The 121,896-nt window shown below is 42.4% G+C and overlaps 1 protein-coding gene across 4 annotated transcripts; it reads left to right on the top strand.

Annotated features, from left to right (window-relative positions):
• Nucleotides 1-1,834: 1,834 nt before the first annotated feature.
• LOC140203952 (protein LBH) lies at nt 1,835-84,955 on the top strand. 4 transcript variants are annotated; one of them, XM_072270160.1, is made up of 4 exons: nt 1,835-1,935; nt 73,459-73,546; nt 79,150-79,357; nt 81,399-84,955. In XM_072270160.1, exons 2-4 carry the CDS (start codon nt 73,460-73,462, stop codon nt 81,485-81,487), a joined length of 384 nt encoding a protein of 127 aa, XP_072126261.1. In that variant the 5' UTR covers nt 1,835-1,935; nt 73,459; the 3' UTR covers nt 81,488-84,955. The 4 variants fall into 4 exon arrangements, with proteins under 4 accessions (XP_072126261.1, XP_072126252.1, XP_072126254.1 ...); XM_072270151.1 differs by lacking the exon at nt 1,835-1,935 and adding an exon at nt 71,935-72,034; XM_072270153.1 differs by lacking the exon at nt 1,835-1,935 and adding an exon at nt 72,039-72,126.
• The last annotated feature ends 36,941 nt before the right edge of the window (nt 84,956-121,896 follow it).

Here is a 121,896-nt window from a genome sequence, read left to right as displayed (position 1 = left end):
AATTACCTTGAACTTATGAATGATGCCAACTTTAGATGATAATATATTTACCGCATTTTATATTTGATCCAAAAATATAATGACCCAAGATTAATTCAGGTCAATGCATGTGTTTTCATAAAATCACATACACTCACAGCACATGAGTGGTTTTATGGTTGACATAAATGGCTTTCTATGCTTGGTTTCTAGATTTTTACAAGATGATTATGTTCTGTCTGTAATTGCTGCAAGTACCTATGGCACTAGGAACTTAGATCAATCTTTGAGCTAATCCTGGGGATTGTCCTGTGGGATAATTCATTTAGCGATCAGTACTGTATAAAAACATTAATCAGAGAGGCCATAAAAATTGAAGGGGTGTGGCACATGCCACTGTAAAAGAGATTTATATACGTTACGGAGCCGGATATAGGATTTTTACCAAGTGATTTTTTTTGTGCTTACTTGATCAAAGAAAGCTTAGTATTGAGACTGTAATGAAAAGAAACAGAAAGTACTTTTCTACAACAATTATACCTATTACCAGATTAAATGTATATCCTCTTCTCTGCAGTGCCCAGTACTCCTGATTGTTAATATTGGCACATTAGTTACTTATTTAATTTATGGCAATTATTTTCTGGTCATGTGCTGTGATCATAATGCTGCCTAATTATTTGTAGTTTACTGATTTACATAACACTATTGGGAAAGATGGGAACCCAAGAAATTATTTGCTCATTGTTTGGTGAGGCCTGAAGTAGATGATGGATTCAAAAACACCACAATACCAATAAAGGCGGTACAGACAGAGACTTTTGAAACAGAAAGTAATCTATGCTTCAACATAGCTTTATTTTCTTTTAGACTTAGAGCTCCCACTGTATCCTGAGGGAAGAATTTGATTACCGGAAGTAATAAATAAATATAAAAGACAATATTTTATTGTACAGTTTGTCTTTGGGCAAATGTGGTGTCCCAAAACTCAATTAAAATATTAACTGAATTCTGGGAAAGAGTAAAAATGTGCAATTTCAAGTCTTCAAAAAATAAGTTGTCAAGAATTTTTCAATCACTTATCACTACTTCGTTATTGCCGCGCTGATTATTTCATTAAATAAAACATTAGAATGAGTCTCTTGAATCTAATTGGCAACAGTGCAATTGACATAAATTGTGAGTTACATTTTAGCCCTGATTGTGCTATACTCTTCCATAAGAATAATATATTGGTCTTTGACAGTAATATGCATTCTAGAGCTGTGTGCGTTCTGCTGACAATATTATTTAATGTACTGCATTCTTACTTGCTAGAACCATAATTTGTTGTTGTGAACAATGTGGTTTATTTCAATTGGAGCTTGACGAATTTGAATATTTTAACAATACAGGCAACTTCTTGTTTATTAAGAAACAGTACCCGGAATTAATCCAGGAAAAGAACCCTATAAACAAAAAAAGGTATGCCACCAAAGATGCAGGGTTATTTATGATAAAGTAACACATAAACCAGCTGAAATATCAGAATCAGAATCAGGTTTAATCCCACCAGCCTATGCCGTGAAGTTTGGATATTTGTTAACTTTGCAGCAACAGTACAATGCAATATGTGATAATAGAGAGGAAAAGAAGATTGTGAATTACGGTAAGTATATATATATATATAAAAAATAGTTAAATTGAGTAAGTAGTGCAAACAAAAGGAAATAAAAAAGTAGTGAGGTAGTGTTCATGGGTTCCACGTCACATTTAGAAATGGGATAACAGAGGGGAAAATGCTGTTCCTGAGTTGGATTGTGTGCCTTCATGCTTCTGTACCTTCTTCCCATTGGTAGCAATGAGAAGAGGGCATGACCTGGGTGGTGGAGGTCTTTAATAATGGACACCGCTTTTCTGAGGCACTGCTCCTTGAAGATTATCTGGTTACTATGGATGCTAGTGCCCATGATGGAGGTAAGTGTATAATTCTCTGCAGCTTACTTCAATCCTGTGCAGTAACCGCACTCCCCCACCCCACCCACCACCCCCACCAATACCAATGCAGCCAGTTAGAATGCTCTCCATGGTACGTCTGTAGAAATTTGTGAATGTTTTTGGTGACATGCCAAATCTTTCTAAAACCTCCTAAAGAAATACAGCCACTGTCTTGCCTTCTTTATAGCCACATCAATATGTTAGGATATTAGGTCCAGGTTAGGTCCTCAGAGATGTTGACACCCAGGAACTTGAAATTGTTCACTCTTTCCAGTTCTGGTCCCTCTGTGAGGACTGGTGTGTGATCCCGCACCTTCCCCTTTCTGAAGTACACAATCAGTTCTTTTGTTTTACTGATGTTGAGTGCAAGGTTGTTGCTGCGACTCCACGAAACTAGCTGGTATATCTTGTTCCTGTACACCCTTTCATCATCATCTGCGATTCTGCCAACAATGGTTGTATCGTCAGCAATTTATAGATGGTATTTGAGCCGTACCTTGCCCGCAGTCATGGGTGTACAGAGAGTAAACAGTGAGCTAAATATTCAGCAACACCCCATCAGTAGAGGGAGGCTGAAGGATTAGTACATTTTAAATCCACCAAATTGCTAGTTTTCAGCTCAAGAACACTTCATAGAAGAAACTATTCTTTTAGAATTAATTAATGGAAATGTATTACTTCTTGTTGTTCTCAGGTATCTGTTACTTAATTATACCTTAAGTTTCAGGTCTGACACATGCTGTCTTTACAAGCCAGGCATAGCATAGGGATTTAACGGCTGTTTTGTGCACAGAATACAGACAATATTGGGGTGGGCACGGTAGTATAGTGGTTAGCACAATGCTTTACAGTATCAGTGGCCCGGGTTCAGTTCCTGCCACTGCCTGTAAGGAGTTTGTCTGTTATCCCTTTGACTGCATGGGTTTCCTCTGGGTGTTCCAGTTTCCTCCCACAATCCCAAGATGTACCAGTTAGTAGGTTAATCGGTCATTGTAAATTGTCCTGTGACTAGACTAGGATTAAATCAGGGGATTACTGGGTGGTGCATTTCGAAGGGCTGGAAGGGCCAATTCTGCACTGTATCTCAATAAATCAATAAATCAGAACATGCTTAGTAAGTACATCATGTGTCTTCAGCCATTCAGTAGCTCAACAACATTGTCTTAAAAGATGCACAGTGCAAATAAGAGAAAACTTGTGCCTTTATTTTTCCCTTTTCATTTGGTATGAGTACTCCTGTCTGGGTAGGCACTATGAAAATGTATCTTTTCAGACAGTGTCGAGGTAAAGTCATCACCGTGCAAAGTCTCTAATTAGTCATGCACAAGGGTTGATTAGTAAATTTGTGGATGACACAAAATTACAAAGTGTTGTTGATAGTAAAACAAACAGCTGTCATCAATTACAGGGAGGTCTTGATCAGGTTGGGAAGTGGGCTGAGGAATGGCAAATGGATGTCAATACAGGTAAGTGTGAGGTAATGCATTTCGGAAAGTCAAGCCAGATTTATACAATGAAAGGAAGGGAACTATGAAGTGTAATGGAGCAAAGGGACCAAAGAGTGAAAGCCCAGTTCATTAAAAGTGACATCTCAGGTAGACTAGGTAGTGGAAACAGTGTTTAGCTTGCTGGTCTTCATTAGTCAAGGCACTGAGTTTAGTCCTTGAGGTCTATAATCGGTGCCTAAGTCATTGGTAAGACCAAACTTGAAGTATTGTATACAGTTCTGGTCACTGTTATAGAAATTATTGAATTGAATTGAATTGACTTCTCCTCTTACGTCCTCCATATATGTGAGGAGAAAAAATCTTTATGTTATGTTTCCTTCTAAATGTGCAATGTGCAATTTATAGTAATTTGTAATAAATAGTATATACAGCATAACAGTCAAGATAGCATAGAAATAGAATTGTATCAGCATAAGTTAATCAGTCTGATGGCCTGGTGGAAGAAGCTGTCCCGGAGACTGTTGGTCCTGGCTTTTATGCTGCAATACTGTTTCCTGGATGGTAGCAGCTGGATCAGTTTGTGGTTGGGGTGACTCGGGTCCCCAATAATCCTTCGGAGCCTTTTTATGCACCTGTCACTGTAAGTGTCCTGAATAGTGGGAAGTTCACATCTACAGATGCACTGGGCTGTCCGCATCACTCTCTGCAGAGCCCTGAGATTGAGGGAAGTACAGCTCCCATACCAGGCAGTGATGCAGCCAGTCAGGATGCTCTCAATTGTGCCCCTGTAGAAAGTCCTTAGGGTTTGGGGTCTCATGCCAAACTTGTTCAACCACACAGCTGGTATGTACAAACCATGTGAAATCCTTGAGGATAAAAAGTGCAGAAAAGATTTACCAGGATATAGCCAGTACTAGAGGGCCTGAATTCTAGGAAGAGGTTGGCCAGGCTAAGTCTTCATTCCTTGCAACGTGGGAGAATGAGGGGACAATTTTACGGAAATGTTTATGCTTATGAGAGGAAAATAGAAACAGTCCTTTCCCCAGGATAGGCAGTCTAAAACTAGGGGGCATCGATTTTGTGTGACAGAGGAAAGATTTAAAAGGAGCTGGGGGGGCAACATTTTATGTAGAGGGGTGTGAATATATGGAGTGAACTGCCAAAGGAAGTGAGTGGGGTACAATAATGTCATTTAGGAAGCAAATGCATGGAGGGGCAGGGCTTAAAGGGATGTAGACCAAACACAGGGAATTGGGACTAGGTGGTGGGCACCATGTTATCATTGACTGTTTGGGCTGAAGGTCCTGTGTCTGTGCTCTATTACACTATGACTTCTCCAGAGGTGAGTTGAATACAAAGTTATGCATGAGGTTTTCAGGAATATCTTTTTCTCAAAACAGGTTGTGGTAAATTCTGTAGCTCTGAAGAATAGGAATGGGTTTCACAACTGAGTTGCTGACTAAGTGTGAACAAATATGCTCCCATGTTATACCATGGCCTTTAAAAGCCAGCAGCTCCCCTTCGGTTGTACATTTCTATCTCTCTGACACACGCTGTGTGTTGTCACCATTCTTTCTATACCAATGTAGATGCCAGTCCGGTATTTGATGGATCCAGCACTCAGCCTGCATTACAGATACAGATACAGATGGCCTCATGTATCTTCCAGACTAATTCCCCTTGTGCCTTTTTGGGTATGATAATGATTTTGGATCCAGCAAATAGGATTCAATCTTCCTGTGAAGTATCATGTCTGATGTCTGATGATGATATCATCTTATTGGTAGCTCTGTTTATTTAATCTTTTTAGGGCTTTCCTAAATCTGTTGGAGAAAGCATCTCTAATTCCTTATATTTATTGCTCTCTGATTTTACCCTGACTTGTTGGTGTCACATTTATCATTCAGTGTATTATACACTTTGTCTCTCACCTCGTGCTTCTCATGTGGTGAGAGATGATGTAGCGCATCAGCTAGCACCATTTTTTTTTATCCAATTTGTAATTTTCAAGAAAAAAAAATTACACTAAGACCTCAAGAGTAATTTTACAGCTCTGCAAGTGCTTTGCATGGCTTTTTCTCATAGATTTATTCAGAGAATCAGTGGTCACTTTCTATAACGAACTTCCTTCAGTCAAGGCAGTTGTGAATCTTCTCGCAACCATACATGACTACCAAAAGTTTGCTTTCTACATTGGCATATGTTGTTCCTGCTGTCACAGATGTTTTAAAAGCAAATACATTTTATTTCCCTTTTTGTACTGGGGTTGCTTCCAAGCATTTAATAGAGGCACGGTCTGCAAAAAAAAAAATCACTGTTGTAGTCCCCCATGTTCACTCCAGAGCACACCACCAACACTATACATTTCGTATAATAGTTTCATGGGACTGTACTCACTGATATTTTTCACTTACTGTCATTAGTCCTCTTGAATGTGTTGCCTGTTCTAACATGCAAGGAATGGAAAGATGTGTGTTCTGGATCAGGCCCAGAATGGTGTTCAGCTCTCTCTTGTTCTTTACCACACCCATCGCAATGATAATTGTGTCTTATTCTAGGCTTGGCTTCACTTTGTGTAGTGTAATACCATTCCAAAGAACAAACATCATTTATTTATTTATCACTTGATTTCAGGACAGCTTCATTTCATCTCTCCCCGGAAATGACAGCCATGGAGTTACCGACAGCACATTAGGTTTAGGTGTCTACTCCTTTGCATTCTCTGTCTAAGTCTCATACCTTGAGCTGTAGTACATCTAGGTTTACACTAAGACCATCATATTAGAAGTTGTTCTGCCAAAGTAGTGTCAAATATTGTCCATAGTGATGGTTTCTCAGCAAGCTTTACGTTCCAGCAAAATAAACTGCTGGAGGAACTCAGCAGGTCAAGCAACATCTGTGGGGGAATAGGAACTGCCAACGTGTTGGGTCAAGCCCTACATCAGGACAATACATCAATTAATTAACTGGAGCCCTTGATTGCTGCACTTCCATCTACAATCGACATTTCTCAGACAGATACAGAATGAATAAATATCAGTGCAACCTTATTAAACTGCATAAGTGTTGACTCAAGCAGCAATAAACTTACATGTCATAAGTTATTCCTTCTAAGCAGTTGAGACAGCCCTAGGGTTTTCTAAGTACTGATAATAGTCCTACATAGGTGTGATAAATATATTTTAATTTTTTTTGTGAATTTTCATACAAAATTATCCAATGTTATTAGATCTTTGGTGCTTCCACAAAGGATCACAAAATCGAGGCCAGGAACCAAAATGCTATCAGATTGAAAGGATAAAATGATTGTTAAGTTAATAAGGGAAATAATGTTAATTTTTATAAAACAATTTTAACAGGGATTGGATTTAACAGGGTTTAGGAATATAGCTGAAGACAGACGATGGTGCCACCTACTGGTTCATTATGGTCCCATCCGGGACCATCAGTACTTTAACTGTTGGAGGTTCTGAAGTGCCATCATGATTCGATTGTTAGTTATGTACCATATGGTATGAAGTAGGTAATCATCTGCAGAAGTGGTTTGCCAATACCTTTTTCTGGACAGTGTCTTTACAAGATTGGTGACCACAGACATTATCAATACTCCTTAGATATTCTCTGCCTGGTGTCAGTGGATACGCAACCAAGACTTGTGATATGCACCAGCTGCTCATACAACCATCCACCACCTGCTCCCATGGCTTCATGTGGCCCTGATTTTTTTTTTTGGGGGGGGGTGGGGCTAAGCAGGTGATACACCTTGCCCAAGAGTGATCTGCAGGCTAGTGGAGTGAAGGAGTGCCTTACACCTCCTTTGGTAGAGACGTTTCTCCACCCCGCCACCTTGCCTACTCATGATGGTATAGGGAAAAAGATCTAAGTTGAACCTTCAGGCAAAGTTATGGTAATCATCAACTGGACCTTAAATTGTGCTTTAATATCAGAAGTCCAACAGGTGTGAATTCTATGCATGTGGTGTCTGGTTCACCTGTTAACCATAAAAGTCTTTCTCAGCTTCAGCTATTGGTCTGCTATATCACCCCCTCAATTTAACTATCAAATTTTTGTTTCAAACTTTAAACTGAAGTCTTACTGGCTTTAATAGATGGGTATAAAAGAACTGAGCTGTTGGGGAGGGTTTAAACTAATTTGGCAGAGGGAGGGGAACCAGAGTGATAGGGCTGAAGATGGGGCAGTTGGTATAACTAGATGCTGTGAGCTGTGAGACTGTCAGGAAGGACAGGCAGATGATACAACAAAATTGGGATGAGTTACAGTGTAACACCGGGACAAAATTGAAAAGGGTGATGAATACAGGACTGAAGGTGTTATATTTGAATGCGTGCAGTATATAGAATAGGTAGATGATCTTTTAGCACAATTAGAGATTGGTAGGTATGACATTGTGGGTATCACATAGTTGTAGCTGAAAGAAGATTATAGTTGGCAGTTTAATCAGAATCAGGTTTATTATCACTGGCATGTGTCGTGAAATTTGTTAACTTCACGTTAATGTTAATACCCAAGGATAAACATTGTATTAAATGGACAGTCAGGTAGGCAGAGAGGTGGGTGGCTCTATACGTAAAAAAGTGAAATCAAATCCTTAGAAAGAGATGGGCTAGGATTGGAAGATGTAGAATCCTTGTGGGTAGAGTTAAGGAACTGCAAGGGTAAAAAGACCCTGATGGGAGTTATAAACAGGCCTCCAAACAGTAGCTAGGATGTGGGATACAAATTATGTGAGATAGAAAATACGTGTCAAAAGAGCAAGATTATGATAGTCATGGGGGATTTCAATATGTAGGTAGATTGGGAAAATCATATTAGTACTGGATTCCAAGAGAGAGAATTTGTAAGATGCCTGTGAGATGGCTTTCTAGAGTAGCTTGTGGTTGAGCTAGGGGAATGGTATTCTAGATTGGGTGTTGTGTAATGAACCATGTTTGATTATGGAGCTTAAAGTAAAGTAATCCTTGGGAGGTAGTGATCATAATATGATAGACGTCACCCTGCAATTTGAGACCCCGCAGTCAGATGTATCAGTATTACTGTGGAGTAAAAGGAATTATAGCCGCATGAGAGAGCAGTTGGCCAAAGTTGATTAGAAGGGGACACTAGCAGGGATGACCGCAGAACAGCAATGGCTGGAGTTTCTGGGAGAAATTTGGAAAGCACAGGACAAATACATACAAAGGAAGAAGAATTCTAAAGGCATGCTGTTGACAATGGCATACAAAAAAAACCATATAAAAGCAAGAGAATGGGCATATAATAGAGCAAAAATTACTGGGAAGCTAGAGGATTGGGAAGCTTTTAAAAAGGAATAGAAGGCAACTAAAAAAGCCATAAGGAGGGAACAGATGAAATATGGAGGTAATCCAGCTAGTAGTATAAAAGAGGATACCAAAAGTTTTTTGAATATATTAAGAGTAAAAGAGAGGTGAGAGTAGATATCAGAAAAACCACTGGAAAATGATGCTGGAGTGGTAGTAATGGGGGACAAGGAAATGGTGGACAAACAAAGTAAGTATTTTGCATCTGTCTTCACTTTAGAGGACACTAGCAATATGTCAGGGTGCAGAAGTCAGTGTCATTGTTATTACTAGGGAGAAAGTGCTTGGAAAGCTGAAGGGTCTCGAGGTTGATAAGTCACTTGTATCAGATGGACCACTCCCTAGGGTTCTGAAAGAGGTAGTTGAAGAGATTGTGGAAGCATTAGTAATGATCTTTCAAGAATCACTGGATTCTGGCATGGTCTTGGAGGGTTGAAAAATTGCAAATGTCACTCCACTGTTCAAAAAGGGAAGGAGGCAGAAGAAAGGAAATTATAGGCCAGTTACCCTGAGCTCAGTGATTCGGAAGATGCTGGAGTCAATTGTTAAGGATGTGGTTTCGGGGTACTTGGAGGCACATGATAACATGGGCCAAAGCCAGCATGGATTTTCCTTAAGGGAAATACAACATCCTGACAAATCTGCTGGAACTCTTTGAGGAAATAACAAGCAGTATTGACAAAGGAGAGTTGGTGGATGTTGTATACTTGGATTTTCAGAAAGCCTTTGACAAGGTGGCATAAATGAGGGTGTTTAAAAAGATAAGAGCCCATGGTATTACAGGAAAGATTCTAGCATGGATAAAGCAATGACTGATTAGCAGGAGGCTAAGAGTAGGAATAAAGGGAGCCTTTTCTGGTTGGCTGCTGGTGACCAGTGGTGCTCCACAAGGAACGCTTCTTTTTATGTTATATGTCAATGATTTGGATGATGGAATTGATAGCATTTTGCTAAGTTTGTGGATGATATGGAGATAGGTGGAGGGGCAGGTAGTGTTGAGGAAGCAGGGACACTGTGGAAAGACTTAGACAGATGTGGAGAATGGGCAAAGAAGTGGCAGATGGAATATCGGGAAGTATATGGCCATGCACTTTGGCAATAAAAGCATAGACTATTTTTTAGATAGCATAACATTGAAAAATCTGAGGTGCAAGGGGACTTGGGAGTCCTCATGTAGGATTCCCTAAAGGTTAATTTGTAGGTTGAGTTGGTGGTGAGGAAAGCAAATGCAATGTTAACATTCAGAATCGGAATCAGAATCAGGTTTATTATCATCAGCATGTGACGTGAAATTTGTTAACTTAGCAGCAGCAGTTCAATGCAATATATAATCTAGCAGAGAGAGAAAATAATAATAATAATAAATAAACAAGTAAATCAATTACATATATTGAATAGATTTTTTAAAAATGTGCAAAAGCAGAAATACTGTATATTAAAAAAAGTGAGGTAGTGTCCAAAGCTTCAATGTCCACTTAGGAATTGGATGGCAGAAGGAAAGAAGCTGTTCCCAAATTGCTGATGGTAACAGTGAGAAAGGGGCATGCCCTGGGTGCTGGAGGTCCTTAATAATGGACGCTGCCTTTCTGAGACACCACCCCTAAAGATGGCCTGGGTACTTTGTAGGCTAGTGCCCAAGATGGAGCTGACTAGATTTACAACCTTCTGCAGCTTCTTTCGGTTTATTTCCAGAATATAAAAACAAGGATATAATGCCAAGAAATTTTGAGCCCCCTATCTAAGAAAGGATGTGCTGATAATGGAAAGAGTTCAGTGGAGGTTCACGAGAATAATTCCAGGAATTAAAGGGTTATCATATAAGGAGTATTTGATGGCTCTGGGCTATACTTACGGGAATTTCAAAGAATGAGGGGGGAATCTCATTGAAACCTATCGAATGTTTAAAAGTCCAATTAGAGTGGATATGGAGAGGATGTTTCCTATGGTGAGGGAGTCTAAGACCAGAGTACACAGCTTCAGAATAGAAGAATATTCATTTAGAATGGAGATGAAGAGGAATTTCTTTAGCCAGAGGGTGGTGAATCCATGGAATTTGTTGCTACCGGTGGCTGTAGAGGTCAAGTCTTTGGATGTATTTAAGGTGGAGCTTGATAGGTTCTTGATTAGTTGGGGTGTGAAAGGTTATGGGGAGAAGGCAGGAGAATGTGGTTGAGAGGAGAAAGGATCAAACATGATGAAATGGCAGAGCAGACCTGATGTGCCAAATGACCTAATTCTGCCCCTATCTCTTATGGTCTTATGGTCTGATGGCACTATTTTGAAGAAAAGTGGATGTTATTTGCAGGATTCTGGCCAATATTTATCCATCAATCAATATCTTTGGAACAGATTATCCAGTCCTTAGAAACACACAAATAATGCTGGAGGAACTCAACAGATCCGGGCAGCATCTGTAGAAAGGAATAAAAAGTGAACCTCACTGGCTGAGACCCTTCATTAGGACTGGAGAGGAAGGGGGAAGAAGCCAGAATAAGAAGGTGGAAGGAGGGGAGGAAACACAAGCTGGCAAGTGATGGGTTACAATCATGCTTCACAGGCTGAAGAGCACCTGAAGCTGTAATGAACACTTCACTAATGAAAGCATTTCTTTCTGAGATGCCCTTGCTGTATACCATCCGAGTCAGTCCTTGTCTGACCTCCATTTTCACTCTCTTAAATCCAATGACATTAGCATACAAAACTGACAGACAGCTTTACCAACTCATCACCAGATCTTGCAAGATGACACCATATTATCAAGGGCTCTGTGTTCCTCACAGATCTGGCCGCTTGCGTGTCTCTGCGTCCCTTCTAACTGAAAAGCTGGACATGCTTTTGAAGCACCTCAGCTTTATGATTTGGTATTCTCTCCCCTAAATATATCTAATTCCATTGTCTCCTCTAAGTCCTTAAAATCTAGCTTCCAACCAGGCTTTAAATCTTGTTTCTTGTTTGGCATTAATTTGGACCCTCTTACCTCCCACTAAGTGTCTTGGGTTATTTTGTTATGCTGAGGATGTTAAATAAATGCAGATTGTTGTTAATCTGCCCCTGGTCATGATCCGGGTCATCAATAGCTCTGTACCAGAACAGTTATCCCAAATTTAAATGGGAAATTGTCTGCCCTAATCTAAATTAATACACAGTAAAGATTTCTTCATTTTTATGAAAATTGCACGTTATTTATGGTATTTAAAAGCAGCATGAAATTCTCGTCGAGTGTAGGTGAGTCTTACTCTATAATTGCTGCAGAGTGGGGGTGGGAAGAATGAAAAACAATAAACACTTCCTTCTTTTGAAATATAACGTTGGCGAATGCAGTCACCACACTAAAGGAAGAATGTGAAGAAGAGGTTCACTAGGATGATGCCCGGATTAGACAATATTACGTGTACAGAAAGTTTGCACAAATTTGGGTCGTTTTCTTTGGAGCGTCAGAGGCTGGGAGGCAACCTGGTAAAGGTACTGTATATACAATTATGGCGGGCAAAGATTGCGCATATAGTCAGAGTCTTTATTCCCCTGGGTTGAAATGTGAAATATTAGAGAATATTGTTTTAAGGTGCTGAGTGTTTGGGGGTGGAATTTTAAAGGAGATTTATGAAGCATTTTTTTGTGCAATGTATGGTAGGCCCTGGAAAACATTTCCAGGGGAGGTGGTAGTTGTGGAAATGATAGCAAATATTTAAAAGGTCTTTGGACAGACACGTGAACAGGCAGGGAAAATATGGATGCAGATAATGTGCAGGTAGATGGGATTAGTTTCGATTGGCATCATGCTCAATGCAGACATGATGGGCTGTCTGGCCTGTTCCTGAACTGTACTGTTCAATATTCAATAGTCTCTGCAACTAATTCTCCTTCCTGAGGGAGATATGGCCTATCAGCCTCTTGAAGTCTCTGCTAGTACAGCTGAGGGCACCCAGGCTGAAGTGAACTGCACTCTCCAGAAGCCTAAAGGTTTTGGTGTATTTGTGTCTTCCTGGGCGGGGTGGTAAACTCTCAGCTGTCTGACATAATAGACCATGCATGCTATAATCTTTCATGTACTACCCCAGGCTCTTATCTTCTTTTGCAGTCTCATGTGACACCTTGTCTAAGGCCTTCCTAAAATCCAAGTATGCAACACCCACCGATTCTACTTTGTCTATCTTGCTTGTTATTTCTTCAGAGAATTCCAACAGATTTGTCAGGCAAGATCTTCCTTTAATGAAACCATTTGTCCTATTTTATCATGTGCCTCCAAGTACCCTGAAGCCACATCCTAGCAATTGACACCAGCATCTTCCCAACCACTAAGGTCAGGCTGTCTGGCCTATAATTTCCTTTCTTCTGCCTCCATCCCTTCTTGAAGAGTGGAGTGACATTTGCAATTTTCCATTCCTCCAGAACCATCTCTATTGATTCTTGAAAGATCATTACTTGTGCCTCCACCATCACTTCAGTTACACTTTCAGAATCCGCGGGGTGTAATCCATCAGGGCTGGGTGACTTATCTACCTTCTATCTTCAGACCTTTCAGTTTTTGCAAGCACCATCTCCCTTGTAATAGCAACTGTGCACACTTCTGCCCCTTGATACTCTCGAATGTCCAGCATACTACTAATGTCTTCCAATGTGAAGGCTGATGCAAAATACAGTTCGTTTGCCTTTTCTTGTCCCTGTTACTATCTCATGAGCTTCATTTTCCAGTGGTCCAATATCTACTCGCTTCTCTTTTACTCTTTATATGTAAAAAACCTTTGTTACCATTTTTGATATTATTGGCTAGCTTGTCCAGTTCCGGTCGCCTCACTATAGGAAGGATGTGGAAGCATTGGAAAGGGTACAGAGGAGATTTACCAGGATGTTGCCTGGTTTAAAGAGTATGGATTATGATCAGAGATTAAGGGAGCTAGGGCTTTACTCTTTAGAGAGAAGGAGGATGAGAGGTGACATGATAAAGGTGTACAAGATAATAAGAGGAATAGATCGAGTGGATAGCCAGCGCCTTTTCCCCAGGGCAGCACTGCTCAATACAAGAGGACATTGCTTTAAGGTAAGGGGTGGGAAGTTCAAGGGGGATATCAGAGGAGGGTTTTTTACTCAGAGAGTGGTTGGTGCATGGAATGCACTGCCTGAGTCAGTGGTGGAGGCAGATACACTAGTGAAATTTAAGAGACTACTAGACAGGTATATGGAGGAATTTAAGGTGGGGGCTTATATGGGAGGCAGGGTTTGAGGGTTGGCACAACATTGTGAGCCGAAGGGCCTGTACTGTGCTGTACTATTCTATGTTCTATAAGACCATAACACAAAGGAGCAGAAGTCGGCCATTCAGCCCATTGAGTCTGCTCTGCCATTTTATCATGAGCTGATCCATTCTCCCATTTAGTCCCACTCCCCCGCCTTCTCACCATAACCTTTGATGCCCTGGCTACTCAGATACCTATCAATCTCTGCCTTAAATACACCCAATGACTTGGCCTCCACTGCCACCCGTGGCAACAAATTCCATAGATTCACCACCCTCTGGCTAAAAAAATTTCTTCGCAGCTCTGTTCTGAATGGGCGCCCTTCAATCCTTAAGTCATGCCCTCTCGTACTAGACTCCCCCATCATGGGAAACAACTTTGTCACATCCACTCTGTCCATTCCTTTCAACATTCAAAATGTTTCTATGAGGTCTCCCCTCATTCTTCTAAACTCCAAGGAATACAGTCCAAGAGCAGACAAACGTTCCTCATATGTTAACCCTCTCATTCCCAGAATCATTCTAGTGAATCTTCTCTGTACCCTCTCCAACGTCAGCACATCCTTTCTTAAATAAGGAGACCAAAACTGCCCACAGTACTCCAAGTGAGGTCTCACCAGTGCCTTATAGAGCCTTGACATCACATCCCTGCTCCTATACTCTTTTCCTCTAGAAATGAATGCCAACATTGCATTCGCCTTCTTCACCACTGACTCAACCTGGAGGTTAACCTTAAGGGTATCCTGTACAAGGACTCCGAAGTCCCATTGCATCTCAGAACTTTGAATTCTCTCTCCATTTAAATAATAGTCTGCCTGTTTATTTCTTCTGCCAAAGTGCATAACCATACACTTTCCAACATTGTATTTCATTTGCCACTTCTTTGCCCATTCTTCCAATCTATCCAAGTCTCTCTGCAGACTCTCTGTTTCCTCAGCACTACCGGCCCCTCCACCTATCTTCGTATCGTCAGCAAACTTAGCCACAAAGCCATCTATTCCATAATCCAAATTGTTGATGTACAATGTAAAAAGAAGCGGCCCCAACACGGACCCCTGTGGAACACCACTGGTAACTGGCAGCCAACCAGAATAGGATCCCTTTATTCCCACTCTCTGTTTCCTGTCAATCAGCCAACGCTCTATCCACGTAAACAACAGGAATTCTGCAGATGCTGGAAATTCAAGCAACACACATCAAAGTTGCTGGTGAACGCAGCAGGCCAGGCAGCATCTCTAGGAAGAGGTGCAGTCGACGTTTCGGGCCGAGACCCTTCGTCAGGACTAACTGAAGGAAGAGTGAGTAAGGGATTTGAAAGTGGGAGGGGGAGGGGGAGATCCAAAATGATAGGAGAAGACAGGAGGGGGAGGGATGGAGCCAAGAGCTGGACAGGTGATAGGCAAAAGGGATATGAGAGGATCATGGGACAGGAGGTCCGGGAAGAAAGACAAGGGGGGGGGGACCCAGAGGATGGGCAAGAGGTATATTCAGAGGGACAGAGGGAGAAAAAGAAGAGTGAGAGAAAGAATGTGTGTATAAAAATAAGTAACAGGTGGGGTACGAGGGGGAGGTGGTGCATTAGCGGAAGTTAGAGAAGTCGATGTTCATGCCATCAGGTTGGAGGCTACCCAGACGGAATATAAGGTGTTGTTCCTCCAACTTGAGTGTGGCTTCATCTTTACAGTAGAGGAGGCCGTGGATAGACATTTCAGAATGGGAATGGGATGTGGAATTAAAATGTGTGGCCACTGGGAGATCCTGCTTTCTCTGGCGGACAGAGCGTAGATATTCAGCAAAGCGGTCTCCCAGTCTGCGTCGGGTCTCGCCAATATATAAAAGGCCACATCGGGAGCACCGGACACAGTATATCACCCCAGTTGACTCACAGGTGAAGTGTTGCCTCACCTGGAAGGACTGTTTGGGGCCCTGAATGGTGGTAAGGGAGGAAGTGTAAGGGCATGTATAGCACTTGTTCAGCTTACACGGATAAGTGTCAGGAGGGAGATCAGTGGGGAGGGATGGGGCGGACGAATGGACAAGGGAGTTGCGTAGGGAGCGATCCCTGCGGAATGCAGAGAGGGGGGGAAGGGAAAGATGTGCTTAGTGGTGGGATCCCGTTGGAGGTGGCGGAAGTTACGGAGAATAATATGTTGGACCTGGAGGCTGGTGGGGTGGTAGGTGAGGACCAGGGGAACCCTATTCCTAGTGGGGTGGCGGGAGGATGGAGTGAGAGCAGATGTACGTGAAATGGGGGAGATGCATTTAAGAGCAGAGTTGATAGTGGAGGAAGGGAAGCCCCTTTCTTTAAAAAAGGAAGACATCTTCCTCGTTCTAGAATGAAAAGCCTCATCCTGAGAGCAGATGTGGTAGAGGCGGAGGAATTGCAAGAAGGGAATGGCGTTTTTGCAAGAGACAGGGTGAGAAGAGGAATAGTCCAGATAGCTGTGAGAGTCAGTAGGCTTATAGTAGACATCATTGGATAAGCTGTCTCCAGAGACAGAGACAGAAAGATCTAGAAAGGGGAGCGAGGTGTCGGAAATGGACCAGGTAAGCTTGAGGGCAGGGTGAAAGTTGGAGGCAAAAAAAACTGCCGACGGGACATCAATCATCTCGACTTCACTGCACCTTGTCCCCATTCCAACCTCACTCCTTCGGAACGCTCTGCTCTCCACTCCCTCCGCACTAATCCTAACCTTATTATTAAACCCGCCGATAAGGGGGGTGCTGTTGTAGTCTGGCGTACTGACCTCTACCTTGCCGAGGCACAGCGACAACTCGCGGATACCTCCTCTTATTTACCCCACGATCGTGACCCCACTAAGGAGCACCAGGCCATTGTCTCCCACACCATCACCGACTTTATCCGCTCAGGGGATCTCCCATCCACTGCTACCAACCTTATAGTTCCCACACCTCGCACTTCCCGTTTCTACCTCCTACCCAAGATCCACAAACCTGTCTGTCCTGGCCGACCTATTGTCTCAGCTTGCTCCTGCCCCACCGAACTCGTTTCTGCATACCTCGACACGGTTTTATCCCCCCTTGTTCAATCCCTTCCGACCTATATTCGTGACACTTCTCACGCTCTTAAACTTTTCGATAATTTTAAGTTCCCTGGCCCCCACCGCTTTATTTTCACCATGAATGTCCAGTCCTTATATACTTCCATCCCCATCAGGAAGGTCTCAAAGCTCTACGCTTCTTTTTGGATTCCAGACCTAATCAGTTCCCCTCTACCACCACTCTGCTCCGTCTAGCGGAATCAGTCCTTACTCTTAATAATTTCTCCTTTGGCTCCTCCCACTTCCTCCAAACTAAAGGTGTAGCTATGGGCACCCGTATGGGTCCTAGCTATGCCTGCCTTTTTGTTGGCATTGTGGAACAATCTATGTTCCGTGCCTATTCTGGTATCTGTCCCCCACTTTTCCTTTGCTACATTGACGACTGCATTGGCGCTGCTTCCTGCACGCATGCAGAACTCGTTGACTTTATTAACTTTGCCTCCACCCTGCCCTCAAGTTTACCTGGTCCATTTCTGACACCTCCCTCCCCTTTCTAGATCTTTCTGTCTCTGTCTCTGGAGACAGCTTATCCACTGATGTCTACTATAAGCCTACTGACTCTCACAGCTATCTGGACTATTCCTCTTCTCACCCTGTCTCTTGCAAAAACGCCATCCCCTTCTCGCAATTCCTCCGTCTCCGCCGCATCTGCTCTCAGGATGAGGCTTTTCATTCTAGAACAAGGGAGATGTCTTCCTTTTTTAAAGAAAGGGGCTTCCCTTCCTCCACTATCAACTCTGCTCTTAAACGCATCTCCCCCATTTCACGTACATCTGCTCTCACTCCATCCTCCTGCCACCCCACTAGGAATAGGGTTCCCCTGGTCCTCACCTACCACCCCACCAGCCTCCGGGTCCAACATATTATTCTCCGTAACTTCTGCCACCTCCAATGGGATCCCACCACTAAGCACATCTTTCCCTCCCCCCCCCCCCTCTGCATTCCACAGGGATCGCTGCCTACGCAACTCCCTTGTCCATTCGTCCCCCCCATCCCTCCCCACTGATCTCCCTCCCGACAATTATCCGTGTATGGGGAACAAGTGCTATACATGCCCTTACACTTCCTCCCTTACCACCATTCAGGGCCCCAAACAGTCCTTCCAGGTGAGGCAAAACTTCACCTGTGAGTCGACTGGGGTGATATACTGCGGCCGGTTCTCCTGATGTGGCCTTTTATATATTGGCGAGACCCGATGCAGACTGGGAGACCGCTTTGCTGAACATCTACACTCTGTCCGCCAGAGAAAGCAGGATCTCCCAGTGGCCACACATTTTAATTCCACATCCCATTCCCATTCTGACATGTCTATCCACGGCCTCCTCTACTGTAAAGATGAAGCCACACTCAGGTTGGAGGAACAACACCTTATATTCCGTCTGGGTAGCCTCCAACCTGATGGCATGAACATCGACTTCTCTAACTTCCGCTATTGCCCCACCTCTCCCTTGTACCCCATCTGTTACTTATTTTTATACACACATTCTTTCTCTCACTCTCCTTTTTCTCCCTCTGTCCCTCTGAATAGACTCCTTGCCCATCCTCTGGGTCCCCCCCACCTTGTCTTTCTTCCCGGACTTCCTGTCCCATGATCCTCTCGTATCCCTTTTGCCTATCACCTGTCCAGCTCTTGGCTCCATCCCTCCCCCTCCTGTCTTCTCCTATCATTTTGGATCTCCCCTTCCCCCTCCAACTTTCAAATCCCTTACTCACTCTTCCTTCAGTTAGTCCTGACGAAGGGTCTCGGCCTGAAACGTTGACTGCACCTCTTCCTAGAGATGCTGCCTGGCCTGCTGCGTTCACCAGCAACTTTTGTGTGTGTTGCTCTATCCACATATGTAACTTTCCCGTAATTCCATGGGCTCTTATCTTGTTAAGTAGCCTCATGTGTGTCACCTTGGCAAAGGCCTTCTGAAAATCCAAATATACAACATCCACTGCATCTCCCTTGTCTAGCCTACTTGTAATTTCCTCAAAAAATTGTAATAGGTTTGTCAGGCAGGATTTTCCTTTAAGGAATTCATGCTGAGTTCTGCCTATCTTGTCATATGCCTCCAGGTACTCTGTAACCTCATCCTTGACAATCGACTCCAACAACTTCCCAACCACCGATGTCAAGCTAACAGGTCTATAATTTCCTTTTTGCTTCCTTGCCCCCTTCTTAAATAGTGGAATGACATTTGCAATCTTCCAGTCCTCCAGAACCATGCCAGAATCTATCGACTTCCGAAAGCTTATTGCTAATGCCTCCGCAATCTCCATAGCCACTTCCTTCAGAACATGAGGGTGCATTCCATCTGGTCCGGGAGATTTATCTACCTTTAGACTATTCAGCTTCCTGAGTACTTTCTCTGTCGTAATTGTTACTGCACACATTTCTCTTCCCTGCCACCCTTGAGTGTCCGGTATACTGCTGATGTCTTCCTCAGTGAAGACTGAAGCAAAATACTCACAGTTCCTCTGCCATCTCCTTATCTCCCATTACAATTTCCCCAGCATCATTTTCTATTGGTCCTATATCTACTCTCACCTGTCTTTTACTCTTTATATACCAGAAAAAGCTTTCAGTATCCTCTTTGATATTATTTGCTAGCTTCCTTTCATAGTTAATCTTTTCCCTCATAATGACCTTCTTAGTTTCCTTTTGTAAGCTTTTAAAAACTTCCCAATCCTCTGTCTTCCTACTAATTTTTGCTTCCTTGTATGCCCTCTCCTTTGCTTTAACTTTGGCTTTGACTTCTCTTGTCAGCCATGGTGGCATCGTTTTTCCCTTCGAAAATTTCTTCTTTTCTGGAATATACCTGTCTTGCACCTTCCTCACTTCTCGTATAAACTCCAGCCACTGCTGCTCTGCCGTCCTTCCCGCCAGTATCCCTTTCCAGTTAACTTTGGCCAGTTCCTCTCTCATGCCACTATAATTTCCTTTACTCCACTGAAATACCGACACATCAGATTTCGGCTTCTCTTTTTCAAATTTCACAGTGAACTCAGTCATGTTATGATCACTGCCTCCTAAGGATTCCTTCACCTCAATCTCTCCAATCACCTCCGGTTCATTACACAATACCCAATCCAGTACAGCCGATCCCCTAGTGGGCTCAACAACAAGCTGTTCTAAAAAGCCATCTCGCAGACATTCTACAAATTCTCTCTCTTGAGATCCAGTGCCGACCTGATTTTCCCAATCAACTCGCATGTTAAAATCCCCCACAATTATCATAACACTGCCCTTCTGACAAGCCTTTTCTATTTCCTCTTGTAATTTGTAGTCCACATCACTGCAGTTGTTTGGAGGCCTGTATATAACTGCCATCAGGGTCCTTTTACCCCTGCGATTTCTTAGTCAACCCATAAAGATTCTGCACCTTCCGATCCTATATCACCTCTTTCTAATGATCTAATATCATTTCTTACCAATAAATCCACGCCTCCCCCCCGCCTACCTTCCTATCCTTCCGATACACCATGTATCCTTGGACGTTCAGCTCCCAGAGACATGCATCCTTCAGCCACATCTCAGTGATGGCCACAATATCATACCTGCCAATCTGTAGCTGTACGACAAGATCATCCACCTTATTCCTTATGCTGCGTGCATTTAGGTATAACACCTTAAGACCAGTATTAGGTACTTTTCGCTCTGATTTCACTGCAACTTTATTGCACTGCAACTCATCCCAATGGCTACAAATTTGCTCCACCACCTGCCTGTCTTTCCTGACATCTTTACTGCTCACTATCTTAGATTTATTTCTGTTTTCCCCTTCTTCCGCTCTATCATTCCGGTTCCCATCCCCTTGCCAAATTAGTTTAAACCCTCCCTAACAGCTCTATTAAACCTTCCCGCCAGGATATTGGTCCCCTTCAGGTTCAGCTGTAACCTGTCCATTTTGAACAGGTCAAATATTTGTTAATGCGGGAACAAGCACTTTAAAAATGAGATAATTGTAGGATTGGTATAAATGGATGTGCAGACTGGGTGAGCCTAAGGCCCCATTTCTGTGATGTCTCTCTCTAGTTCTCCGGCTAAGAAATTTTACAGGAGGTTTTCAGTAACACCCACTGTTTCTGGAAAGGAATAAGAAAATTCAGTAGTGTGGCTTTTCAAACAGTGTTGTCAAAATTTATCACTTTAGAGCTTTATCCACCAATTTTAGGGAGATAGGCAAAGAAGTTTTCACACTGAAAAAATGGCCCAGGTGTAAACGTCGACTGTACCTCTTCCTAGAGATGCTGCCTGGCCTGCTGCTGCTGCGTTCACCAGCAACTTTGATGTGTGTTGTTAGGTGTATTCTTGTATCATTGCAGTCAATTTCTTGCTTATCCTTCAAGGAAAAGAAAGCCTCAAACGCAGAAGAGGTGGACATTTATGGGAGTCTTGGAGGACACCTTCACCTCTAAGTTCTAAAACATTATTCTAAACATCAATTGGTTTGGGCCCTTGTCTGTTTCCCACTACATGTCAGGAAAACCCAAGAAATTGCTAAAGAATTTTAATAAATGAAAACAGAATTTGAATATAAACCTTTGTGTGTTCAGCTACTGCACAGAGGCATTTTCTACTAAATGTGATCAATGGTTAGAAGAAGTCATAGTTAGAATAGTACAGCACATTAGAGGCCCTTCGGCCCACAATGTTGTGCCAACCCTCAAACACTGCCTCCCATATAATCCCCCCCCACCTTAAATTCCTCCATATACCTGTCTAGTAGTCTCTTAAACTTCACTAGTGTATCTGCCTCCACCACTGACTCAGGCAGTGCATTCCATGCACCAACCACTCTCTGAGTAAAAAACCTTCCTCTAATATCCCCCTTGAACTTCCCACCCCTTACCTTAAAGCCATGTCCCCTTGTATTGAGCAGTGGTGCCCTGGGGAAGAGGCGCTGGCTATCTACTCTATCTATACCTCTTAATATCTTGTATACCTCTATCATGTCTCCTCTCATCCTCCTTTTCTCTAAAGAGTAAAGCCCTAGCTCCCTTAATCGCTGATCATAATCCATACTCTTTAAACCAGGCAGCATCCTGATAAATCTCCTCTGTACCCTTTCCAATGCTTCCACATCCTTCCTATAGTGAGGCGACCGGAACTGGACACAGTACTCCAAGTGTGGCCTAACCAGAGTTTTATAGAGCTGCATCATTACCTCGCAACTCTTAAACTCTATCCCTCGACTTATGAAAGCTAACACCCTATAAGCTTTCTTAACTATCCTATCCACCTGTCAGGCAACTTTCAGGGATCTGTGGACATGTACCCCCAAATCCCTCTGATCCTCCACACTGCCAAGTATCCTTCCATTTACTTTGTACTCTGCCTTGGAGTTTGTCCTTCCAAAGTGTACCACTTCACACTTCTCCAGGTTGAACTCTATCAGCCCACTTTTGCAACCTATCAATGTCTCTCTGCAATCTTTGATAATCCTCTACACTATCTACAACACCACCAACCTTTGTGTTGTCTGCAAACTTGCCAACCCACCTTTCTACCCCCACATCCAGGTCGTTAATAAAAATCACGAAAACTAGAGGTCCCAGAACCGATCCTTGTGGGACACCACTAGTCACAACCCTCCAATCCGAATGTACTCCCTCCACCACGTCCCTCTGCCTTCTGCAGGCAAGACAATTCTGAATCCACCCGGCCAAACTTCCCTGGATCCCATGCCTTCTGGCTTTCTGAATAAGCCTACCATGTGGAACTTTGTCAAATGCCTTACTAAAATCTATATAGATCACATCCACTGCACTCCCCTCATCTAAATGCCTGGTCACCTCCTCAAAAAACTCTATCAGGCTTGTTAGACACAATCCGCCCTTCACAAAGCCATGCTGACTGTCCCTGATCAGACCATGATTCTCTATATGCCTATAGATCCTATCTCTAAGAATCTTTTCCAACAGCGTTCCCACTACAGACGTAAGGCTCACTGGTCTATAATTACCCGGATTATCCTTACTACCTTTTTTGAACAAGGGGACAACATTCGCCTCCCTCCAATCCTCCGGTACCATTCCCATGGACAACGAGGACATAAAGGTCCTAGTAGAGGCTCAGCAATCTCTTCTCTTGCCTCATGGAGCAGCCTGGAGAATATTCCATCGGGCCCCGAGGACTTATCAGTCCTAATGTATTTTAATAACTCCAACACCTCCTCTCCCTTAATATCAACATGCTCCAGAACATCAACCTCACTCATATTGTCCTCATCGTCATCAAGTTCCCTCTCATTGGTGAATACCAAAGAGAAGTATTCATTGAGGACCTTGCTCACTTCCACAGCCTCCAGGCACATCTTCCCACCCTCATCTCTAATCGGTCCTACCTTCACTCCTGTCATCCTTTTGTTCTTCACATAACTGAAGAATGCCTTGGGGCTTTCCTTTACCCTACTCGCCAAGGCCTTCTCATGTCCCCTTCTTGCTCTTCTCAGCCCCTTCTTAAGCTCCTTTCTCGCTACCCTATATTCCTCAATAGACCCATCTGATCCTTGCTTCCTAAACCTCATGTATGCTGCCTTCTTCCACCTGACTAGATTTTCCACCTCACTTGTCACCCATGGTTCCTTCACCCGACCATTCTTTATTTTCCTCACCAGGACAAATTTATCCCTAACATCCTGCAAGAGATCTCTAAACATCGACCACATGTCCATAGTACATTTCCCTACAAAAACATCATCCCAGTTCACACCTGCAAGCTCTAGCCTTATAGCATCATAATTTGCCCTTCCCCAATTAAAAGTTTTCCTGTCCTCTCTGATTCTATCCTTTTCCATGATAATGCTGAAGGCCAGGGAGTGGTGGTCACTGTCCCCCAGATGCTCACCCACTGAGAGATCTGTGACCTGACCTGGTTCTTTACCTAATACTAGATCTAGCATGGCATTCCCCCTAGTCGGCCTGTCCACATACTGTGACAAGAATCCATCCTGGACACACTTAACAAACTCTGCCCTGTCCAAACCCTTGGAACTAATCAGGTGTCAATCAATATTAGGGAAGTTAAAGTCACCCATGATAACAACCCTGTTATTTTTGCACCTTTCCAAAATCTGCCTCCCAATCTGCTCCTCGGTATCTCTGCTGCTACCAGGGGGCCTATAGTATACTCCCAACAGAGTAACTGCTCCCTTCCTGTTCCTGACTTCCACCCATACTGACTCAAAAGAGGATCCTGGTACATTACCCACCCTTTCTGTAACTGTAATAGTATCCCTGACCAGTAATGCCACCCCTCCTCCCCTTTCCCCCCCTCTCTATCCCTTTTAAAGCACTGAAATCCAGGAATATTGAGAATCCATTCCTGCCCTGGTGCCAGCCAAGTCTCTGTAATGGCCACTACATCATAATTCCATGTATGTATCCAAGCTCTCAGTTCATCACCTTTGTTCCTGATGCTTCTTGCACTGAAGTTCATGCACTTCAGCCCTTCTACCTTCCTACCTTTACACCCTTTATTCTGCTTCTCTTTCCTCAAAGCCTCTCTATATGTTAGATCTGGCTTTACTCCATGCACTTCTTTCACTGCTCTATCGCTCCAGGTCCCATCCCCCTCGCAAATTAGTTTAAAATCCTCCTGAACCATGCTAGCAAACCTACCTGCAAGGATATTGCTCCCCGCTGAGTTCAGGTGCAACCCATCCAATCTGTACAGGTCCCACTTCCCCTGAAGAGATCCCAATGATCCAAAAATCTAAAACCCTGCCCCCTGAACCATCTCCTCAGCCATGCATTCAACTGCCATCTCCTCCAATTCTTACCATCACTGTCACATAGCACTGGCAGCAATCCTAAGAACGCCACCCTTGAGGTCCTGTTCTTCAGCCTTCTGCCTAGTTCCCGAAACTCACACTTCAGGACCTCATCCCTCTTCCTGCCTATGGAAAGAAGGGATTTCATTTCAAAATTTCAATAAGCTTTGCTGTTAGAACTTCCTTCACCTTAACTGAGCTATTTGCAGTGTTAGCACCAGTCAAGCTACTTACTGAGCTCACGATTAATTATGTGGTCAGTAGAAACTCGTTATCTGAAACTACTGTCAGCAGACTCAAACTTCACATCTCAGCTGTGTAAATCCTCATGGGTCCTGCTAATATGCAGTATGTAGTTTTTTCTGTCAATGGCAAAGAATGGGAATCAAGTAGGAAAGGGAATTTGTGGAATTTGCCATAACTTCAGTGAAATGTTCAGTGGCTGGTCTTCACTGTCAATTTGTGATTTGTGTACGTATTCTGGTAATGGAGATTTCTGTGAACTACTCAACTTTATACTATTAGTCCTAGCCTCAGAAACAATTTTGTGACTCTCATGTTCAATTGTAATACCTTTGAATATTTGCGTTCCTGATTTTTATAATAATAGCAGCTGTATGTTAGATTATGACACTGTTCATCAACCTGCTCAGCTACATTTTGCCTTTGGCCGACGAAGCATGAAGGAACATAGGCATTTACATCAGTAGAGCGAAGAAAACGTTGAAACAGATTTGATACAATTCGATCCATGTGAGCACATGTTATCACACTCTAGAACATTCCACAGCAGATTTTTATCCTCTGAAGGTAGCAACAAACATGCAGCAATTGCAGTTGAATGGAATAATCAAATCAAGCGGTTGGGTTGTCTATTCTTTTCCTTATAGTTATAAATCTGAGCGTTTCAGATGTAGTCAGGAATTGAGAGGAACATGATAAGGACATTTTTTTTTGAATGGAAGTACTGCTTGCTAATTGTCAAGGGAAAATATGTGATAGAGAAGGTCAAGAGCCTTCTCCTTACAACCATGTAAGTTGAATAATGTTCAGAATATTCATTCCAGCACTGTGAACAGAAAATTCTACACTGGGCTGCCCTTGATTGTACAAATGGTCATGTCAGCTACTTCAAAATTTATTATCCATTGAAGGCTGACAATTCACATGAAATTCACAGAACTTTAATGCAGAAAATTCACTTTTTCTTCTGGAATTGATAACATGCAAAAATTGCAAATGATTAAACCTTGCAATAAAATCAGTTGTTGTAGATGCAGTGGTGTATATAGCCACCATGTGGCACTTTGTACCTTTACAGTTCAGTGTAAAGTTTCCATTGACGTTCAAATAAAACTCTTCTGTGAATTGTCTGATACTACCTTTGTGATATAGAGTAGCAGGAGAGGCACTGGGCCTTCAATCAGAAGTGAATAGGAGCTGATAATGATGCGCTGGTAGAAAGTGGTTTTCATAATCTGTACAAATGGGTTACATTGACACTCTGTGTCCTGCTGTAGATTTGGATAGTTAGCTTCCTTTTAAGATACAAATACTTAAGTACAGGGGCCTCTCAGGGAAGAATTCCTCCCACACAGTTTCCTGTTGTGACTGCATTAAGATATGCAATCTTTTCACTTAATTTCTGTTATTTGCCTGACATTTGCAGCCAGTTTATTATCCCAGATACAGGGGGGTTGAATCTGTGTTCCCCCCCCCCACTGTAATAGGCAAAAAAATCCTCTCCACTTGCTTTGAAATAAAGCAAACACTAGGCATCTCAACCAGCTGGTGTAGAGAAGAACAAAATCAGATTTCCATCTCCTGTCCTGCCCCTCTAGCATGTCTGTAATCTGTTTCATGGCACCAATGTCGATAATTGGCTCAGTAAGAATGATAGTTGGAAAGCTTCAGCATTCTGGAATCTAGTTGCTTTTGGCTTCAGGAAAAATATATTGACACCAGGCTTGCGATGTCAACGTCCAAAACATGAAGAGCTTCTCCCAGTCCTGAGCAGGAAATTCAACGATAGTACTTAATGCTTCAATTGAATGTCAGGTTCATTGACAATCTGACATTCTGTGACTTGCTCCAAATTAAGATACTGTACGCAACTTCTTTTTAAGATATAAATACTTACATAACAGCATTGCACAATCCCCTCAGGGAAGAATTCCTACCATACTATTTTCTGTTGTGACTAACAGCCTGGTACATGTGATATACATGATTTTCATTAATTAATCCTTAATTTGATGGATGAATAGTGACATAATCTCTGCAGGTGGAGACAGTGAACTGGACATGGGATAATGCTGCATTAACTTTCGTGCTCAGAAAACCAAATCTCTACCTGTTGAAGAAGAAGAAGTAAGGTTTTTTTTTAAAGTCCAGGAAAATTAGGCATTTTGGACAGTTTCTCCTGTCTTTCTTTGTAAATTGTCTCCAGATCACCATTGTATAATACTGTATCTCTTTTCCCAAAGACTATAAAAATAGTGAACAACAGGAATTCTGCAGATGCTGGAAATTCAAGCAACACACATCAAAGTTGCTGGTGAACGCAGCAGGCCAAGCAGCATCTGTAGGAAGAGGTGCAGTCGACGTTTCAGGCCGAGACCCTTCCTGACGAAGGGTCTCGGCCTGAAACGTCGACTGCACCTCTTCCTACAGATGCTGCTTGGCCTGCTGCGTTCACCAGCAACTTTGATGTGTGTTGCTATAAAAATAGTGACATCTTTTCCAAGGTATTTAGTGTGAAGATTTATGAGGAGGAGCTGGGGCATGCAGGACCATCTCCAGTGTGAATACCCTAGTTCCCAGTCCATGGTGATTATGCCATCAACCAGCCTTTATGTAGACTTCTGCCTTGACTTAAATACTCCATCTCAATATTAAATGGAACAGCAACCACTAAGCTCAATTCTAATGAATTTCTAGTCCTGGAACAAATACATGCTGCCAGTCCTGTTGAACGTTCCTAGTATTTTCTGTTTTTATTTCAGTTTTCTAGCATCTGTAGTTTTTTTTTTACAGATGTCAATATATTGGTAAGCATAATTCTTGTCAATGCTATCTGTTTTCTGTACTCAGAAGCTTAAACATCAAGTTAATTATGGCTTACTGGGAGTGACTTCCCCTATGATAACTAAGTAAAATTTCTAAATTTTGCTGTTCTCCCATCATTAGGGGATAGCACGGTAGTGTAATGCTATTACGGGTTCAATTCCCATCACAGTCTGTAAGAAGTTTGTACATTCTTACCGTGACCATGTGGGTTTCCTCTGGGTGCTCCAGTTTGCTCCCACATTCAATAGATGGACAAGTTAATAGGTTAATTGGTTACATGAGTGCAATTCTGCTGTGCAGGCTCTTTGGGCCAGAATGGTTTGTTACCATGGTGTACCTCTAAATAAATTACCTAACAGTCTGACTTTGCTATAGCTGTATCTTACTGTTAAATCATTAATCTTAGAACCATCTTACAATTTGTCAGGTTTTGACAATAACGTTCAGTGGGTCTAGATTCTGAATCCACAATTAAGTGCTTGCTGTATCTATCAGCACTTTTAGATAGAGACTATTCCTGTAGGCATATCCTCATATGAATACATGTTGAATATAATTTGAACTGCTGGAATGTAGATTGGTTGATTAGGAGATTCACAATTTAACAGTGAAAATGTAAATAGACTGTTGATATTAAATTTTGAAAAAGAATTGGAAGTTATCCATTCAAATCTTTATGTCATGCATTAAACCATCACAAAAGGTCCACAGTGGATACAATTTCATAGGCTCCCCACCTAGCCCTGGACCACCTGGATAACAGTAATACATCATGCTGCTGTACATTGATTACAGCTCAGCACTCAACACTATCATACTTTCAGTACTAATCAACAAACTTCAAAACCTGAACCTCTTTAACTCCCTCTGCAACTGGATCCTTGACTTTCTCATTGGGAGACCACAGTCAGTGCGGATTGGAAATAATATGTCCTCCCTGCTGTTAATCAACACGGGTGCACCTCAAGGATACATGCTTAGCCCACTGCTCTACTCCTCCTACACTAGGGGTTCCAGCCTGGGGCCCATGGACCCCTTGTCCCTGGCATAAGGAGGGTTAGGAACCACTCCTCTACACTCATGACTGTGTGGTTAGGTCTATAAAGTCACCAATAACTCAATTGATAGCAAAACTCCTTGGTGTCCACATTTCCGAGGATCTCATATGGTCCCTGAACTCCTCCATCCTGATCAAAAAGGCGTAACAGCACCTGTATTTTCTGCGGAGCATGAAGAAAGCTCACCTCTGTCCCAGGATAGTGACGAACTTTTACTGCTGTACCATTAAGAGCATACTCACCAACTGCATCTCAGTGTGGTATGGCAATTGTCCCGTATCGGATCGCAAAGCACTCCAGCGTGTGATGAAAACTGCCCAGCGGATTACCGGCACCCAATTGCCCACCATTGAGAACATCTACCATAAACATTGCCTGGGCAGGGCGAAAAGCATTATCAAGGATGCATCTCACCCTAACCATGGACTTTTTACTCTCCTCCCATCCGGTAGGTGCTACAGGAGCCTCCGCTCCCGCACCAGCAGGCACAGGAAAAGCTTTTCCCCTGAGGCTGTGACACTGCTGAACCTCTCATCACAGTGCTAAGCATTATTGCATCGGTATTGTACTGTCTCAGTACGTTTATGTTTGTGTGCTGTAGCACTTTTTTTTAATTCGCAGTTATTTTGTAAATAACACTATTCTTTGCATTTCTGGTCAGGTGCTAAATACATTTCATTGGCTTTGTATCTGTACTCGGCACAATGACAATAAAGTTGAATCTAATCTAAAACCTCAAATGGTGAGAATGAGGCATACGGGTGTGAGATAGATCAGCTGGTTGAGTGGTGACACATCAATAACCTTGCCCTCAGTATCAGTAAGACCAAGGAATTGATTGCGGACTTCAGGAAGGAGAAGTCAGGAGAACGCACACCAGTCCCTGTTGAGAGGTCAGCAGTAGAAAGGGTGGACAGCCAATGCAACCACTAATCTTTGTCTTCCTCTCTTCACTATTGCTTTTGTGTGATTTTCATTTCTGAATTATCATCAAGACAAATATCAAACTGAAATTTACTTTTAATTTTTTCTTATGTTGACCATTGAGCATAAGCCTGATCCAAGTAACAGCAGCTAAAAGTTGTTATGAAAGAATCATTGTAAAGAAAATAACCAGTGTAAACTACTGACATACAGAACCAAGACCTCTGATTCACCTTACCTGTCCCACAAGTGCTCAGCTGCCTGCTGGAGAATGGCTTGCAGACTGATAACACTGCTGTCTGAGGAAATGAGAATCTTGTCAAACGTGTGAAGAAATATCAGGAAAGTTTTATCCTTTCATAAAACTTGAATTCCAGAGGCATTTTCATGGTCATAGTCATAGTCATAGTCATACTTCATTGATCCCGAGGGAAATTGTTTTTTGTTACAGTTGCACCATAAATAATTAAATAGTAATATGTAAATTATGCCAGGAAATAAGTCCAGGACCAGCCTATTGGCTCAGGGAGTCTGACCCTCCAAGGGAGGAGTTGTAAAGTTTGATGGCCACAGGCAGGAATGACTTCCTATGACGCTCTATGTTGCATCTCGGTGGAATGAATCTCTGGCTGAATGTACTCCTGTGCCCAACCAGTCCATTATGTAGTGGATGGGAGATATTGTCCAAGATGGCATGCAATTTGAACAGCATCCTCTTTTCCGACACCACCGTGAGAGAGTCCAGTTCCATCCCCACAACATCACTGGCCTTATGAATGAGTTTGTTGATTCTATTGGTATCTGCTACCCTCAGCCTGCTGCCCCAGCACACAACAGCAAACATGATAGCACTGGCCACCACAGACTCGTAGAATATCCTCAGCATCGTCCGACAGATGTTAAAGGACCTCAGTCTCCTCAGGAAATAGAGACGGCTCTGACCCTTCTTGTAGACAGCCTCAGTGTTCTTAGACCAGTCCTCCACCATGTCCACACTGACCCCCTGGATGGAAACATCCTCCCCTTGTTGTATTGAAAGATATATATATATATATATATATATATAACTAAAAAGTGTATAAGATGATGAGAGGCAATGATCATGTGAATAGCCAGAGGCATTTTCCCAAGGCTGAAATGGCTAACATGAGGGGGCATAGTTTTAAGGTGCTTGGAAGTAGGTACAAGAGATGCAGGAGATACGGCAAGTCTCCATTCCATGCCAAAAAGCTCTATCCCGCAAAAGAGGTGAAACGCCACCAATGCAATAGAGTTGGCCATTATAAAAGCTAATGTCACTCAAAACCAGTCCTTCAGGAGGCCAAAGAAAACCGTGATTCAGACAAAGAATGAGCTTTCCTTAGGGCTCTTGATTCAAATAGACAAGGCCGGTGTACTATGGTTCAGTTGCAAAATGAGACAGTGACATTCAAAATGGACACTGGGGCAGATGTCACAGGCATCCTGAATATCTGTACACAAAACTGGTGAGGAAAACAGACATTACACTAAACCCAACAAAGGAAGTGCTCATGGGAGCTAGGGAAACATAAGCTCAGTGTGAAAGGAATGTTTACTATTTCCGTTCATAAAAATGACAGACAATTAAAAGAGGATGTCTATGTTAACCATATAACCATATAACAACTACAGCACGGAAACAGGCCATCTGGGCCCTTCTAGTCCGTGCCGAGCTCTTACCCTCACCTCGTCCCACCGACCTGCACTCAGCCCATAACCCTCCATTCCTTTCCTGTCCATATATCTATCCCATTTAACTTTAAATGACAACATCAAACCTGCCTCAACCACTTCTGCTGGAAGCTCATTCCACACAGCTACCGCTCTCTGAGTAAAGAAGTTCCCCCACATGTTACCCCTAAACTTTTGCCCTTTAACTCTCAACTCATGTCCTCTTGTTTGAATCTCCTCCACTCTCAATGAAAAAAGCCTATCCACTTCAACTCTATCTATCCCCCTCATAATTTTAAATACCTCTCCCAAGTCCCTCCTCAACCTTCTATGCTCCAAAGAATAAAGACCTAACTTGTTCAACCTATCTCTGTAACTTAGGAGATGAAACCCAGGCAACATTTTAGTAAATCACCTCTGTACTCTCTCAATTTTATTGACATTTTTCCTATAACTCGGTGACCAGAACTGTACACAATACTGCAAATATGGCCTCACCAATGCTTTATAGAATTTCAACATTACATCCCAACTCCTATACTCAATGCTCTGATTTATAAAGGCCAGAATACCAAAAGCTTTCTTCACCAACCTATCCACATGAGATTCCACTTTCAGGGAACTATGCACCATTAGTCCTAGATCCCCCTGTTCTACTGTATTCTTCAATGCCCTACCATTTACCATGTTTGTCCTATTTTGATTAGTCCTACCAAAATGTAGCACCTTACATTTATCAGCATTAAACTACATCTACCATCTTTCAGCCCATTCTTCTAAGCGGTCTAAATCTCTCTGCAAGCTTTGAAAACCTACTTCATTATCCACAACTCCACCTATCTTAGTATCATCTGCATACGTACTAATCCAATTTACCACCCCATCATCCAAATCATTAATATATATGACAAACAACATTGGACCCAGTACAGATCCCTGAGGCACACCACTACACACTGTCCTCCAATCTGACAAACAGTTATCCACCACTACTCTCTGGTGTCTCCCATCCAGCCACTGCTGAATCCATTTTACTACTTCAATTATAATACCTAACAATTGAATCTTCCTAACTAACCTTCCATGTAGAACCTTGTCAAAGGCCTTACTGAAGTCCATTTAGACAACATCCACTGCTTTACCCCCGTTAACTTTCCTGGTAACCTCATCAAAAAATTCAATAAGATTTGTCAGACATGACCTTCCACGCACAAATCCATGTTGACTGTTCCTAATCAGACCCTGTCTATCCAGATAATTATATATACCATCTCTAAGAATACTTTCCGTCAATTTACCCACTACTGATGTCAAACTCACAGGCTGATAATTGCTAGGTTTACTCTTAGAACCCTTTTTAAACAATGGGACAACATGAGCACTACGCCAATCCTCTGGCACCATCCCTGTTTCTGATGACATTTGAAATATTTCTGTCAGGGCCCCTGCTATTTCCACACTAACTTCCCTCAAGGTCCTAGGGAATATCCTGTCCAGACCCGGAGACTTATCCACTTTTATATTCCTTAAAAGTGCCAGTACTTCCTCTTCTTTAATCATCATGCCTTCCATAACTACCCTTCTTGGTTCCTTTACCTTACACAATTCAATATCCTTCTCCTTAGTGAAAAGACATTATTCAAATTCTCCCCCATCTCTTTTGGTTCCACACATAGCTGTCCACTCTGATTTTCTAAGGGACTAATTTTATCCCTCACTATCTTTTTGCTATTGATATAACTGTAGAAACCCTTTGAATTTATTTTCACCTTACTTGCCAAAGCAGCCTCATATCTTCTTTTAGCTTTTCTATTTTCTTTCTTAAGATTCTTTTTACATTCTTTATATTCCTCGAGCACCTCATTTAACTCCAAGCTGCCTATATTTATTGTAGATCCCTTTCTTTTTCTGAACCAAGTTTCCAATATCCCTTGAAAACCATGGCTCTCTCAAACTTTTAACTTTTCCTTTCAACCTAACAGGAACATAAAGATCCTGTACCCTCAAAATTTCACCTTTAAATGACCTCCATTTCTCTATTACATCCTTCCCATAAAACAAATTGTCCCAATCCACTCCTTCTAAATCCTTTCGCATCTCCTCAAAGTTAGCCTTTCTCCAATCAAAAATCTCAATCCTGGGTCCAGTCCTATCCTTCTCCATGATTATATTGAAACTAATGGTATTGTGATCACTGGACCCGAAGTGCTCCCCAACACATACCTCCATCACCTGCCCTATCTCATTCCCTAACAGGAGATCCAACACTGGCCCTTCTCTAGTTGATATCTCTATGTATTGCTGCAAAAAACTATCTTGCACACATTTTACAAACTCCAAACCATCCAGCCCTGTTACAGAATGGGCTTCCCAGTCAATGTGTGGAAAATTAAAATCTCCCACAGTCACAACCTTGTGCTTACTACAAATATCTGCTATCTCCTTACAAATTTGCTCCTCCAATTCTCGCTCCCCATTAGGTGGTCTATAATACACCCCTATAAGCGTCACTACACCTACCCCATTCCTCAATTCCACCCAAATAGCCTCCCTAGCTGAGTCCACTAATCTATCCTGCCAGAGCACCACAGTTATATTTTCTCTGACACGCAATGCAATAGCTTCCCCTCTTGCCCCTCCGATTCTATCATACCTAAAGCAACAAAATCCAGGAATATTTAGTTGCCAATCACACCCCTACTATAACCATGTTTCACTAATAGCTACAACATCATATTTCCAGGTATCAATCCATGCTCTAAACTCATCCACCTTTCTTACAATGCTCCTAGCATTAAAATAGATGCATTTAAGAAACTCTCCACCTCTTACTCTCTGTTTATCCTTAATGGAGCAAACAACTTTGTTATCTTTTTCTTCCTTCTCCCCTACATCTTCGGTCTGAGTGCTCCCGATCTTGGTCCCCTGCCTATCCTCCCTCACACACTGTCTAATAGCTTTCTCTACTTGTGAACTAACCTTCTCTCTCCTAGTCTCTTTAATCTGATTCCCAACCCCCCAACCATTCTAGTTTAAAGTCTCCTCAGTAGCCTTCGCAAATCTCCCCGCCAGGATATTGGTCCCCCTAGAATTCAAGTGCAACCCATCCTTTTTGTACAAGTCACACCTGCGCCAAAAGAGGTCCCAATGATCCAAAAACTTGAATCCCTGCCCCCTTCTCCAATCCCTTAGCCACGCATTTATCCTCCACCTCATCGCATTCCTACTCTCACTGTCGCGTGGCATAGGCAGTAATCCTGAGATCACTACCTTTGTGGTCCTTTTACTCAACCTCCTTCCTAACTCCCTATATTCTCCTTTCAGGACCTCTTCTCTTTTCCTACCTATGTCATTGATACCTATATGTACCATGACCTCTGGCTCCTCACCCTCCCACTTCAGGATATCTTGGACGCGATCAGAAACTTCCCGGACCCTGGCACCAGGGAGGCAAACTACCATCCGGTTCTCCTGACTGCATCCACAGAATCGCCTATCTGACCCCTAACTATTGAGTCCCCTATTACTACTGCCCTCTTCTTCCTTTCCCTACCCTTCTGAGCTACAGGGCCGGACTCTGTGCTGGAGGCACGGCCACTGTTGCTTCCCCCAGGTAAGCTGTCCCCTCCCAGCAGTACTCAAACAGGAGTACTTATTGTCAAGGGGCACAGCCACTGGTGTACTCTGTTGTTCAGAATCTCTTTTCACCTATACTGGGATGACATGTCATTGAGAAGATGAACCTCATTGCAAGGTTAGATTCACTAAACAATGCTCAGTGTGATAGGAGAGGTACCTGGAATTGTTCATAGGTCTGGGGGTACTAAAAGAAGAGCACCTTATCCAACTGAGGCCAGCAGTGACACCTGCTCTCCGACCACAGCGAGCTGTCTACCAGTCCCATTGATGGACAAAGTCAATGGTGAACTTGAGCGAATGGAGGTACTTGGCATTATAACTAGAGTGACTGGTGCATGGGCATTGTTACTGTTCCCAAGCAAGGTAAACACAGTGAATATCTGTGTTGATCTAACAAAATTGAATAATGCAGTGAAGTGGGAGAATTTTATTCTACCCTCTGTTGAACACACATTGGGTATGCTGGGTGGAGCAAAGTTCTTCACCAAACCAGATGCAAACTCAGGGCTCTGGCAGATCCGTTTAGTTCCTGAGTCACAGTAACTCACAACATTTATCACACCATATGGATTCTATGCCTTCAAGAGATTCCCTTTTGGCATCTCATCAGCTGCTGAACTCTTTCAGATGAGGACGAACCAAATTTTGGAGGGAACGGAAGGAGTAGTTGCCACATAGATGATATACTCATCTTTGGAGGCTCAAATGAAGAACATGACAAAAGAGTGGAAACTGCATTGGAGAAACGGAGACAGGCTGGAATCACCCTGAACAAAAAGAAATGTGAAAAAGTTGGAGGTAAAGATCTTAGGCTGCCAACTGTCCTCAGAGGGAGTGCAACTAGATTCAGACAAACTGGCAGAAGTTCAGAACACGGTACAACCTATTAATACAGTATATCAGAGATCGGCATTTTCCTTGGCATGGTAAAAGAGCTAGGAAAGTTCATTTCAGATTTGATGGAGAAAAAAAAGTCACTATGGCATTTCCTTTCTCAGAGAAATGTTTGGTCCTGGCACTCACCACAGGAGAAGTCATTCTCAATAGTTAAAGCAGAACTTATCTCTCCACCAACATTGGCTTTCTTTGATCTGAACAAAGCAACCAAGGTCACAACAGACACCTCTTCCTTTGGCCTAGGGGGAGTGCTCATGCAAAGCTGCAATGGTGTATGGAAACTAGTGGCATTTGCATTAAGAGAACTGGCTCCTACTGAACAGTGTTATGCCCAAATTGAAAAGGAGCCGCTGGCTCTGGGGTGGGCTTGTGAACACTTCAGATGCTACTTGATAGGCATGAAATTCCTATTTGAAACAGACCACAATAACTTGTCAGCCACCCCTGCTTGAAACACTTGGATGACTTACCTCCACGTCTGCAAAGATTCAGAATGAGGCTTATGCGATACTGTTTGAAATTGAACATGTCCCCAGCAAACCTTTCACAACACCAGACACTCTGTCAAGGATGCCATGCAAAAGTGAGTGGATGGAAGTTGACTTTGCCCTAATGGAAGATACCAACATCTACTTAGCTCAGATACATGAAAGCTTTTCTGCGTCACAGAATAAATTGGATGAAATTTGTGCTGAGTTGAAAAAGGAGCTAATCTGCAGCAAGGTCATGCAATACTGCAAGCATGGATGGCCAGCTATTCCAAAATGAGCTCACAAACTCAGATATTAATGGCTTGAAAGAGACACACCCACCATTCTTGATAGGTTTTTTTGCAAAGGGATCCAGACTCATCATTCCTACTTCTACACACACCAAAATCATCAGTCAAATCTACCAAGGGCATCAAGGCAAATGTCACCTAAGACCAAGGCAATCTGTGTGATGGCCTGGTCTAAGCACACAGCTGGGAGATTATGTAAGGTAATATGAAGCATTCAGAAAACTCACAAAAATCATGCCGAACCTCTCTGTCCCACAGAATTCCCAGACTTTCCATGGCAAATTGTAGGCACAGATATCTTAAAGCTGAAAAGAAACAAATATCTTCTCACTGTGGATTACTACTCACAGGTTGTTGAGACGTCCAAGCTGTCCTCAGCAGCAGTTATACAGCACCTGAAACCTACGTATATTCACTCACCATGAAATACCAGAGCCAATTGTATCAGACAATGGTCCACAATTTAGCTGCTCAGAATTCAAGACCTTTGCTAGGGACTATGAATTCAAATACCAGACAAGCAGTCCACAGTACCCACAGACAAATCAGCCAAATGGAAGAGTGGAAAGAGCAGTGCAAACCATGAAAAAGTTCCTATTGAAGGCAGAAGACCCCTACAGGGTTCCAGATAGCCACCACGATCATTTGTGATCACAATATCACAAGGGGAAGTCAGGCAGAACAAATATGCATTCATGTGTCTTCAAAGTCCATGAAGGGTAGAGAAAGAAGTAGAGTGACCTGATATTTATGATGAGAATCACTTACATGAGGTGGACGCACCAGTTCAAGAATCTCTAACACTTCCAGGAACCTATTCCAGATACGGTTGTTTATCTGTCCCACCGCAGAGATACACTCCATAGCCTAATAGGTTAGGGCAAGTGACTAAAGAGGCAGAATAATGCTCTCACTTTGCCAGAGTGTTCAGGTAGTCTACCCTGACCTCCATTAGTACTTAGTGGTTTTATAAAATGAGACTGTACTTAACAAACAGTTAAAAACCAAGAGAAAGACAGTTATAATGATGGCAATTCTTTTTCATGCTTATATAAGGAGCACAAGTTACATGCTATGGGTAAAGTGAACTTGAATGGAGTTGGAGAAGGTAGTGGAGATACTTAACGAATACTTTGTTTCAGTATTCACTAGGGAAAAGGACCTTGGCGGTTGTGGGGATGATTTACAGTGGACTGAAACACTTGAGCACATAGACATTAAGAAAGAGGATGTGCTGGAGCTTTTGAAAAGCATTAAGTTAGATGAATTGCCAGGACCAGATGAGATATACTCCAGGCTACTGTGGGAGCATGGGAGGAGATTGCTGAGTCTCTGGCAATGATCTTTGCATCATCAATAGGGATGGGAGAAGTACCAGAGAATTAGGGGGTTGCAAATGTTATTCCCTTGTTCAAGAAAGGAAGTAGAGATAACCTAGGAAATTATAGACCGGTGAGTCTTACTTCAATAGTGTGTAAGTTCTTGGAGAAGATTCTGAAAGGCAGGATTTATGAGCGTTTGGAATGACATACTCTGATTAGGGATAGGCACCATGGCTTTGTCAAGGAGAGGTCATGCCTGACGAGCCTGATTGAATTCTTTGAGGAGGTAACAAAATACATTGATGAAGGTAGAGCAGTGGATATAGTGTATAGAGATTTCAGTAAGGCATTTGATAAGGTTCCCTATGCAAGGTTCATTCAGAAAGTAAGGAGGCATGGGATCCAAGGAGACCTTGCTGTGTGGATCCAGGATTGGCTTGCCCACAGAAGGTAAAGGGTGGTTGTAGATGGTTCATATCCTGCATGGAGTATGGTGACCAGTGGTGTTCCGAGGGGATCTGTTCTGGAACCCCTCCACTTAGTGATTTTTATAAATGACCTGGATGAAGAAGTTGAAGGGTGGGTTAGTAAGTTTGCTGATGACAGAAAGGTTGGGGGTGTTGTGGATAGTATGGAGGATCGTTAGAGATAACAGTGGAACATTGATAGGATGCAGAATTGGGCTGAGAAGTGGCAGATGGAGTTCAACCCAGTTAAGTGTGAAGTGGTTCATTTTGGTAAGTCAAATTTGAAGACAGAGCATAACATTAATGGTAAGACTCTTGGCAGTGTGGAGGATCAGAGACATCTTGGAGTCCATGTCTGTAGGATACTCAAAGCTGCCATGCAGGTTGACAGTGTTGTTAAGAAGGCATATGGTGTGATGGCCTTCATCAACAGTGGGATTGGGTTTAAGAGCTGTGAGGTAATGTTACAGTTATATAAAACCTTGGTTAGACCCCACTTGGAGTACTGTGTTCAATTATGGTCACCTCACTACAGGAAGAATGTGGATACTATAGAGGGAGTGCAGAGGAGACTTACAAGGTTGTTGCCTGGATTGGAGAGCATCCTTATGAGAATAGGTTGAGTGAACTTGGCCTTTTCTCCTTGGAGCAACAGAGGATGAAAGGTGACCTGATAGAGGTATATAAGATGATGAGAGTTATTGATCATGTGGATAGCCACAGGCATTTTCACATGGCTGAAATGGCTAACACGAGGGGGCACAGTTTTCAGGTGCTTGGAAGCAGGTATAAGGGGATGTCGGGGGTAAGTTTTTCCACACAGAGATTGGTGGGTGTGTGGAATGTACTGCCAGCGAAGGTGGTAGAGGTGGATACAATAGGGTCTTTTAAGAACATCTTAGGTAGGTACATGGAGCTTAGAAAAATAGAGGGCGATACAGTAGGGAAATTCTAGGCAGCTCTTAGACTAGGTTACCTGGTCGGCACAACATTGTGGGTTGAAGGGCCTGTAATGTGCTGTAGATTTCTATGTTCTATGTTCTATTTCAGTGACTAAAATTTCAATGCAGTTCTGCAGACAAGAAGTACATAACTAGTTTTTTCCTTTTTTTGCAAGAAGGTTGGTGATTTAATAGTAGTTACTCCTATGCCACCCCCACATGGGAGGAGTTCACATATTGTTCAAGCAGCGTTATCAGTAATGTTCATTTGAGTATCCTGCAAGGCTGGCGTGTTGGTGTGTTCTTTGCACTACCCCTAAATATAAAAAACAACACTAGTAAAATGCAGCAGGTCACAAAGCATCTGTGGAAAGAGAAGCAAAATTATCTTTTTAAGTAGAAACCTTTTCATCTGATAAAAATTCTTCATCAGATACTTTCTGAACTATTGAGTGTTTCCAGCAATTTCTGTTTTATTACAGAAATTGATAATCTAAAATGAAGACTGATAATTAATTTTAAAAAGACTTTTTAATAAAATAAAGATCTAAGAATGAGTGTTTTGATATGAGTTTCTATTAGAATACTTTGAAAGGACAAGAATAAATAGTTCCTGAATAATGATCATTTTGGAGAGTAATCAACATTAAACACTTTTTGTTAATTAAATGGCTATCAGGAAGATCCTTTGAGGTCTATTGTAGAATTTAACTGATTTTTACATTAATACAAAGTCTGTGGTTCTAAGTACTGCATTTGTTCTATTTTAAGATTCAAAGGCACAGCTGACAAGTTATAATTGTTGGTGTTTTATGGTCTTAAATATGTGCAGTTTGAAAGCGGCAGAGACTGATTAGTATTCAAAAGATTCACATTTAAGCAGGACCTTTTAGAAAACAGGTACATCAAAGCTGCAGGCACATCCATCCCATTAAATCTTTATTTATAAAAAATAATGAGAATACAAATTTAAAAAAAGAATTAAATATGTTGAGAATGACCTGAATTTACTTTTATATAAAAAAAAATTTCCCATCTATTGGGGGTTTTAATTTTATCTATCCCTCAACGTTTAGTGTCCTAGAGTTATACGGCTATTTCATTGCGCACCATTTCTTGTTTGATGTGAGATTTTGGATTGGTCCACTTACTGCAGTTTATCTCACTTCAACTAAACTGGTTGACATCCTAAAATATAATCTGACCCTGATGACAGTTTTAGCCAGTGTGAATGGAGAGGGCAACTCAGCCAAGTGAAGGCCGGCTTGAGGAGGTCTGTGGTGTCTGCGTCACCACAGGAAAAATTAGATGCACTAGCCTTTCCTTCCCATCCTCCCAAGGGTGCCCAGGCAACATTTCCTTGTACTTGGCAATATTGTCTGATCTACTTTCCTAAGTGCTGGCATATTTTCATATCAATAGAATGTGCTGTGTAGCACCAGGGAAACTTAATAATAAACTTGAGTTGTTTTTGTAAGTAAGGATGTGATGCAATGTGTGCGTTACGCTTTGATGTACCTGTTCTCTAGAAGGCCCTTTTTAAATCTGAATCTTTTGCCCACAGTCATTTCCTGACTACTTCCCAGAAAGGAAGTGGAAAGGCCCTGTGGTTAGAAATTCTGTGGCCTCTGATGCCATGTGCCAGAAGGATGGGTGGGGTGGGGTGGAATGGTGGGGGAGGGTAAGGCTTGTGGTTAGAGACAGGAAACTAGCAGTAACTAAATGCTCCTTGTTGGAAACCAGAGAGGAAATCCACCCCTTTGAAATAAAATCATTGAACAGGCTAAATGTGAGTTATGCCTGTGGTACTGGGAGGCCGTGTGACCGCGAATAACACACATTAGAGACGGAGCGACGAGGAATATAAGTGCTGCTATTTATTTTGCTTGTAAATCATTTATCCAGAATGCCCTCTCACATTGTGTCAATATGTTCAGGGAAACTTAACATCAACCCGTAAGGGTTGAAAGGTGTCGAATACATAACATATCCCTCCCTCCCTCTTATTTTAAAGGTTCCCCCCCATACACAGACCAGTTGCTGAAGTATTAACTTTCGATGGAGTAATCATCAAATTCAACCAACGTCAAAAATCATTTTTTTCCCAAAACTAGGGAAAGAGGGAAGACTGCCTATGTTTCAGACATATCACTGGGGATTAATCTGCCCCATGTGCTGAGGGTTAGTCAGCACACTAGAGGTTCAATCTGTTTGGAGGATGCCTGTTCCTGTGAGGGTACAGTGATCTGGGGATGATGTGAAGGTCATTTTATCTTTGGAGGTGTATGTATAGACCTTGGCTTGGGCACTGCTTCGTCATAAAGCACCGTGAATAGGGGAGCATTGGCTGTGTAATCTGATCTCAACGGAGCTTCTGCAGTCATTGTCTCAGAATCCTGTCCCATTTCTACAACTGGATCTGGACTGGGCAGTGTGTGCTGGTTTTCAGTAGCCTCAGAAGTGGAAACAGCTGATCAACATGCCTTCTCCAGATGTTGTGATTGCTAGTTTTCACTGTGTACAACACAGGGCTAGTTTGTACCACCACCGTCACAGGTATCCACTTTGTTCTGGACACATAGTTCCAAGCAAGCCCTCTCTCTCTTGCTGTGAAACTTCTATACTGCTCTTTGGAACCTCTCCCTCCTTGGGTTTTCTGTTGATTTAGCACAATCTGTTTTGTGTTTGGGCTGATGTAAAGCTGTCTTCATCAGTGCAGCGGCTGGAACCATTCTGGTAATGGCATGAGGTGTGTTGCAGCATGTCAACAAGAAAGTGCTACGATGCTGATAGAGGGATAAAATTCCTACTAATGTCTTGAGGGCTTGTTTCATTGTAGCAATGAATTGTTCAGCAAGGCCATTAGCAGCTGGATGTTATGGTGCTGACTTGATGTGCTGAATACCATTTGCTTCCATATATGCCTTGAACTCTTCAGACAGGAGTTGTGGGCCATTGTCACTTACAAACTGTTGAGAGAGCCCAAAACAGCTAAAGCTGGAATGTAGTTCCTCAGTGCATTTTTCATATGTAGTGCCCTTCATGATGGCAACTTCAGGCCATCTGCTCTGTGTGTCCACTATGATCAAGAATAAGTGACCTTCCTCATGTTCTGCAAAATCTATGTGAATCTTCTGCCACAGTTCTTCAGGACATTCCCATGGAAGCAAAGGAGCAAACTAAGGAATATTCTGTGAGTTACCATGTCTGCCACCGTAGATAGAATAGGGTCAGTACATGTGTGCTTTTGGACTTGTTACCAGAGTTGTAGATACTTCCTGGAAGTAGAAGATCTCTTTCAGGGATGGCTCTGGAGCAGTAACAGCTAAGGAAATCTGGATAGTCCATCAGCATTCAAATGGTGCTCAGACCTCCTGATGTGCTGATAGTAACAGAGCCCAACGTTGCATTTGACTAGCAGCCGGGGAAGGAATGCCCGCATGTGGACCAAAAATTGACGTCAAGGGCCGATGATCTGTCACTACTGTAAATCATTGAACAAAGTGATGGATTTTCTTACTCCAAAGACAATAGCGAGTGCTTGCTGCTCAATCTGGGCATAGTGGCTTTCTGTCTTGCTTAATGTCCTTGATGTGAAAGTAATTGGATGCTCTTCACCCAGCAACATGATGTGTGAGATAACTGCATCCCCCCGACCATCCCACCCCACCCCCACCTGCCACACCACAGGGAGATATGTCATTGGCTAACTGTATAGGCAATGACGGGTTGAAATGAGCGAGTGCTTCAGACTGTGACAAAGCTGCCTTGGCCTTTTTAAAAGCCTCTTCTCAGCGATTTGTCCACTGCCAGTGTGTTGATTTATTCAAAATCTCATAAAGTGGTGTCAGCATGCTAGCTAGGTTAGGAATAAACTTTGCTTGGTATATTAATAGTCCTAAGAAAGATCTTAATTGTCTTACGTGGAACCTCCATGATTGTCTTCACTTTTGATGGCGCCTTGTGAAGCCCTGAGTTGTCGATCGAATGGCCAAAATACTCAAAGGTTGAAAGAACTGACACTTGTCCTTCCAGAACTTACCCGTACTCCTTGAGTCTTTGTAGTGTAGTATCCCAGTTTTGCAGGTGCTCACACTTACTTTCCCCAATAATGAGTAAGTTATCCAAATAGCATTGCACCCCTGTAAACCCGCCCAGGATCTGGCCCATTGCTCCCTGAAAAAGAGTGGAGCTGAGGTGATGCCAAATGGAAGCCTTTGGTACCTGAGAGTCACTATGGTCAACAGTTCCGGTGACCCCGTCTGAATATCTGGAAGGGCTGCATTTCAGCCCCACGCTCCTGGTCTATGGGCACCCAGTACAGAGGGGGTGTGTTTGGGGCAAGTCCCTCGTTGGATGTCCTGGTAGGCTTGTTCAAGATGGCCATTCATTGGTCCAGGTAGTGGGCTGTCGAGGGTTCTGTCTGAGTCGACTGCCTGCCCCCCTTCCAGGGCTACATTCCTGCCTGGATGTCCTTGAAGAGGGCGCATGCAACCTTTATGGGTAGAGTGGGATGTTTTTTGGGAATGGTGGGCCCCAAGGGAATTGAGTGCGCTGATGGTAATACTGTATTTTAATTTGAATTTGCTAACTATATTGTGACTCCTAACCTTTGGATATCTTTTGTATTTGAATAATGTTTTGCATGTTTATAAAATAAACAGTTCTGTTGACATTTAATGTCAGAGAAATGTATACAATATACATCCTGAAATGCTTTTTCCTTTACAACCATCCACAAAAACTGAGGAGTGCCCCAAAGAATTAATGACAGTTAAATGTTAGAACCCCAAAGTACCCCCCCAGTTCCCCTCCCTCCTGCACGTAAGCGGCAGCAAGCAATGATCCCCCCTCCTCCCATGGCAAAAAAATGCATCGGCACCCGTCACCGAGCACTCAAGTGTGCAGCAAAAGCAACAGTAAAGACACAGACTTGCAGTACTCCAAAGACTATGCGTGCACCCAGTATTTGACATACCACAGGTTCCCTCTCTCTAATAAGGGTGAAAGAGATGTCTCCCAAGCCAAGCTTGCTAAATGTCTGTCCTTTGGCTAATCCTGCAAAAAGGTCATCAATGAGGGGAAGGGGATGTTGCTCAGCTATAGGAATCAGGTTAATGGTTACCTTGAAGTCTTCACAAAGACTTAAAGACCCATCCCTTTTTAAGGACAGGAACCACTGGAGTTGCCCAATTGCTTACACTCCCTGGTTCCAAAATGTTACTCTGGACCAGTTTTTCCAATACAGCCTCTACCTTTGGTTTGAGAGTGTATGGAACAGATCTTGCCTTCAGCCATTTGGGTGTTGTGCTGGGCTTAACAGGCAGATTCCTTTTATACTGCCAAGATCTCCTTTGAATACTTCTGCATGTTTCTTGTAGACCTTTTGTAGACCAGTGCTCTCACCAGTCAAGTGCACTTCATGCCAGTTGAGTTTGAGCTGCTCCTACCTCAAGTGTCCCAGGAGCAACGTACAGTGGAAGTTTCTTTCCCTGTCAATTAATATCCACTGTAACATGTACTAATCCCCTCACCGGAAAAACCTAACCAGTATAAGTCTTTAAAGTAAACCTTGTCCCCTCTGGCCTGAGATGCTACAATTTCTCCTTATAAAATTTCTCTGACACCAGTGTCTACCTGCATCCTCTCTGTTGCCCCATCCAATCACAGGGTCACCCAATAACCATCTTTGTGTCCTGAAACAGATAAAACATACAAAGCTTCTTCAACCACAGAGTGAGAGTCACTCAGTCCATCCTCAGTATACTCCATCTTGTTTACATGTCTCTTTTTGTTTTTCCAAAAGTCATGTTTCTTTGTTACAGTGTCTTTGGTTGACAGTGTCCTTTTAATTTTACAAGTGAGTTCAATACGTCTCTTTTTGCCACAGTTTTGGCAAACTAAACCCTTAAACCAGCATTCTTTCACTGAATGCCCAGTTTTGCCACAACAGTAACAGTGACTGCCAATAGGTGTTTTATTCTTAAAGACAGTAGAAACTTTATGAACTTCGGAAGATGTGCTTACTAGCTGTGCCTCTTTAGATGCCATCTCAATAGATGTACTAATCTCAATTGCCTTCTGTAATGATAGTTTGTCGTCTCAAAGCAAACGTTTCTGCATTGTCTCACTAAGCAGACCACGTACGAGTCTATCATGTTCCGTGTCATTCAGTGACTGCCCAAAATCACAGAGTTCAGTCAACAATTGTCATAACCTAGGCTCAGAGTGAGCTCATGGGTGGCATGGTCTAGGCCTGGAGCCTTTCCCTCTGTACACCGTGAGGAGATGTCGGGCCTGAGCAGAGGAGATTCGTTGCCAGTGTTGTTCGTCCACCGTTGTCATCAATGAAGACCTCAACATCATTATGATGATGATAGTGTCGAGACTAGCGCATGATTTGGATTTAAGTGAGGGAGAGTTGTGCAGCATCAGCCTCACTCTCTCTTCCCAATTCCCATCTGGATTCAGTGGCAAGGAGGTGGAACTAGGCGCAGTGGATGACCAGGGCGTCTTCTGTGTCTAGTCGTGCTCTACATGTTCCACAACGCTTGCAGAGACCGCCTTCTTGACCGTTGGACCTTCCATTGGTCTCATCCGCTCAATCCGCCAGAGTCTGTCTTCACATGCTGGGATAGACAACTCCCTATCTCACCAAGGGTTTGAGACCCATCGGCTACCCTCAACTGGTTTAGCTGGCTTGTCAAAGCCGTTGCCCAGGGGTTTGGCCGCTGTCGCATGCAAACAGCTATGGGGAGCCACAGGTGAGAGCTGAGTGCCAGGTGGGGACCAAAGGTGGGCTAACCGCCTTGAAAAGAATGCGACATGTTCCCCCACCAGAGGTGCCTACCCCTCCCTGACACCCCGTACACCCTGGCCCGTACAACTGGCCCAGGTGCTAGGTTGCATTGCTCTAGGCGCCAAGCCGATTTGAAGGGCTTGAGAGTGGCTTTGGGCTGAGTGGCAAAATCTGGGCCCGGAGTGAGTCACTAGGCAGCATGGTTAAGGGCCGGAGCCTTTTTCTGCAGCTAGGACCTAAGGCAAAGCACAATTCGCTGTTTAGACGACATAAACGGCAACCCAGATCAGAGGCAAGAGCCAATTTTGCTAGCTCTCCACGCTGTTCACTCCTCTCTCCAGGGTGCCAGAGCCCTTCACAGTTCCATTGTTTGGTCAGTTTAAATACCGGCCCAGATAGACTGAAAGGACAGAGTGTTCAGATCCTGGGTGAGAGCCAATTTTGCTCATTTTCCATAATGGTCACTCCTCTCTCCGTGGCGCTGAGGCTATGAATACTGCTCCAACTGCTGTGCTTTGTGCCCAGTAATATGATGAACTGATAAGCGAGGTTTTGGGCCTAGTCCAGGCTGCTGTGAGGTTCCGATCTGAGGACTCAATTTTGGTTTGGAATGTTGTTGTTTCCTTCAATTGTTTGCATGATTTGTGTTTTTTATTCTCTTGCGCATCAGGTGTTGGTGTTTTGTTTTTGCTTTTTATTCTTTTGTCTTTAATTTTATTTTGTTTTTCTGCTTTGTGGCTACCTGTGAGCAAACAAATCACAAGGTTGTATAATTTATACATTCTTTGATCATAAATGTACTTGAATGTTGAATTTTGAATAATGGTCCTTTAAGACCGGCATTCCTTATTGGGCTTGTCGCCAGGGTTAGCAGGTTGCTCTAGACTGCGTAATAAATTAAACGTTTTTGCACCCATCACAGTCAGAACAGTTGGAACAAGAAGATCATACAAAATTTGACTTGCCAGTGCAAAATAGTCAAAAATTTCAGTATATGAAATCTATTGCTCAGTCATTTTGTCATATGGACCCAAACTTCCAAACATTGTCCCCATTTTCAAACACAATCACATTCCAGAAAAGTTAACTACCTGTCTCCCTCACCCTCTCTTACTTGTTTTACTTAACCACCTCTCCCCTCGCATTCTTCACTCACCACACTTCCTGTAGCCGTGGCGTGCAGCACCCTTTATTTGCCTACTACATGACACTGTGGTGCACACAGACTTTCCTTGTTGAAGGGAATAAAACAGCGAGGACTTGTCACCTCGTCGCTCGTTGATACGTTTGTGATGCAGGGAAGCCCGGCGGCCATGAATACCACACACACACACACACACACACACACACACACCCACACACACACACACACACCCACACACACACACACACACACACACACACACACACACACACACACACGAGTGTTGTGCCTGTACAACTACATATCAATTAAATAGAAGCACGCATGCGGGAGATGACTTTAACACTGTATTCACATTGCAGCAAGAGAGAGAGAGAGCAGATCAATGTACATGGGCAGACAATAGATCAATGCGCATAGGTAAGTTATCGGTCCATCAGTAGTGCTAAGGGGAGCCATTGCTCTAAAAGAAATAGATCCATACATTACATTGAGAAACAAACAAGCTGCTATTTATTTTACTTATAACTCATCTACCCAGAATGCCCTCTCACATGGTGTTCAATATGTAACACACAGGAAAGCTTGACACCAACCCATAAGGGTCAAAATATACATGATTACATAGCACGGTGCTTGTGGTAATTCAAAGTACTGGGAAAAAAAATAAAAGTTGATAATGATTTCCCTAACACTTTCTTTTGAAACAAGATGGTATGTCTTGATGGGATATTCAGCCTCAAAAGGTTTTACGACAATGGACATAACACCTGCTATACAATCACTGAGAGGGTCTGTCTGAGTTACCTGGATATCCTATGAAGATATTAAAGGTTGTTTCATAAACTTCAATAATCTGGATTAGAGCAACACACATCAAAGTTGCTGGTGAATGCAGCAGGCCAGGCAGCATCTCTAGGAAGAGGTACAGTCGACGTTTCAGGCCGAGACCCTTCGTCAGGACTAACTGAAGGAAGAGTGAGTAAGGGATTTGAAAGTTGCGCAACCACCAACTGCGACGCCAGCCTTGAACTCCAGGCCGGGTCTTTATGTGCTGCTGTTGTGACTCCCGTCTCCCCTTCCCCCACCACCACTCCGCAGCCCCGTCTTCCTCAGATCCCACCGTCAACTCCTGGGCCCTCGGAGGCTCCATCTTCCTCTCACCCCAACCCTCCCCTCTCCATTGACACCCCCAGCCTCCCCCCTCCCCCCTCTGATCCCAGCTCTCATCTGTGCCGGGTCTTTACCATCCCCTCCGACCTTCAACTGTCGGAGGCAGAACGCTCGGTCCTCAGTAAGGGCCTCACCTTTGTCCCCCTTCGCCCACACCTCAGCGAGTTCCGTGTTCGCCACGATGCGGAACTTTTCTTCCGCCGTCTCCAAGCCTACTTCTTCGGCAAGGACTCTTCCACCCCCACCGATGACCCCTTCTCCCGTCTTCAACCCTCCTCTTCTTCATGGACACCCCGCTCTGGTCTTCTGCCTGCTCTGGATCTCTTTATCGCTAATTGCCGACGGGACATCAACTGTCTCGACTTCACCGCACCTTGTCCCCATTCCAACCTCACTCCTTCCGAACGCTCTGCTCTCCACTCCCTCCGCACTAATCCTAACCTTATTATTAAACCCGCCGATAAGGGGGGTGCTGTTGTAGTCTGGCGTACTGACCTCTACCTTGCCGAGGCACAGCGACAACTCGCGGATACCTCCTCTTATTTACCCCTGGATCGTGACCCCACTAAGGAGCACCAGGCCATTGTCTCACACACCATCGCCGACTTTATCCGCTCAGGGGATCTCCCATCCACTGCTACCAACCTTATGGTTCCCACACCCCGCACTTCCCATTTCTACCTCCTACCCAAGATCCACAAACCTGGCTGTCCTGGCCGACCTATTGTCTCAGCTTGCTCCTGCCCCACCGAACTCATTTCTGCATACCTCGACACTGTTTTATCACCCCTTGTTCAATCCCTTCCGACCTATGTTCGTGACACTTCTCACGCTCTTAAACTTTTCGATGATTTTAAGTTCCCTGGCCCTCACCGCTTTATTTTCACCATGGATGTCCAGTCCTTATATACTTCCATCCCCCATCAGGAAGGTCTCAAAGCTCTACGCTTCTTTTTGGATTCCAGACCTAATCAGTTCCCCTCTACCACCACTCTGCTCCGTCTAGCGGAATTAGTCCTTACTCTTAATAATTTCTCCTTTGGCTCCTCCCACTTCCTCCAAACTAAAGGTGTAGCTATGGGCACCCGTATGGGTCCTAGCTATGCCTGCCTTTTTGTTGGCTTTGTGGAACAATCTATGTTCCGTGCCTATTCTGGTATCTGTCCCCCACTTTTCCTTCGCTACATCGACGACTGCATTGGCACTGCTTTCTGCACGCATGCAGAACTTGTTGACTTTATTAACTTTGCCTCCAACTTTCACCCTGCCCTCAAGTTTACCTGGTCCATTTCCGACACCTCCCTCCCCTTTCTAGATCTTTCTGTCTCTGTCTCTGGAGACAGCTTATCCACTGATGTCTACTATAAGCCTACTGACTCTCACAGCTATCTGGACTATTCCTCTTCTCACCCTGTCTCTTGCAAAAACGCCATCCCCTTCTTGCAATTCCTCCGTCTCCGCCGCATCTGCTCTCAGGATGAGGCTTTTCATTCTAGGACAAGGGAGATGTCTTCATTTTTTAAAGAAAGGGGCTTCCCTTCCTCCACTATCAACTCTGCTCTTAAACGCATCTCCCCCATTTCACGTACATCTGCTCTCACTCCATCCTCCCACCACCCCACTAGGAATAGGGTTCCCCTGGTCCTCACCTACCACCCCACCAGCCTCCGGGTCCAACATATTATTCTCCGTAACTTCCGCCACCTCCGACGGGATCCCACCACTAAGCACATCTTTCCCTCCCCCCCTCTCTCTGCATTCCGCAGGGATCGCTCCCTACACAACTCCCTTGTCCATTCGTCCCCCCCATCCCTCCCCACTGATCTCCCTCCTGGCACTTATCCGTGTAAGTGGAACAAGTGCTACACATGCCCTTACACTTCCTCCCTTACCACCATTCAGGGCCCCAAACAGTCCTTCCAGGTGAGGCAACACTTCAACCTGTGAGTCGACTGGGGTGATATACTGCGTCCGGTGCTCCCGATGTGGCCTTTTGTATATTGGCGAGACCCGACGCAGACTGGGAGACCGCTTTGCTGAACATCTACGCTCTGTCCGCCAGAGAAAGCAGGATCTCCCAGTGGCCACACGTTTTAATTCCACATCCCATTCCCATTCTGACATGTCTATCCACAGCCTCCTCTACTGTAAAGATGAAGCCACACTCAGGTTGGAGGAACAACACCTTATATTCCGTCTGGGTAGCCTCCAACCTGATGGCATGAACATCGACTTCTCTAACTTCCGCTAGGCCCCACCTCCCCCTCGTACCCCATCTGTTACTTATTTTTATGCACACATTCTTTCTCTCACTCTCCTTTTTCTCCCTCTGTCCCTCTGAATATACCTCTTGCCCATCCTCTGGGTCCCCCCCCCTTGTCTTTCTTCCCAGACTTCCTGTCCCATGATCCTCTCGTATCCCCTTTTGCCAATCACCTGTCCAGCTCTTGGCTCCATCCCTCCCCCTCCTGTCTTCTCCTATCATTTTGGATCTCCCCCTCCCCTTCCAACTTTCAAATCCCTTACTCACTCTTCCTTCAGTTAGTCTTGACGAAGGGTCTCGGCCTGAAACGTCGACTGTACCTCTTCCTAGAGATGCTGCCTGGCCTGCTGCGTTCACCAGCAACTTTGATGTGTGTTGCTTGAATTTCCAGCATCTGCAGAATTCCTGTTGTTTGCGTTTAAATAATCTGGATTGGTATTGGTTTATTATTGTCACAAGTACCAAGAAACTGAAAAGCTTGTCTTACAAATTGTTCGTACAGATCAAATAATTACAGAGTGCAATGAGGTAGAACAAGATAATACAGTAACAACAACAATACAAAATAAAATGTAACAGCTACAGAGAAAGTGCAGGTAAACAGTAAAGAGCAAGATCATAATGAGATAGATAAATTGGATCACTATAATTTATCAAGATGAAGTGAACATAGGTGTTGCAGTACTTTAAGTTCATTGACACTTCGAAGCACACAGAAAAAGGATATAAATATCAAATTAAAAAATCTTTTTTTCAATCAATGAAAAGGGAATTCCCATTTTTAAACAATGAAACACCATTATTACCTTTTGCTTACATTCCACGAATCAACTTTCCCTTTTAAAGTATTAGATGAGGATGTATGTTAGCTAGGGGAATTGATTAGGAGGCCAGTTACACACCATATTCTGCCTGAAGCCTTGTGGGGTTTTATTTACGTTCCTTCTGGTGTCGTGCAGCCCACCCAATTGTTAAAGTGCATGCACCTTTTAAAGTGGCAAGTCACTTCAGTTCTTTTTTTAATTTTGCTAATATTTGGGGCATTGTACTAGAATATTTCTCAGTCTGGGCATCAGGATCTTGAGGTGCAGCTTCAGAATTTGAAGACACTCGGCAGGTTCTTTTCCTCCCAGATGTCTTTGGCTGGGCATGTGTTCAATATCACAGGGTCTTCAGTGACCTTCCCTAGACAGCAAGGATGACCTTAATATCACATAACTCTACAGTGGGTCTCAGCACAGCACTTACCAACCGTGCCCTTCTAGGCTGTCTCACATGCTCCCTCTACAGTTAAAAGTGGACACTGCACCACACCACCTTTTCAAACCACACACACACACACACACACACACACACACACACACACACACACACACACACACACACACACACACACACACACAAAAACTGCTGCTGCCCTCTCAACCCCACAAGCAGCTTCACCTTCAACCTGTCAGCAACTGGAAAGTCTCTCGTTCCTCTGCTAAGTGTTCTTGCACTCCAAAATAGAAACGATCTCCTCTTCAACCCTGCAGTCTACCATGGATCACATGGTCACCTCGGTCGACATGGCAGATGCATTCTCTGTACAAGAATTCAGAGTTATTACACTTAGGTTTAATGTTGTAGTAAATGCTGCTTTCCAAAGCAGCACCATTGAAATGTGCATTTATTTGTGATATGTGTTTCACAGAAGCCCATAATTAGCCTCTAACTAATGTACTTGTGGAGGTTGTTACGCATTGCACTGAACGACAGGTGGACTTCTTAACACCGCTATTTAAAGAAATTGCCAACCTTGCAGGTTGGTTAATGATTGATTTCCACCGATAACTGCAGCCACTGCACACATGGTTGGTACATTCTTGAATGGCAAATTCTGCTGTAGAAGGTGTGATAGGTGCTGATGGAATTTGGACCAAAGCTTTTGCACAAGCTGGTTCATCTCAAAGGTGGCAGCATGTTTGGCAACAGCTTGCAGACCGAGGACAAAGAGGAGGAGCAGAAGGGTGTTGAGGGATCAATTCTTCCCGCTGAACCTCCAAGGGGAACAATGTGTGGGGTGCAAAAGCCCCATTTTAGGTCCTCCTCTTTGAAATCTGGCTATCGCTCGAAGTGCAACTCCTCCCTGTGGAATGGACAAGTACTACATTGGCAGTAGTGATCAAAGTGACAATACCTGTAAATATTCATGTGCCAGCCTCCTTTCAGACCAGCGCTGGGGATAACTGTCATATCTCACACTCTGTTTTCACCAGGGGATCAGAGACTCACTGAAACCTTCCATTCAAAGTTCAGACACCATATTACTTCCAAGCCAGCAAGCAGCAGATGGGGGGAGCATATGACTTTGCAATGATTTGAAGCATCCCAAAGGCTCAGGATCCACTCAGAACCACAATGGAGAGGGACTCCCACTGCAATGGAAGATCAGTTAATTCCTCTGACCTGTCTGAGTCACAACACAGCAAGACACTATGCCACGTGAATCTGAGTTGCCATAACAAAACCATAGGGTGGTTATTGATTGACGTGACTAATGAGTCATTGCAATCAGCACATGAAAGGTGATTGAATGGGACATGAGCGTACTCAAACTAGGCTTCCTTTGCCTGGATATCAGTAGTACCTGGCATTTTAAGATGCTTGGCAGTCAGCTGTGTGCTGCATAATCCCTCCAACATCAGGAATTACTTACATCACCAAAGTCTCCAGCGTAGAATGTAAGAATCAGCCAAGCCCATCCTCTCCTGTACTGTTCAATATCTTTTGGCAAATCACAGGCAGCCCCACAATTTATTTTTCCCTACTGTTACAACTGCAATGTACCTCACTCTCTGAGGTACTGGCTGGTTTAAGTAAAGCAGGCTTTAGCTTTAAATAGAGCTAATTGTTTATGATTGTGCCCACCTGCTGAGGCTTGCAGTCACTCCACAGCACAGTTAATGCTGCTTAAATGTGCCAGTCATTTAAATTAGCAGGCAGAGGGAAGTTTGCATGCTGCATGCATTGCAATCATTCAGTACAAATTAATTGTGCATCATTATCGGCTCCCTCCAATCCCTCCCCTAACTGTCTGCGCCTTTCATCCCCACTCCGCAAGCTTCCATCAACGTTTCAGTTGGTGTCATTTCTCCTCCAGCACTGCCTTCAAACAGGAAGGAAAATGCTTTGCACCAAACAGGGAGGAAAATGCTTTGCACTGGATTTCAGCTCGGTTAGGGCTCTCCCGTGGTGTTTCTCCTACAGCACAGATACAAGGGAAGTGTTGTGCAATGAGAATGAAGCACACTGCTCCTTTCAGGATTATGGTATGTCTCCTCCATAACCAGCCTATCAACCAAAGGCTGTTTTTGTATACAGTAAGTCGGCAGGATGAGACTGGCTGCTCGAGGCTGAAGTGATGCAATCTGGAAGCGGAAACCCTCAAGACCAAGCTTCTAAGGCTTCTGAACTGGTCTCATCTGAACATCAGCTGCCTTCGTAACCTTGTGTTGAGCTGGAATGTAAAAATCCTCTGTAGGAACCCTAGAGTAAGGAAACACCATTTACAAAAGCCCATAGGTGACAATATTAGTTTAATACTGTGGCATTATCCATTCAATAGTCATAGCACTGGAAGCATAGTTTTATCTGTAAAGTTATTTTATCATTGCTACAGAGTGTGCAGTGTAAATATTCAGTGATTATCAATGATCGCCAGATGTTAAAAGGTGTTCGCAGAAGGTGGTGGAGAAGGTACAACCCTCTGCTTCAGGTCCTCTCTCACTGTTGCCGATCATACCTCACCAAATGACAGAAAGTCTATTTGGTGGCAGGTTTCACTTCTTGTTCCTGTTGGACACCAAACTCATGAAGAAGCAGCAGATGATCAAAATCTGTGAGACATTATGGGAGCTGCAGTGGAAACAGCGTCCAGACTTGTGCACTCAACCCTGGAACATCTGGACAGCAACGATTCATACATCAGGATGCTCTTTATCGATTACAGCTTGGCATTCAATACTATCTTCCCCTCAAAACTAATCAATGAGCCTCAAGACCTTGGCTCAATAATTCCTTGTGTAATTGGATCCTCGATTTCCTTACTTCGCAGACCTCTATCAGTTCTGATTGGCAATAACACCTCTTCCACTATCTCCATTAGTATAGGTACAGGTGCACCACAAGGCTGCGTAGCCCCCTGCTCTATTCACTTTACACTTATGACTGTGTGGCTAAGCAAGCTCCAGTGCCTTATTTAAGTTTGTTGACAACTCTACTTTTGTTGGCCAAATCAGTATATTGGCATATAGGAGGAAGATCGAAAATTTGTCTGAGTGCTGCCGCAACAACAACCTCTCACTCAATATCAGCAAGTCCAAGGAGCTGTTATTGACTTCAGGAGGTGGAAGCTGCTGGAGGTCCATAAGCCAGTGAGTCCTCATTGGGGGAATCAAAGGCGGAAAAGGTTAGCAACTTCAAATTCCTCAGTGTTATCTTTTCAGAGGACCTGTCCAGGTCATTTTTTGCAAGTGCAATTATGAAGAAAGCACAGCAGTGCCTTTACTTCCTTAGAGGTTTGTAAAGATTCAGCGTAACGCCTAATACTTTGACAAATCCCTATGGATGTGTGGTGGAGAGTATACAGAATGGTTGCATCACAGCCTGGTATGAAAACACCAGTGCTCATTAATGGAAAATCCTACAAAAAGTAGTAGAGATGGCCCAGTCCATCACAGGTAAAGCCTCCCCACCACTGAGCATATCCAACTGGAGCGCTGTGCAGGAGATCAGCATCCATCATCCAGGACCCTCACCGCCCAAGTCATGCTCTCTTCTCACTGCTGCCATCAGGAAGAAGGCACAGAAGCTTCAGGACTCACACTAGCAGGTTCAGGAACAGCTTTTACCCCTTCAGGCTCTTGAACTAGTGGGGATAACTTCACTCAACTTCACTTACCTCATCACTGAAATGTTCCCACAACCTATTGACTCACTTTCAGACTCTGCATGTCATGTTCTCGTTATTTATTGCTTATTTATTTATTATTATTACTTTTTCTCTCTCTTGCATTTGCACATTGGTTGTTTGTTCAACCCCTTGGGCGTGGTCTTTCATTGCTCCTGTTATTGTTCTTGGTTTTACTGAGTATGCCCACATGAGGATGAATCTCAGGGTTGTACACAGTGATGTAAATGCACTTTGATAATAAATTTACATTAAAATTTGAATTGATCTATATATGTTCTTCGAGCCGTTCAATGGTTATTTCACAGAAGGCTCTGGAAGCATCATGGAAGGGCAGATTTTAGCAAGGTGTTGTGTGCAGCATAAATACGGCATGCAGTGAATCAGCCTCTCAATAGGGCCAAAGAGTGAGGGATTGAGTGTTGCATGTTAAAACTGGCAAATCAATATAGGAATATCAGCAAAGAGAATCAGAATCAGGTTTATTATCATGTCATGAAATATGTTGTTTTGTGGCAGCAGTATGGTGCAAGATATAAAAATTACTATGAATTTCAAAAAGAATAGTGAAAAAGTGAATAGTGAGGCAGTGCTCATGGACCATTCAGAAACCTGGTGGCAGAGGGGAAGAAGCTGTCCCTAAAGTGTTGAGTGTGAGTCTTCAAGCTCCTGTACCTCCTCCTAATGGTAGTAATGAGAAGAGGGCAGGCCCCAGATGGTAGGGGTCCTTAATGAAGAATGCCACCTTCTTGAGGCACTGCCTTTTGTGTAGTGCACTAGTGGCGATCACGCAGGGAGGGAACGTCAAGGAGGGATCGTCAACTCAGACCATGACAGGCCTGCGTCGGGCATTTTCCTGCCTTACAAGACGCAGATTGGAAGTCCGTGTGGGGCGCCACTCCTCGCACAGACACTAGAGCAATGTGTGATTAAGTGCCTTGCTCAAGGACACAAACATGCTGCCACAGCTGAGGCTCGAACTAGCGCCCTTCAGATCACTAGATGGGTGAATATTTTGGGACCGAAGGTATTTTTGTTCATTTAGCAGAACACATAGAATCTGCAGAAGGAAAAATGGTCCATGCAGCCATCAGTAAGGAGACAACTATAATTGTTGTAAAACCTACCTCCCTTTCCTGCTGGCTATTGGCTTTTGCAGACAACATTTCAAGTTTGTTAGTCTTAGAAAAAAGAACACCAATTCCTGCTTAAATCAGGAAAGCACAGCAATTCACTTAACGTGTGGTGTTTTTTGGACAAACCCAAGGTACAAATTGTGCCAGAGGAACTTTTACAGCAAAAATATCAAACCCATATGTTTTACATTTCACCTCCATTGAAGTAGGGTATTAGTGCAACTATATAAACACATTCTATGGATTGCACGGCAGCAGCACATGAATCATTGTGGACAATGCAGATTACTCATAACAACACAGAAGGAGCCATTTGGCCCATGCACTTTTATGCCATCTCCCAATGGAGCAGTCCCACTAGTCCCAGTTTTCTTCTCTTTGTTCTCCTGCATTTACACTCTCTCACATATGCTTATGACCCTCCATCTCCTTTTACCATGAACAGCATAATGAATGGGTTCTGTTTTTACTGATGTCTGTAAGCTGGTTTTGCCCATAGTTGGAAAATCAGTGGATATTGTAACAACACTTCCTCAGTGTTGTAATGAACAGCATCCAAAATACATGAAGCTGATAAGCAAGAACAACTACTAAAAGTGGAAAGGCCATTTGCAGGAGCAAACATATGTACATATGTTGGACTAATTAATTCAATATTATGAGAACTTGTTCATATGTACAGATGTCCGTAATTTGGGAGTTCATAACCCAGGGCGGTCTGTACAAAGGAATCATTTACAGCAGTCAGTTAATCTCCCACCGCATCTTGGAAATAAGGAGATATCTGGAGTGCTCAGAGAAAATCCATGGGGTCACAGAGAGAACATGCCAATTCCACACAGGCAACACCCAAGGGCAAGGTTAGACCTAGATGCCTGGCACAGAGCCAGCAGCACTAACTGCTGCACCACCATATTGCAACGGTAAATTTCTCTGCTGCGGCTCCTGTTCTACACCGCACCTTCACTGGAAATCTCATAGAGCTGATTTACACACTTAAACTGGTTTTCTTTATATTAGTGACTCCGGATCTGAGTAAGTTCAGCATTTATTTCCCTTGAGAAGGTAACATAGAGTGATCCTCTTGAACTGTTGCAGTCTTTTTAGTGAAGGTACAACAGTAGTTTTGAGAAAAAAGTTGCAAGTTTTAGACATGGCAATGGTGGGGACGTACTTCCAGGTGGTGCTTGACTTGGAGCAAGACCGCAGGTGTAGTCTTCCCATACAGTAGCATGCAAAAGTTTGGGCACCCCCGGTCAAAATTTCTTTTACTGTGAATAGCTAAGCAAGTAAGGGATGAACTGATTTCCAAATCACATAAAGTTAAAGATGACACATTTCTTTAATATTTTAAGCAAGGTAACTTTTTTATTTCCATCCTTTACAGTTTCAAAATGACAAAAAAGGGGCTGAAGCGAAAGTTTGGGCACCTACATGGTCAATACTTAGTAACACCCCTTTTGGCAAGTATCACAGCTTGTAAATGCTTTTTGTAGCCAGCTAAGAGTCTTTCAGTTCTTGTTTTGGGGGTTTTTGCACATTCTTCCTTGCAAAAGGCTTCTAGTTCTGTGAGATTCTTGGGCTGTCTTGCATGCACTGCTCTTTTGAGGTCTATCCACAGATTCTTGATGATGTTTAGTTCAGGGGACTGTGAGGGCCATGGCAAAACCTTCAGCTTGCGCCTCTTGAGGTAGTCCATTGTGGACTTTCAGGTGTGTTTAGGATCATTATCCTGTTGTAGGAGCCCATCCTCTTTTCATCTTCAGCTTTTTTACGGATGGTGTGATGTTTGTTTCCAGAATTTGCTGGCATTTAATTGAATTCATTCTTCCCTCTACCAGTAAATGTTCCCCATGCCACTGGCTGCAACACAAGCCCAAAGCATGATCGATTCACCCCCACCCCAGTGCTTAACAGTTGGAGAGGTGTTCTTTTCATGAAATTCTGAGCCCTTTTTTCTCCAAACATACCTTTGCTCATTGCGGCATAAAAGTTCTATTTTAACTTCATCAGTCCACAGGACTTGTTTCCAAAATGCATCAGGTTGGTTTAGATGTTCCTTTGAACCCTTTGAATAAAACTTTTTGGCCGCAATGAGCAAAGGTATGTTTGGAGAAAAAAGGGTGCAGAATTTCATGAAAAGAACACCTCTCCAACTGTTAAGCACGGGGGTGGATCGATCATGCTTTGGGTTTGTGTTGCAGCCAGTGGCACGGGGAACATTTCACTGGTAGAGGGAAGAATGAATTCAATTAAATACCAGCAAATTCTGGAAGCAAACATCACACCGTCTGTAAAAAAGCTGAAGGTGAAAAGAAGATGGCTTCTACAACAGGATAATGACCCTAAACACACCTCAAAATCCACAATGGACTACCTCAAGAGGCGCAAGCTGAAGGTTTTGCCACGGCCCTCACAGTCCCCTGACCTAAATATCATTGAAAATCTGTGGATAGACCTCAAAAGAGCAGTGCATGCAAGACGGCCCAAGAATCTCACAGAACTAGAAGCCTTTTGCAAGGAAGAATGTGCAAAAATCCCCCAAACAAGAATTGAAAGACTCTTAGCTGGCTACAAAAGGCGTGTACAAGCTGTGATATACTTGCCAAAGGAGGTGTTACCAAGTACTGCCATGCAGGGTGCCCAAACTTTTGCTTCAGGCCCTTTTCCTTTTTTCTTATTTTGAAACCATATAAGATGGAAATAAAAAAGTTTTCTTGCTTAAAGTTTTAAAAAAAAGGTGTCATCTTTAACTTCATGCCTTTTGGAAATCAGTTCATCTTTTACTTGCTTAGCTATTCACAGTAACAGAAATTTTGACCGGGGTGCCCAAACTTTTGCATGCCACTGTATATCTGCTGCCCTGACCTTCTTAGAGATGGGGGTCCTGGGTTCACTAGATGTGTAGAGAAATTATACTGATGTCAAAGGAATACAGGATAATTCTAGGCCTGTGACTTTCTCCATAGCATAAAACCATCAGGTGTGTTTTGAGATTTCTGTTTGCTTCTTAAACCTTAAATCATTATTTTTTATTTTGTTTCTAGTTTTATAACTTTTGTATGTTTCTCTCCAATCAATTTCTAAAGCTGCAAAGCATACTGTACATTGCAGGTTGCACCATATCATTGTAGACTTCTTAAATTTTTGGGGTGTTGTGGGCAAGAAACTTACCTTCCTAAATAATGATGACATCTTCTGCCAAGCTAGTAATGTGCCTGTGTAATCTGAGGACTTTTGAGGTGCATCATTAAACTAAACTGCTGTAAAATGCAATGTCAAATAATGTATGGTGGCCTCCATGGGGGGTATCACACTTTATTTTGTTGGAAGCTAAGCATTCATTATCAGATCGTGTTGCCACATTCACAAGAATATGAAGCCAAAACTGTTTCTCAATCACTTTATACCTGGTCTATGGATTCAACTACCAGCATGAAGCAGGTAAGTGTTAAAAGGGGAAAAAAAGCTGGGAAAATGCTGTATCAGTATGAGATGCAACATAACTACCATTTCCTGCCTCTTCCACTGTCAAAACTAAACTTGTTTGCACTTAAATTCTGGTGCTAAATTGGCACTGACTTAGTAAGGCCAATTAAAGGGTTGTTAATGACTCACCACACTGCTGTTATTTTGCTTGAGGAAATAGATACTTCCATGGGGATTGAATTCAGTAAATGACCTGCTTTTGGAAGGGTGACTTTTAGCTGAGAAACACTTCAAGCGCATCACCAATATGGGAGAGATGTTGCCTCAGATTCCGATTCATTTATTTATTGCACACACCTGGAAGCATTCAGTGAAATTCGTGTTTGCATTGGCAACCAACCCAACCTAAGGATGTGCTGGGGCCAGCCCCCGCAAGTGTCATCACACATTCTGGTGCTAACAAAGCACACCCATAATGTTGAGCGGAACAAAACAAGCAAGAACTAAAATAACACAATAGTGGCAACAAAACAGGACAACAACTGCAAAACAAGCTCGTTTTCCCCCCTCACACACATACACACACACACACAGACATGTCTCCAACGCCACAACAGTGCACCTCTGGACTTCCAACCTCCAGGTCTCAGCCCAGTCTCACAGACTAGCAAATGTCGGGCCTTCAGCTTTCAGACTCACTGACCCTGGGGCTTCATATTTCCGGCTTCGACCTTTGATATTACCCCATGAATTGCTGATCACAGGACTTTGAACTCCAGGCCTCAAACTCTGGAACTGCACAGGTCTCTGAGCCCAGGATACATTGACCTGGGACAGGAGGGAGGGTAGTGTGTGTTGGTTATCCCTGGCCCAGACTTGTAGACTCACAAACGTTGGGCCTCCAAATCCCAGCATGCCAACATGGAGCCTTGACTTCTGGACCTATTGACTCTGAAAATGAGGATTCCCCTACTTATTTCCAAACACTGAATTCATTAATCCCTCCGCTAGCAACCACAACAATTTTGGTCTAGGCCATGAATATTGAAAGCAGATAAACACCACGGATTGTGCACTCATGGTTCCTGCTGGGATTTACCATCTTTACTTGGCTCAGCTCCCAACAAATGTAAAGTGCAGCCTTTATGCATTTATTATTTATTTGGTATTAAGATGGTAAAGCATAAGATTTATGATTGACCATTCTTGCAAATATTCCTCTTTTACTTGTTTTTTATATGTACCTTTAAAAATCAGTTACAGCTTAATGTTAACAAGCAAGGCTGAATGTCATAAAATGTAATATTGGTGCTTTGCAGAGATGTGTCCTTCTTGGGCATCTAGTTGGTGGGAGTGGCTTTAACTGTAAAAGCTGAAATTTTACAGCTTAATTTGGCAACATGAATAATTTGCGATTTATAGTCACGACTGAAATGACAACTATTCCTCTGAGTTAACCACGCTTAATTTATAGACAATAGACATAATTGGCAGGTGAAGTAGTTTATTTCAATTTTTTGCAATTATCACTGAAAGAGGAGCTGTGTGCAATTAATCTATGTGTAATTGTTCTGGTGATTATTATATGAGATCAAGACATATTGCAGATGTTGGTGAGACAATATTTACCACAACAGTTTATCAATCCAGGATGTACATGTAGTACAGTAATTTGTAATAAGAAAACGGTCATCTCTTCCTATTCCAGTTTTAGATATAAACAGAGTGGTAGTGGAGTGAAACATGAGAAAGCTCCATCATTAACACGATCATCCTTTTGATCTGAGATCAGGCAGACAAAAGCAAGGTTGTGTCAAATTATATCAACAGGACCCTAATATTACTACCTCCACCTGTCCAGAGTATCTAGGCAGTTGAAGCAACAAGTTCTGTCCAGTAGCAGTTAAAGAGATCCTTTACTTGTAATGAAAACAGAAATTGATAGGAGTATTCAGATGGCCAGGGATTATCTGTACAAAAATAAACAGAATTAATATGTATTTCTCGGTTTCCTCTCACACAGGTGGTGTCTGATCTGCTGAGTGTTTTCAGCATTTACTGTCCTTAGGTCAGATTTCAGAAAACTGAGTTGTTGATTCTTCTTGGGAAATGCCGACAGCACAAAAGAAATCTGTGATGGTAAAATACTGCCAGTACTGGACACTTGAAATAAAGAACAAAATACTGAAAATACTCAGCAGGTTGAGCAACTTGTATGGAAAGGAAAACTAGTAATGTTTCAGGCCAGTGACCTTTCACCTCATTTGATTGAGAAGTTATTGTGTTATTTGTGTAACGAGCATTAAAAGCTTCAATTCCTTCCATCTACTGCAGAGGAGATCAAGCCAGCTGAAAATAACTACTCAATTTTGCTCCCATTCCTTCTACCCTTTCCTTATAACCATGTAACAATTACAGCACGGAAACAGGCCATCTCGGCCCTTCTAGTCCATGCTGAACACTTACTCTCACCTAGTCCCACCGACCTGCACTCAGCCCATAACCCTCCATTCCTTTCCTGTCCATATATCTATCCAATTTAACGTTAAATAACAATATCGAACCTGCCTGTACCACTTCTGCTGGAAGCTCATCCCATACAGCTACCACGCTCTGAGTAAAGAAGTTCCCCCCCATGTTACCCCTAAACTTTTGCCCACTAACTCTCAACTCATGTCCTCTTTTTGAACCTCCCCAACTCTCAATGGAAAAAGCCTATCCACGTCAACTCTATCTATCTCCCTCATAATTTTAAATACTTTTAAGATAGAACTGCAATTTTATCATCATTGCCAGCTGCATTCAGTTTTCACTTTCCATAGGAATCGCTCTCAATGTGACTCCCTTATCTGATCATCCCACCCCACCAATGGCCCTCCAAGCATTTATCCCTGCAACACACACAAAATGCTGGAGGAACTCAGCAGGCCAGGCAGCATCTCTGGCCAAAACGTCGACTGTACTTTTATTCCATAAACGCTGCCTGGCCTGCTGAGTTCCTCCAGCATTTTGTGTGTGTTGCTTGGATTTCCAGCATCTGCAGATTTTCTCTTGTTTGTGACTTATCCTTGCAATCGCAGCTATTGTTACACTTTCTCCCTCACCACTATTCGGGGCCCTAAACCATCCTTCCAGGTAAGGTAGTCTTTCACATGTGAATGCATTAGTGTCACTGATTACATCTGCTGCTCCTGGCATGGCATCCTCCACATTTGTGAGACATGAGACAGATCGGAGGAATCACTTCGTTGAGAACCTTCACTCTGTCCTCTTAATACCCAGGATCACCCGGTAGCCAGCCATTTAATTCCTCTTCCCATTCCCACATTGATATGCTGATCCACAACCTCCTCTTACTGTCAGTTGAGGCTAAGCACAGATTAGAGAAGCAGCACTTTATCTTCTGCCTTGGTAGTCTCCAACCTGACAGCATGAACATCAATTTCTCTAACTCCCAATAACTCCTCCCCTCTGTCCTTATACTAACAACCCTGTCAACCCATGTCTTTCCCCTCACACGTCCTCTCGATCTGCCCATCACCCACAATTCTTCCTTCAATTCCCTTCCTCACCACCATCCCTTTATTCCATGGTCCACTGTTCTCTACTCTATGATTCCATCTTCTTCAGCCCTTTGTCACTTCCATAATCACCTCACAGCTTCTTACATCGTTACCATTCTCCCGTTCCCTCACCTGCATATCCCCCCACCTCACCTGGATCCACCTCCTCCCCTCAACTTTTTACACTGGCCTCTTTCCTTTTTCTTTCCAGTCCTGTTGATAGATCTCGAGTTGAAATGTCAGCAATAGATACTGTCTGTCCTGCTGAGTTCCTCCACAATTCTTTTTGTGTTACTCCAGATCCCAGCTTCTCCAGTGTCTCTTGTATCTCCATCCCAATCAGCAAGCTATTAGAATTCAAAGAGCTTGCATAGAAACCTGGAACCTGTTTTTGAATACTAGATTGCTCATGCTTTACCAGAGAAGGTGGTGCAGGAGATCAATTCTGGCTGAAATTGCATCAATCCTGAAAATGTCCTTGGGTGCATTAACATGCTTTATGTTTTAACTGCGTTAAGTGCAAGCCGAATGAGATCATAGTGTGCATAATGCCCGTGCTGACATAAACTGGAGCGGAGGTCTCCAGAACTTGAATATCCTGAATCTCAGTAGAAGTAGAAGTGGTTACTGTATTTATTTTTCCTATTTGAAAGGATACTCCGCTGACATCAGGACACCTGATTGGGCACCTTCACAACTGATTGTGCAAGCACTTGCCGAAATCTGCAGACTCTCCTATAGCAAAAAGGGAGTGCTCTACAAGTCAAAGTCAAAGATGAGTCTATTGTCATATGCACAGGCACAATGAAAAACTTGCAGCAGCGTCACAGGTATATAGGGTCAGATAAGCAACGTTCACAAAGAAAACATGAATTAAACAAATCATAAATAATTTTTACAAGGAACAATGTTTTCACAATTAGAACAAAAAGACAATCGTTAATACTCAGCCAGATTTGTCGTCTGGACCAGCCACCGTTCGTGGATTCCGTCTCTTGAAGGGATTCCCGAATGGCATCAGATTATAGAGTCATCAGAAAACGTGGGGGCTCATGTGGGTGGGTATTCTTGATGTGGCAGGGTCCCGTTCCTCGAACTATCCATAACCTGAATCGTCAGTAGGTCAGAAATGCGGCCACATGCCAAAGTTCCCACTTGGCAGAAGATGCCTGCCCTGCAGCAGCCGACAAATCCATTTGATTAGATTCTAGATGGTCATTCACAAGTATGGACTGTACATAAGTCCAACGATCATAAACTGAAGAGTTCCTGCTTTTGGCACTTGGCTGGACCCCGTGCAACAGTCCCTTAAATTCCTTATGGGTGTGCGACATGATGTGTTAACATTTATGCATTGTAATAGAATTTATTAATTTAATGGTACAATGAATGTAAAGAATGATGTTACTGACTGTATCCCTTGAATATGTTATAAATAGTGCATGTCATTGAAATGTTAAGAAATGTTTGCTGAAATACTCCTTCAATAGGTTCCTTGATGATTCCACCACTGGCAATACTTCATTACCAGTGTATGGCTATTCTCACACATATTCCATATACAACATTAGAAACAGAATGAGAATCAGATTTGTTATCACTGACTTAATTATGTGAAATATGTTGTTTTGCATCAGCAGTACAGTGGAAAGACACAAAATTACTATAAGTTTCAAAAAAAGGGAATAATAAGGCAGTGATATGGGTTCATAGACCATTCTGAAATCTTACAGTGGAGGAGAAGAAACTGTTCCTGAATCAGAGAGTGGGTCTTCAGGCTCTTGTACCTACTCCCCAGTTGTAGTAATGAGAAGATGGCTTGTCCCAACCCTTAGTGATAAACACCACCTTCTTGAATCACCACTTCTTGAAGATGTCCTCAGTGGTGGAGAGTGTTGTGACTGTGATGGAGGCTGGTTGAGTCTACAACCTCTGCAGCCCCTTGCAAGTCTGTGCATTAGAACCTCCACACAAGGCTGTGATGCAACTAGTCAGAATGTTCTCCACTGTGCACGTGTGGAAATTTTTGAGGATATTTGGTGACATGTGGAACTCCCTCAATCTCCTAATAAGGTATAGCGTCTTCATGATTGCATCAATGCATAGGGCCCTGGTAGGTCCTCCAAGATTTTGACACCCATGAATTTTAAGCAGCTCACTCTTTCTACTGCCAACCCCTTAATGAGGTGTCTGTTTCCCTTCGTGAGATCCACAACCATGGATTTTTCTGCTCTAACTCAAATTCAAGTTTAATTGTCATTCAGCCAAATGAAACAGTGTTTCTCTGGGGCCAAGGTGTAGGACACAGTACATTCAATCTCACACAGCACAAAGCATATACAGCATGTATAATTACAATAGCAGAAACCATACAATTACAAAATTAATAATAATAATAATATTGCTCAAGTTCCTGAGCGTCATGCCCTGTAGATTGATGGTGAATGGATGTTGTCTTGGAGGCATGTTTCTGCAAGAGCATCTCCTCACCATTCCTTATCGTGTGCTAGTGCAGCCGTAGTTAAATGTAATCCATATTGACTTCCACAGAGTGAATGCTGGAGAACAGTACCGACAGGAGAGACCAGCACGGATGTCCCCTGTGCCAGACCGCCTCCGGTGGATGGCAGCTGCAGGCAACTCCGCAGGATGAGGGCCTGGTGTGCGCTACAACTGAGGCTATACAGAGATCCCTCAATGTCAGCAACACGAAAGAGCTGGTCATTGACTTTAGGAAAGCGAACAGTGTATTTGCACCTGTTTATATAAACGGTGTTGAGGTTGAGAAGGGTGAGAAGTTTAAATCCCTAGGACTGAACATCACCAGTAGCCTATCCTGATGCCACAGGGCAGACATAGATGCTACAGCCAAGAAAGTTCATCACTGCCTCCAGTCCTTCAGGAGGCTAAGGACTTTTGGCATGTCCCTATTGACCCTTACCATCTTTTATCGATGCACTGTAGAAGGTATCCTATTTGGATGTATAAATGGCAACTGCTCTACATGTGACTGCAAGGCACTGCAGACAGTTGTGGACATAGCTCAACGTATCATGGAAACTAGCCTCCCCTCCACCGCCATTGCCTACACTTCTCACTACTTCAGTAAATAAGACAGCATAATCAAAGAACCCACAGCCAGACATTCCCTCTTCTCTCCTCTTCCGTCAAGCGGAAGATAAAAAACCCTGAAAGTACATACCAACAGGCCAAAGGACAACTTTAACCCTGCTGTTATACGACTATTAAGTGGTTCCCTAGTTCAATAAGATGGACTCTTGGCATGCCAATCTACATCATTATGAGCCTGCTCTTTATTGTTCACCTGCAATGCACACTCTTTGCAGCTGTTATACGTTGCTCTGCACTATTATTGTTTTACCGCTCTGGAATTGTGTTGAGTAACTGATTACTCTCTGGGTTGCAACATTGTGTATTGTGGATCTTGCCGTAAATTACCCATTCCCATGGAAGAACTCCACAATCTTGACACAGTAAACTTTTCCCAAGCACCTTTGCCCTTAGTTTGAATTACAGGGAATGTTTTTTTTCCCAGTAGCTTAGAAAAAGATTCAAAGACAGTTATGGCTAAGGCTGGCTATTCAGGGCAGGAGACAAAATGTATGCCGTGACAGAAGTGTATATTCTCACAAGGTCTTCAGGAAACTGATCTCAGTGATGAGTAATATATTCACAGGCTCAGATTTACCAAGCTGAGATATATTACACATGGAAAAATCTTTCACCACACTCTCAGATCTGTGCCTTTCTCTATGGAAGTCCAGGTCACCTTGACTTTCTGCTGTGGCTCCTGATAGGCCCAGGCCCTATTTAATCATTTCACTTGCTATGGTATCCAGAAGGAATAGTAGCATCCTGGACATTGGGATTTGCCAGCATTGTTGAACACCCAAGAGTACAGGTAGTTGCTCCTAACTATGTCCTACACTCCTTCTCATTGCTGAGATCCCATGCAAACTGGGGGAAGGCTTTGGCAAACACCTTTGCTCTGTCCATTGCAACAGCCGGTATCTCCCAGTGGCTAGCCTTTTTAATTCCACTTCCCATTCTCACACTGTCAAGTCTGACCATGGCTTCCTCTACTACCACACTGAGGCCAGGCAGAGATTGAAGGAGCCACACCTAATATCCCACCTTGGTAGACTTTGATCCACCAGCACCAACTTTGTTTTCTCTTACTTCTAGTAACCAGTCATGTCTGTCCCCCACTTCTTTGTTTTTCCTTATCTCTCATGCCTTTACCCTCCTCTTTCCTGTGTCCTGTTCCCCACCTCTTTTCTTTCATTCCATCGTCTCCTGTCCTCTCCTATCATATTTTTCTTCTACCCTTTGCCTCTTCCACCTATCATCTCCCAGCTTCTCACATGATTCACTTTTCCCACTTCCCCACCCTCCTGCATTCCCATCTCACCTGGATTCTACTGTCACCTGCCAGTGCATGCTCCTCCCTCTCATGCTATTGTTTTATTCTGCCTTCTGCCCTCTTCCTTTCCATTCCTGATGAAGGGTCTTGGCCTAGAAGGCGGACCTCATTCCCCTCCATAGATGCTGCCTGACAGCAAGCTGAGTCCCTCCAGCATTTTGTGTTTGTTGCTCGGATTTCCAGCATCTGCAATCTCTTTTGTAACTACTAATAATTCAATCTTTTCCTTGACAGTAAAGCTTCTAGTCCTTCAAAGTTCAGATGGTTGTACATCATCAGAGGAATTTTCCTCTTTGTAAATGTGAGGAATCCTCGGGGAATTTTCAGAGATGGGTGCAGTGTGACAAGAACTACTTTCTCCTTTTGTGGTTACTCACCTCAATGCAACCTCCAACTGCAGCCCTGAGCAGGATTACCAAAAGAGCCAAGCAACTAACAGTGTGGTAATGGCCATCAAAATGGGCATCCTAAAGGTGAACTTCTAAAGCTTGCCACAGTCTAGAGTCCCCAACAGTATATGGCAAGCTGCTGTGCAATCTTCATACTGGTGGCCTGCATTCTGCATAATCTTGCAAACCCAGAGTTAGAGGACAATTAGATTAGACTTACTTACTAACCACAGGTAAATCAAGACATATAGTGGAATGTGTTGTTTGCATTAATGACCAACGCAATCCGAGGATGTGCTGGGGGAGCAACAGCAGCAAACGGGCTGAAAATCCCAAGGGCCATCAGGTAGATCCTGAAGAACAGCAGGAGCAAGAGGAAGAAGGTAACTACTGGGAGGTTATTTCAGCTCAGTTCATGCAGCCTCAACTCCCACCTGAGTGGAGAAGGCAGGCATTCACTACATAGGTAACAAGGACTCCATGATAGAGAAACATTTTTATCATATTCTCAAAAGGTCTCCATATGACAGACCTTAAAGCAAACACAGTTAGTCAGGATAGACCATATGATGCATACAATCCTGCACATCCTGATGTGCAGATCCAGCTGCTCTGCATATGATGCATTCATAGAAACATAGAAAACTTACAGCACAATACAGGTCCTTCAGCCCACAAAGCTGTGCCTTTGAAATTACCAAGGGTTACCCATAGCCCTCTATTTTTCTAAGCTCCATGTACCTATCCAGGAATCTCTTAAAAGACCCTATCATATCCGCCTCCACCACCGTCACCAGCAGCCCATTCCACGCACTCACCATTCTCTGCATAAAAAACTTACCCCTGACATCTCCTCTGTACCTACTTCCAAGCACCTTAAAACTGTGCTCCCTTGTGCGAACCATTTCAGCCCTGGGAAAAAGCCACAAGATCAATGCCTCTCATCATCTTTTACACCTCTATCAAGTCACTTATTCATAAGTGAATAAATCCTTGCTCCTAATACTTTAATGGCTTCTCATTACATTGCTATTTTTTTCCTGATGAATTGCATCTCACTTAAAGAACTCATAAAAATTCAATGATGTTCTCCACTATATGCCTGAGATCAGTGACATGCAGTTCACCTTGGGTCTCTCTGAGATTAAGAAATTTTCCATCAGTATTGCTCCATTTTATTTCTTACTGGTGAGGGAGACTGCAGAAGCCTCTTTATACAAAGCACTTTTATGATGGGCCTGGCTGATATGATTTCCTTTATCAATTGGGTGTTTCCTCTTGGACGGCAAGTTGGTTGAATGGGCCCTCAATTTTCCTCTGAGTGAATGTTACATTAACATTTGAAAATGGGAATGAGAGGGAAAAGGATCAGCCACGATGAAATGTCGGAGAAGACTCGATGGGCCAATCGGCCTAGCTCTTCTCCTGGATCCTAAGGTCTTATGGTCCTTTGATCTCCTTGTCTCCTGCTTCCCCCAATCCATTGAAGGATCGATGCCCTTGAAATGTTAGCCAGGAAGTGCGCCGAGTTGGTTGAACTCCTGTTGCGGATTCTGCAGATGCTGATACAGTTTTATCTTCACGCTGCAAACTACTCTGAAGCAGCTTCGAATTGGATTTTGGTATTCCCGCGATTTTGTTGAGGATAGACGCTAGCCTAAACCATCCATGTTTTACTGCACCAAAAATGGGTGTAATCAAATTTCTAACCATGAAATGTTAATGAGATCCTACTATATAAATCCATCGTTCCTCGCATTTACACCACCGGCCAGCTGAAAAGACAGTCCACCCACTCACTGGCCGCCGGATGAAAGGTGACAAATGTCCGCCCAGCTCATTGTGACATGTTATTCTGAAGGTGCAGGAGTGGGGCGCAGTAATAATTACATATAGGATGCGGTGCTCTTTAGATTATGTGGTCAGACGGGTCAGCGTTGCAATGGCATGAACTGACAATGCGAGCAAAGTCACGTCCTATGTGCGTCCATTGAGAACTGTCCAGAGAGCTCAGCCATCTTTTTACACATCCAAATATCGGTTCACTTACGTTTGCCGCCCATCTGAGAACAACACAGTGCTGCTTTCCAGAGTCAAAGCATAGTTTACATTAGAATATCTTGCAGTTAGGTTGCCCTCATTCCCCTGGCGTTGCGTCTGTTAAGTGTGAAGCGGATATTTTCACTGCCTTCTCTGGATTGGTTTTATTTCTGGCGTTAGCAATAACATCAACATATGCTGGTAATATTCCCAGCGGAAAACACAGCTGCTCGTCCTTGAAGCAATGTTATCGTTACTCACCCTTTGGTGACAACTACAATATCCAGATCTCATCTTAGCAGTAGAAACATGCTTTCTCTCTCCCTCTCAGTCTAACCCCACCCCTAATATTAAGTACAATTCTTCAAGTTTCCCTTTCCCAATCTAATGCAACCCTCGTCTCCAAACCATTGTGTAGGCCACTTGGCAGAGTTAAATTACCACAACTGCTCGCCTTTACAAACAGTGACAGCAAGAAAAGCTGAAAACGAGTAAAACTGAAAATGCTCAGCTGTGTTTATTACTGAGAGACGACGCTTTCAGCCTGGAAATAAGCATTTACTCCACCATCAAGAAACAATTCATGTTTATGTTCTCTATCAACTATCTGCATTGATAGTCTGATGCATAGATACTTTAAACAAGCAAAGATTAAGGCAAACGATTCCTGTATCGTGACATCCATTTGTTTTAAAATAACCTTGATCAGATCGGTTAATATTTGTGTGAGGATTCATGTTCGAACCTTGCTGATAGTCAGATGATGACATGTTGAATGCTAGCCTCAAATAGCTCCCCTCGCCACATCGGTCTAATTCTTACACTGGTGAATATTTTAAACTTTAAAAAGGGCAAATCTGGAGAGAGATGCATTAAGACGTCACAGCTACCGCACTCGATTTAGACTTTTAACCTCTTCGGAGAACGAAAAAGATTCTTCGTCGTTTCTGAGAAACGATTTCATTGTTTTGTTGTACTGATCAGCCGCAACCACCCCCACCCCCACCCGAATGCGATAAGAGTCCAGTACATGGACACTGCAAGTTCCGAAAGCGTCATAGCCAACAGGACGCGGCCGAAACACTGGTGTGGTTAAATGTCAGGCTGTTTGTTAGAAGGTAGGTGGTTATACATTCGCGCCACCGGAAACTTAAGGCTGCGATCTATCTCCCCTATAAACAGCTGATGATCAATTTTAGATCAAATCAAGGTACTCACGGCACCTTTGGGAAAAGGGATGTAAATGAACCGCTTTTTTAAATCCAAAATAATGTCAGAGCTGAGCAATTGATTTAGATACGAGGATTACCATAATTTGTGTGCATATATTTGATATTCCTGCCTAATGATAAATAATATATTTTAATCAGGATTCCTTTGATCTAATCCCTCATTCTCCTCCCGTCGCCACCTCCTTCCCAACATTTACAGCCCCCTTCAAAGATCCTGCCGATAGCACCGGCGGGCTGAGATCTCCACCCCCTCCTGTCATAAGTGGCCGGCAGTGGCTCGTACAGTGACTGGAGCTCAGTGCCTCTCCCTCAGAATGCCTGTTCACTGATGATGTGGATATGGTGAGAAAGCCTCTCTCTCTCTCTCCCTCTGTGGCTGTATGGACAATTGCTGTGGTTTTTCCTGGGGCGGCTCACACTCACCGCGTCCTGTGAGCTGAGGTCGCCGTAGCTAACGTACAGCTGCCACCCTTCAAAGTCGGCAACCAGAGACTTATTCAGCGCAAATTAACCTCCCAAAGCTTGCCACATCCCAGACACGAGAACAAGCTCAAGGCGCGTGCGGCATCCAGGTGAATTTCTCCTCCGAAGGTAGGAATGGTGGCTGTGTTTTGCACTGTTCAGTCCCAATGCTTTGCTATAACGGCATAAACAAAGAGGTGTCGAGCGCAGCCCTGGAGCGAACGAGCCTAACAAACATAAACATTTTCTCTTTCCCCTCTCATCTATCGGTTTAAAACAAACCGATTGATTGATTGAATCAACGACAGCCTTCCTGTTGTCAGGGTGGCTAATGCCGAGGCTTGGCGGTATTTGAAATATAATGCACAGAAACAATTAGGAAGCATGAAGTTTTGGAATGTCATTTTATTGCCAACAAATTCCTTTGCAGCCAAAAATTTCGCTGTATGTTTTCTTGTTGGAACCTATGGGATTGGAATGTATAGAGTACCAGGTTGCTTATTATCAGTGGCGGTCCCGCTCGTCAATGACAAAAAATGATTGCGCTCCACGTTCTCGTCACCCTATTGAATAAGATCATTGTTCCCCTTCTGGTATGAAAATTCCAACCAACGGACTGATGTTCCAGTAAATCTACCCAAACCTGTTTGTTCGGTGACAGTGTATCTGTGTTCCTGCCCAACAGAAGGAAGGGGATCGCTTTCTGGATGTCTTTTCCGCATGGTTATTTGGTTTCCTGATGTTTAGACACCCCATTCCACTAAACTCCACTGTAGGCAAACGATGTTAGTAAAATGGTACGTTTGCCTGTAGAATTTGCCAAACTCGTTCAGTACTTTGTGTTTCAGAATGACAGAAGTGATGAGTAGCTGCGAGCCTGTAATGGAGGATTTTACTTTAAACCCGACTTCAGAGGAAGGGAGGCTACCTTTCCAGGTAATGTATGTTTGTGTGAAGATAAAATCTATGAGGAGTAAATGCTTAGAATACTATTTTGCTTCATGGTCGTATTCTGCCGGGTTGGCAGTACAGCAGAAGTTCATTATTAAGAAAAAAAATTATAGAGCACCTTTCCTAACTCTGTAGTCCCAAAGTGCTTTACAGTTCCTAATGGAGAAAAAACCCTGCTGTACTAAAGATAATACGCTGATGGAAGTTTATCACTTGTGTTGTTTGCTGAGTTTATTTTTGTCAGTTTATATCAGTCACCTGGTGTGAAGAATTATTTTAGCAACGTACCTTCACCAGCCCATTAAAACCAAGTAAATCATAGAGATGCGAAGCAAAGGAATGGCACCCTCACTTACTTAAACGGGAACGATATCTGCAGGGATTATTCATACCATTCTACCTGGAAAGGGAAATGCAGACAAACCTGTGCCAACAATGGTTAGTCTCCACATTCCCAAGCTTAGATCACAATCACATATTTTACAAAATGGTTCCAGTCACCAGATGAACTGGAAATATGAAAGGAATTGAGGGAGGAGGAAGATTATGTGCTGACCTGTGTCTGAATCTGCAGAGGCCAAGGGTGGATAATATACTTCAGATCCAGCCACAGGCGATGTATTTATGACTTTACAGATTCTCGGACTTCTTTGCTCACGTGGAAGGGGACGGAAAACCATTTGGAGAGGTTTGCACAGCATCTGTCAGGGACGTGGCTGGTCGTCTTCAAGATGTTACCACTTTCAAGGTTCTGGAGAAAAATGGTACATGAGGGGGTAGCAATTAAAGAGTGAAAGGCTAGTGTTGTTATGGAGGGGGTGACGGACGTTATTTATTAAAAGAAAACCAATAGGTTGAGGAGGAAATCCATTAACAGCATGTGTGAAAATCTGCTCAGCCAGAGAAGTCAAATGACGAGGAGTTTAATGTGTCTGAGGATACAGGGGCAAAAATTGGAGATCATGAATGGAATGAGTTTGGAGAAGCCATGGGAAGAGACTGGGCAAAAATTGATGTAGTGAAAGCAAAAGAATAGGTTGGACAGGTCACTGATTTAAATATAATGCATAAAGGGATTTAGGGGGTTGGGAACAGTAGGCAAAGATCTTTTCACCAGAGCATTGTAGGGATTGGGAACTCACTGACGTAAAAAAGTGGCGGAGGAAGCTATCTTCAACATTTAAAAGGTACTTGAAACGTTGTGATCTGCAAGGCTGCAGACTGGGAGCTGAGAATAGGGAGGGTAGATTTTTTTACTGGCATGGACACAATGGCTTCATTCTACATCATACGTTTTCCACAATTCAAGTGCAAGGAGAGACAAAAGCAGAAAAGGTACCTGAGTGGATGGTCTCTAATTTGAAGATGAGAACATCTGTAGTTCCTGCCATCTGTTAATGCAGACAAAGGAAGGTGTAAAGAGGAAGTTTGTAGTGGAGAGAATTAGCGTTTCTCATTAAGAAGATCCTCAAGGAATAGTCCATTTTGGCAGAATATGTGGAGTAATATTGGAAGGCTATGCTGGAGTTCACTTGCTAAGATCAAATTCAGGGTACTTGGTTTTAAAAGGTAGGCTACAGGCATGTAAAATACATCATGACTGGGTTGTAAGAAAGATGGTGAAGGTGAGAGTTCTTTTCTCCTCTAGGGATGATGCAGAAGTAGCTGGGACTAAAGGAGGGGAAGGAATATGATTAGTGAAGAGTACAAATAAGTGTTTGGAGAAAACCTTGTCTGTATTGAGAGCGGGGGTAGGATGTATTGAGGCGGGGTAGGATGGCGTGACTGATGCATAGGAAATTTATATGCAGGTTCAGAGTGGAGAAGAGAGGACTTATCTTCTAGTAGTGAAGATGACAGCAGATGACAAAAACATTTTAATTAGCTTGGATTGTAGAGGCTAAAGTAAGAAAGAAGAGTGGAAGTTTTGGGAAGAAAGTTACTGAGAAGCTCACATAAAGTGCACTTACATAGGTTCAATGTGCAATGTATATTCCTTCAATAAATCTCATCCAATTTACTTTAGATAAATGAGTGTAACAGGGATAGAAAAGCCATTGTGTTACCTTCTTCATGTTTATGAGGAAGATGAGGACATTGACTCATTCAATTTCCACAGCCTGCTAGTCAAATTATACAGTTGAGGCTGTAAATACAGCCAATACTGATATATGCCAATCAAGAGATCTACCCTTCCATAGCACAAGTGAACTCTTTAAGGGAAGTCACACAGATGCTAACTATTCAACTTTCTTCTGTTGTATAACTATAGTCAACAGTTAAGTTTTTAAAAAATATTCATGACAATTAAATAAGTTCATCTTCTGTTCAATGTAAAATGGAACTGGACTAAATAAACAGAACCTAAGTACAGTAAATGTACCATAGTAATAGATTAATATGGCTGTATAATGCACCAATAGAAAATATTTCCCAGTTTTGTTCAAATCCTATATGAGTGGGAAAGGAATTTAGAATTTCTGGTGCTTTCATTGCTGTGGAGTGATCAAGCTGTTAGCAAGATTACCACCATGTAGTTCAGCCGTAAATGAAGGATGGTCTAACAAGATCTTGGATGTGGGGAGAATAGAAGGAAGCTACACTTCATGCTGGAATTTGACTTGCTGAAATTACAAAGTGTGCTAGTCAAGCTAAGAAACACACAGAATATAGCCAAGAACATACCAGCTGGCCTCTCAAACCTGCAGTGCCATTCTACATGATCGTGACTGATCTGTCCCAGGCCTTGTCTTTATTTCTATGTGAATTCCACATAGCACTCAAAGAATTGTTTAAAACATTTTAAAATTGCTACGATTAAGCTTCCTCATCCCCCTAGCTAGAGAATTCCAGAGAGACATTACCTACTGTGAGAAGAAATTCCTTTACACATCTGTTTTAATAGACTACCCCTTTACCTTGCAAATGATACCCTTGTGTTTGTGATTCTTCCACTACTGGAGGCACCTCAACATCTATCTTGTTATATTTACCTAAGATTATATATGTTTCAATAAGATTGCTCCTCATTCTTCTAAACTCCAAAGAACATAGGCCTAAATGTTTTAGCCATTTTAATGAGATGACCCTTTTATTCCTGGAATTATCCCCTAAGTCTCACTTGAACTGGCTTCAATGCAGTGCTTCCTTTCTTCAATAAGGGGGCCAAAACTGCACAATAAAAATGCAGCTCACCAACATCTTATGCAAGTTTAATAAAGCTTCTCTAATTTTAAACTCCAAAGACCAATATCTCATTTACCTTCTTAATTACTTGCCTCATTTACGTACATGTTAACTTTTTGTGCTTCATGCACACAAAAACCTAGACCTCTGAGCACCAGCCACTTGCAATCTCTCTCCATTTAGATATAGACTGCCTTTTGTTTCCTTCTACCGAAGTGCATGACCTTAGACTTTCCTATATTAAATATCATCTGCTGGGTTTTGGCTGTTCATTTAACCTACTGTATATCCTGTTGCCGTCCAAATATTCTCATCACAACCTGCCCTTCTAACTAATTTTGTGTCATCAGCAAATTTAGATTAATTATATTCTGTCCCCTGCTCCAAATCATTAATATAGATAGTAAGTAACTAAGGACTGTTCCTTAGGGGGCTCCAGTAGGACACATCTGGCCTGTCTAACTCTTTGACTCTTTGTCTTCTATGTGATAACCTGTCTCAGTCCATGTTAGCACGCTTCCCTCAATTCCATAAGTTTTTGTTTTGTGCGCTAGCCTTTCATAAGACATGGTTTTGAACACTTACTTGAAATTTACATTACATCTACAGGCACTCCACTATCACCTCTGCTTGTTATATACTCAATGAACTTTAGCAAATTTGTCAAACATGATTATGCTTTTATGTTGTTGACAGTTTGATTGTAAGTTATAAGGAAAGCTCCAAATGCAGCTAACACGGATTCACCCTTAAACTCCACAATGGAATTTGTTAAATCAAGGCACACAATTGTTTAATAATTCACCTCTTTTCTACTATACAGCAATGATCATTTTTTTTCATTTATTCATGACAGTATATCAAGCTCATCTTCCATTCAATGTAAAATAGAATAGAATTAAGTGAAGATTTTATACAGAAACTAACTACTGTAAACATGCTATAGTAATAGTTATATGCTGGAATGCTGTACCATTCACATTTTGTTCCATTCCTATACTGAGCAGGGAAGGATATTTGATGCTGCAGAGTGATCAAGCCCCTAATGCAGATTATTCAGCTATAAAACATGATAATCTAACAATATCATTGTGTGGCGAGATAAAGAGGCAAAAATCACACTTCGTACATAATAAATATAACTGTTCTAACAATTTTTATCTGCTGTTGATATATGCAAAATAAAAATGACTCTTATTTTTCACTGCTTTTGCACATAGACCACAAAATATGTATTGTATTAAATTGTTCGTAGGTAAGGAGGAAGATGTTACATGTACTCTAGGATTGTTTTGTTTCATTTATATCTGCCATATTCTCTCCTCCTTTGTTCCTCCATGGTACTTTAAAAGCATGTCTGTTTTTTTTATATATTATGTACCATAAAATGAATTAAGAAATAGTAGTCTTTCATTTTTAGGATTGAAATAGAAAGTTTGTTGAATAAAGTCAGAATGCAGCTCACTCATGCAGATCACAGAAGGACTGTATTGAGTTACCAATCTGTGTCAACCTGGTTAATTTCAGATGAATAGTTAGTAGAGTACATCTTAGTAAACATTGATTGTGATAAAACACGATTGATATTATCAGTGCTCGGGGATACAGTGCTAGTCAGTCAAGCATATCAATAAACATTGTTTAGTTGGTACACTTTTAATACCATCTTTTGGACGAACATTATAAAGCATAATAGTCTTAATAGTGCTGTTAATCTATGTCTGCTGGCAGTCAAAGCATTGATATTAATGCTTCCAACATGTAAAATCATCTTTTAAGGTTTTAATAAACCCTGCTGATGTTTAGTCTCACTCGCATCAGCCAGAACTGTTGATTTGTATCAATGAAGAACATATCATTATTGGCAATTTATAGTATTTGGTTATTGGCTTTTTTTTCTCTAAAAATGTATCAAATCTGATTTACCATAAATCTAACTGAAGGTTTAATTTATTTAAGAGCTTCAACCAACAGTAAAGAGTGCCACAATAAATTAAAATCCAACCTCAACGTTAATTAAAATCACCTAGTTAACTGTACAGCATCATGTCAGGCAACCTTTGGTATTTTTCCCCTTCAGTTACCCTTGATTTGGTGTACCATTATCTATATTTGAGGAATTTAACAGTGACCATTCTCTGCCAGTAAAACTTTGGCACATTTTTTTCCCTAATTATATTTGCTTTGTGAAGGATCATGATTTCAAACCTAAGTTCTACTACCAGTTAGTACAATCAACACAGATCTTCCCAAACAATAACATCTCCTGGTGTAATCAATATTCTTCAATATTCTGCAAACTGTCATGGTTCAATACAACATGTAGCTTTTTTTGACAGTACAAGTAAATCTGTAGTAAGAATTGAAGATTACCAATGGGAAATAATTTATTTTTGCAATAGATATTTCCTGATCCCCATGAAAAATCAGAAAGGTTTCCTAAGATGACAAAAAGGCTGCCATCAATAGTCGTTGAACCAACTGAGAGCGGTGAGGTTGAGAGTGGGGAGCTGCGATGGCCACCTGATGAAATGAACCTGTTGGAAGATGAAGGGCGTCACCTAAGTGAATTAACAACTAAACCAAAAATACTGGAAGATGAGGAAGAAGGTAAAGCATGCTTTTCTTTTGGTGGACAGCTGATATCAAAGTGTATCATGCAAAAATGAATTCAATTGCAAATGAAGTAAAGCTGATGTTGCAAGATGCCATCTATTCCTCTATATACTCTAACTGTGGCTTTTAAGCAAAACTCTGAAACACGGTAAATTTTACATGCGTTTAATGATGAGACTGACATCCTTAATTACTGAATTCAAATGAAGGTAAGCAGTACATCTGCAAACTTAAAGGCAGATTTAATCATCTGTGTTGTCACATTTACATCACAGCATGTCTTGATAACATACTTGCTTTATTACAACAAAATCCTAATAAATATGATATTAATTTATTCCGCAGTTTTAAACATTTTCAAATATAATCAATTTGCCAAATTTTACATCACGTTCTGATGGATGTCTCAAATAACATTCAATCAGAAACTGAAAACTGTCAATGAGAAATGTTTAACTTCTTTGATTCTAACACAGAAGTGTGTTGCTCTTTCTGAATGGAAGGAGTAGCTAACTAACCATATACTGTATTGGACTGGGTTTTCCATATGTTAAATTGAGGAACAACTTCTGCCTGGAAGTTGTGCTCAAGAACTGTGCAGTGATAATGAAGGAAACATAACTTTAAATCCTATGTGTTAATCTTAGCTCAACTGACTGACAGCTTATAATTAAAGTTACAATCAATTTGTTTTGGCCTTGGTATAGCTGAGAGAACTGTGGAAGTTGATAATGATGCAATTTTAATTCACGCACCTGATTTACCACATTTCCTCCTTTGAGTTCTCTCTCTTCTTCACCCAATTTTCTTAATTGGTAATTTTTCAAATGTGTCCCAAGAGAAGAACTCAATCTGCTCTCATCTGACACCCATGAACAATTTCCTGAAACTCTCACAATGTTGGATCAGAATTAGAAATCTTACCCAACTATTCTCTAGTTAACTATAATCACGTGCACAATTTTCCGACTATACTCTTGAGGTGAAGTATTCATGCAATATGAACTGGACTCAATTATGGCTATCACTACATAATGGGGTATGGCATGTTGGAAGAATGCATGTAACAATAACTGCTGTGAATTAGACTTGACCTAGCATATTAAAGTTTTTAATTTCTATAGGCAGAATGAGCTGAAAATATCACCAAAGTGAAACCAGGTACCTGGGACACAAGTAACATGGAAAAGACCGTAGCTTGCACTTATCATAATTACTGCTGTTCAATACACTTCACTAGAGGAGTAAACAATCACGTACTGTTCTCATGAAGCTGACTGGAAAGAAGTACACCTTGGACATTTCCCCATTTAGTTGTTCATCTGCCATTGCTACACCATTCGTGTCTAAATAACAACATCCCTTCTAGCCATGCCACAACTTCAATGTCATATTTTGTCCCAAGAGATTTCTAATCTAAGACAGTTATCTTCTGAACGGTTCCCCCAGAGTGAGGGTAATACGGAGCATAATTTATGCTGATGTCTACTTCTCATCACATTAACTAGCTCAAATGAATCTCTGCAGGGGTCTGAAAGCAAGTTGCTTCTTATATGAATTTAACATGAGAATATAGCAACAGAAACAAAATGGTGGCAGCTAGTGTTTGGGGATTTTCACAGGAATAAGGGTTCGCTGGAATGATCATATGTGTACGACTGTTCTTTTAGTATTTCTGTTTTGTAGTTAGACTCTTCATTACAGCAGTAAGCTCCAGAGGGGGAAACAAATGGAATAGTGAAGAAGGGGGATAGCAGCTGAACCTGCCAATGATCAGCAGAGGATAGATGTTATATGAGCCCCATGTTTGGCTCTATTTTGTCACAATTCTCAATGTAAATAATGTTTGCTTAATGCATAAAAAGCATGATATAAAGTATATTCAGTAAAATGCCATGCAGCAAAACATTTTGACTGATTTTCATTTCACTGGTGAGAAAAGCTGCAATACTTTCAATAAATGCCTGTCTGATGACAATGACGGTGTTCCATTGTCTAGTGACCAAACCAGTAATGTTAATTCTGTTCATTCTAGATATATCATCACAACCCAGTCAGATACCAGAAATCGAAATGAACTATTCTGGTCAAAGAACATCAGAAAGCTCAAATGACAGCAGCTAAAAGCAAACTTGACCTGACTGGAACCCCACTGTGAATGTTTGGTCACAGACTGGAATTTGATAGAGAACCTCAAAAGGAATTCTGAGTCAACAGACTTGTTTGTCAAAAGGCTTCATCTGAATGTTTTGCAGTTACTTGAATTTCTGACAATTATTTATATATGTGGTGGTTGATGTTATGTAGAGATAGTATTTATTGTTTCTATATTGTCTGTGTCTTAAACCTCAAGGATGAGGTATATATTTAAGTTTTATGTCCACATTTGATCAACAATGTATTTAGTTGTATACGTAGCTACAGAGGTAGTAGCTGCTTTCACTCTTCTTAAAATTCAATCACCACACCTGATCCAAATATTACTTAAATTGGACTAAAATAGTCATTGTAATGAAGTATTCACAAGTATTCCAGGCATATTAGTGTAAATGTCAATTAAGAATAAGAAAAGGTAATCTAAACTAATTCTGCTGTAAAAACACCCACTAGTATTTTTTCACTGGTGCAGGAAACTTGGAGGAGTTTGCAGCTTTGGAATGCCAGAGGCTATCTGTAGGCCAGGATATTGGTTTCTGAAAAGCAACAATTGTTTAACACTGTGATTTATAAAGCTGAGACAACCTGGATAGAAATCAATTAGTAATTTAAGGGAAAAAAATGTAAGTTTGAGGTCTTGTTATTTTAAACCTGGCAGGTTGGCACAGCACAGAGCCTGTTCCCAGGCAACAAAAGAAATGAATAGGACTGAGATCAATAGAGTGAGCAGCGGAAAAGTACTACAAGGCCAAACTCTGCCTAAACCTTCACATATTATTTGTGATATTTTATATGGGAAGTGTCTTTTCTGTTTATATGAGAGTTCATTTTGAAGTCAAAAGCCTTCGATCTTTTTCACTGCTGCCACCATTAAAATCTTACGTTTAAATGTCAGTTTATTTGCAGAGCACTGATGAAAAATGGACAGACTTTCATTCTTCTAATTCTTTGCTATATTCATCACAAAGAATTAACAGGGTGGGATAACAGATGTCATCAGAAAGATATACAATATATGTATGATATTATAAAAGGCAGAGAAATGTATGTGTCATGAAAAAGTCAAAGCAAATTCAGTACCAGGGATGAATTATTCAAAATTATTGGGCATGTTATGGACTGGTAGAGGATATAGGTATCCATTTTAAGCATTGCTGGAAATTCAGAGAAGCAGCACCAATTGAGTCACATTGAAGGAACCTAGAAGTGAGTTACACCTCCAATCTCATCATTTCAGTTTAAAAATTTGAACCTTACTGTCAGTGAAACAGCTATTCAACTCTGCTCTTGTACTCGGTTAATTCTGTGACAGATAATGTTTTAATTTGAAGTTCTTTCTCTTACATTCAGAAAACCAGCATTACCTATCCATAGCAGACTTCTGTTTCGACTACAAACAAATCAGGATTCCGAAATGGTTTTCCAGACCTCTTGGGAAAAAATATGTTATTTGGTTTCTTGATTGAAAAGGGAAAAAATAACTGTAAAAGCTCCCTTTACCAAATTACACTATTCTTTCCATCACTTTGCCTTGATTTGATGGCATTGGCACAGCAGAATAGAAATTGATTTAACTGACATGATGAAAGCATTATAAAAGCAACAAGATAATTGGTGTGTCAATCGAATCCACAATATTTAAACTTTGACCAATATATTTATTAACATTCATTAATTGACCTTTTATGTGCATCATTTATTAAGGTTTAAATTTGGAAGGCATGAAATATGATATTCAGTAGTTGATGAATACAGATGGAAATGATTCAAATCTGTGCAGTGCACCAGAGGAAGGCTCGTATAATTCTGGATAACTTGCACCTCCAGCAATCTCATTAAATTGTCCGAATCTGCGAGTTTCGAATGAGCTGAGTTAAAGAAGGTCTGCTGCTGTTTATATTTGCATTGGAAGATTCCTTGATGTATCAGCTTTCTCATACCTTGTGCAAAATGGAAATGGGAACCACACAATCTAAGAGTGACTCTGGCACAAATCTTTAGCAGAAGCTTGTTCAATCCCGGGCTTGGTCCCTTGCTCCTGTGGTTGTAAATCACTTGGTAAGTCATCATGAGCTTCTTTCCTCCCCCTCTCCCTCCAAACCTCAAATATGCTACCATCCCTCTTAGAAAAATGGTGGATTTAATTTCTGCACCCTCTCACTTCAAAATAATAATTTGTTTTCTAAAGGTCTGGAAAATCACCGTGAAATCCTTCATTTGTTTTTATTTGGCTTTATCAGACTGCTGTTAAGTACCACAGTAAATTTTTGCCCACTCCCTGTTGAGTACTCCAATGTGCCAAAATGGTGGAGGTGTCTGTTCAAAATATGTACGTGACTGACTTAATAACTTTGGCCAGAAGCTGGGCAAGATGCTGAACCCTTGTCCCTCTTTTGGCAAGGCAGTGATCAAACAACATATTGCTGATTTGTACAATGGCTACATTTGTTCTAATTATTTGATTCTATTTCTCTGTCATGGTGATTAATTTTAAAAATCAAATATAATTCAGCATTTTCTTAAACATATCCTGAGTTTACATTTTCATAACGCTGCTTTCAATCCTTTCAATTTGTGGAATTTTAATTCATTACAGCTTATAACAAAACATAATCAGTTTTAGATTGGTACCCTCGAAAAGCATAATTAAAATATCACGATGATAGTTTTCTCCCTTCTGCAAAATGCCAGCAGTCACCAAAGACTTGCAGCTATTCCTTGTGCTAAACATTGCAGGTATATAGTCAGAAGGAAGAATAATTTCCACAGTTCAACTCTTGTTTGTGAACTGCACATAGTTCACTGTACACTGTCTTTGTTGGGGCAAGGTTACCATCATGTTTTCAAATATAGAATTAAAAGTAAGTTGAAGATATTGAATATATGAGCCGTATACCTTTGGTGGTTAAATATCTGTAAAAATTCTGCTGACATACCAAAACATTTACATTAGTTTTTCCAAAGGCTGATATTTATTTGCATACTGAAAATAAACAATACTGGTGTTGTGCAGTGATCAGAGAAGAGCAATGAAATTCGATGTAGGTAATAGGATAGTCTCCATATGTTTGAAATAATGTAAGTGTCTAAAAATAAGACACTGTTTGAATCATTGTCTGTTTCCAAAGAGCTCATCCATTTACCATGTTTGTGCTAGAGCAATAGAACTTCATATGGCAACAGAACATATAACTCAGTTCTCAATTCTGTGACCATTTCCTATTTAGTACCAGCCTTTACAATAGGCATGCACATTTGTGATACTGTAACCTGCAAAAGACAGGTCTGACTTTGTTTCTAGTAGTTTGTTCAGCAAGAAGTGTATGTGCCACTTCCTTGTTTCTACGGTTCAACAAAGTTTCTGATGCTCCGCTGAGCTGTAATTAAAGTACACTGTTTGTGCATATGGTTTCAAAATAAAATGAATTGAAAAACACAGCCTTAAATATCGTTTCCATTCAAATGAAATAAATACATGTAGCATAAAAATGAGAACTCTAGTTTAAGGAATAATATTTTTTTAACATCTGATAATTGCTCTTCTTTCACTGGTGAAATAATATGGTTGAAAGTTTCAAGGTACGGTACAGAAAGTCTCCAGGTGATCATTGTACAGCTTGAGGATTATATTAAAATGTAGAATAATAGCTGAATAGTTTCCTCATGAAACTACTCGTGCAAAAATAGGTATTTTCTTCCAGTGACTGTTTGCTATTTCCATTCCATTCTTTAGTTGTGATTTCGTTTGTGATTCTGATGCCTTTTCTTTTTTTTCAGTGTATTCTTCCTGTAAGTCTGTGATTTCCTTTGATAACGTATCCTATTGTCCATTATTTTATGTTATTCATTCAATAACTTAATAAGTGCTTTCCTTGTTGCCTCCCAGGGCAGTCAGCAGCATGGCTACCCACAGGGGAGAAGCTGCACAGAGCAAACATATGACAGAAGTAGACAGCGGAGATGGGTATGGTAAACAGGGAGATCAAAGTAGGATCAAAGTAGGGTCATTGAAAATATGCATTTGATGGTTGGTCCTGACTCGATGAGTTGAAGGGCATGCTCACCCAATTATTTGAAAAGGTGGTAGAACTGACCACTGGAACAGACAGAAAGAGAACCATAACCCCATAGAAAATATGCAATGCAAAAACAAGGTTATTCTGTATCTGTGCCATCAAAGACGATAACTCCGCCTAATCATACCCTCCAGCTTTATCATCATGATATGCCATATGGTATAATGTGGGTGATCATGGTCTTTCCATGACCATGATTCTCCTAGGCAAATTTTTCTACAGAAGTAGTTTGCCATTGCCTTCTTCTGAGCAGTGTCTTTATAAGACAGGTGACCCCAGCCATTATCAATACTTTTCAGAGATTGTCTGTCTTGCGTCAGTGGTTGCATAACCAAGGATTAGTGATATGCACCAGCTGACTCTATGACCATCCATCACCTGCTCCCATGGCTTCACAAGACCCTGCTATCTGGGGGGGCCGGGGGGGGGGGGTTACTACACAAGTGCTACACCTTGTCCAAAGGGTGACCTGCAGACTTGAGAAGGGAAGGAGTGCCTTACACCTCCTTTGGTAGAGATATATCCCCACCCTGACACCCTCCAGCACTGAATGAAAAACCCTACAGATTATAGCTCTTCAGATGGCTCCTCCAATTTTGTGTTAAATGAAATGAGGTTTGAGCCTATACCAGCCTTCCAGGCGGTGAGATTTTGACCCCTAACATGCTCTGAATGAAAATACTTTCCTCAAGATCACTTAAATTCAAAGTTCAAAATAAATTTCTTATCAAAGTACACATATGTCACCATATACAGCCCTGAGATTCGCTGTCTTCCGGATGTACATAACAAATCCAAGAACCATAATAGGATCAATGAAAGGCTGCACCCAACAGGGTGAACAAACAACCAGTGTGCAAAAACAACAATCAGAATCAGAATCAGGTTTATTATCACCAGCATGTGACATGAAATTTGTTAACTTAGCAGCAGCAGTTCAATGCAATACATAATCTAGAAGGGAAAAATATTAAATAAAATAATATAATAATAGTAAATAAATAAGTAAATCAATTACAGTATATGTCTATAGAATAGATTAAAAAACGTGCAAAAATCAGAAATGCTGTATATTATAAAAAAAAAGTGAGGTAGTGTTGATGGGTCAATGTCCATTTTAGGAATCGGATGGCAGAGGGGAAGAAACTGTTCCTGAATCACCAAGTGTGTGTCTTCAGGCTTCTGTACCTCCTACCTGATGGTAACAGTGAGAAAAGGGCATGCCCTGGGTGCTGGAGGTCTTTAATAATAGACACCACCTTTCTGAGACACCACTCCTTGAAGGTGCCCTGCGTACTTTGTAGGCTAGTACCGAAGATGGAGCTGACTAGATTTACAACCTTCTGCAGCTTCTTTCGGTCCTGTGCAGTAGACCCTCCATACCAGACAGTGATGCAGCCTGTCAGAATGCTCTCCACGGTACATCTATAGAAGTTTTTGAGTATATTTGTTGACATGCCAAATCTCTTCTAACTCCTAATGAGGTATAGCCACTGTCTTGCTTTCCTTATAACTACGTTTGTACAGCTATATGTTGGGACCAGGTTAGGTCCTCAGAGATCTTGACACCCAGGAACTTGAAACTGCTCACTCTCTCCACTTCTGATCTCTCTTTGAGGATTGGTATGTGCTCCTTCATCTTACCCTTTCTGAAGTCCACAATCAGCTCTTTTGTCTTACTGACGTTGAGTGCCAGGTTGTTGCTGCGGCACCACTCCACTAGTTGGCATATCTCACTCCTGTACGCCCTCTCATCACCACCTGAGATTCTACCAACAATGGTTGTATCATCAGCAAATTTATAGATGGTATTTGAACTGTGCCTAGCCACACAGTCATGGGTATAGAGAGAGTAGAGCAGTGGGCTAAGCACACACCCCCAAGGTGCAGCAGTGTTGATTGTCAGCGAGGAGGAGATGTTATCACCAATCCACACAGATTGTGGTCTTCGGGTTAGGAAGTCAAGGATCCAGTTGCAGAGGGAGATTCAGAGGCCCAGGTTCTACAACTTCTCAATCAGGACTGTGGGAATGATGGTATTAAATGCTGGGCTATAATCCATGAATAGCATCCTACATAGGTGTTTGTGTTGTCTAGAGGTCTAAAACCACGTGAAGAGCCACTGCGCTGGCATCTGCCGTTGACCTATTGTGGCGATAGGCAAATTGCAATGGGTCCAGGTCCTTGCTGAGGCAGGAGTTCAGTCTAGTCAAGACCAACCTCTCAAAGCATTTCATCACTGTCGACGTGAGTGCTGAAAACAGAAATAATAATAAATAAGTAAGCAGTAAACACCGAAAACATGAAATGAAGAGTCCTTGAAAGTGACAACATAGGTTGTGGGAACAGTTCAGTGAGGGGGCGAGTGCAGTTGAGTGAAGTTATCCCCACTGGTTCAAGAGCCTGATGGTTGAGGAATAATAACTGTTCCTGAACTGGTCGTGAAAGTCCTGAGGCTCCTGTTCCTTCTTCCAGGTGGCAGCAGTGAGAAGGGAACATACTCTGGGAGAAGAGAACAATGGGGATCCCTGATGATGGATGCTGCTTTTCTGCGACAGACTCCATGTAGACGTATTCAACACTGGGGAGAGTTTTAACTGATATCATCAAATGCTTCAAGTATATGCCCCCTAGATTTTGGGAAATATGTTCTTTCCAATTGTTCTAGCTAAGGTATACATAATTTTATACACCACTGCTAAACTTTCCCTCAGCTTCCTCTGTTCCGAAGAAAACAAAATTAATTTTTTCTAATCTTTTCTCATAGCTACAACTTTCCAGTAATGGTCTTAGAGTTAATTCAGTGATACAATATTACAGCCATGGTGACCACCAATTACCCACTTACACTAATACCATTTTATTCTCCCCGTCTCCCCATCAAATGCTCATCATTTGGCCTCACAGTCCTACACATCAGAAGCTACTTCAAGTTCAAGTTCAAGTTTATTGTCATTCAACCACCAAATGAGGCAACATTCCTCTGGACCAAGGTGCACAACACCTTGAACCCATACATAACTCATATTCATAACACATAAAGTAATATTACCACAACTCAATTAACAAATATTGAGGTGCATATACTAGAGAGAGGGTTACCATAACTAGAGAGAAGGTTCTTGGGAAACTGAATGGTCTGAAGGTAAATAAGTCACCTGGACCAGATGGTATGCACCCCAGGGTTCTGAAAGAGGGTGCTGAAGAGATCATGGAGACATTGGTAATAAACTTGCAAGGATCACTAGACTCTAGGATGGGTCCGGAAAACTGGAAAATTGCAAATGTCACTCCACTCTTCAAGAAGGGAAAGAGGCAGAAGAGAGGAAACTATAGGCCAGTTAGTTTGACCTCAGTGGCTGGGAAGATGTTGGAGTCAATTTTTAAGGAAGAGGTCTCAGGGTACTTGGAGGCACATGATAAAACAGGTCATAGTCAGCATGGCTTACTTAGGGGAATTTTTGCTTGACAAATCTGTTGGAATTCTTTGAAGAAGTAACAAACAGGACAGACAATGGAGAATAGGTTGATGTTGTATACTTGGATTTTCAGAAGCCCTTTGACCTGGTGTCATACATGGGGCTGCTTAACAAACTAAGAGCCTATTGTATTACGGGAAAGATTCTAGCATGGGTGAAGCAATGGCTGATTGAAAGGAGGCAAAGAGAGAGAACAAAGGGGGCCTTTTCTGGCTGGCTGCCAGTGACTAGTGGTATTCCACAGGAGTCTGTGATGAGATCAATTCTTTTTATGTTATATGGCAATGATTTGGATGATGAAATTGTTGGCTTTGTTGAAAAGTTTGCAGACGATATGAAGATAGGTGGAGGGACAGGTAGTTTTAAGTAAGTAGAGAGTCTACAGAAGGACTTAGACATCTTAGGAGAATGGGCAAAGAAATGGCAGATGGAATACAATGTGGAGAAGTGTATGGCCAAGCACTTTGATAGAAGAAATGAAAGGGTTGACAATTTTCTAAAAGGAGAGAAAATTTAAAAATGCCTGGTGCAAGGAGACTTGGCAGTGCTTGTGTAAGATTCCCACAAGGTTTATTTGCAGGTGGAGTCTGTGATGAGGAAGGCTAGTGCAATGTTACCATTCTTTTCAAGTGGACTAGAGTATAAAAACAAGGATGTAATGTTGAGACTTTATAAAGGACTGGTGAGGCCTCACTTGGAGTATTGCGAGCAGTTTTGGGCCCCTTATCTTAGAAAGGATGTGCTGAAACTGGAGAGGGTCAAAGGAGGTTCATGAAACAGGCTTGTCATATGAAGAGTGTTTGATGTCTTTGGGCCTGTATTCACTGGAATTCAGAAGAACGAGGGTTGATCTCATTGAAACCTATCAAATGGTGAAAGGCCTTGATGGAGTGGATGTGGAGAGGATGTTTCCTATGCTGGGAGAATCTAAGATCAGAGGACACAGCCCTAGAATAGAGGGGCATTCTTTTGAGAACAGAGATGAGGAGGAATTAGAACAGAGAGTGGTGAATCTGTGGAATTCTTTGCCACAGGCAGCTATGGAGGCCAGGTTTTTATGTAAGTTTAAGGCAGAGGTTGCTAGATTCTTGATTGGTCAGGGCATGAAAGAAAAATTGGATCAGCCATGACGAAATGGCAGAGAAGACTCGGTGGGCCAAATAGCTTAATTCTTGTCCTATATCTTATGGCCTTATGGTCTCATATACAGCACAAGTTAAAAAGTAAACAGCCTAATGCTACTGACACTTCATACGTGATGAGACCAGGGTGGTGGCATGGAGTTCAATAGTCTTACGACTTTATGAAAGAAACTGTTTCTCATCCTAACAGTTCTTGCCCCAGTGCTATCTTACCTCCTGCCTGATGGTGGGGTGGTGGGGGTGGGGAGTCAGAGAGATTGTTAGATGGATGGGAGGAATCACCAGCAATGCTAAGGGCCCTACATACGCAGCATTCCTGACAAATATCTCTGCTGGTTGAAAGGAGATCCGATGTCCCTCTCAGAAGTCCTCACAATCCTTTGAAGGGATTTGCACTCAGATGACTTGCACTTCTCCTACCAGACAGAGATGCAGCTGGTCAGGACACTCCTGGTGATCAGCTTATAAACGCATACATCTCTAGAGCGTGGATCTCCTCTAGTGCAAACACACCTTAACTGTAATGTGACGACCAGACAATGGTGAAAGTGAAATATGAAGCAGCAACTTGTTTCTTACGCCACAAAACATACGAGATAAGAGAAGGTGTAGGCCAGACACAAGTCCTGAGCTTGCTCTCTTATTCAACAAGATCAAGCCTGATCCTGCATCTTGTTCTCATGCTAAGGATCTATTTATTGCAGCCTATACTCAATAACTGAGCAACCAAAGGCCACGGAGGTCTGAAGTCAGACACACAAATGATATGGTCCATTGTAGTCATTCAGTGCTATTAAGGCCATGTACTGGTGATGGCACTGATAAGGAAAATAGGGAAATTGGGAAAATTCATCACTGAGCAACAGTGTGCAGCTGACCCTTGCATATATTGTCTGGAGTCTGAGTTTCTAGTCATTCTTGATCTTTCCGCTTCCAATGTCCCATCTTTTATGCACCAGGACAGTCTTTGGCCAGATGAGCAAAAGAACTTTTAAAAAATAAGACGATGTAACTGGCACAAAGCTCATGGTCTATGGGGAAGCAGTGATGCTTGCTTACCTGTATACTCCTGAGACCTGGACTACCTCTCAGAAGTGTACAGGTAGGCAAGAAGCATTTCAAGGCACTGGGGAGCTGCACCAATAGATTCTCTATAAATTCCTGCAAGTCCACAGACAGAATAAGCAAAACAACATTCCTTTGAAAAGTTTGGTCTTTGGATTATTTAAGAGATGGGCGTCAGGATTGGGGTTTTTATTATCACAGCCATTCATTGGCTCCTGTATGGATGAAGGCAAGCACCCTGCTGTTGTTCATGAACAGACCAGCTCTGAGCTACAGGATATGGAATGAGTCAGTGTGAAGCTTTCTCTGCTTTATGTAGGCTGTAGGATAGGAATTGGGGAGCTGAGCTGGTCCCACCCCTTGTCTAGGATGAGTGGAGGCATAAGATACCAGTTTCCCGTCGCTCCGGTTTCTTCCTACATTCCAAGGACATACGGTTTCATAGGTTAGTTGGTCACATGGGTGTAATTGGTGTAAGTGGGGTGTTATGAGGGCAATGGAAGAAATTGTTGCTGTACCTCCTCCAGATCTGACAATGTCAAAGGAAAACTGCTAACTGCATTTGAAGAAGCCTACATTGGTCCTGATAAGACTATAAGATATTAGGTATAGAAGTAGAATTACGCCACTTGGCCCATCAGGTCTGCCCTGCATTTTTTATATTATTAGCAAGCTTACATTCACATTCCATCTTTACCTTCTTAACTACTTTTTTCAGTTGCCTTCAGTTGGTTTTAAAAAGCTTTTTTAACTTCCCACTTATTTTTGATCTATTATATGCCTACTCTTTGGCCTTTATGTTGACCTCACCTTCTCGTGTTAGCCATGGATATGTCATCTTTCCTTTAGAGTACTACTTCCTCTTTGGGATGTATATATCCTGTGCCTTCCGAATTGTTTCCAGAAATTCCAGCTATTGCTACTCTGCCACCAACCCTGCTATTGTTCTTTTCCAATCAATTATGGCCAACTCCTCTCTCATGCCTCTGTAATTTCTGTTACTCGACTGTAATACTGATACATCTGACTTTAGCTTCTCCTTCTCAAATTTCAGGGTGAATTTGATCATATCATGATCACTTGCCCCTAAGGGTTCTTTTACCTTAAGGTCTCTAATCAATCCTGGTTCATTGTACAACACTCAGTCCAGAATAGCTGATACCCTAGTAAGCTCAACCACGAGCTGCTCTTAAAAGCAATCTCCCCCTCCTGTTATCCAGCATCAACCTGATTTTCCCAATCTATCTGCATATTGAAGTCCCTCATGATTAGAGGTGCTGTTGTGTTTTCTTCATAATTGCACTTACATGCTGAACCCAGGACAGGTCCCCTGAAATGAATACACCGAGGCCTTTAAAGTTGCTGACTCTCTCCACCTCCGATACCCTGATGAGGGCTGGTTCATGTTTCCTCCTGCTGATGTCGATAATCTGCTTCTTGGTCTTGCTGACATTGAGTGAGAGGTTGTTGTTAAGGCCAGATTTTCAGTCTCTCTCCTATAAGCTCCTATATAAAGCTCACCACCTTTGATTTGGCCTACAACAGTAGTGTCAACAGCAACTTGAATATGGCACTGGATCTGCGCTTGGCCACATAGTCGTAAGTGTAAAGTGAGTAGAGCAGGGGGCTAAGCACACAGCCTTAGTGCACCAGTGCTAATTGAGACTGTGGAGGAGATGTTGCCAATCTGAACTGACTGTGGTCTGTAAGTGAGGAAATTGAGGATTCAATTGCACAAGAATGTACTGAGGCTAAAGGCTGATTTATACTTGTGTGTCAGATCAACGCCGTAACCTACGCAAGTGGCCTACGTGCGTTGTGAGCATTTATACTTGTGCGTTGGTGTGTCTGCGTCGCTCTGCAATTCAGGCACGTCACGCATGCGCACAGACCTGCCCGTGCAAGGCTTCATGGTCATGGTAGTCTTTCTCAGGGTAAACAAGTTTAAAGCATGCATCTTTTTTCATAAAGGCGAAATGTGTCCTCCATAATTTCGGAGGTCTGTAAAGCTTTATGGAAAGCATTGCAGCCAGAGTTCCTTCCCTGCCCTTCAGTCGCGCAATGGGAAGCTATTGCAGCATGGGAGGAAATGCGATGCTACCAAGCGGACCAATCACAGTTGTTTCGGTCTGTGAGACCGTGACGCGTAGTTACATTTTGGGAGAGGTGCGCGTCAGGCTACGGCGTAGGGATCCACGTAGGCACTGCGTAGGGTTAGCGGCTACGCTGTACCTACGGCGTTGATTTGATGCAGAAGTATAAATCAGCCTTAAGGAGAACATTTCTGCTGAAATATGTTCCCTACAGTTGTACTGTATCCAGCTTTAAAAATCCATCAAAAATTTTATTTGATACAAATCAGGCCCATAGTCGTAATGACAAAGCAGTAATGAAAATTACTTTGACATTACTCATGATAAATCCAGTCATATGATGCACTAGGTCACCTTCAGATTCTTGGACAATTGAGTAACATTTACGTTAACTTGGAAAGATCAAGAGTAAACGCATTTTGAAAGCAGTAACGTTCATTATATGCATTACTCCAAGTCAAATAATTAAAGTGGTAAAAGTAAAGTGTTTTCTTTATAAAATATTAGCACGTACTGAAAGATGGAGGTGTCTAACTTGATTTTACTTGGTCACTGATGTGAAAAATGACTTAGCAATATGTGTACATCCTTCAAAGAATTTGTGGAAAATCATTTTGTTGAATGGTTTATGTGTCTCCGATTGGCAACAGCCAGAGCAACAAATCAGTGTGCAATTTTGACTGGAGCCCGGTTGTCATCCTCAAATCCAGCCCGTAACCTTACACAGCTGAGCAAAATACTAACCAGAACATGGACCTTCGTTCAGAAACACGGTGTACGCTGATAGATTTGGTTATTTCTTTTGCCTGCTGGTGAGAGTCTATGTTCTTTATGAACAGACTTGGCTAAATTTTAAACACTCTGGATACTCTGAATCTCTCGGTACTTCTGCTTTCAGAAGCAGAACATTAAATATAACATGGGAAAATGTTTCTTCTGGTGATGAGTAGGAAAATATAGAGAAGCAGCACAGAGCAGAGGCTAGAGAAGACATACTTGCCTAGGAGTCCTTGCAAGGTAGACTCACGGAGTAGATTTCTAGGATTAAGAAACACCGAGTAAAACTCACGAACAATCAGAGGCGATATTATTGAGGCAAGCTGGACTCTCAGTTGATCAATAAGATAAAGATTAAAAGGCTCCTTCCTCAGACTTAAGGGTCTAGGGCTAGGGACATGATCTCAGGATAAGAGACTGTCTATTTAGAAGGAGTCCTCTTTTTAGTCCAGTGTTGCAGAGCTCTAGAATTCTCTGCTTCAGGGAGCTCAGACACTAACAATAGTCCAGTGTGGGATGTTAGGTTTTTGGACATCTGAGAGGAAATGGTGATAAAATGTGATAGAGGATAATGCATTAAACTTGCCATGATCTTATTGATGGCAGAGTAGGTTCAAATATCCATGTGGCCTACTTCATTACTTACGTTCTTTACAAACTGCTGGAAATGGAAATGTGGGGGGAGGCTGGGGGACAGTCCAGCCTGCACAGTGAAGTCCCATAAATCCCATACTTTCAAATCACAGAAGAGACTGTGACTAAAATCTGGCAACCAGTGGGACCTCAAAAAAAAAGCAAGGACAACATTGTGCTTTGCCTTTGTGTTTGGACAGCTGCCAGTGAACGAAAGCTGCTGAGTTACAGGTGTGAGCATTCTAATAATGTTAAGTGCATGAGGGTGAGGTAAAGCATGTGAATGAAAGGGTTCAGGACAAATTGATAGAGATTGATGATAGGTGGTTTAAGGAAGTATTTGAGTCTGATGGTGCAATTGTGAAGGTTTGTCATTTGAAAAATGCAGTCACCTTGATAACTCATGTCACACCGTTAAACTTCTTCCTCTATTTTATCAATATCCTAGACATTATATTGTCATCTCTGTCTGTTATTCCTCTCTATCATTGTTCCCTGAGAATATCAGGAGCACTTCTGCACCACTGTGAACACCAGATACATCTTCTTTCCAATATTGCCCCAACGAATTCATCGTTATTTCAGAAAGCCTTGGTGCTTGCTTTCTGACATATTCAGCAATTCCTCAAAGCACCTCAATACAAACATACTTTTCAAAGGAGGTCCCAGCTCTTACAGCCAAGATTCATCAACCTTTAAAGCAATATAGGCTGCCTTCAAGTAAAAAGCCCAGAATTAATCACGCCCAGCAAACCTCACACTTATTTATTTTTTTTGGAGACAGTGTAAATTAACCTTCATAATATTTAAATTTTTGGGTGAAAATTGTCAGGGGAGAGCATAGCTCTTCCCTTTGGCCCCGGAAGGGCCATCTAAGAACCATCAATCAGAATGTAGTTAATAATTCCTCCTTTGAGCAGAGTGAAGAAAACAACCTCTCCCTCAATATCGCATAAACAAAGGAGCTGGTTGTGGATTACAGGAGGAATGGAGAAGGTCTAATCCCTATTGACTTCAATGGATCTGGGGTTGAGAGAGTAAACAGCTTTAATTTCCTCGGCATCCACATCACTGAGGACCTCACGTGGTCTGTACACATCAGCTGTGTGGTGAAAAAGGCACAACTGCGCCTCTTTCACCTCAAGCAGTTGAGGAAGTTTGGTATGGGCCCCCAAATCCTAAGAACTTTCTACAGGGGTACAATTGAGAACATCCTGACTGGCTGCATCACTGCCTGGTATGGGAACTGTACCTCCCTTAATCACAGGATACTGCAGAGAGTGCTGTGGACAGCCCAGCGCATCTGTAGTTGTGAACTTCCCATGATTCAGTACACTTACAGGGACAGGTATGTAAAAAGGGCCCATAAAATCATTGGAGACCCAAGTCATCCCAACCACAATCTATTCTAGCTGCTACCATCCAGAAAATGGTACCGTGGCATAAAAGCCAGGACCAACAGGCTCCGGGACAGCTTCTTCCACCAGGCCATCGAACTGATTAACATACGCTGATTTGAATGTACTCTATATTACACTGACTGTTCTATTTATTTTAAATTATTTTAAATTATTATGATTGCACATTGCACATTTATATGGAGACGTAAAATAAAGATTTTTACTCCTCATGTATGTGAAGGATGTAAGGGATAAAGTAAATTCAATTCAAAAATCTGAAGTCTTAAGAGGGACGTCCCTCCTCTTCTAAGTGAAGATGTGTTCATTTGCTTGAGGAGGTACAGATATGTATTTAGCTACTTCTCTGTTTTCCTGTTTTTGTCCAAGATACCAACATGATCTACATATTCATGAGAACGAGGAAGATTGTAATTCTTCAAGAATACTTAAAATAATCGGGGTGTGAAGTCACATGGTACAAAGAGAAAACAACACTTTCAACAGAATGTCTCAAATATGGCACAGCAGAATTCCGCAACAAGAAACTTGCAGATCATGTGTCTACCAGATGCGAATACTGACACAAAGACCCTCTGTTTTCAACAGGAATCATACTGTGTATAGTACTATTGCTAAGTTTGAAGAAATGAATTTTTAATGTATTTTGGCAAGAACAGCGTTTGTTATCAGTCCCTAATTACCCTGAAGAAAGTGGTGACGAGCCACACTCATGAACTGCTGAGGTCTTCCTTGTGCAGGTACTCTCACATTGTTACTGAGAAAGGCTTTCTTCTGAGCCTAGTAGAACAAAGGGAAACATCGTAGAAGTTTATAAAATCATGAGGGTCATGAGGTGGATGCCATTGTCTTTTCACCTGAGTTGGGGTGTCCAGAACTAGAGGTTACAGATACAAGATAAGAGAGGACAGATTTAAGAGAGACGAGGCACTGCCCTCTGTAAACAGAGGGTGGAGAGTAACTGGAATGAACTGTCAGAGGAAGAGGCCAAGGCCAGTACAATTGCAGCATCTAAGGGGCATTTAAATAGGTACATGGAGGGGGGAGGCTTGGAGGAGTATGGGTCAAATGGGGGAAACTGGGACTAGCATGGAGAATGTTGGGGTCAGCATGGACTAGTCAGGCTGAACGGCCTGCATCTGTGCTCTGTGATTCTAATGCTCTATGACTTCTGGTCTTTGGACCTTTTCATAATGAAAGACAATAACTCCAAGTCTGAGTCGTGGGTGACGTGCAGTCGGTGGTGTTTCCATGCACCTGGTGCCTTTGTTCTCCTTTGTGGTAGAAATGGCAGATTTGGAGATGCTTTTTCACCAAACCATGTGAGTAACTGCAGCACATCTTTTAGGTGGCACTCACCAGTTGCCAGTAATGGTAGGAGTGATTTTTAAGAGGAAAGAGATACAAAACAACCAAGCTGCTCCATCCTGAATGGTGTTGAGCTTAAAGACCGATGTTAGAGCTAAGCTCACCCAGGTAGTCAGAGAGTGTTCCATCACATTCCTAATATTTCTTGTAGACAGTGGAAAAATTTTGGGATGTAAAAGGACACTCAGGCCTTTGATATGCCCTTGTAATTATTATTTATAGGCTGGTCCAACTGAGTTTCTGGTCAATAGTTAACTCCAGTGAAGTTAATGCCATTGAGTGTTAATAGTAGATAGATATATTCTCCCTTGTTGGACAGGGCTGGCGCTTTTGTGCTGTGAATGTTACTAACAACCCATGCCTGAATGCAGATGATGTGTTGCAAATAGAATCGAATATTGTGCAATTATCAGCCAATGTCCCCCATTCTAGCCTCATGGTAGATGAAGCAGCTGAAGATAATTGGGCCCAGGACACTGCCTTGAGGAACTCCTGCAATGATATCAGGAAACTGGAGTGAATGATGCTGTACAATCTAACCATCAGTGTTGATGGGTTTTCTCCTTGTTGCCCATCGACTTTGCTTTCAACAGATTTCCTTGAACTCATACTTAGTCAATGGCTGCATTGTGTTGAGGGTTGTCAGTTTCATCTCTCCTCTCTGGTTCATCGTGTTGAGGGCCATCAGTTTCATCTATCCTTTCTGGCTCATTTTCCCATTTTGGGATTGAGGTTGCAAAATGGCCTGGAGCAAAGCTATATTGATGAAGTCCTATCTGGACATCAGTGATTAGATTACTGGTGAGTAAGTGCCACTTGATGGTACTATCTGCAAGATCTTCCAACACTATTAATACAGAGAGTAGACTGACTGAATGATAATTAGCTTGATTGGGATTTGACTTGTTATGAAAAGGACACAACACAGCTGGGCAATTTTCCACATTGCTGGGTGGATGCCTGTGTTCCAGCTACATGGAATCATTTGGCCAGAGATATGACAGGATCTGTTAGACAGGTCTTCAGTACTACGGCTGGGTGGTGGATTGGTCCCTTGGCCTTTGCTGCTTCCAATGTTCTCAGGCATTTCTGATTCCACTGGGAAAGTTAAAGATCAAACATGGGTGAATGGGATTAATGTAGAGAGGTACAAAAGGCAGAATGGACGTAGTGGGCTGAAGGGCCTGTTCCTGTGCTGTAAAACTCTGTTACTCTCTATAGCTCTCTAGAACGCATGGCAGGGATCTCACAGGGAAGTCTTAATTAATCATCTACAGGACACTTCTGGATGAAAGATAATGCTTTGGCCTTGCCTTTTGTGCTCACATGTTGGGCCCCACCATTGTCAAGTATAGGAAAGTCTTAGAGCCTTCTTCACCATAATCGATGGCCAAATGATACAGGACTTCAGTTTGAGATCAGACCTGTTCACTGTGAGGTGGCAGAGCTCTGTACAATGTATGCAGCATTTGATGGTTGACAAACTATGTTTAAGTTTCACCAGGCTGGCATCTTGTTTTTGGGAATGCCCTTATGCATTATCATAGAACAATTGTTGATTCCTGGCTCATCACTTATAATAGAATGAGGGATTGCTGTTACAAGTTGTGGTGGGATATACTTTAGCTGCTGCAGATAGCCCACAGTACCTCCAAGAATGGTCACTTTTGAACTGGTAAATCTGTTCTCAGTTTTCCCCATTTAGCACAACTCAACTACAGTATATCTCCGCAAGGATGGTGCAGTGGTCACTTTCTCCAAAGCTAACACGTACCCATGTATCTAGCATGGGTAAATTGATAAGAATGAGAACAAGTGTGCTTATCTCTTGTACTAAGTCACTCAATACCCAGACTATATTTGTAGAGGCTATTTATTGAGTGATTGATCACAAGGGATAAGCATACTTGTGGGTGTACTGTGGTGTCGTCCAACGACTCTTGGTGATGGACACTGAAGCCACCCACCTAAAGTACATCTGTGCCTTTGCTAAGTTAATTGTAAAAATTCAGAACAAACAAATATTGTTGAAGTAAATTTCATTATCAAACTCAATACAAAATCTTAGGGAGCAACTTCAGAGTACTTCACTGACAGTGGCTGCCAAAGATACCAAATTCCTGGGAGAGATTGCTTACAGGAAGCTGTGGGCCATTTCTTTTTCAAGTAAAGAAAAGGTACAGTGGTACCTAAATTCTGTTTATGTTCTGTCATTTATTTAGAACCCATCTAAAATCATTTCACCATGGTTGGTGTTGTTAAAACCGGTCTTAAAGAAACTCTATACTGGTTTACATCTGTAAGAATATTCCCTGCATGTATCCAGTCAAAATTAAATTGTATCAGATGATGGAAAATGAATTTTTTTTGCATTCAAGGCAATTTTAAAGAAAACCTAAATCTGGTGTAATGGCAAATGCTGAATGGCTATCACATTTATCTGCATAACATATTTAAACAGCTCCAAAAGCACAGCAAGCTGGAAAAAATCTTTCAGATTGGATAGTTCATTTTTATCTCTTACTTACATATTTATTAAAATGTAAGTACTTGTCAATGACCATATCCGACTTTGAAATTTAATACCAAAATCAAACTTAATATCCATTCAAATGAAGTAACATAAATAGATACATTAAGATATACTTTGCATAATATACAAGGTTTCTTGAAAACATTCAAATCAGCCCCTTCAACATATGAATGTCACCGAGAAAGTCACTGCACATATAACATGAATTACATTCTTCAATCTGTACCCAATATTAAAATTAAAAACTTAAAATTTTGTGATACATTTTCCAGGCAGAGCCTTCAAGATTTGCCGACAGAGTACTATTTATATGCTTATTACCCCACAACTGAGACCTTCAGAGCAAGCTGCTTTGTTCAATTTTGTGCATTTGCATGCCTTAATCTCTCAGTGACGTCTGCAGATTGTCGCCATGACGATCACCTGTCTCAAGTGAGTCAGAAGCCTGTGCAGGTTTTTAAAGAGCATAAATTCACCATGAGGCAATACCAACTGATAATGATATTTTTTAAAATTTCAAACCTAACTTTAGATTGACTTTTGATAAAGACTGCAGCAATTAGAGTTTTGTTTATGCACAACTTAGTGCAGCTGTTCAAGATGTAGCAGACATTCATTCTTCATATCATGAATAGGCAAGCTTCTCAATGGAACTTTCAGATGAATGTGCATCTCCGCATATATTAGTGTACACTCGAGCGTTAGCTATGGTCACTTTTATCTCGATATGCATCCTGGCTTCAAACAGAGATGAGGTAAAAGATGTTGTAACTAGCTCTAGTTCCCCATAAACAAATATTTTCACCCCACAAAGACCATAGAAACATCTGCTGCCTTTTATATGCAACTTAGTGCAATTAGGACAGCATTTGAAATTTAAATGATACTATTTTGTCATTCTAAATGTCTGGTGCTAGTGCAGAGTAAGTGGAACTATCTTTGAACATTCATCTTTTCATCAGCAGAGAGCAGAATGGGAAAACAATACAACATGGAAAACAAAATATTCCGCAGATATTTGCTGAGGTTAATGCTCTTCTTCAAAACCACTCTTGACCATTCTATCAAATCATTTAAAATGGAGAAAACTTAACTCATTCACAGCTCCAAAATGAAGATGGAAAAGGACAGAAATATGATAGGTCAGGCATGAACTGTGGAGAGAAAAAGATAGAGCCATTGTATGTATTAGTTCAAATTTTTTTCACTAGAACAATTCATTGTTCTTGGTGCTGATAGATCTCTGCGACAAATCTAGTGAGAGTGCTTTTGTCCTGATATTTTTTTGTCCCATGTGGTAAACACTTCTTCATTGTGCAGCTAGAAAGAGAAAAGAGAAATCAGAGCTAGTGTAAACATAACAGACGTCCATGAAGGTAGTGAAGAAGATGCTGCTGACAAATACAAGCCAAAACTAGTCAAACATTCTTTAGAGAAAGGGACTGACAGCAGACGTAAGTAGTTTGACGTAGATGGCAGAATCGTTCAGCAGGGCAAGAAGAGGTTAAGAATTTATTTCACTTTTGAGCTTAGAATTACAGCTATCTCACACAGCATTTACCTTGAGGTGGAGGCAAGGCACTACCATTTTGTTTTATTAATTCAGATGGATGGTTATCTCTGGTCGGCTCCCTTGGCAGCTCGCTGTGTCATGAGATCTGGGTTGCTTATGTTCCTACCCAGCAGTCTCAGGTTAGTGTCAGGATTTGTGGCCTGAAGCCTGGACCGTAACCCGCAACCCCACTAACGAACAGCTCCAACGACTTATTCATGACAAACAGCCATCTAGCAGCTCCAGAAAATAGGCATGACGATGACCATTTGTAATGATGCATCTTGTGCACAGCACACACAGAATCACAGAAAATAATCTTCCAGCAATGTTATGTATACTTGCCATTTTTTAAATTCTTGCAATTCTTGCATGCACAACACGCTTACATAGCTTTCATGCTCTTTGAATCCTGTACCTGGATGCCTGATGTAGGTGTTTGGTAGTCTTTATCACTGGCAAAGATAAGTGATTCTAACGATGCATTAAAATTTTACCCTTTGAGACAGCCAAATATGCTGAAATTTATAGACTCTTATAGCATGATAGAAACCAGACGTAAGGGCAACTACCTTTTAATTCAAAATTTTGACAGTTCCGATCTGCTTACAAGGATTGGTACCTTACACTTATCACCCACAGGTAAGTCCACCACAGTTCACTTGGCAGCAATCCTACCTCTAAGGTTGTAAGTCAAAGTCCTACTTTTAGAATCACACCGAAAATCCTGACTTCCCAAAGCCTTTCGCCAATCTACATGGCACACTAATAGCACTATGGAATACTCCACTCACCTGAATAATTGTTATGGGTAACATCTTGGAAAACCTCTGCGTGTTTGGTTGGGAGCAGTTCTAATAACACTTGACAAACTTGACATTCAAAGTGAAGCAACCCTCTTGTTGCTACCCAATTCATCACCCACTGTCTACCACTGGTACAGTCTATTGTTAAGTGCAGCACAAAGCACATTAACTAGGGACAGAATACTTGGCATTCAGTACTATCATCCCTTCAAAACTAATCAATAAGCATTAAGTCCTTGACCTCAATACCTCCTTGAGCAACTGGATCCTTGATTTCCTCACTTATAGACCCCAGTCAGTTTGGATTGGCAACAACATCTCCTCCACAATCTCCATCAACACAGGTGCACCACAAGGCTGTGTGCTGAGCCCCTGCTCTGCCCACTTTATAATCATGACTGTGAGGCTAAGCACAGCTCCAATGCCATATTTAAGCTTGCTGCTGACAACACAGCCATTGGCTGAATCAAAAATGGTGACAAATCAGCATATAGGAGGGAGATTGAAATTCTGCCTGAGTTGTGTCACAACAACAGCCGCTCACTCAATGTCAGCAAGACTAAAAACTTCATTATTGACTTCAGGAGAAGGAAACTGGAGGTCGCTGAGGCAGTCCTCAAAGGGTCATTAAATTTAAATTCCTCAACACACTTTTCATCCCCCTTCCCTCTGGGAGAAGGCTCAGGAGCTTGAAGACTTGTACGGCCAGATTTGGGAACAGCTTCTTTCCAACTGTGATAAGACTGCTGAATGGACCCTGACCCGGATCTGGGCCGTACCCTCCAAATATCTGGACCTGCCTCTCAGTTTTTTTTGCATTATCTTACTTTCCATTTTTCTATTTTCTATTTACGATTTATAATTTAAATTTTTAATATTTACTATCGATTTGTAATCCAAGGAGTGGGAAGCGCAGAATCAAATATTGCTGTGACGTTTGTACATTCTAGTATCAATTGTTTGGCGACAATAAAGTATAAAGTAAAGTAAAGGATCTGTCCTGAGCCCAGTTCATAAGTGACATTATGAAGAAAGCACGAGTGCCTCTACTTAAGAGTTTGCAAAGATTTGGCATGCCATCTAAAACTTTGATGAACTATGATAGATGTGTGGTAAAGAGTAATTTGACTAGTTGCATCAAGGCCTGGTATGGAAACACCAGTGCCCATGAACACAAAAACCAACAAAATGTAATGGATATGGCCCAGTCCATCACAGTTAAACCCCTCCCCATCATTGAGTACATCCACATGGAGTGCTATCACAGGAAATCAGCATCCATCATCAAGAACCCCAGTCATCTTGGCCAGGCTCTCTTCTCGCTGCTACCATCAGGAAGAAGGTACAGGACCCTCAGGACCCACACCAGCAGGTTCAGGATCCATTACTACCCCTCAAACATCAAGCTCTTGAACCAGAGCGGATAACTTCAATAAACTTGACACCCAATCAATGAACTGTTTCTACAACCAATGGACTCACTTTTAAGGACTCGTTATCTCATATTCTTCATATTTATAGCTTATGTATTTATTATTATTATTTTCTTCTTTCTGTATTTGTACAGTTCATTGCCTTTTGCACAATGGTTGTGTGTCCATCCTGTTGGGTGCGGCCTTTCATTGATTCTATAGGGTTTCTTGCATCTACTATGAATGCTTGCAAGAAAATGAATCTCAGGGTTGCATATGGTGACATATATGTACTTTGACAATAAATTTACTTTGAACTTTGAACAGAACTTCCTGGTTAGGCTTCCTGAGGGCTGTACCTGAGAACAGTCACAAAATACAGGAGGAACTCAGCAGGCCAGGAAAAGGGCAAACAGTGGATACTGCGGCCCTCTCTACCTCTGTTAGGAGTCGTGGTGAGGAGTCTCACCTCAGAACATTGACTGTTTTCTCTTTTCCAAAGATGCTGCCTGGCCTGCTGAGTTCCTCCAGTATCTTGTGTGTGTTGCTTTGGATTTCCAGCATCTGCAGATTTTATTGTAACTGAGAACTTTGGTCTTTGACATATAAAACCAATATCTTTTACTATTAAGAAGGTCAATAGCACCTCTAGGATTGGAAATCAACCATCTTTGAACTTAATTCCAAGTAACAAAACATTCCAACTTGGAAATATAGCAGCAATTGTTCCTGTCTCAAATCCACAGTCTTGTATCAAGTAGCACTGTGCAGTACAGTCACTACAAGCACTCTTAGGCAAAAGAGAAGGGAGTTCTTCTCAAGGTCTCTCTGGGATGACCATTAAATTCTGAACTGCCAACAATGCCTATTTCCTACAAGGGAATAAAAACTGAAAAGAAACTATGTTCCCTATTGCTTTAGAAGTTCCATTTTACCTTCCCTTGTCTGTGATTATCTCAGTATCGCTTGAACAAAACTGATGAATGCAACTTCTCAACATTCTAACATATGTAGTGCTTATAGATCAAAATTATTCCTTTATCTCCTGTTTGCAAGGTGTCTTTGCACATTGCTGCAGTAGTCACTCAAAATTTGGAGTGGAACTTGTGGAAGACTGGATGAGGAAGTCATTAAATAACCTTGCATCCAGGTAGCCTGGGTTTTTGGGCTGCAGTAGAAGATGACTCATTGGCTATCTAGCAGCATGGTTTGGTCCATCAGTCTCCAATGCATTTGGTCAACATGCTCACCTGGAAAGGATGGGCTCCAAAATGTGTATATTTGGAATAGAAGTCAAAGTCATGTTTATTCTCATATGTACCGTGAAAAACTTACACATAGCAGCATCACAGGCGTGTAGTATTCAGTAAGCAGCATTTACAAGTAAAAACAAAATTAAACATAAATTATACACAATTTTTACAAGAAAGAGCACAATTAGAACAAAGAAGTCTATTTTAGTGCAAGCTGATCAAAGTGGTCATCATGCTGCCATACTGCTGTGTCTCAGTTTGCACTAGTTGATTCAAAAACCAAATGGCTGAAGAGAAGTAATTGTTCTTGAACCTGGTGGTGTGGGATTTCAAGATTCTGTACCTCCTGCTCGATGGTAGCTGTAATAAGATGGCATGGCCCGAATAGTGCGGATCGTTGATGATAGATGTTAGTTTCTAGAGGCAGTGCTTCCTGTAGATACTGCTGATGGTGGGGAGGGTGAGCCCACAATTCTTGCAGATTTTTACATTCCTGAGCTTTCAAATTGCCATTCCAGACCAAGACACAAGCAACCTCTTAAAAATCTCTTAAAAAATTAAAGATGCTGTCATGCCTTCTTATGGTTGCTTCAGTGTGCTGGCCCCAGGACAGATCCTTGAGTATGTTAATGTCCAGAAATTCAAAACTGCTGACTCTCTCCACCACCAATTCCCTAGTTTAGACAGGCACACAACTGTACTCCTTCCCCTCCCTGCAGTCAGCAATCAGCTATTTAGTTTTACTAATGCTGAGCAAAACATTGTTGTTGTGAGGTGTCCTATCCTGTGGCTGTGATCTCTAATTCATCGCAAAAAATTGATGCCATCCACAAATTTATATGTGGCATTGGATCTCTGCTGAGCCACCCTGTCATGTGTGTATAGAGAGAGAGCAAGCTTGCAGCTTGCGATGCACCTGTATTGATGGTCAGAAAGGAGGAGATGTTGTTGCCAATCCTCACTGACTGAGGTCTGCCTTTGAGGAAGTCCAGCACCCAGCTGCAAAGGAAGGTACAGAAGCCCAGGTCTTGAAGCTCGATCCCTCTTGGGCAGCGGGATTGCTTGTTTGTTTGTTTATTTATTTTATTTACTGATAGAGGGTGATGTAGGCCCTTCCGGCCCTTCTAGGCACATTGCCCCAGGAACTACACAACCCTGATTAATCCCAACCTAACTTACAATGGCCAGTTAGCATACCCGGGATGTCTTTGGACCCTGGGAGGAAACTGGAACACCCTGGGAAAACCCACACATCCCACAGGGAGGATGCACCCAAACTCCTCACAGCCTTACAGAACAGCACTGGAATTGAACTCCAAACTGCTGAACGTGCCAAGCTGTGGTAGCGCCGCCCTAAATGCTGTGCTACCATCTTGAATTCTAAGCTCTCATCGATGAACAGCAGCCTGATGTTTCAGTTCGTGCTGCCCAGATGGTCCCAAGCAGAGTGAAGAGCCAGAGGAGGCACGTCTGCTGTGCTGGTTGGCAAAGCGAAGCAGATCCAGGTCAGCTCTGAGCCGCTGCTCACCGAGATTCCACTGAAGTTTTCAGGCTGGGATCAGAGTTCTGAGCCTCTTGTAGAGCTTTTTCTACGAACACTGTCTGTCCACAACACTTAAACTGCCCTACCCTTCCCTTCTACTCTGGTTGGATGCCTCTTGGCTTTCCACATACAAAACAGGCATCTAATCTTATCTCAACAACATGTTAGTGCCATCTCTGGGAAGTGATTGCAAGTGACAAGTGATATTAGATTAGATTAGGAGGACACACAGTCCTCTTTTATTGTCATTTAGTAATGCATTCATTAAGAAATGATACAATGTTCCTCCAGAATGATTTCACAGAAACACAAGACAAACCAAGACTGAAAAACTAACAAAAAACACATAATTATAACATATGGTTAAAACAGTGCAAAGCAATCCCGTAATTTGATAAAGGACAGACCATGGGCACGGTAAAAAAAAAGTCTCAAAGTCTCTTGAAAGTCCCATCATCTCACGCAGACAGTAGAAGGAAGAAAAACTCTCCCTGCCATGAGCTTCTAGCGCCGCAGACTTGCCGATGCAGCACCCTGGAAGCACAGCCGACTCTAGAGTCCACCCGAAAACTTCGAACCTCCGACAAGCCCTCCGACATTGAGCACCATCTCTGCCGAGCATTTCGACCCCGGCCCTGGCAACAGGCAATAGGCAAAGCCAAGGATTTGGGGCCTTCCCCTCCGGAGATTCTTGATCACACAGTAGCAGCGGCAGCGAAGCAGGCATTTCAGAAGTTTCCCCAGATGTTCCTCCATGCTTCTCACGTCTGTCTCCATCAAATCAGAATTGTGCACGGTACCTACTTACAAATACGATATCATTTCGGAGCAGCTGCGCGCGCTCCGTCGTGCCACCATCTTCTCCTCCCCATGGATGAGATGAGATTCTGACCAAGTGCCAAAGTGGAGTGCAAACCCATGTGTCAGACATAGGATGAGTTGCTGACCATCTTGTGGCTCTGCAGCTGGAGTCTAGGCAGCTGGGTCCTTTTAGAGGCGAAGCTTATGAGTAAGACCCAAGGGAAGAGGAAAGGAGAGCCAGGAGATGGGCATGCTTACTGCGTCCACACCTTGTAGATACAGATATTATGAATTGAAAAGTTAGTTGACATCTTCAAGTAACACCTGTGATGCCATTAGTCACAGCCTCTATTCCAGCCACTCCAGTAATGGGCAATACACTAACTTAGAGGCCACTGAGCTGGTGGAACTGAAACTGTCTGATGCTAGACTGCTGCTGTCGACTGAACTTGTGTGTTATTAGGTCTGCAAGAGAGGGAAGCAGATGAGTGAGAGGATTGTGTTGGGTCTGGGGGATGTGCATGTTATGCTGTATGACTGCTCTGAGAAGGTGTGTGACTGATTGACTGGTGATAAGTGTGTGTTTATGGGGATGGACAAGATTGTAATTGAAAGAAGATTTATAAAAAGGAACACAGTGTGAGTTTGGTAGTGCAGCTGGGAGAATGGATGTTTTGATATTCTCACTGTTCGTGACATTGCATGTGATACCATTAAATACGTTGCTGCATACCATTTGTGTTCTGGTGCCTGTCCACTTCCATTGATCTTATTAACCCCCTCTTGTCACCGGCTCTTCATGATGAGCCTGGCTGGTGCTCTTGGCTCCTAATCTCCATCCTAATGACCAAGTTATCCAGAGTCACATCCGAAGATCAGGATCCTATTCTTTCCTGCACTCAGCCTTCCCAGAGTTTTCCCAGGTTTACAGCAGCTTAAGGAACTGAATCCCCTTCTTCTTCTTTTGTGCTAATGGTGACCCGCAGCTATCAGGAAGGTGCATTACCGCTACCTACTGTAATGGAGTATAACAGGAGCCATAACAGGGATCAGATTCTTCCTCAAATCTGTTTTAATTAAAAGTTCACTCGGGCTCAACATGACTTAACCGTCCCTGGCTCAGGTGCCAGAATACCTGCAACCTAGGCACTCCAGATCTACCCAATAATTGCCTAAACAACTTTCAACACTCTAACCGAATACCTATGGCACACCATGATCACATGTTCCAGTGTCTCTGGTCCCTTACAAAAGTCACACCACCCATTCCAATGTTTACAAACAAGTGCCAAAGTGGAGTGCAAACCCATGTGTCGTAACCTCAATCTTGCCAGCCGCACATCTTCCCTCCTGTTCCATCACAAACGGCACCTCCCCTGAACTGATGGAACCAAATTATAACACCATCTCCCTGTCCCACTCCTATCCCACAAATTTTGCCATTTCCCAATCCCAGTGATCCTAATACAAGATATGGCTTCATACTTTTTGATATTGACTATAATATTCACCTCTGACTGAGTAAGTCCCTGTTTTTCTTTGAAGATCTGCCCTTTCATTACTTGGTACACCCACACCTGCAGGAACCCAGCAACACTGTACTACTATTCCCACACTCTCCACATTTAAATTGTAGTACAGTCCCATCAACAGATCAGATCTCCTTGACTGCTTTGATTCCAAACTCTGCAGATCATAACTCTATTTGGCTTAACTAATGAATCTCCTTCCTTTAAAATGTGCAGTCATGACTTAATCAATGACAACTAACTCCACCTGGTACAAATGACTCCTGAAACCACATCCTGAGGATTTGTACTAATGTAATTAACTGGCTTCAATCATGATAATGAGGCCAGCAGATGAATTTTCATTGATACTTTGGTCAAAATGACATTGGTTATGTGCACATTATAAGTTGAGTATGATTTAATTTCTTCCCCACCACATTTAACAAAAACTTTACTTCTCAAAAAGTGCTAAGACTTTTATCATATGCAATCCCCTTTCTTCTCATAAAACCCTTTAGGTTCCTCAATGTGTTTGTATGTGTTTCTAGCTAATTCATCACTTAATACCTCAGCATATTTTGCAACACTTTTTGGCAGATTCCAGGCTGCTTGGTTTGTAATTCTAAGTTATCTACACCCATGTTCATCACAGCATCCCACTTGGTTTTCACCAATCTTCCAATACAATTATTAATCCAAAGAATACTTGCTTGCAAAGTATCAGCTATTTTCTTGGTATTTCCATATCAGAATCCAGGGAGCATTTGTGCTCTTCCATAATTCTTTGTAATAATTTCTACTACTTTGCAGTCTTGCCTGACGTTAAAAAATTCTGACACCAAGGGTCTGATGGTTTCATCCCTATTCAAAGATAGCAGACTAGTCCCAAAGGTATTGGAACTCAGCAGGCCTGGCAGCATCGGTGGAACAGAGTGCAGTCGATGTTTTGGGCAGAGACCCTTCAGTAGGACTGGAGTAAATAAAGAACATTTTGTGTGAGTTGCTTGGATTTCCAGCACCTGCAGATTTTCTTTTGTTTCCTAATGGTATTGGTTCTTTTATTTATAGGAGAGGTTTCATGACCTTTTTTAGAGCCATCAGATATATCTGATAAATGGCAGGCCCAAAGTTAGATAAATCTGTGAGCACAATTTAATTTTGTGAGTGAAGTGTGCTTTCTCTGCAAGACCCTACTTATTCTTGCAAATACAGTAAGGAAAAACAATTTAATCAATTGATTAGTACTGAATGGTGACACTATTAGTGCCAAACCCAGTGCTGTAGAAACAATGAGAAAATATCTGGTATTAATATATTTATCACTTAATCCAAATTCATCTCGCTGAAGAAATCCATTTAATGGGTATCTCCATTTACGAAATAATGATTAAAACCGTAACCATATCCTTGTTAAAAACATTTTTCAATTGCCTTTCTTATGCTGTCAGACTATTGTAACTACAGATAGCGGTGAAAATTGTTCTATTGTATTTGTAATCATTTGAGTGCCTAATAAGTTATAATAAGCAGTTCTTGCTGATGAGCCTAATATTTACGTATACTTTTCACTATCACAGATGGTGGTAATGCCATAGTGTGTCTTAGTCATATTAGAGATTAAATGTTTTAGCAGTAATGCAGTAAAAGGCTATAGTCATCTTTTAAAATAATACCCTTGACTATAGTGAATTAATTATTTATACAATGGCTCAAGTCTATGGAGCCATCAGATGGTAATTATGATCCCAGAACCATAGATAATTACCATTTTTATCATCACTGCACCTTGTTTGAAACAGTTCATGGATTAAATTATCTGCACAATCTGAAACTTCGCAGATAAAATCACTATAATATTATTGACTGCATCAAGCTGATAGAATCAAAATATACAAAAAAAAACACTCATTAATATATTCAAGAGTAAATCAATGAAAGAGGGCTCTTCTATTTCAGGCGTCATTAGCTCATCTGTACTCCCCTTACACATCACAATCAGATCCTTCATCAAGCCACCAGTAACCAGTTCTTTTACTGGCTTCATTAAATACGTATGAGTGCCAACCTAAATGACTATCAGTTCGAGGCATTTATATGTAATACGGCCATAGTCGTATGTGTGTGCATTCTGCTCCTTTACTAACATTACAGTTTAAGTTTTCTGATCAGTGGAATTCCTTGAGGAGAGGTCTTTACACTCTCCACAGTGAACGAATTACGTACCTGGCAACTGCCCAGCTGTAATAATGGGAAATATGCCACATTACATTAACATATTGTTTGGTATGGTGGGCCTTTATCTGGGTGAATGTATTTAACATCTGTCATTGCTCCTTATGAAAACAAACCAAACTGTGGGAAACCAAAGACTCAGCTCCCTATTGATTTTCTCTTCCAGCTGCTGGAGTTACACCTTAAAACTGGAGTGAATTCAACTGAAACACTTTCTGCAGTTGTGCGCCTGATTTCCCTTTCCGCTGTGCGAGCAGTTGGAACAGCAGTGGGAATTGCATCTTACAAGCCGGTTGGTCACAGTGCCACCCAGTCCTATTTGTAGCTGTAACATCAACAGATCAACCAGCATCAACATGGAAGCATTCATTTTGAATGGTCCAGATGACTTTTCACTCAACAGATATAGGTGTGGGGCAATACCTCAGCAAACACAGCTGAATGTTCTAGAACTATAGACTTACCTGCTGGCTACCCATCTGTGCAAATGAAGGTGGTAGACTTGACAGTATGGCTCTGAAGAAATGGGAACTGGCCAGCCAATAGCCTCAGTCCTACTTCATTACTTTAAGTTTTCTTCTGATATACTTAAGGTATTGTTTGCTGAAGGGTGCCAAGGGAAGTTACTCATGGCTTTACTCTAGGTCTAGGGCAAGCTGAGTGATTGATGCCTGGGGACTCCATGTGGAGATGCTCAGCAGAGCCATACCCACTGACTCTCCACTCTTCCCTTCCTGCACCAACTTGGGTGGGAAAAGGTAAGTAAGCTCCATTCAATTGTTAGCAAATGCACTTATCTTAATGTTTTTTAAATATTATTTTGTAGTATTTTAGTTAATTCTACATTAAAAATAAAGTTAATTCTTTTAATCAATTGAAACAATCTTAAAAATATTACAAATTTTAACAAAGCCCCACCAGCCCTTCTGGTGGCGTAGTGGCATCAGTGCTGGACTTCGGAGCGAAGGCTCCTGAGTTCGAATCCAGCCGGCTCCCTTGCACGCTTTCCATCTGTGCTGGGTGGAGCATCGAGCTAGCAACTCGACCTTGTAAAACAGCAAAAAGTTGATGGCCTATGCTCTCTTGTGAGTTTAAAAGGCAATTTCCTTTCCTTCCCACCAGCCCTTAGTGCACCTCCACCCCAAGTTTCAGCAGAAGGCAAGGCTTCCTCCCCAACCTTGTCTCTTCTTCTGATGGCTGGATCTCAGCTGGTAAATTCAAGTCAAGTTTATTGTCATTAACTATATACATGCATATAACAGATATAACCATATTATGTATATAGAGACGCAACAACATTTCTTTGAACCAGGATATAAAGCACAGTAGTACACGTAACACACCATAACTTATGGAGGTAAGGATAAAGTCTACAGATGAATCGCACATAAATAACAAACTAGAGTGCATTAATATTAAATATTGTGAGGCAGGGAATGGGTTATCCAGTGACACTTCGAATTCAATGCGGCAGGGAGTTCAGAAGCCAGATGGCCCGAGGGAAGAAACTGTTTCTCATCCTGACCGTTCTTGTTTTTATGCATCATAGTCTCCTGCCTGATGGTAGAAAGTCAAAGAGGATGCTAGATGGATGGGTGGGATTCTTGATAATACTAAGGGCCCCGCATAAACAGTACTCCGATAAATGTCCCTGATGGATATAGGGAGACCCTATGATCCTCTCAGCCACTCTCACAGACCTTTGTTGGGACTTCTGGTCCAATGCTCCACTGCTCCCTTACCAGATGGAGATGCAACTTGTCAGGATGCTCTCAGTGGTGCTCCTGTAAAATGCAGTTAAGATGGGGTGTGGGGGCCTTGCTGCCTCAGTCTTCTAAGCAAGTGGAGGTGCTGCTGTGCTTTTTTGTTCAGGGAGATGATATTGAGGGACCAGGTGAGGCCATCTGTGATGTGAACTCCCAGGAACTTGGTGCACTTAACTCTCTCTATGGAGGAGCCACGTATTTGCAGAGGAGGATGGTTCGTCTGCACCTTCCGAAGTCCACAATGATTTCCTTGGTCTTCTCCACATTCAGGCTTGGGTTTTTCGTCTCACATTAATCCATCAGTCACACCACTTCCTCTCTGTACTCCGTCTCATCATCATTCTTGATGGGGCCATCCACTGTGGTGTCATCCACAAACCTAATGACACTGTTTGAGCTGGATCCTGCGAAACAATCACGTGTCAGCAGTGTGAACAGCATCAGGCTGAGCATACAGGCTTGGAGAGTGCCGTTGCTCAGCATAATGGGACGAGAGACGTTGCTGCCCATATGGACTGACTGTGACCTTACTGGTAACAAGTCCAGGAGCCAATTACATAGGGAGGCATTGAGACCCAGAGAGGACAATTTCCCCACCAGTTTCTGGGGTACGGTGGTGTGGAACACCAAACTGAAGTCTATAAACAGCAGTCAGGCTTATGAGGCCCCATTTTCCATGTGGGACAGGAGGGTTGCATCGTCAGTGGATCAATTTGAGCAATAAGTGAACTGGAAAGGGTCCAATTTAGCCATGACCAACTGCTCAAAGTATTTCGTAATGGTAATATTTCACAGTTAATGCCACTTGAAGATAGACATTTATTGTCGCCTTCTTTGATCTCTGGAATGATGGTTGCTGCCTTGAAAACCGAGGGGACAATAGATTGTTCCAGAGAGATGTTGAATATATCCATAAGCACCTCCACCAGTTGGGCTGCACAGTCTTTCAGAACCCGACCAGGTACATCATTGGGCCCCACCGGCTGACTCTGGCCAGGATCTTCCTCATCTCAGCTTCAGCCAGATGGAGTGTCTGCTCCCCTGGGGCGAGGGGTGCCTTTCCTGCCAGCATCAAACTGGGCATAGAAGACATTCAGTCTCTCAGGGAGTGAAGCATCCTGGTCACACATGCAGGGTAGACTGTTAAATTCCCTGCCACATGCGCCTCATGTCTCTGGCAGCACAGAAGTGGCTGTAAATTCTCTGAGAATGCTCTCATTTCCTGATGGAGCGAGAAAGCACGGTTCTTGCTGAGAGCTGTCGCATCCCCCGATCTAAAGGCAGCTTCACGATCCCTCAGCCTGGCACAGGCCTCTGTGGTAACCATGGCTTCTGATTTGCCCTCACCCGGATGTGTTTTGTGACGGTAACATCCTCAGTACACAGCTGGTCACAGAATCCACATATTCCTCAATGTAAACACGGCTGCCATAGGTAGCAACCTCCCTGAGCTTTCTCCAGTTAGTATTATCAAAGCAGCCCTGCAGAGCAGAGATTGCACGCTCAGGCCAGATTTTCAACACCTTTAGGACTGGTTTGACCTGTTTGATTCCAGTTACCACCAGAGTTCCAATGGGTTGGAAAGGGCGGGAGGAGTCCAGCTAGCCTTCTCTACCACACGCACCCACCCAAACAAATGTATCCACGGGGTAGATGGGGACAAAGTCTCTGCAACATGCCAAGTCTAGACAATCCTGGAAGAACTGCAAATAGGTGGCCATATATAGTCTTAACATCAGTGAGAAGAAACTCACACCCATTTCTTATATTGAACTATTAAATATTCATGTAAGAGAAATGTTTGGATTTGACAATACAGTGCTTGTTTTTTTCAAAATGTCATGCACTGTTGAATATTATATTTAATAAAGTGGATTCATTCCCAGTGTCCAATGCAAGGGTTAAACATTAGGAAGATTTGCATTGATTCCCTGTGCAAGGACTGAGAAATATGTTATCTTAAACTGATAATCAATGGAACTTCTGTGGATGTTTTATGGAAAAAAGACAGCAAATATGAGGGCTCTGGCAGGTTCTGTTTGAAGTCATTCTACGTGCTTTCTTGTGGCACATCAATAAAAAGGTGAAGAAAGATTATAACAGGATCTGGATGAAACACAGAGGTGGGCCAAGGAATTGCAGGTAGGATTTAACTTGGACAAATACGAGCAGCTGCATTTTAGCCAAACTAGAGTAGGACTTACACAGCGAAAGCCATGGCCCAGTATGGTGTTATCTAATAGGGAGAGCTCAGACTCCAGGGACATAGTTCCTTTTAAAGTGGTAACACAGGTAGAAAGTGGTGAAGAAGTCATTTGGCACACTTGCTGCCATTGGTTAGGAATTTGAATACAGGAGTTGGAATGTTATAGGTTGTTGGTGAGACCACAACTGCATGCAGTTCTGGTCAGCCAGCTTTCGGAAGGACATCATTAATTTGGAAAGGCTGCAGGAAAGATTTACGAGAATATTACCAGGAATAGAGGGCTTGAGTTATAAGGACAGGCTGAGGCTGAGGCTTTATTCCCCGGAGCACAGAAGGACAAGAATAACCTTATGGTGGCATAGATAAGGTGAATGGACACAGTTTTTATCCTAGGGTATAGGAGTTAAAACTAGAGAACACAGACCTAAGGTGATAGGGCAAAGATTTAAAAGGTCATGAAAAGCAACGCTTTCCAAAACTAGCTGATGGGTATATGGAATGAGTGTCCGACGAGCCTGTAGAGGTGGATAGAATTACAAAGTTAAAATGACTTTTAGATAGGTACATGGATAGTAAAGGTTTAGAGGGATATGTGCCAAATGCAAGCAAATTGGACTAGTTTGGATGGACATCATGGTTGGAGTGAATGAATAGATCTGAAAGGCCTGCTTCTGACTCAATGACTGATAGAATAAGTTCTAATATTTGAATAAAAACTGTGTTAAACAAAATTGATGCTGCCCCCACCCGAATCTTCTCCATTTCCCTCGCGTACACACTCACACCATCTTCCTGCCACCAAAACAGGCATAGGGCTCATCTTGTCCTTACCTACCACCCCATGAGCCTCCAGTTCAGCACATCATCCTCCACCAACTTTAACTAACCACGTCTTACCCTATCCCCACTCCCTGCATTCCCCAAGAATCGCACTTTGTGACTCCTTGTCACTTGTCTTTCCGTACTGATCTCCCTCCTAGCACTTACCCCATCACCCAGGACAAGCCCTGTTCACATTGCTACATTCAGGAAGGAGGTACAGAAGCCTGAAGGCACATTCTCAATGATTCAGGAACAGCTTCTTCCCCTTTGCCATCCGATTTATGAATGGACGTTAACCCATGAGCACTACCTCACTACTTCTTTAAAATATTTATTTTTGCACTACATATATTTCTATATATACTTACTGTAATTCACAGTTTTATTTCTATTATTATGTATTTCATTGTACTGTTGTCGCAAAGACAACAAATTTCACGGCATATGCCAATAATATTAAACCTGATTTTGAATTATTGTTACAAACAGGACAAGTAATACACCTGCCCTACATCTCTTCCCTCACCATAATTCAGGACTCCAAATCTGTATCTGGTGAGACTGACGTAAGTTGGAGGACCACTTAGTCAAGCACCTTCGCTCCGTCCATCACAAGAGGCAGGACTTCCTGGTGGTCACCAATTTTAATTTGAGTTTTAATTCCAATTCTGACTTGCCGGCCCATGCTCTGCCCTACTGACACGATGAGGACGCACTCAGGGTTGAGGAGCAACACCTTTTACTCTGTCTAGTTAGCCTTCAGCCTGTTCATATCAACATCGATTTCTCTAACCTGGTCATTTTCTCCCCTCCCTCTTCTCTGTTTTTCCATTCCCCATTCTGGCTTCCCTTTTACTCTTTCTCTTCTCCTCACCTGCCCATCACCTCCCTCTGGTTCCCCTCTTCCTTCACGTTATCCCATGGTCCACTGTTATCTCCTATCAGATTCCTTTCTCTTCACCCATCATCTTCCAACTTCTGACATCATCCCCTCTCCTCCACCCACCTATCTTCCCCCTCACCTGGTCTCACCTATCACCTTCAGGCTTGTACATCTTCCCCTCCCCCCCTTCTTATTCTGGCTTCTGTCCCCTTCCTTTCCAGTCTTCATGAAGGGTCTCAGCCCAAAAAGTGACTGTTTATTCCTCTCCATTGATGCTGCCTGACCTGCTGAGTTCCTCCAGCATTTTGAGCGCGTTGCTCAAGATTTTCAGCATCTGCAGAATCTCTTGCGTTGCACAAAATTAATTTGCATACTTTTTGTTATCTCAGATGCATCATTCAAACATGGAACATAAATATACATAGATTAAATAAAACAAAAACAGAAATTGCCAGAGACAATCAGCAGGTCTGGCAAGACTACAATAAAAACTGATGACAGATAGAGCGAGATACATGAATGTAGAGACTCAGTATCGTGTCAGGAAAACTGTAATATACCCAGATGGAAGATGAGATATTCTTCGTCAAACTTGTACTGGGACTCATTCTGACACTGCAGGAGGCCGCGAGCATAGAGATCGGAGTGAAAGTGGGCTGGAGAATTAAAGTGGCAGGCAGCCATTGTTTCCCTGGTGGGGAGAATGCGAGTGTTTCACATTGCATTTGATTTCTCAGGGAGTTAGAGACCACATTACGAATGCAATCGAATAGATTGGAAGAAGCACAAGCAAGTGAAATGCTGCTTCACCTGGAAGGACTGTCTGGGTTTCTGGATAGTAGGAAGCAATGGTGAAAGGACAGGTGTTATGTCTAAGGCAGATTGAACGTTTGGGGTGTGATCAAGCAACACCTTCTGACTCACATTGACCTCTGGGCCAGAATAACAAGGCAGATCAGAGAGGGGCTTTTTACAGTACAGAAACAGAACTTTCATCCCACCTAATCCCATTGATCTAATAATCTGCCTGTTCCCATTGACCTGCACCTGAAATATAGCCTTCCATACCCCTCCCATCCATGTACCTATCCAAATTTTACTTAAGTGTTGAAGTTGAACCTTCATCCACCACTTCCACTGTCAGTTTGTTCTACGCTCTCACCACCCTCTGAGTGAAGAAATTCCTCCTCGTGATCCCCTCAAACATTTCACCTTTCACCCTTAACCCATGATCTCTAGTTCTAGTCTCTCCTAACCACAGTGGAAATAGCCTGTTCGCATTTACTCTATCTATGCCCCATCATAATTTTGTAAACCTCTCTCAAATCTCCCCTCATTCTTCTACGCTCTGGGGAATAAGGTATTAAACTATTCAACCTTTCCGATAAAGTTCTAAGTTCAAAGTAAATTTATTTTCTAAGTACCTATATGTCACCATATACAACCCTGAGATTCATTTCCTGTGGGCATACTCAGCATAGTCGTAGAATAGTAACCATAATGGGATCAAAAAGAACATGAAATAACAAGATAAAGAGTCCTTAAAGTGAGATCATTGGTTGTGGACACATCTCAATGGATGGGCAAGTGAGTGTAGTTATCTCCTTTGTTCAAGACCCTGATGGTTGTAGGACAGTAGGTGTTCCTGAACCTGGTGGAGTGAGTCCTGAGCACTTGGACCTTCTGCCTGATGGCAGCAGCGAGAGAAGAGCATGGCCTGGGTGGTGAGGATCACTGACGATGGGTGCAGCTTTCTTGCAACAGCATTTCATGTCAATGTGCTCAGTGGTTGGGAGGGCTTTACCCGTGATGTACTGGGCTGAATCCACTACCTTTGGAGGATTTTCTATTCAAGGCCATTAGAGTTTCCACACCAGGCCGTGATGCAGCCAGTTAATACACTCTCCACTATACATCGATAGAAGTTTGTCAAAGTTTTAGATGTCATGCCAAATCTCCACAGACTCCCGAGGAAGTAGAGGCGCTGCCATGCTTTCTTGGCAAGTGCTGGGTTCAGGACAGGTCCTTAGGAATTTGAAGTTGCTACCCTCTCCACCTCTGATCCTCCAGTGAGGACTGGCTCATGGACCTCTAGTTTCCCTTTCCTGCAGTCTAAAATTAGTTACTTAGTATTTCTGATTCTGAGGGAGATGTTGTTGTTATGACACGACTCAGCCAAATTTTCAATCTCCCTCCTGTATGCTGATTCATCACCACCTTTGATTCGACTCACAACAGTTGTGTCATCAGAAAACCTGAATATGGTACTGAAGCTGTGCTTAGCCGCACAGTCATCAGTGTAACGCGAGTAGAGCAGGGACGAAGCACGCAGCCTTGTGTTGCCCCTGTGCTGATGGAGATTTTCTCTGCACTCTTTTGACCTTATTGACATCTTTCCTGTAGCTGAGCGATCAAAACTGCACACAATGCTCCAAGTTAGTCCTCATCAATTTCAACATAACATTCCAAATTCGGTACTCAATACGTTGATTTATGAAGGCCAATGTGCTTAAAGCTTTCTTTACAACCCTATCTACCTGTGACACTGCTTTTATGGAGTATTCCTAGGTCCTCCTGTTCTCCCACTCTTCTCATTGCCCTACTGCTCATTGTGTAGATGCGACCCTGGTTTGTCATCCCAAGGTTCAACACGTCACATGTGTCTGCATTAAATCCCATCTGCCATTTTTCATCTGGTCCAGATCACAAGGCAAGCTTTGATAGTCACCCTCCCTGTCCAATACACCCCCATTTTTGGTGTCATCTGCAAATTTGCTGATGCAGTTTACCATATTATCATCACAGGCATCTGGTCAGAGAAACAACTGTCTACCACCTCTCTCCGGCTTCTCCAGCGAAGCCAATGTCTAATCCAATTTACAAGAGGCTGAACCTTTTCGTCCAACCTCCCATGTGGGACCCTGTCAAAGACCTTGCTAAAGTCCATGTAGATAGCATTCACTGTTTTTCCTTCAACATCTTTTCTGGTAACTTCATTGAAAAATTCTATGAAGTTGGTTAGACAAGACCTATCACACACAAAGCCATGTCATACTCACTGTATACCCAAATACTTACATATCTGGTCCTTTAGAATACCTTCTAATAACATATCCACTACTTACGTCAGGCTCACTGGTCTATAATTTTCTGGCTTATTCTTAGAACTTAGAACATAGGGCATAGAAATCTACAGCATATTACAGGCCTTTCAGCACACAATGTTGTGCTGACCATGTAACCTACTCTAGAAACTGCCTAGAATTTCCCTACCGCATAGCCCTCTATTTGTCTAAGCTCCATGTACCTATCTAAGAATCTCTTCAAAGACCCTATTGTATCCGTCTCCACTACTGTCGCCCGCAATGCATTCCACGCACTCATCACTCTCTGTGTGAAAACTTACCCCTGACATCCCCTCTGTACCTACTTCCAAGCACCTTAAAACTATGCCCCCTAGTGTTAGCCATTTCAGCCCTGGGAAAAAAAGCCTCTGGCTATCCACATGACCAATGCGTCTCATCATCTTATACACCTCTATAAGGTCACCCCTCATTCTCTGTCGCTCCAAGGAGAAAAGGCCAAGTTCACTCAACCTATTGTCCCTTTCCAGTCAACTTTGGCCAGTTCCCCTCTCATCCCATTGTAATTTCCTTTATTCCACTCAAATACTGACACATTGGAATTTAGTTTCTCCTTCTCAAATTTCAAAGTGAACTTGATCATATTGTGATCACTGTTTCCTAAGAGTTCCTTAACCTTAAGCTCTCCAGGTAATTGCACAACACCCATTCCAGCACAGCCAATCCCCTAGTGGGCTCAACAGCAAGCTGTCCTAAAAAGTCATGCCTTAGACATTCTACAAATTCTCTCACTTGAGGTCCAATACTGGCCTGGTTTTCCAAATCCACTTTCATGTTAAAATCCCCAACGATTATCATGACATTGCCCTTCTGACACACCTTTTCTATCTCCTGCTGTAATGCGTAATCCACACCCTGGCTGCTGTTAGGAGGCCTGTATACAACTGCCATTAGGGTCCTTTTACCCTTGCCATTTCTTAACTCAACCCATAGGGACTCTACACCTTCCAGTCCTATGTCATCCCTTTCTAATGATTAAATATTATTTCTTATACACAGGGCCACACCAACCTCTTTGCCTACTAGCCTATCTTTCTGATACACTGTATATCCTTGGACGTTCAGCTCCCGATGGCAGCCATCCTTTAGCCAAGTTTCAGAGATGGCTACAATGTCATACTTGCCAATCTGTAGCTGAATTTCAAGATTGTCCATTTTATTTCTTATACTGCGTGTATTCAAATATAACACTTTCAGTCCCGTATTTGTTGTTTTCTGTTGTAAATCATCCCACTGGCTGTGATTATGCCTCATCTCCTGCCTGTCCTTCCCATCATCACTGTTGCACACTATCTTTGATTTATTTCTGTTTTTTCCTTCCTCAGCCCTATCACTCCGGTTCCCATCCCCCTGCCAAATTGGTTTAAACCCTCCTTAACAGCTCGATTAAACCTGCCTGCTAGGATATTGGACCCCTTTGGGTTCATGCATAACCCGTCCTTTTTGTACAGATCGTACCTTCCCCAGAAGCGGCCCCAGTGATCCAAGAACCCAAAGCCCTTCCCCGACACCAGTCTCTCAGCCTCGCATTAATATGCCTGATCATGTTATTCTTGCACTCGTTAGCATGTGGCACAGGCAGCAATCCTGAGATTACTACCCTGGATGTCCTGCTTTTCAGCTTCCTACCCAACTCCCTGAATTCCCTCTTCAGGACCTCCTCCCTTTTTCTACCTATGTCACAAGTCCTGGGGATTTATCCATCCTAATTTACCTCAAAACAGAAAACAGTTCCTCCTCTGTTCTCTGTCTTCAATCCATGCCCTCTCTGCTGCTTTCACTTCTGTAGACTTTGTGTCTGTCTCCTGAGTGAATACGGACACAAAAAATCCATTTAAGATTTCCCCCATCTCATTTGGCTC

The sequence above is a fragment of the Mobula birostris genome, chromosome 1, assembly GCF_030028105.1.
Source record: "Mobula birostris isolate sMobBir1 chromosome 1, sMobBir1.hap1, whole genome shotgun sequence".
Classification (NCBI taxonomy): Eukaryota; Metazoa; Chordata; class Chondrichthyes; order Myliobatiformes; family Myliobatidae; genus Mobula; species Mobula birostris.
The sequence above is the reverse complement of the archived record's forward strand: the minus strand, read 5'-3'. Positions and strand labels throughout refer to the sequence as shown.

What these genes read in the sequence shown, in the direction of transcription:
- LOC140203952 (XM_072270160.1), top strand. Translation starts at nt 73,460, where the DNA reads ATGACAGAAGTGATGAGTAGCTGCGAGCCTGTAATGGAGGATTTTACT. An exon ending in AAGGGAGGCTACCTTTCCAG is followed by an intron (nt 73,547 to 79,149) that starts GTAATGTATGTT and finishes TTTTTGCAATAG; the next exon opens with ATATTTCCTGATCCCCATGA. An exon ending in ACTGGAAGATGAGGAAGAAG is followed by an intron (nt 79,358 to 81,398) that starts GTAAAGCATGCT and finishes TGTTCATTCTAG; the next exon opens with ATATATCATCACAACCCAGT.